The following is a 141,572-nucleotide window of genomic DNA, read 5'->3' on the forward strand; positions in this document are numbered from 1 at the left end:
GTTCGCATGTAGCGCTAGTGTCGATGAGTTGAGTGATAAGTCTGTATTATGGCGCCGCCCTTTCACGTTGAAATGAAAAACAATCAGTAATCGATATTGAGCGAATTAATGAAAAAAAATTAACATTCAAATAAATAACTTTAAACATATAGTATGAAATTATTTAGAATAACCATATATAATCTGAAATTGATTTGCAACATTATATTTCAGTCAGTAATACATTTTTTGAAACATAATTTTAAATAATTCGCCACTGTTGTCATCTATTCCTAAAGGCAAATGTCAATATCCAAAGCAAAGCGATGTTGCAAATGTCGCAAGTTGAGTACTGTATGGCTGGAAAATGTTTGCACCAGCGCGAGGAGCATAGTCTACCAGAGAGAGAGAAGAGCGTCTTCTAGAGGACTGTTGACAAAGCTTAATTTGGTCCATAATAATGATATAATTTGCCTTAGTCTATCACAAACAAGTAAAGAAGTACTGACCTGAAGCATCTTTATACTTTCATGTAATAAAAAAACATAAATACAAATAATTATGTAAAAATTAATTTTGAGTGCTTATAATATTGTTATCTCCGAAAAAGATAAGACTTTTTTTCGACAGTGATCAATTGACGAAACTTTGACTACATGTTTTGTCTTGTTCACATTTGATTTATTTAAGTTAAGGAAGAAAAGATAAAAGTATTATGTACTTAAAACTATGATAATAAATTTTATCGGTAAGCAGGAATGTCTCAATATCATTTAGTTAGATCTAACATACATGTACAAACTTACTGAGATATAAGTATTTATGACTCGCTAATAGCAAATTCTTTAATAATTTTTACAATGGTTTTGTTTTATGGTTTTCTATTAACTGATTTTCAATAACCCTCATCATTCTGAGACGCTATATGTAATTATCCAATAATTACACTGGCTGCAAAGGCTATAATGTCTCAAAAATGCTTCCATAGTTACAATACTAGGCAGAAATATACCTAATATATATATATATATATATATATAAATTGTGATTAGGTACTATTCATACAGAGCTTCATACGTGGGGCGTAATTTTATTTCAGCTTAGGTTAAAAAGCGAGGATATGGATCGCCTAATAATGTTAATAGGCCTCCATTACTTATGTACTTGTACAACCAGAACATGAAAAGCATAGTGAATGCGCTACCGATCTTCTTGGAGTAGGGAGGACTCGGGAGAGTAGAAATTTTACTTACTTTACAAAGCGCAAAAGATTACTGCTGCTTGGTTTTCTATGTAAGAAAAAAGGGCTGATACCCGCGAGTCCAAACAAATATTTTGTATACCTCTATGACTTTAAAAGAATTTAATTTGGTGCCTAATGGCGCGTAACGAATTCTTGGGCCAAGCGATTTGATAATGTTTTTTTTCAGTTGTCCGATACTGAGGCCGACAACATTGTCATTGATAAAAATCCCGCTTTAAATTTTACGGGATAATAAGTGCCCAATGTCCTTCTCAGGCCCTCAAACGATCTCAAATGACAAATGGCTCGCGGTTTCAACAGTGATTTTTTTGGTTGAGACATGACGGCGCCGCACGCATGAAGATGATGATGAAGCTTTCCGGGATTAAAGTTCCGCAAGTATTTTCAGGGATGAAAAGTAGACTAAGTAGAGATAGGGATAGGGATAGGGATAGTCTGAAGGCCCAGGGCCTCAAACTATCTCCATATGAAATTTCCTCGGAATTCATTCGGTAGTTTTTGAGTGTATCGATTATGGTATCGATTTTAGATTGACAGACGCGGCGGGTGGTGCGGGCGTTGTTTTACTCGTATAATGTGTAAAAAAGGATAACCACAAGCCAAAATACAATGAAAATTCCAATATAGAAATTTTATATCGATTACGATAAAATTATACGATTATCACAGTTCCCGATGGGAATATGACGCAGTTTATACTTGATAATGAGCAAAATGTTTGACATAAATCATTTTTATCTTTATTAAGATTAGTTGATTAAACTGATGACAAAATTAATTCATTGAAATCGTCATTTCTAATATTATTTAATGACTCAAGAATTGAGCCATTTATCCCGTGCCAGAAATAAAATTTATTTATTTACCTATAACTATTAAATAACCCGAATGGCAGATTTTGTTAAATAACTTTTGTTGACTGTTTTAGATAAAGAAGAAAGAATATATCAATTGAAGCTAATATATAGAAGTATTTTCAAGGTTTGAATTTGTTCAGTTACTTTTGTGGCTATACTATACCACCTATGAAAATAATAACACCACCTGTCCATGGACCGTCCATAGCAAGTTAGATCACAGAAAACTGACGTGAAGCAAAGTTTTACATTCTATTTCGCATGTAATAAAATTAGAGGTAACCACCTATTTATAGCATACGCTGGCACAGAAAGAATTTGGTCATCCTGGGGCCTATACGAATATTTTGATGTTTGATTACTGCATATATATTTTTTACAAGCATGAAGAGGCATATACTTATCATCTTCTATACTTATAATAAATCTGCAGAGAGGTCAATTCTGTACATGAAATATATTTCCAAAATAACTATCAGGGGGTGATTAGAGATCGATACTGATGCCATAAATGCAATTAGTAAATTTTTTGTCTGTCTGTCTGTCTGTATAACCGTTATAGAAACAAAAACTACTCGACGGATTTTAACGAAACTTGGTACAATATTTGTCACACTCCTGTGCTGGTTATAGTATACTTTTCATCACGCTACAATTAATAGGAGCAGAGCAGTGAAGGGAAATGTTGGGAAAACGGGAGAAGTTACTCCATTTTTAAGCTTCCGTCGCGTGTGCAACCTTAATGGTTACAGCTACACAGAAATCATGTATGACGGAAATGTTCTCCTTAAAATTATGTAAAAAATATTCCACGACAGCATATGTCTATCTTTTATGGTTGACTCACAATAACACGTGTAACTCCCGATAGCTTAGCAGTTCGAAGCTTTCTCATTATATTTGTCTACTCTTACGTTCAGAAGCTTCTCAGCTCAGAACAAGAACAAGCATAGAAAGAATCTAAATTACCTTCATATACTTATCCTATTTTTTCTAATAGGTCAAAACCGTTGAAAAGAACGAGACAAATATTATGTTGCCAAGGTCGGCTTGCGTACACGTTACAATCATCTAATGGTTACCTTTGGTCCTCTTTACGATGCCGAATTAAAAAGCAAATAAAATGTCAAATGTTCCAGCTTGCCAACCTCAGAACAATGTCACAAACCTGCCCACACAATTTAGTTACGTTATATTTCAGCGCGTGCTTTTCAAAATTGGCTACATGTTTTGTAATATTTTTGTTGTTAATTTAATAAATACACAGTGCTGTTTAATAAAATATAGCCCTACGAACAAGCAATGGCCTGCGTTGTTGTGGGGTGTAAATCTCATTCTTCTCGTAAAGAACATGAAACAGAAATCATCAGCTTCCATCGGTGAGTAAACAAAAAACCTAATATATTTGCTTTAAACCCTGTGCATAAGTGCAAAAAGTGTTATTAATTATACTTTATTATGCTGTAGTCATATTATAATCTGCTGTTGGCCATTCGATACAGTCATTATTAAGTATTTTTACCAATTTACGTAGTCGTGTTCAATAGTGTTGTGCTGCATATTCTATCGATAACATAGATGTTAGTATATTGTAGTTTACTATGTTGCATAAATTGCGTTTTACTTTCAACATACGGTGGTGTAGTGGTAAAAGCCACTTGGAAACCGTGCGCGAAGGCTATTTGATTTTCATAGTATGTTTCATACAATGTGTTTCATTGCAGATTCCCCACAGATGGTGCTATGAGGCAAAAATGGATCGTTGCCATAGCACGTCCCAATTGGCATTGGAAAAAACAGCACCGTGTTTGCTCTAAGCATTTCGACAAAGACTATTTTATTAACATTGAAATAACTTATCAAACATATGTGACATGAATAATACCGCTCTGTTTAAATTTTACTCTCCCTTTTTAGTAGCTTCTGTCAAACCACACCTCTTGGGTATCTTTTAATCCCTAAGAAAGTCAGAAAAGAACAGAAGGCGTACTAGCTTTCTTCGGCCGATATTTGTTTGCTATTTATAGCAGTTTTCATTCCGTCCGAAAGGACAATGCCCAAAACCAGGCTATCTTTGCGTCAGTCATGCGTCTTAACCAAATAACCATGTTAAATCATAATTTTAATTATTACTTCATTTGTATTTATTTCAGTCATGAGCAAATGGGGGTTTTAAAGATATGAAAAAAAAAGTTGTTAAATTGTTGCAAATCAAACACCGGGTAATTTACTGCCAATATGGCGAATTGATACCAATTTATAACAAATTCCCCTTTTAAATGGAATAAAAAAGTTAATATGTGCATATTATTAATAAATGTGCTTGTACTTGAATCTATAATATATAGATTCATTGAACAAAAATATTATTATAAAAAAATATATTTTATTTAAGAATTATGACCAAACTCCAAATAGCTGGTAAAAAAGATAAAATATTAATCCTTCTAAAAACAAACAAATGGCGACTTGTACTTGCATTGACAGAAATACTAGTCAGCTTAAACATGTTTGGACTTTATTTTTAATTAAATGAATATATGGGTACTGATTTTTAATACACTGGCAACTGAAATTAATGACATTTTGACACTTTAGATTTGTCTGAATGAAAATATTTCATTATATAAAATATTTTACTCAAGATCGGAGTGTTATTCTTATGTATTTTAATGTTGAGTCGAGAAATTCACTGTTAAGAAACAAGGTGTATAGTGTGTGTTCCGAACTTTGAGACGGAAGTCTTTTAGTTAGCAACACAATGGCTTTGTAAGTTATGTAGATTATAATTAACCTACCCACAATGTGGGAAAAATCTTGCAAAAACTAAAGAAAACAGTTTAACAATAATAATAATCTGAACATGTTTACTCAACTTCTACATTATATTTTAGGTTTCAAGGCTGGAATGAATTTGTGCTGCCTGCTGTAGATCAGTTAATAAAAAGGTTCACAGACAACAACGACATGACATGACCCGACCAGCACTGCAAGAAGTAATTTACTCACTTCAGCAGTATTGTAAGCGTATTGCGGCCACATCAAGTTATTGTCTGTTTTCTGGGAAGCCATATCTATCAAAAATACACATCTGTATAAAAATATACATCGGATTTCGTATTTCTTGTTTTATTTTTTCTTTTCCTATGATAAGTAACTATTAGCCTAATCAGGCTGTGAAGTTAGTTCCTGGGTTCCTGTTCGATTTCCAGGCCAAGCAACATTTTATCTCGGTGTTTCTGACATCGGAAATGATCATCGGCCTGGGATCGTAATCCTCCAAAGCGTCAGGCGTCAGGCATACGGCCGGTCATAAAAACTAAGCTGAATCTATTCTACAATATGTGTTGACGCCATATTGAAATGAGATAATGGTAGGTGAAAATAAAGATTAAGTTAATCCATGTAATAGAATAAGTCATAAGTCAAAAAAATATATACCTACACAAAGAGTCGGGTAGTATATGCTCAGTGGAAAAACTAATATTCCGCCATACTATCTTAGAAGTTTTATTGGAGCTTCGTCTCATCAGATATGTTAATACCTATCAGTTTCTTATAAGGGCGATTAAAGCTAAGTGAAAAGAATGTCCAAAGTAGATACTGCAATACTGAACTTAATTAGGCACGTAGGTACTTTCTACCGTACATTATTGCAGTCCATACTTAACCTCAAAATAACCGAGTTATAAAAAAATCTGATTACTCCGAACTCCCATCGAATATCCAATTGTTTTCAATTTATATAAGATTTAGGATATATTCCCTATAGTTTAGTGAAGGTTTTGTACAGACGCAAGCGTAGCCCAACTTTCATACAAAAATGGGCATTCTCCTTTGTAACATTTTCTTAATTCAATAATCTAAATGCTAAACCATTTTTGTGTGAATGACAGGAAGACAAGTGTTTTCCTTCTCTGAAAGTGGCCGCAATCCGTTTAACAAAGATAAACCATTTTTGGTACATGTAACTGATAGCAACATATGTATAATGTAATAAATTACATATGGTTATCTTAAAACGTTCCACGTTATTTATCGCACTAGAAAAAATATATCGATCAATACAGAACATACTTAGGTATTGTGAGACAAGCATTCGACCTTAATTACGTATAGATATAAAATATACGATAATTTTATGATAATCGATTATCATATATCTTGCATATAGCACATAAGGGGTTTTTTATGTGTCGGACCTCGCTGTCGACATCGGGGGAAACCTGCGAATGTCATACTGGAATTCCTCGGCTTAGCCACTGCAGAGACCTAGAGGAAAGTTGGGATACCTGGGGCAGGAAATGTTGAAGAAGGAAAAGGAAACCTCTTAGAATGGAAAGGCAGTAGGCCAGGAAATTTTCGCAAGCCCTCAAAGGCCTCAATGTGAATTGACAACCATGAGGTATACACAGTCAACTGTATAGGGCATCCATCTAGCATATCACTGGCGCTTGCAGATCTATAGGTCAGACGGATTATAAACACTGCCATGACCTAGATGCTGCCATAATACACCAATCCTTATCAAACCAATGTAAATAAATTTTGGGGAAAAACCATACTATACTTTATAATTTTTAATGCATCATTCTCATCATAACAGCATCTGGTTTGCAAATTAAAAATATAGTGGGACAGAACAATCATAAGTGACAAAACTGTATACAACAATAGACCGGACCCTAGAAGACAAAAAACCCTAAGCCTAGTAGACAAACAAAATAAAACTGGATTTCTTATCGCTATATGAAATACTTATAATCTAGTCACAACACATACGGAAAGAAAGCGAAATACACCGAGCTCTCAATAGAAATCAAAACTCGATGGCAAGTAAACCGCGTGCGAACAGTGCCTATTGTCCTCTCCGGCACGGGTGTTATCCCTAATTCACTCCACACTAGTCGTGAGAGTCTGCACACCAACCCCTCAACATTCTAGCTATTACAAAAAGCTGTCATACTTAATACTTTTCGCTTAAACCGTATTTTTTTAATTTCTGTGGATGCATAGGGTTTATAATAACAATAACGCACTTGGCCTTGGCCCGTTCTTTTGGAACGCGCCATTGCGAGGAAAAACACACCACACGTGTAAAATCTCATAATATTATTTTTATTCATTACATTATGATGTATTGCCTAGTAAAAATATAAAGATTAGATACTAGGGTTATCCCTAGTCGTGTACCTGAAGAAAATCTAGCCTTACCAAACGTATCATGTTTTTAAAACTGCTTTCTTTATCCTCATTTACACTGTAAACTTATAAGCATTTATATTATACAACGTTTCACGATTCTGGACTCATCAGTATAAATTAAGCGGAACATAACAGTACAGTCCATGTTCGTTATTCTATTAAGTAGTTAGTATAATATGTCCTACTGTTTAGTTGTTTGTACGTGTTATATGAAGGGACTCTTGTTAGTAATTAAAGGACTTTTGAGAAAGTTATCTGATCTACATCTTATACGATAAAGGGTATTTTATGCAAGACAAATAGCCATCTCATATCTATACTCTATACTATTATATAAAGCTGAAGAGTTTGTTTGTTTGTTTGAACGCGCTAATCTCAGGAACTACCAGTCCAAATTGAAAAATTCTTTTTGCGTTGGATAGCCCTTTGTTCGTGGAGTGCTATAGGCTATATATCATCACGCTATACCCAATAGGAGCGGAGCAGTAATGGCTAATCTCAGGAACTACCGGTCCAAACTGTAAAAATCTTTTTGCGTTGGATAGCCCTTTGTTCGTGGAGTGCTATAAGCTATATATCATCACGCTATAACCAATAGGAGCGGAGCAGTAATGGCTTATCTCAGGAACTACCGGTTCGAACTGAAAAATTGTTTTTGTGTTTGAAAGTCCTTTATTTGTGGAGTGCTATAGGCCATATATCATCATGTTATGACCAATAGGAGCGGAACAATAATGGCTAATCTCAGGAATTACCAGTTTGAACTGAAGAAATATTTTTGTGTGGGATAGCCCTTTGTTTGTGGAGCGCTATAGGCTATATATCATCACGCTTTGACCAATAGGAGCGGAGCAGTAAAGGCTAATCTCAGGAACTATCGGTTCGAACTAAAAAAATATTTTTGCGTTGGATAGCCCTTTGTTGCTGGAGTGCTATAGGCTATATATCATCACGCTATGACCAATAGGAGCGGATCAGTAATGAAACATGTTGCAAAAACGGGAAAAATTTATTAGTTTTGAGAGCAGAGAGTTATGCAACAATGATGTATGACGGGATTGTTCCTCTTAAAAAGTTCTACAAAAACATATTATAAAACAAAGTCCCCCGCAGCATCTGTCTGCCTGAACGTGTTAAACTCAAAAACTACCCAACGTATTTAGATGAAATTTGGTATGGAGACAGTTTGAGACCCTGGGAAGAACATAGGCTCCCGGGAAAATATATAGCGTGATTTTTATAATGGAAAACTTTAGCCCGAAAAACTTTAAAACGCGGGCGGAGCCGCGGGCAAAAAGCATAGTAAGTAAATAATATACTAACATAATAAACTGTCGACAATTACTACTGACAACAGAATATGTTAACTGGTATTCTATAAATTGCCCTTAAAATTGAATATAAAATACACGACATTATTTTCATGATTACCTATCCTATGACGGCTGCAGTGAACTATTAAAAATCGAACACAGTAGCATTGATTCACTCATAAACCACAGCGTCGTCGATAGTTGCACCTGCAAACTAAAAAGACCTTTAATATTGAGGCGTCACGAACACTAGCAATTATGTTTGCGTAAACACAACTCAAACTCAATTACATATTTATAATGTCTTGACCATGAGTTGCAGTGCCGGTGGGTGTTTAAGTTAGAGGAATAGACGTCACCGATTTCTTTGTACTATATACCGTCGCAAAGTTTTTTTTTGTTTTTTATAGAACTGAACTATGAGACGAACAAACAGCTTGGTTGATATAAAGCGACATAATTGCCAGTAAAAGTAGCAATTATAATCCTATGCCTAGCTTAATCACGACTTGTAATTGCCGTCATAGAGCTTGCACAGCTTATGGCAAATCGCATTTGTATAAACTTATTAAATATTACCGCTAGGATAAACGCATCTGCAACTTCTTGCGCAATTTACTACTGCGAGAACTTGCTTGTCTAAAATCCGCTCTAGTGTTTACTAAACACGTTTTTTGGTTAAGTATCGACATTAAAACGGAGCCTAAAATAATATTCAATATAACGGCCAACATTACCAAATCTGTATATTACTATAAATATAAATTATAATTACTCCATATAGTGTCCACTGATCCATTATATCAAAATATGTGTTAAATATTTTTATTTTATAGTGTAATATATAGTTAGACGCTTAAGTGAACATATTTTTTTTTGTATTTTAAGGTCTTAAACGAAAGAAAGGAAGCTGTATGGAGGGTGTCTGAATCTGCACAATATGAATTATTGATATCTATCAGGTTCTTCATACCTGATTTATACGTCGAGGAAAAAATAAAACAAGACAAAAAAATATAAAAGCGCATATATAATTTAAAGAGTATTTTGATGATTTTATTGCAATATTAAAGTGTACGAAATTCAATAAATCGCTGAAAGTTTCCATATAATTAAAAAAACAAAATAATAAAATTTCTAATTCAATTACAATAATCCAGAAGAATGGATAGGACATACAACCGACACAAGCGAGTCACATGTACAATGAGATTGTATTAATTTGTTTTCTATACTTTCAACTAACATCTTTACGTGACATATGGGCACGACATCACAGTTACAATTCCTGGGTAATTGAGCTAAGGCCACATCGTCACCAAGGTCTCTTTCAAACATATCCGAGGACGACGGAGAACATACTGTATTGCCATATGCAGTATTAGACACGTTTACAGGTCTAGAAGAACATTCACACCAATCTAACGAATCTTTGCCCTCTAAACAATTTGAATCTACATTAAAACTTTCTGTTAAAGCACAAGCTGCGCTGTGAACGTCAATATTTCTCCGAGATTTCTTTAAAGTGATGTCCTCATCGCCACACGTACTTAATTTTACTTCGCAAAATTCATGCTTTTTATATTCTGTACTCTCGATTGTTTCTCTATGCGATTCTTCTGTAACTCGATCAATTATAGTAATCGGCTTTAGGCCTGTACTTTTCATGATATAAGATACGTTTTTTAATTGTGTTTTATTATAATCTATATATGTTTTCCACATGTCAACAATCTTATCGTTATTTGCTTGAACAACAGATTTCATACAAACACAAGAACCTATATTTCTGTCACAAGAACAATCTACTGTGTATCCAACATATGGAAAATTTGTTATTTTACTAGCATTACAATTATCATCATTGCATGTATTAGTTCCATTATTAGTTTTTGCATTCTTATTATTTTCCGTAGCTGTAGCCGTGCAACGTTGTGGATCTAAACCTGGATAACTATATGACCTATAATGTATTATGTTTTTCGGAAATCTATTTACATCAAGTCCTTTTGCTACTTTTGTGAATTGATTTACTAATACTTCAGTCGTGCCGAACCCAAATGCAGGCACATATTGTTTCTGGGGAATGTCACAACAGCAATCATGATGGGATTTGGTTACTATCGCCTCGGACTCGTTATATGCGCTTATCTTTTTTATCTCACTTGTCTGAATATTTACGGAAGTTTTTTCAAAAACATTACAAGATTTTGTTTCCATGCCTAAATTTAAAGGAACTTGAGATGACATATTTTCTGTAACCATTATGGATTTTAGGGAATCCTGTTCAGGTTTACCAATTGTACCTCCCTCAGAGCCGTATGAATGTTGTGTTTCATCATTAACTAAATAACCATTTGCTTGAGGTTTGCATAAATCTTTTACAGGAGTTTCCTCTTCCCATAAAATCTGTCCGGAAACATTTATACCATGTGTTTGATCCATAATATTGCATTTACAAATATTTTTAAACGTTCAAAATCGTGTTCAATTAATTTACTAACTCTATCCAAAATATTTTCAATCGGAGGCGGATGTTCTTTCGTTGTACATTGACATTGAAGTCGTTGTATTTTCGCCTTTAAGTATTCTTGCAATAAGCTATAAGCCCTATTCCAGCTTCCTTCCATTGGAGGTTTTGAGGAACACCTACAAGAAACATTATTTGTCGTGTCTAAAATTATTTGTTTAACCCTATAAATGAGTGTTGAAAAGAGTTTTTTTTCGTCTTCTAGTGGTATACATGACGATTTGCAAGAAGTTCTCTTAAAATCATTTAATTTCTCTTTTAAATGTTCCTCCAATAGGTGAAACGTATTTTCTTCTAAATTTTTAGTTTCAACTACATCGGTCAGGTTGCAACAAATACAATCTTCTACTTTTAGTTCACCTTTCATGATGTTATCATCCTTTGATTCACCTTCAAATGTATCATTAACATCGATTCCCTTATCAACACTTAGGATGAAGACATCTTTCGGTTTGTTGCAAAAATCAGTAATAAAATCTTTAATTTCAACATTGTCTTGACATTGGCAAGTAGGAGGTATATTACAAGATATCGAACAATCATCGCAATGATTTCTTCTAGCCTTTCTGCCCTTCCTTCCCTTTCTTTTCATCTTATTGTAATTAAACTTATTCATTCGATTAAAATCATTATCTGTGTCGTAGTCATCATCATCATTACAGCCACTGTAATTTGTGTGTATTTTTTGTCTTTTATTAGATTTTTTATCAGCAAGGGTAACACCCAATAACGTAATATCACAATCACATGAAAATAAATCTTTCGTTTTAATTCCCATTTTAGTGGATGAATTATTCTGTAGTAGTTTTCGATCATCATTTCCCATCAGTTTCTCGTCTATTGGCAAAGGTTTTTCAGATGGTATATCTGATTTTGTAGAGGATTTCTTACAGCAACATTTTTTACTAGTGATGCATTTATGAGGTGTACCAGTATCACAATCCTTTTTTTTATCGTCCTTATCATCACATTTACAAAGACTTTCGTTACTTTTGTCTAAATTTACCGCTCCTATATATTCAGACTCTGTGGTTCTTGGTACAACTTGTTGAACTTCTGTATCCTTGATGTATCCTTGATTATCCGTAGAGTGACGTTTCTCGATACTTTTTATTATTTGTTTTTCTGCTTCTTCGTCAAATTCATAACTTACTCTACTGCTTTTTTTAACCTTTATACTCTTTTCACTTGGCATGACATATTGGTCCATTTTATATTTTTTTCCTTGATTAGTTGACGAAACGGTTAGATCACTTTTCCATTTAGCTATAGTTTCTAAAAGTTTATCAATTGATGTATTTGATGGCTTGTTATGAAAACAGACACATTCTTTCTTACAAATAATCTTCGTAGAGGTGTTACTTTGTTTGTCATTGCTGATTTCTTTGAGTGTATTAATTGGTTTCGTTTTCTTTATAATACTAGGTATTTGTGACAAAGAACCATTTGATGGACGTGTTTGCTTAGATATTGGTGATACGGGAGCATTGGCAGAATTTTGTTGCCTAGGTATTTGTGTTAAAGGAACATTTAAAAGATTTTGTTCCTTACGTATTTGTGAAGAAGGAATATTGGAAGGGATTTTCTGCAATGAATTTTTGTCATAGTTTTGAACTGTACTCCTCTCTGGAAGTCGTTTATCGTCTTGTGCTATTTTCTTGGCCGCAGTTTGTGTACCGCAAAGACACAAATTAACAGCGAATGTTTGCTTCAGTTTATTGAAGGACTTCGCTGACTTGTCCGTTTGATATGTCATGTTACATATCTTCTTGTTTCCTTTCTTTGGGCCATTAATTAATGAAGATTTCCTTTTGGTTGAACTGCAGGTCAAATTCAACGGTTTTGTACTCATAGTTGCTTCTTCGGTTCTATCTGCAGTTAAGGCAATGACACTATCTTGTACCTTAAATAATAGAAAAATCAGATAAAAACACCAAAAGCTAATATTGTTCCACAATATGCGAATAAATTGTATCTGCTACATTGATAAATTTGTATTACTGACGTCGCAGTAATTAAGTTTTGCGATATTTTTTCTTTATCAATCATGATGACTATTTAAATTGGCTTATCCTATTAGATATGGACTTCAGATTATAGCAGGCGGGGCCAAAATTTTATAAGTTTATGTAATTATGATTCTTTTAATCTAACATAATAAGAAGCATATTATACTACGGCTGACCATAAAATCTAAACATGTAAAGTTGTTAGATAGAGACCTATAGTAAATTTCATTTAACAGTTATCATATACAACAGGTTAATGTAGACAGTGTACTATTTATGTGGGAGCTTAGGTAAGACTGTACATTTGTATTTGGTCGACCTATACCTACATTTACGCGGTGAATAGGATTTACTCAGAAGTTGTGATACAGGCCCTAAAATATGTTTATCATTCTTTTGTTTGTTTTGTTTACTATGCTAACTACATCATTATATTATTATTTACTCGATTATATTTACTTACCGAAGTACGTTCCACAAGTTTAGCAATATTCTCTTCCATTGTCTTCAAATCAACTTTTTTGATGGCATCCTGAATATATAAAATAATATAAAAATGTTATATAATCAAATATTTTTTTATAAGAGAAACATATATTGATGTCACGTTATTTGCGCCAAAATATTTTACGTTTAGTTTGGAATAGTTTATGAAAAGCAAAAATTTACTACAAAATAATACATTACAATTCATTTAATACAATGTGAATTTAATGTCTTATAAATAATAAAAGATTTCTTGCAACGTCAGCAAAGTTTTAAATATTCTTATCAAAACAAATTAAAATTATTCCGTAATCTAAATTGTACATTTTTGATGAGCCCCTTATTTATCAGTTATAATATACTGGAAGTTGCTTGCGGTTTTGCCTGCTTGAAAAGCCTTTTTAGCTACAATAGTCCCTTATAATTATAGCTATTCATACCGCCATCTTTAGGACGCCAGAGCCATCTAGTTAAAAATATTAAGGCACGAACTATCCTTGTTTCAAATTTCATCCCAAATTCATCTTAATTCCTTCTGCTGTTGCTGCGTTTACTTCCAACAAACATTCAAATTTTTTCACCAACATTTGGATTTATAATATTAGTACTTGAAGTAAGATAAGATTTTATAAAATAGACTATATATTTTTCAAAGTTGAAATCTAACAAACTTCTAGTTTCTCACTAACCTTTTTTAGACTCTCTACTTGTAGTCTGAGTTGGGTAACATCATTTTGCGTGCGACGCCAATAGGGTGAGATAGTTTCGCCACCCTTTGTGTTACCAGCCGTTATAGTCGGCTGCTTCACTATGCACGAGTACGCAGCTGGGTACGTAAAAAACATATTGAGATATACGTCATTTCATAATGGGAGTATGATATTAATGTAGTTATGAGGTATTATAGTGCTACTTAAAAACAAAACAAACACACATCACGCCTTTATCCTGGTAGATGTAGGCCCAGACGTAACTAGGCCCCAATGCGCCCACTTTTCACCAAGTTTATTTCCATGATGTAATATGGGGGCAAGCCTATCGCAATATCGGGCACAAATTCCAGACTCTGGGCTGATGCTCAGAAAAAGCCCAAGTCACTCTGCCCGACCCAGGATTAAAACCCGAGACCTTAGAACAAAAATCTGACTACGCCACCGAGGCAGTAGGTAAGATATGAGAGTAAACAAAATATTTTCATTTAACATGTTTTTTACAATTTTTTACAATAGACCTGATTGTGGTCCACACTCGCAGGGCGGCGGACCCGATGTGACAATATCTTTGGCTCGTTGTGCAAGCTCGTCAGCTCGGTCTTTAAACAATTGTTCGGCCAGTTTGGTGGCGAGTTTTTGTGCTCGACGCTCCATAGCACAGTCTTGCCAGGCTATACTGTCTGATTCACGAATATTGGGTATTGTTCTGGTTATGTCGGCACACGTTGCTCCAACCCACTAAATAAAAGAATACTTTATAAATGTAGGCATTATTTACGGGTTTGTGATTTTAAAAATAATTGAGCACCTACCTTGGCGTGATACTTTTCTATAGACGTAGCAATAGCGATATCCAACTCTCCGACAAGCAATCGCGCAAAAAAACTTCTCAAATTCGTTTTGAGAACTGAAGAACGATCCCAATTGTGGCTATCCTCAAGACATTTAAGAAGTTGGCACGGCATCTGCGATCCTGTCCAACCCAACTCAGTAAGCAATCCTCCGAACAAATCAGCTAATAGATTTGAAAGAAGTTGAGACCTCAGGGACGTACACGAACAAGAATCCTGAAAAGACCTTGTTATTACACATTTTGTTAAACGATACGATAACGAATTCTTTGGCAGAACTAAAGTAAAATAATAATAATAATAGTCATGTTCATTATTTTGATTAGATGATAACAACTTGTCAACATAATATGGTACCTAATAAATATCAGCGGCAATAAAGCGCTTTATTTTACAGTTCATAATTCCAATCGGCACATTGTTGACTAACCAAATTTTTGTCTTCAGGTGTGCAGTGGCACAAGGCTGCCAGGGAAGCCGTGCGCTTTACTTCTACTGTAGCATCGATAGGGAAGTTGCAGCGACACTCGATAACCTTGTCGTTGAGCTCGTTCAGCTGCTGCTTCTTTGCCTTCAACTCGTTCATCTTGCCTTCCATACGGTTTTCACACATCACCTTACAGCCGTCTAGATCTTCTACCATACCCATTTTCTCTAGCTGCAATTCTTCCAACTAAATTAAAATCATAGTAAAATGTAACATATTAATTAACGCCCCACAGAATAGACGAATATAAGTAGTTATGATTAGGTGTAGACGTTTTATACAGGGTAATTCTCACATTGCTTTAATAAATTTTAACTAATGAAAACATATACATAACTTGATTAGAACAAATTCAACATTTAATCTAACGATTGATAAAAAATTATAATGTGTAAGTTTCGAACAAAATAAATGTTCAAAAAGTATTTTATATTAATTCTACTATAAAAAGAAAATTTTTCGGTGCAGCTACTTTATACTTTGAATCAGAAATATACTTACACTCTCAACATATTCGCGCTTAACTATAAAATGATAAAAAACCTACAAAGTTTAGCTGCAATTTTTGACAAAAATATTTATTATTCATAGTTGATTTTTAACACAATGTTGGCAAAGGTAAAGACAAATATATTGTTTCCTTTAGTAATCTATATATATAAAAATGAATCCCTATTTCCCTTGGTCACGCCTTCACGCATGAACGGCGGTTATTGTCAGGAGAAGGTTCTTATAAAAGAAAAAATTTAAAAAAATGCGCGGAAAATTTGAAAATTTAAGTAAACTTAACATAACTGTCAGTGGTTTGAAATTACAGCGATCGATAGAATGCGCGCTTGCATAGTTAAGACAGGACAACGTCTGTTGGAGTCAGTTAGTGCACAATATAAAATGACCCTATACATCATAATAAAATTTCACTGGCTAGTGACTAGTATTCACTATCCACTCGCCACAAATGGTCTAGCCACGTACATAATATAATATTAAACGGAGCAAGAAGTGAGCGTCAAAACTTGCTACTAACATATTTTTCTAAAATTTGATATTGTGATATTTTGTCATATTTATAGTGAAGAAAAATAGCCCACCATCAATCTGCCGAATCCGTTATCTTTTGTCGCAAGGGGGGATTAAACATCCGCCCTGTGGAATGGGGGCGTTTGGAGAATTCCACCACGGTATCCCCTGCCTGTCGTAAGAGGCGACTAATAGGGGCCACGAAGGGGTCGTCGGCGGGCAGCAGGGGCTGTCCGCCCTAGTGCATTTCTGTGCATCTTTACACATTTGTCGGTTAACCCCGGGTTGGACGGCAGTGTGTGTAGTTGGCCTCACGCTGCCGTAGACGCCGAGGGCGTCCTTCGGTGCGCAGGGCTTCTGAGCCCCCATAGGAGACGGAGCCGCAAGGCGGCACCGCGCAGGGCGGCTGCGGTCGCAGACTAGACACTTCAACGTCAGAGGAAGCCCGCAGCCGTCCCTAATGCGCCGAAGAGGGCCACCGCGGAGTTTTAGCTGGTAGGCCGTGCATAGGTTTAAGTTGTATATAGGGTTAGGGACTCGGCCCGGCGGTCGCCCGAAGGTCGTCATCAAATCCGGGCGGCTCAACGCCGGGCCGTAAGGCACGGTTACCCCAGCATAACCGCTCAGTCGCCCCCACGAAGGCTGAGCGGTAGTAATAAGGGACTTTCTCCGCGAAAACAAAAAAAAAAGGGGGGGATTAAACATTACTAAAAAAAATTATTGTTGTCACAATTTCTTTTAAAATCTGTAAATTGGTTTTACCTAAAAAGTATTTTAATGTAATTTAGTTGAATAATGGAAGACTTAAGAATTGAACTTCATATTTATTTAAAAAATTATTATAATTATTTATACTGATCATGGCTGGTTACTTTCCCCTTCTTTAAAATCTAAAGATATTTAAGTGATTAGATATCTACTTATTGCAATATTTATATTACCGAAAAAAAAAATATCATGGCAATCGGAACGTGTACTACGCGTGAACGTGTAATACTTCCACTAATCGTGTCAAACAATCATGGAGATCCTGCAATTGAATATGATAAAATAAATTTAATCGGCCACATGCTTGTGTTTTAAAAGACCAATCATTTTTAATTATGGATATTATGACTGCAGTGCACGACAACGGCTGTACCCTGGACATCACAATAATTATTTTAGATTATTTTAGAAATTGATACATTTTATTTCAGTTTTGTTGTATCTTTCCGATCACTTTTCGGAGTCGAGCTTACATCTTTCATGTTAATATTTATGATACATCTTTTTATCATAATAAGTCATCAAAATTTTGGATATTGAACATGTTATATTACTGGATTCCCTTAGAGTGCGAGTTTTTCCTATTTTTTTTTTTATTCATTATCCTTAATTGAAATTAAAATGCCTCCATCCATAGTTCATTGTTTTGTCCCCCGCTGGGCTATGGAGTGAAGTGGACAGTTAATATTTCCACCAACTCCTTCCTATCTTTTTATTTGCTTTATTTCATTGTCAGATAAAGACAGTTTAGTACTCGCTGAGACTCGCCGAGCTGAACTGTTGAACAGGAGTTTCGTAGTGGTGGGAAAGTCTCCTTTCCTTCCACATAATATGTTAATAGTATTATTATTTGCAAATATCAAACAAAAAAACTTAAACGAACATTATTTAATAGAATTTATATTTTTTTATGTGTCATCTCAATTAACTATGACCAATGAATAAGATATAATGACTGTTCTACCTGTTTATCAAAAAGGCTAATAAGAAAATAAGTCGGCTAACGCCCGAAATTAATAATGTATCTGCTATCCAAGACTGAAACCTATGTTAGATTGCCGACTATCTTTCGATTGCTCTCCTACCGGCATGCCAATATCTTAACTCGCCTATCCTTGCTTACCTTCAACGATAGATCGCCGGCAATCCTTTCCAGATGCGTTCCCTCCTGACCATTCCATTTTATGCAGAATATTCCATTCGTAAAAAAATACTTTTGGTATTTTCCATACAAACTATTCGTTTAAATATTTTCCCAATTGCTAAAAATAAGACTTGAAGTAATAAAAAAATATTTTATGCATTTTAGCCCTCAAAAGAAATAATTAATATTTAGTACATGTCATATTTAAGGTACAAACTATTTAATGAGTTGAAATGGAACGTGAGTAATGTGGTTGCTAACATATTTTGACACTGAAGTTTAATAACATTGTTCATAATATATTAATAAATCTTTAAAGGATTTAGATTTTAAGTATGAAGTACGCAGTAAACTCGGTGCCATATAATAATAATTGGACTCTGTACACATTATCCAGAGTTATGGAACAAATTACAATTCCGTTATACATAATTGTTGCATAACTTTAACCGTTTACGCAGCGCACGAAACGGAAGCTCTCAAAATTAATCAATTTTACCCGTTTTTGATCCCATTGGTCATGGTGTGATGATATATACCCTATAATAGCCATCCTCAATAAATGGGCTATCCAACACTAAAAGAATTTTTCAATTCAAACCGGAAGTTCCTGAGATCAGCGCGTTCACACAAACAAATAAACAAACATACTCTTCAGCTTTATATAATTATAGTATAGATAATGTATGGAAATGTTGCCTGTTTCTATGATATTAACTTTTAACTAATAAAACTATGTTAATTTGTAATAATTGTTACTTTTAATTACAAATGTAGATAATCAATAAAACTAAATAGCAGTGATTACAAAGGTATTTTATTTTACTAAGTAAAGAATTTATTTATTAATGCTGTTCTTTCTCCAACATCTTGATTCTCTATATTGTTCTCATAATTAATAATATCAGCAGTTGATAACTCCACTTCGGTTGGAATTTCCTCAAACCTGTGATTCCGACAAATATTGTGCAAAACTGCAGTTGCAATTATTATTGCTTGAACTTTAGGTAAAGATAAACGCAATGTCAATGCAATCACAGGGAAGCGACGCGTCCATGTACCAAATGTTCTGAAAAAGATAATATAAATATTTCCTATTCCTCAGCAAAAGTTGATGGAATGGAGAAACACCATCGTTCCTGAAAAAACGATGCAATTGCCCCTTGTTAGTACCTATCTAATAGTTCGGTAGGTACAATATTTTTTCTAAATAATGTCAAAAATTATTTACCTTGTACATAGAAGTAACACGGCGTCAGTTTAATTAACAATGATTGGCAAGCAGATTTCGAAAGCCTAATCTAAACGTGAAATCAAACTGATCCAGGGTCTGCATGTAGTTAACTCTTTTCATTACCCGTGATGAAGCGCGACTTTCAGTTTCGCTATCAGTATCGCTAGTCCCTCCAAATCACTGTCGTCACTGTCACTAGAGAATATGGATATTTCCATTGCCTTTTCGTTTCCCTTAAAATCAGTGTAAGCGATATTCAAAACATATGGAGTAAACTGAGGAATTGGTCCGATTGGAAAATGTGATTGTTTACAACAATCAAATCAAATGTCAAAACGGGTAGATAGAGTATTGGCAAGCGTAAACTGGCATGCTTTATCCATAGAAACGAATGAATTATCAGTCTTAGATAGCATACATTGGATTAGGATTGGTTATTAATTTCGGGCGTAAGAGCTACAGTATCAAGTATTAACATACGGATAACCATAAACATTATTTGTTAACGAAGACATTCATAAGACCAACGGCACCATACTCAGCATAGACACGCCGGTTTTGGGGTGAATATCGTAAAGATTATAAACCTCAACGTGTTGTCATACATTGATAACCGAAAGTTTAGATACAAAAAAAACCTAATTAGATGCTTGTTGCAGTATTTCTGAAAATCACACCTCTGATACAATATGTTATGCTGCGCTACGTCGAGAACCTATGTACAGTATGTTTTTATAGTCATATATTTTATAAATATTTCAGACGAGAATCGAACACATCGCATACCCTCCTTTAACAGGTCCCTCCACTAACCTTACATAAGATACATATAATGTTTTAAAACCTAAAAATTACGATTTCTCTATAATCCTAGACTTTAGTAACTTATTTTATTCTAATTTCTAATACTCATCAATTTCCAAATTAATTTGAATTAAGTACTATCAAACCTAACAGAACTCGCAATATGATAATTATAATTATTCCTTAAATACTGACAAACATTATCGCACCTCTTTCTTGATTTGTCCAGTGTCGGCGTCTTCGGCCAGCAGCAGTTGGCTAACACGCGCGACCTGCTCCTTGAGAGCGCCTAGTTCCGCGCGCAGCGCACGCTCCGCGTCGTGCGTCAGTGCTCGCGTCGACTCCAGCTCGCTCTCCATGTTGTGCAACTTGCGACGTGCTTCCTCTTCTTTGAACTGCAAAAATTTTTAATACAAATTATTAGCCACTTGACATAAGTAAATAATGCCTCTGCCCAATAGTTTGCTGCATCAACCAAAACTTTGAATTCCATAAAATAGGTAGGCAGTTCATATATGTGATTATTTCAGCATTCGTCAATTTCAGATATTTAACGTTAAATCTAATATTTTTTAATTGAATTACACTGGCTACAGTATCCCTGAAACTAAAACACAGCAGTGCACTGAACGCAGGGCAACTAACTGTTTCTAATACTTATTACAAATTGACATTTCACCTGTAAATCTCTGTCCGCCTGTGCTCCTCGGCAATGTTGCTCAGCAAGTGCAGATTCCCCTTTAGCGACCTGCTCGCTCAGGCGAAGTCTCACGCAGGCACGATCGTACACAGTTTTCTCTACTTCTGACAACTTCACTTGATCTTTCTCCGCCGCCTCGCCTCGTTCCTTGAGTTGCTGGACCAACGTGGTGCACACAGTTTTGTAACTGTTTCGTTCTTCAATCAATTTCTGGCTCTGTAATAATATATCCCATTATTAGAGAACTTTCATTACAATATGTAATATAACCTTAAAAGCAACGGTGGCCAAAATGTCAATAGTCCAGAACCCACGAAAATATTGAATATAATATTCGTTTCGTGTATATTAATAGGAATATATTTGTATGGAGAAACTAAGTTTATAGATATTGTTTTTTAGAGCATAAATGTTTATTATTAAGAAATTTGATTGCACATAAAATAGACTCATAAACACGAAACCCAATTGCACTATCAGTTCCCACTAATTGAGTAGTAGTGTAATATAAATATTTCTATTTCAATTTGCTATACCTGTTTGGAAATATCATCTTCTTTCTCCTCGGCAAGCGTGAGTCGTCTGTGGTATCCTAACTCTAAGTTCTTCCAAGCCGCCTCGGCCCGCTCTAGTAACTCGGCTCTTTCCGCTTCCCGTTTTGCAAGCTTGCCTGCTCGCAGTCGCAGCTCGCTTGTCGTCGCATCTAGGGTACTCAGCCGCTCAATACACCCAGAATCCAAACAACATATCTGTCACATAACATCAAGTTAGTAAGTAATTTGTCACTGCAGGTATATAGGTATACTTAAGAAAACGTAATTGTAAGTAATTAAATGTTCATATATATGTAGTACATGAGTAAATGTTCTTGATGGAGTTAATAACGAAAATTAAATTTGAAAAATAAGTTTAGATCCTTTTGGAAGTTGATAAAAGACATGAGAATATAAAATAATCTATACGCTAAACATTACAGATTTCAATTTAGGTTCTACTACTGTGTCATTAAGAAAGGCAATAAAAAAAAATATTCCAAAAATCAAGAAATATCTTAAGCGAAGTAAATAATGCAAATGCCATTACACGCAGACGAGGATGTAAACAGACCTAAAAATTATAAGTATTAAAAATTAGGTGTGGACACTTCATTTAATTTCGGAAAAATGATTGCGAGTGAAAACAATCTGTATAAATATGAGTATATTCAATACCTACATGACATTATAAAACGGATGGTATGTTAAAACACGAACACTTCCTTCGCTGTGTATTTTTAATGATAATGAAAATATAATATTCGCATAAAATTATATGCAAAATAATCTTTTAAAATATTCGTCACTATTTACTCACGGTTTTATAGAGCTTCTACGAAATGAATTCCAAATAAAACATCTACAATATTATGGCCTTTATTTTTTCTTACGCACGTAAATAAAAAATAAATAGCATTTACTCTTCAATCGAAAGAAAATAAAAGAATAGCTACAAAAATAATATAATGAAACTATACTATAAAGCTAAAAAGGCAAAAAATATCTTCAACAATAAAACGTTACCGCGTCTATTTTATTCATAATGTTCTTTTCGTCTGCTTTTGGTTTTTTGCTTGATTGACGAATATTACCAGAATTTTCCATTCTCATAATGACTTTTGTTTCAATTGGCAACTTTAACACAGGGCCCACAGAGTATAAATTAAAACTGGCTGAATCAGTAGCTTTAGATAGTTTTAAATCTTTACTCTCTTTGTTCTTTACAGTAGGTTTGAAGTCCAGTATCTTTAGAAAATCATTTATTTTATTAGCATGAACATTAGCTTTGAGTTCCTGATCCCTTTTCTTCGTTTCATAAAATCTGAAATTATAATCAATAACTTAAAACATTTATTACGGAATATATTAATGTTCTGAAAAGGTTATTCTAATAGCCACGATTCATCGTCTCAGCGACTGGCGCCGGCGCGGCCATGATGAGGTTCCATTACTTCGAACCTAATATTTTTCAAGAAATTAATTTAGTTAAGACTAAATGTAATGGTTAAACCCGTATATGTTAAATAATTCATACATATTAAAAGAATCAAAGGCTTAATTATCGTATTTTATTTCATTTTTATACGAGCATGGGAACTTGCAGTCTAGAGTATCGAATGACGTGCGATTATTGTCTCTAGCCTCCCGACTCAATTATGTCGGCCTGTTAAAAACCAGATATATACAGGCAGACCCCGGAACACGACGCCCTTATGGGAATCACTATGGAAGAGGGTTTAAAATTTATCCAATCGGATAGAATATTCAACCTCCGGCAAATATTAATTTATATACATGTTAAAGGAACATATTCATCATGTGGAAATTATTTAAGTATTTTTGTTCACTTAAGTAATGTGAAATTTTCTTTTGGCAATCAAGAGGTACCTGTACCTACTTCCCTACTTCGTCTTCGACATATAATTCAAAAGGCGACATTGGAATAGGATGAGGAGATATTCTAAACCAATGCCCCTGGGTCCCAGACCCGCATCAATTTTAAGACCTACTTCCATTTGAAATTGCAAGTGTTAATGTATTGAATTAATAATACAAAACAGGTCACATGTCTAAAAATAATAGGAATAATACAGGAATTTTCAGTCATCAATAATCAGTATTTGAATTACAAAGATCTAAACATTAAATTAGGTTTCAAAGTCGAAATTCAAACTGAGAAACTAAAATATCTATACCGAAAACTTTCCACAATAAACGGCTAATAAAGTTGACGAAGGAATAATAGCCCTGCGCTGGACGACACAACAATACTTGAGTGACATATCGTTAGACACTAACGTGACGGTATTATGGACGAGTGACATGACCAAGATTAACCCTTTGTAATAAGGAAATAGTCTCCAAGAGAATAGGCTTTTATCTTAATGGCTTTTATATTATTCTAAACGAATATTTTTGACAATGATTTGATGGTTGCTAGAAGTAAACAACTATCAATACGATGCCAGCGTCATCTACTTAAAGTATCTGATTAAAAAGCAAAATTTTCCCAAAGGAGAAAATTATCGGTAAAAAAGTAGTCTATATGTTAATCTAGGATATAGTCTATCTATATGCTAACTTTTATATAATTCCAGTCAGCGTCATATAACTGCGGTTTTAAATTCTTACAAACATTCAAATGTTCGCATTTATAATATTAGTTAGATAAAGACAAGATAAGATAGTGTGATAAAACATTTTATGATTAATTAGTTCTTTGACGTTCTGTGTGAATTTTTAATTACTATATTTCATGTTACACCTCGTCCAGGAAAAGAAAAACCCTTGCCATCAACTGCGATTTCCAAGAAACGATCCCAATCGCTTTTCTTGATCTACTACAAAATGGACCAATCAGAACAAAGGTTTTTTTACATCCTTACAAATTACTTATTTTGATTGATTCATTCTCGAATTGGAACATTAACATTTATAACGTTTACTTTAAAATGAAAAAGCAGAAGTGGAACCCCCAAAAGTAGGTTTTTATTTTAGGTTTTTAGTAATCGACCTCCTGTAAACTAAGATCATCCAAACACTGATCAAATGTTGAAATAAATTATCGACTATCGCCCGACTCTCCGATAAAGTGCCAAACGTATAAACAATGTTTTTCATTCACTGCACTTAACGCAAAAAGGATAAGAACGTTAATTTAAAATGTGTACTTGTATAGACTGTCTGCGTGAGCGTGTCCGAGCTGTTGCCAGGCGAGCAGCGCGCACTCTAGATGCCGCTCCTCGGGGCACTGGGAGATCACCACGCTCGCGTCTCGCTCCAGCCGCGCCTGTGCCGCTTTTATTGCACACTGGACCGTATCATCAATCAAAATTAATCATAAATCACCATGGCAGAGTGATCAAAACATCAATTATTGTACCTATGTCGTGTCACAATACCTTTATATCAATCTGTGAACTCTTCTCTAGTGCCTTAGTTATGTTCCAAGCTATGAGACTGCCGAGCGACGTGGATTTATTGGTAAAACTTGCATTTGTGTCTTCATTCGGTTCTGCTTGTTTCTGGAGAATTTATTAAAATAGAAATACGAATTTATGAAACAAATAAAACGATCAGGCATTTCTTACCTGGCTTTGGTCCATATTGTCTTCAAAAAATGATCGATATAGTACATTGACATATAATTCCTCAGCAGACTGCTAAAGTATTATCTTATTTTTTCAGCGATTTACTTTATTGGAAATAATATTACTCAAAGAAAACACATTTTGAATTTTGCTCTCATTTTTTTATATTCTTGATACGCGCAGTTATATAATAATTCTCTTTGCGCGCAGTATTTATCTTTGGTTTTTATGTTTCAAAGAGTATTTATCCAAAGAGAATTACAATATATATGGAAAGTATTTATCATACTAGATAATATGAAAAAGTTGAATTAAAAGTAGATTTACGCTTCCACTTTATAATGTCTGTGGGTAGAATGTTGAATACATATTTACGGTAAAATCTCATAGTGTAACATTATTGAAAAATCTTATAAAATAATTATTTTGTATAATCTTTCAAAATAAATTCCTTGTACAAAAGTTTCATTATTATTATAGAAAGCTAATGATTAAGAACTACAATATAACACGCCTAATCTCACATATTAAATATATTTTGAAAAAAAAATGCATCTGTAATCATAATTATCATTGGTAAACTTTAGACTTCTGAGTTTAAACCATAAAACAAAATAAAGAATTACCTGCAACACAGATTATTGTCTTATTATGTATTTTTAAATATTACCGTCTAATAATAAACAAAACGCGTGAAATAAGTAAATAAAAACATTCAGCACCCAGGGGCCTTATTCCCTATCCCGCACGTTATTTACACAGTGTGTAACAAGCACGTAACACAACGCATCATGTTTAGAAATTTGGCTTACAGAATACCATTCCACGCACATTTCTCGAAGATAACATGACACGGCCGCGTTACGCGTTTACACTATCATACAGAATAAAGGCCCAGCGGTCTCGAAGAAGAAACGTGCTCAAAAGTCATACACTCAGCGGAAATACCGTGGCGCTCTTCGCCTTAACCGTATGTCATTATACTATTTACACGAGTCTCATTCTCTATACCTACTCACAGCTTCTATGTACAGTGCGGGCTCTCCTTGGCATTTACATGTGCATTTTTAAACTGTTTTTATCCTGATAAGACTCTATTATATTGGTTTGTATCCTGATGCTGCAATACTTTTTAAATCAAAACGTTGCATTGTTACCATGCGGGCTGCTGCAGTGCACCCATGAGCCGCATAGATATATATGCACAATGCTCCAGTAATTTGTCTAAAACTCCCCAAAATATCCAAAGAACTCTTTCTAAGACTCCATCTTAAAATTCTTCGCTTCGCAAGATGAGTAACACAGAAAGGGCATTGAAGGGAACATAAGGTTGCTTTACTGGGTCGGTCCGTTTCATACCTCATTTAAAAAATATTAACAAAAATAACTATTAAAAAAAAATACATAATTATTATTCACGATCCTCCTTGGTTCAATATTATGTTAGAAAATGTGTTATGCTGATATTCATAACAATCGAAAACATAACATATCACATTTTTTAACGAAAAACTCTGATTCATCTGTAATTTAGACCACGAAATAAGTGTGCCACTAAAATACACTAGATTTTATAGATACGTTAATCGATTGATTTAAGCCATTGATTACGTTTAAAGTGCTACATATTTTCATACGATAAACTTATTTTATAAGTACTCCGTTTTAACATAACCAGCTAATATACACCCTAATAAATAAAACATACTTACTTGTAATTATATGGAGCACAGTCAAGGCGCGAGTCCCATTCGCACTTGATCTGTTTACTTGAAGTTAACTACAGATTAATCGGCCGTCCCATAAAAATATGCACTTTGCATGCAAAAAACAACCATTACATTATAGAAAATGAAGAACTTATTGGCTATAACCAATAATTATAACTATAAGTACACGCATAAACATAATTTTGCACACATCAGACGTAAGATACGAGTAAAAGCAAAAGAAACAGGTCGGTACACCGAGGTTGGTCGGCGTCTCTGCGTGGTGCGCTGGCGCCATCATCCGGTTCCCATCGCTAGCGGTTTAAATCTTCCAAGTATAGCCAGTATTAGCCCCATGATGCTATTTTTAGCCTGGACTCCGTGTCAACACGATCGTATCGCCTGACCAACTATTCCTATGAGACTAAAGCACACATTCCGCAGGATTCCGTTGATTAACTACTTGCTATTTACAACAGACGTTCATATATTATAAATGTAAAATGGCCACCATTTGGAAGAAAAATATAAGATAGTCTAGTACCTAATTGCATTTTGTAACAACAACAAACACATGACACTATTGTGCAAGTTAATTGTTATTGCGAAAACTAAATCATCAGGCATTTTTGGTTAATTTTTAAACTGCAACAACCTAACCTTCTTAGTTAAAATAATGTGTATACAATATGAATAAATAAGAAGAAAAGATACTTACATTTGCTAATTGCCGACATTGTATCATTGTAAATATGCGTTGTAGACATTTATAAAATAAATTGTAGTGATATAAATTACCTGATTTAATTAATAAGATATCGTACTTAGTACGATAGTAGATAAAAGTTTCCTGGGGGAGGAGGTTACCGAATACATTTTTCCTGGCTGGATTCATAAATAAAAACTCGCCATAATATAATGTTCCGTTTCAGGCGGTAAATCGACATAGGGTAGGCCGACATAATCCTGGCAACTGTCAAGAGACGTTATGTTTTTCATCTTTGATTTTAACTACACTATATTTCGTTCCATTAAAACAGTAGATTACTTTATCTTTCCAAAAAAAAGTATATAACGTATGGTGCAGTGAAATAAAATATCCTGACGTCACGCAAATAACCTGTTTATCAACATAACTCATTGAATATTGTAAATACATCAATAGTAAATACTTTGTAACCCAGTTCACATTACTATTAACGTCAAATATTTATATGCGCGGTTTTCTGAGAGTTATATATAACCTTGGTGTAATTACTGTTATTGTGAACGACCAATGAGGATCTAACTTTCGGAATATCTACATTATATCATAGCTTAATATGGATTTCAAAAAAATCTCCATTGTTAAGTTTATTAAAAGCGTATTAGATATTATAATTTGCGAAGAATAGGTATATTTTTAAGCGCGTGAAATTCTTCAGTTTCTAACAAAAAAATTTGAACAATGAAATTAAATGGTCAGTTATTCTTCAAAAATGATGTTAATCGAAATTATTGTATCAAGGCCGAGCTGTGACCTTATGACATATCTCGTGTTTCACATACACTCACTTTTTTCTTCGGTGGGGTAGACAAGGTCACAACAGGTGCGCCCTATTTCATCCGCGTGTATTCCGTTCCATGATGTGATACGAGCGAGCCCTTCATCATATCGAGCATAAATTCGAAACTTCAAGCTGATACTGAATAGAAAAACCCAATATCCCTTTGCCCAACATTGGGATCGAAGTCTAGATCACAAACTGCAATCGCAGCATACAAATAGCGCACCGAGGCACTCATTCTTGAATCCAAGTCCTCATATATTTCGATAGTCTGACCCGGGAATCAACCCAGGGCCGCAACGATTTTACAGTTTAAGTAATTTGTTCCTACACCAATAAGGCAAACAAATACTACAATAATCAATTATCCAAAAAAGTATGATATGCGAGTAGAACTCGCGCTCTCAGGGTTCAGTGTCATTATAATATTATGGTTTCGTCTTTGTTTGCATGCTGGGATACATATCTACAAAATAATTTATTTTTGAACCTCTTTATTTGAAGTCAGTTAAAAATAAGTTTTGAACTTGGTCTGAAATTCATGATTTTTCAAACTATTTTATTATTTATGTTACAAAAATTCACTTTATGTAATAATTGTTATTGTATGTAAGTATTTTACGTTATTTATACATATTATAAAACAAAATCCCTTTTCTGTCTACTTGTATGTTATAAATTTTCTCAAAATCTACTGATCGGATTTTTATGAAATTTGGTATGGAGATAGTTTAAGACCCTGAGAAGGTTACTTTCTATCCCAGGAAAATGTATAGCGGGACTTTTATCCCGGAAAACTCCTTCACGAGAGCGAAGCCGCGAGCAAAAGCTAGTAGATGAATATATCAGTTGGGTTATCAAATGAAATAATGTTATTACCTAAAACTAGGAACTTAACCTTTTTCACGTAAGTCGTTTTTAAAGAAAAAGACCTTAGCACAAAAACAATCAGGCAGGCGAGCAACAAAATATTTTCTACTAGCTTCCGCTCGCAGCTTCGCCCGCGTGGATTTCGGACTTCAAAAATAGAGCCGGTCGCGAACGTTCGAGAATGTTCGTTTTACGAAGCTACTCGCTAGGTGATTCGCTAGCCTCTAGGTGCCAAGCAAGCCGCCTGCCTGTGCGTTCGCGACCTTGTATATATACAAAAATAATCCTTATAGCATGATTCAGTATTCACGCATGATGGCTTATTATTAGCGTATTTCATGTATAACTTTGGTGTTTCTATACCGATTTCTATGATTCTTTTTATGGAATATTTAATAATGTTAACTTTTTAATTAGGGATGACTGAGAGTGTTATAAACGTAAGAGTAGACAAATATAATGAGAAAGCTTCGAACTGCTAAGCTATCGGGAGTTACACGTGTTATTGTGAGTCTACCATAAAAGATAGACATATGCTGTCGTGGAATATTTTTTACATAATTTTAAGGAGAACATTTCCGTCATACATGATTTCTGTGTAGCTGTAACCATTAAGGTTGCACACGCGACGGAAGCTTAAAAAATGGAGTAACTTCTCTCGTTTTCTCAACATTTCCCTTCACTACTCTGCTCCTATTAATTGTAGCGTGATGAAAAGTATACTATAACCAGCACAGGAGTATGACAAATAATTGTACCAAGTTTCGTTAAAATCCGCCGAGTAGTTTTTGTTTCTATAACGGTTATACAGACAGACAGACAGACAGACAAAAATTTTACTAATTGCATTTTTGGCATCAGTATCGATCCCTAATTACCCCCTGATAGTTATTTTGGAAATATATTTCATGTACAGAATTGACCTCTCTACAGATTTATTATAAGTATATAGACAAGTATAGAAGATAGATGAAGGTTCTGTATTTTACCCAACCAGGATGCAAAACCTCAAGAAATTACATTTTATAAACTCTAAAGTAGATAAACCGAATAGCAAGAAATGCCGTTCGTCGACGTAGGCTACCAATTGGAGTTAGCCGAACCAACGAGAGCAAAAGTCATCTATAAGAAAATTCGTTATTTACAAATGCCATCTAGCAACTAGATCTTATTTTTTCCCTACGATTTAATGCTTAATACAACTTGGTAGATGATGTTACGTCGCCAAGACATACAACGCTGACACTTGTTCAGACATAACGCATTTTGAAGGTTCCGATACGTGTACGTATACGTATGTATATAAATTAAGATTTATTTTCTTTCAACAAATACATTTGAGAATATATAAATCTTTATAAAAAATGCCTTTGGTTACGAATGGTTAATACCGAGTAGTGATATAGCCGTCTCCTTCCAGCAAACCATCATGAAATAGCTTCGTTATTGCGTTTCGTACGATCTCCGAGTTTTCCGGTAAACAAAACTCTAATGTCTCTCGTTACAATAAGTTAAACAATTACCACTATTTCGGTATAAATTGTGGGTATCCTGTGAAAAACAATTATAAGGTATCAGGTGACTTGGCACGCTTTCGACATTTTCCTAAGAATAAATTATAAAATTAAAATAATACATTAATTAAAATAACAACAACCATCCCACACACACCTGACCAAACACGTAACTCTTACATTCATCACGTACTCTTGTCACAATTCACTTGTATATATAATTTAATAGTATGTTCAACTGATTTCCATTAGAATTATATTTATGAATTATAGTCAAATCTAAAATTTGCATTGTTTCCTGGATACAGCTCGTTTACTATATTTTAACCTATATTAAGGCAGGCCGAGATACAAGCGAAGCTTAGTTTGGATGCCCGTAGCAAATATTATAAAAAAAGATCAGTTTTAGTGTATCTTATAACCAATGGTCAACAATATTTCCAATCGTCTGAGATTTAAAACAAAATAGACATCAAATATTTAATCAGATACGACGTTTATTCGTACATAACGTTTAACGTAAGTAGTGACGTTTCTTACGTGAATCCACGTAAGTCGAAATTGAGGAGAGAAGAGTTATTGCGTGGCAATCACATGCTGTGTCAATAGGACTACATAATATATTGTAGTCGAGCTGCATTGTGGCTGAGCGGACTGATGACCCCAACGCAGGCAATAATAACATTGAATACACCGATCACATGGCACTGGAACATTGTGTATCAACTTTTTCACTTGGTCCTTAATTCTATTACATTATGAATATATAAGTACATACAGCAAATTGATGGGATAATTTTTTATGTGACTTATAAGTACTTTAGATCGTGTTTTGGAACCAAAAGTCTTTCGTAGTTTCTGATACCCACAAGGTAAGATTCGTATTTTATATGAGGTCACGGTTATATATTGCAGGGTGTATTTATTTGTTGTAGACATAATATATTTTTATTGCATTATAATTTACAGCGCCCTTTTGTCATTGAGTATAATTTTATGGTTTTACATAAAACTTTCATTCTCATTTTAATATTAATATAGCGTCGATAAAATTCGGCCTTTTTATTTAGGTCTATGTGACGTTATACCGGAGTTGTTTTATTTTGGGCTATAATATTTTGAATAAGCCACCAACAGTATACTAAATTGTAAATCAGAAATAAGACCCTTTAGTTATGTAGGAAATGAACTGATGATCTCCAAAGCCATTTAAAGATACATATGATACAACAAACTCTCCTTTTCTATCTGTCTGTATGTTATCATTTTCTCAAAATGTACTCAAGGGATTATTATGAAATTTGGTATTGAGATAGTTTCGGACCCTAGGAAGTTTAAAGACTACTTTCTATCGTGGGAAAATGTATAGCGGAATTTTTGTCCTGGAAAACTCCTTAACGCGGGCGAAACATCGAGTAAAAGTTGGTATAAAATATTAACAACTAACAATTTTATATACACAATAAATGGCTAAAGGCTTACCACATACATATTAAGCTCGTCAATATAAGAATTATTGTTTGCAAACTAGTTTAGAATTGTGTGCGGTTACGAATAATCACTGACGGTTACAAATTCTTGCAAAATTCAATTAATTATTTTTAATATATTGTTATATTGAAGGTTTTACAAAATTAAACTATTCATATCAAAATATCAAATAGCTAATCGAAGTTAGTCTATGAATATAATCTCATTTTATAATTTTTAACTTGTGTTTCGTTATATACACAATCAATAAAGTTGATCATTTTGTCTGAGTAGTAACTATAACGAATAAATTACAATTTATTTGTAAAGCTGAAAAGAACAATAAATGTGATGTAACTTTTATTAGTTATTATAACTTATAAACTGTGAGAATACGGGAGAATATCAACATTTAAATGCAAAAGACTATGATAGTTTCCTGCCAATTTTTATTTAGATAATCTAAAATATTTTATTTCAATATTGGAAAAAGTGATTATTATTTTTATTTATCATAAAAAATACAACAATTTTAATGACTTAATTTAATCCCATTCACATTAACGTAATGGCCTTATTTGCTTACTGTCTCCCAAAGGTTTTTTTTTAAGATACACCGAGGAAAAAAGAATTTAAACCCATCTACAAAATCGTATAACGCTAACACGAAATAATAAATTATACATATCTGTCCTGGTTTTCCAATACCATTTTATTTACGCCTCACATAATAACTTAGATATATAAGTAATGAATTGACCACAAAAACCTAATCTTTTTGTAAGGAAAGTAAAATTTTAAAATTTTAATACTTATTATGTTTTTTCAATCTTCCATAACTATGAATCAAAATACTGATTATCAATAATTCACTTGAAGTAATCTTTGATTAAATCAACTGTGTCCTACTTGATTATTTGACCCAAGATGACAACAGATAAACACCGAAATAGTAATATCATTTTTAGTCCGTTAATTTGAAGTAGGTAAGTAGGTATGAAACATAACGCAGGGCTGCAAATTATCAGTGATTTTAAGTTCAGTGTTTGTTTTACATCATTTGTAATATTAATTACAAATCACCCTCAAAAAGTCTATAAAAACTATAAACTTTTGTTGGCAAATAATATATTTTTTCAAGGAAAATGGAAGGCATTGATAAAATTCTTCCTTAAATTCGTCTTATGCATCTTCTATTTATGCGGTGTATCAAGCCTTTATCCCCGAAGAAGAAGGCAGAGGTACACCTATACCGTTACATTATATGAAAGAACACGAGCTTAATAAATTCCAGACTCCCGACGAATACAGAAAAAAAACTCAATAAAAATATGCAAATAAATTTAATTTAATCTAACTATGCATTCACTTTATCGGTATAGTTTTAAATATTTTATATGGTTCCATAACTTTAGATAGACTACATAAAGCTTGAGAATAAAAAAAATACATAATTATGAAATTTAGAACCCTTTAGAACATTATAAATGAACCTACATGTGTAATCAATCCCACGTTAGAGTTTCTAAGAATATAAAATAAATTAATATTTTAAATAAATTATTATTTTCAAGAGGAAAAACACTGCATAAACCAACATTTATAATTCTCACGAATGGCCATGTTCATGAACTAAATGCGCGTTTCTAGTTTAGATCGTAATTCATAGAATCGCTGAGCTTGACGCCGTTGGCGTCAGTATGATGCGCGGGCGCGGCACGGCGCAGCACCGAAGAGCCGGAGATGGGGCGGCGCGCCGCGCCGGTGCTGACTGCATCTAAGCCGGGTCTCATCAGCTTTATATAAACCTGCAAGCAGCCCGCGCGCCCATCAGTAGTACAGAGGTTAGCGCTCGCTTCGTGTCGTTACCAGTAAAGCGCTTTGCGCATGCGCATCCCGGCCCTTGCGCCATTACCGCGAACACTACTCTCAAGACCAAAATGCTGATCACACCACAATAATTTAGTGTGAATAAAAAATCGCATATTAATTACGGTCGATTTCCTGTATTTTTAATATTTTTGGAATTCAATAATAAAAAATGGTCAGTGGCAATAAAGATTCGAGCGATTTCCAGAAAGTGCCACCTAAAAATCGTGAAAAGAAAACTAATAATTACAAAAGAGCACATTTCCTGTCGAAAACATGGTTTATCTGGATGATACCGACGTTTTGGCGGGGATACAAGCGGGATCTCTACGACTCCGACCTTACCAAGCCCAAGGACAATCATCTGTCCGACAAACTTGGCGACCGGCTAGAAAAGTAAGTATTCATTTGATTCTCTTTCGTTTTAGTCACTTCTACTCTATTATCAGAAAAAAAAAATCGAATATTAAAATTACAATCCCGACATACGATCTATAGTAATACACAAAAACCCAGTTACAAATGCTGACCTTTTCAACAAGGCTATTTGCAAAAATATCTCGTGTGGTACTTCAGTGACTTTTAACAATCGATAAATGTAAATAAATTTGTTTACATCAGTAACATAGCATGACCACTATATAATAGCTCCGTGAAGCCATCATTGTCATAAATGAGTACAACTCAAAAAAAATGTACGTAAAGAAATAATTTTATTTAAATATTGTTACGTAACTTTCTTTTTCATCTGTCTTTTTTATTTTTCTTAATACTTTCCTTATATCAATTAATATGTAGAACATCAATAAATACCTACCACTTATTTTATAGAAGGAAAAATTAAATTTAAATTACTATTAACAACTTTTCAGTTTTAATTATGTTTCGCCTTATTAACAAATAATAACAAGGAATTATATAAAGAATGTATTTATTTACATGTATCGTTTTTCTTGCCTAAATATGGTATACAAACGAACAAAGAAATTATTATTGTCGCAACAAAACCAAGATGATAAAGCAGACGTATTAAATTTTACAGAGAGTTTATTCAAATAAGTGCGAGCGACCACAGAAGTGAAATTAACACCTGTCAGGCTCCTCATACTTATTATGTATTGTAAACTTTATATAAAAAATACGACGTCATTGTATCAAAATTACAATATTACCAATTTGAAAGAAGGTACTCTATTAACTTACAGTTCAACAGACATCAAGATATATTTTACAATATTTAGATATCGTTTTTGACTTGCAAACAAATATTTATGTATCCAATAATATGTCTGATCCACGCTGTTTACTGTACAGTTTATCACGACATAATACTACAACTTCGAACGAACTACAACTTCATTAATATCATATGCTATGATGGATAGATTTTATATTATGATACACTGCCATTAATAGTTTATTTGGTATATACCTGATCATCATTTTTTCATCCTTACCTGCTGCGAATAATTTACTAAAAGAGATGAAACTCTTATCAAGTTATGATCATGTAGTGAAATAATTATTAACAAGGCCTGCTATTAATAACTATGTATTATGATCGTGACTACATTCGGACTAAAAATAATGTTCAACGTAAAACGACACAAGGGTATTTACTCCATAAGACTTGTGAAACGCATCAACTGCTAGAACCTAACTTACACTAAATTATACAGCAAGAGAGTAGTCTACAACATAAAAGCGACTATTCTACCAGAGTGGGAATATAACTGCATGATACTGTGGTGGATTCGGCCTAAAACCTAACAAAACTCTGCAATATTTTGTAAAAGGTTGACAAAGCGAACTCAACTCCTTTGATATTTGGACGGAAGTCGAGCATTTTTTAATTAAAATGAGCTGCACGATGTACTCGTTTGTGACTCGCTGGTGTAAACGCAATAACTAAGTAATTTGCACTCTATTCTCTTCTACCTTACTGTGTAATTTGTAGGGCATTGTGCACATTTAGCTCATATTTTATTAGCAACTTATTACTGAATCTTAGTATAATATAGTCTTAGTATATATAGTCTCACAAAATAATTTTCATTGGTCATCTCAAACTTTCTTGTACATGAAATAAAATAACTCTAAAATTTTATTATAGTTACAACTTTTCGAATCTTATTCATGATATTTCATGGAGTTTGCCTTTAATATTTTAATAAGTTCAATAGGAAAAATATATACAACAAATTTCGAAGAATACAAATATTACAAAATACTAAGAAATTTTCTCAACGTTTTACCTAGAAGGTTGTTCCAAATTCCCTTCATTGATTGCACAAAGATGTTGTATTGTACAATAGATAAAAACTTTCTAAATCCATAAACAAAATTGATAACTCAATAAAACCAAACCGGTTGTTAAAGTAACCTGCTTCAAACTAAATTAATTATAAACAAAATGACTTGCTTCTGACACTATTTACGATAGCAAGAGCAATTAAAAATATCGAAATGTAAATACATTTGTGGTCTGCATGATGTCGATAGTAGAGTAACAATAAGTTATCCAAGATAGTATACCTCGTTATGAATCGTTAGGCGCAGCGCAGACGCTATTAATGTGTTGCCGAGACATAAGAGACTACTATAAAACTGACAGTTGCAAAATTTTCTGAAACAATTTCAAAGTTGACAGCGTCAACACGATACCTTACCCGTATTTAAATGCCAATATTATAACTACCAATAAACAGCAACTTTAAAATGCTGCATGACTCTGGCACTTCCAAATCTTCTATTGAGGATATGACAATGTAAACAAGATAATATGCACACTATGTATCAAACGTGAACGTTCTTAACTGCTCTTTTGTGAACTTTAAATTCAATCGGTTACCCTGACCTCTGGCCCCTGACACATTCTTCCTTGTATTTTGCTCTTGAAATATATGTCGGTTCTTATCTGTACTAAAAGAAATGTCACCACGTATCCCAAATTAATTATAGTAATAGCTTCATCATTCGTTGAGAATTAACGAGAATCAATTTGCAAGGATTATTTATTCTTGTCAATCAATCTACGGCAATGTTTCTTGAATTGAAACGATTAGGGATTTTACGGGTCTTTTCGAGTGAAACACGAATGTATTTTACACGCTTTTAAACCATTTCAACATACATTACACAAACCTATACTGTAGAATAATAATTGTTTATTTAGGATATAGTTTATATACACTTGTGGAATTAAATCCGATGTGTACGAGACTGGCACTGCCTAATGTGGACATTAAATTGATTTGAAAATCGAAATTATTATTATAACTTTATAAATAATACCTAATAATCCATGCATATTTCCATTCCTACAACACTAAGTGTCTATGCGTAAACAAAGGACTCCATATTAAAGACAATATTACAGAGTAAGGTGGAATGAAAATATGGCATACAAGACCTTTGAAAGCTACATACATTACCAACGAACTATGAGACTATAAGAACGTCACAAAACTAATACTTATGAAACGAATATTTACGTGTCATAAAAACATTTAAGTAATTTATTAAAAATACAATTGCCACGACATGTACTAAGTCAATTATTTTTTACTACGCAAGCCTAAGCTAGCTGGCACGTGGCGGTCGATTTCCGCGTTTACTTAATAAGTTTCCTTATACCATCATAATGAGTGTCGATCGGTTTACAATCGTACTTATTAATCTCGATCTGTTCATAGTCCTAAACACGTATCTCTGTTCTGCGAGCAGGACAGCACAGCTCAGAGCTTATTGTAATTTGTTATTATTTATCATCAAATATGACACTTATTATAAAACAGAAAACCTTTTTTTATCATATGTTATAGTCATAAAGAAAATATTGTTATTATTAAGAATATGCAATTTTCCTAAGTGCTATAACATACTTTTTAACACAAGAAGGAACTTTAACAAGAACAAAGTCGCAGTCAACTCTATCTTCCAATGAACATCAGCATAGTATTCCGTTAAAATATGCAGATCTATCCTCTACTCTTAATTGGCTTTTAATTAAAGACCCTACACAAAGACATTTCAATACCGCTCACCATCCTTTAAGGTCACAACAATATATTAGTTATACCCCTTTAACGGTTCTCGTTGCATCATGCAAACTAGTGTTTTGTCACCAGTCAAGATTAAAATTAAAATAACCTACAGAAAACATTGGGATTTCCATCGATATATGTGGTAAAATATACGTCAGTGGGAATTTCAGAGTTAATTTAGGAATTATACAGTTACTAAAGACATCTTAAAATTTGTGGAATTGACATTTATTATAATCATAATTTTTGTTGAAATAATCCAATACCCAAGTAACCAATATTAAAACTTCTTAACCTGATTTACGTTACATCAATTATAGATGTTTATAAAACAAAACATAATTGCACACAGCATTATGTATTTGAATGCAAAAACTAGACCGAATACCTGCTATGTAGTCTTTCTAATCTATTTTCGCAAGGCTACACTTATATTACCTGCTCCTAAGTGCATTTACCCCCTACAAACGAGTTTTATACTATAAGTAATTATTATTTTGTTTATTTTATACTGACGTATTGTGACTATAAATAGCACGCTCATTACTTGGCGCCTAGCTTGGACAGGTATTTTATCCCTCGGGGTCCTTTAAGAATTTGAACCAGATTTCTCTGTAAGACCGAACTCAGTGAACGAAAGCAACAACCTATGTATCTATCTTCTTGTTAAATGATTTCGTCCAAACCAAGTTACGATTTAGACTGTAAGTTATCGGCTTTCATAATTGTTTAATGTTTTCACAGCTTGTGGATTATTTATTTCGAATGTCCATTTTAATTTACATATCGACGGTTGGCAGGCAAATTGAGTTAAGCGATATATTTTTCGAAAAATTGAGACTAGCTTAAAGAAAACGGGGAAAAACTGCTGAATCCAAATATGTATAAAAGTCAATATCGCATAAGTCAATGAGCCTGCCAACCGCCGATATTATATTATATATGTATTTACGTATTGCAATTGTATTAATACGACATATTGTACCTACAGGTAATATATTGTCGCCTATAATTAAGAGTAGAGTTGGTTTAGCTATCTGTTAGTATTTTAAGAATGTTTGATGATGGCTTCCTCGTGCAACAACATTCATTGGTTATTACGTTTACTTATCTAACGCTATCGATGGACCAACGGAAGCAAACCCATAGAGAACCTCAGTATCTATCAATTGCATCTATGCATTTCGGTGTCACCTAAATTGCTAACTTACCTACAGACTAACAGGCGGTAACGGATAAATGAATTATTTGCAACTTTGTCGATCTCATCTCTAAAATAAAACTTCATTTAGCTAAACTGTAAACCGTATAATACTTATTGTAAGAAAATAAATTGGATATTGTTTACAGAGTTTTTAGAAAATATTAAATTATATCATGAAAGTGATTTGACATCTGATGTCAGTACTGGCTGCCAACGCAGTGTGGATGTCTCAGAACAATGACAAGCAGTGGGTGTGTTATTTTATTTTTAAATAATTTATTATATTCGCCTGGGCCTAAGATTTTCTTTTGGTTCTATGGCGTCAATTGTAAGTTTATCCTCTGTAAAAAATAATAATAAAGGATATAAATAAAAAAAAAACATGTTTTTTAATATCCGACACACAGATTACCGTAATATAGGGTATCTTTCTTTTTAAAAATTACAATACAACTTGCATATCGTTATAGATATGAAACGCGAGAGATGTCGTAAGCAAAAGCAAGTGCGAAAATCAAGTAATACCTTCTTCAATGGTCATTCCAGTCCCTAATAAAGTACGTGACAAGTAATTCTTTGTCGACTATTTAACCGGTGTTCCGCTGAGATTATCCAATGATGATGCATTAAACACAATCATGATAGACGATACAAAAAGGCTTTTGTAGTATGCAATTTATATTCAATACCAACAACGATACGAATATCTGTTGAACATACAATTATTTGTCAGGGCTCAGAATAGCATTTCAAACACATCGAATTTTATAGGTCCATCCCAAAATAAAGATGTCTCTGACATTATACATGCGGCGTAGTTTTAATACTTTTTGCTACATCAATATTGCAATTATCTATTACTTACGTTCGCGTGGTTTGTACAAGTTTTAGGTTTTAATGACAGTAACGATGTTCCAATTTAAACTTCCGGTAGTTTCGTAATTGAAAGTAACCTATAATAGTTAAAGTAACATAATCTATCTGTGTTCCAAATTTAATTGAAATCCATTCAGCAGCTTTTGCATTTACTTCGGACAACATCCGAATATCTTCATGAAATTATGCATTTATAATTTTGTTAGAAGCATCAGCCAACTTTCTTAGCCAGCAACTTTTTTATGAAATATTATTTTCTTAATTATATATTAAAATTAAAAAAATATTATTAAGAGAACCGAGAATTTCCAATAAAGAACATTTAAAATTGGAATTGAAAAAAAATACATGTGACAATATACACGAGACTGCTAAAGTAAGTATGTACCTATTGACCATATTATAACATCTGTTAGTATAATACGTGGTATAAGTAATCATTTGCTATATACGGTAGAGCAAAAAACTTACGAGTAGTTTCTTTTAACACGGCTTAGTAGAAACGATAAATGTAAATAAGCAATAATTATTTCCTTAATATAAGTGGTACTAAAAACAAACATTACAAATATCCTCATGTGAAAATAACATCGCATCGTGTAGTTAAAATATCATAAAATCATACTCAAACGTTTCATCTCCGACAGGCTTAGACAGAAGCGCAATAAGTGCATTTTACGCTGAAGCTATTTTTTATTTTGGAAATGAGATCGACAAAGATGCAGATAATATTTATTTATGTGAATTTCACGATACCATTTAAATTATTTCCCACTAAACCTCGGCAACTTAATGGTAATCACAAAGTAAAATATCTCATGATGCATGTATCCTTTTGCGCATAATCCTTGATTCTCCGAAACGAGGATTAATGTGTGAAATGCAAATATTTTCTTTTTAAATGTCACCACTTTTATATACGCAAATAACAAAGGAAATTAACACGCTTTCACACAATTATTGTCAAAGTACGATGTATCCGCTCTTTCATTATCACATTGCACAAGACTTCTACGTGTTAAAAGAAATTAATTAACAAATTGAATATTGTTTCTAAAATTAACCGTCTTCTTGTTTTTTGTTGGACCTTATCGTTTAACGTCTGCGTATTGTATTTTAATTATTGCATTTACACACATTCAGACGTCTATAGGGATCGTCTCCAATTTTTGTTTTTTACTTACACCATTAGACTATAATATTTGATAGCGGAATGTTACCTATGGAACTCAGTATAAACGTACTTTCCGGGTAATTGTTATTCGGTAGATTCTCATTGGGTAATGTGGCCGATGACGGCGGCACTTCGATAACCGTCTCGTACAACACAGGAACCGGACTGTCATTAACCAATTCAAGATGAGACTTTGGACCCATTCGACATAACGCATCCACCAATACTTCAAACTTGTTTTTTACTGCATTCCCGACTGTTTGACGTTTACTTTTTGTTTGTGGTTGCAATTTCCTGGGTGATATGCTAATATTTAGGTAGAAGTAAGTTTCTATGGAAGTGTAGATCATCTTATACAATACAAATCAAAAAAAAAACTTGGGAATACAATGTAGTTATCATTACATGACACCATGTTAAACATATTATTATATATATACATATATGGCCCAGTTAAATATGGGACCGCAATGCCAACGCTTTTTAATACTAACATTAATCAAACGTGATAATTAAATCTCGAAAACTTTACTAACAAGTTTATGTGTCCAATTTAACTATAATTACATAATATTAATTACCACGTACCAGCATGAGCGTAAGTATTCAGCCGGGGCCAGTGGCCTAGATAAAAAAAATACTTCTATGTATATTTCTTAATTTTGTTAGTTTTAATAATTAATGCAGTAGTGGGTTGTATCAAACTCCTGTGTGTGCATCACGTAATTCTGGGATGGCTGTGGAGCACCCAGCCCCTCCTCTGCATACCCATATGCGTACCAGCACTTTAGGATTAAGTATACGGCATCGCAAACCTGCCCCAACCATAATCCCTAATACGATCAATTAAAAACACGTTAACTCCTGATTTTACAAATTTGAGTTCAAAACCTTACTACCACTGCAGATTATTATACAGCAAGCTGTTTAAATTCGAATCGACAAATTATGCTTTCTCAGTTTTCGGAATTTATTTAAAATATTATGATTGCAAATAACAACACAGAAACAAAAATCTTATTATACGTGATATCGAAATTTTTTTTGAAAGATGAAACATTTTACCAAATAATTCATAAACATCAATTAATCATCACCAAATCAATACAACATCAAAAAATATTATAATCAAAAATAATATAATAAATATATAAAATATAAGCATTTTATTTTATATTAATTTTAAAATATAAGTATTTTATATATTTAACATATTATTCTGAATCTTGTCTACATCTATTTTGAAACATAGACAAAATGTATACAAATTATAAAAAGACAAGTTATAGCTCGCGACTTCTCCCGCTTGAATGAGTTTTCCGGGATAAAAGTCCCGCTATTGATTTTCCTGGGATATAAAGTAGCCAATATCCCTCCCTGGGCCTCAAACTATCGCCATACAACATTTCATAAAAATTAGTTCAGCAGATTTTGAGAAAATCGAAAACAGACAGGAAATGGGGATTTGTTTTATAATATGTATAGATAGATATAACCTATTACACTCGTCATTGTTTATATTTTATGCAAGTTGTATTTAAATATCTGTATAAGATACGAATTAAACAAATATTAAAGTTCATTATAAATTACTGACCCAATACGGGCAGGTGGGATTGTCGAATGTAAAGATTGTTATCTATTCATTTTACCTGTACCGAATTAACATTTGAAGATGCATTTAATGCCTCTCAATTATTTCATTAAAATTTTATGTATGTATATTATACAAAAACATTTTAGTTATAATTACCCTACATGTAAAATTGTTATAAAATAACAGTTTCCTTTTTTCACACTGTACTCATACAGAAGCAAGAGAATAATAATTACATGTTTTAACTAGGTGACTGATACCACTATCACGTTTTCGGCAGAAATTCTTATTCGAAATATATTCCTGTACATTTTAAAATTTCTTAAAGTATCCAGACAGCAGACTTATTATTCTGAATAGTTGAGCATGTAATCCACAGAACTCTGCCTTATTCTGGAATTCAAGTATGAATCTACTGAAACAAGAAATAAGAAATTCAACTTTAATTTTCCAAGAAAATGTAATCTTATTTAATAATATAAAAGCAAAATAAACAGTCACCTTATTCCAGATTTTAGTGAAACACCAGTACCAATCAGATAGACTCTATCGGATAAATTCAGCCTGTTTTATGATGTATAAAACTTGGCATCATCACTTACAACGCTAAGACACTGTAACACTAAATAAAAAAAAAATATTAAAATCCTATTATATTTTATATGGACGTATATTATTGAAGAATTGGTGCACCCAACTCACCTGGAAAAAATCTAGTCTAATAAGAACGTTGCGGGTATAACGTTTGTCCGTACCACAGTAAGTAGCGCTAATTATGAAATTGACTCCTTGCTTCGTTGTTTCTTAAGCGCATCTCATCGCTGACTTTCTTCCTTTAAATGACGTTTAAAAAATTGTCTTAGCTTTGCCCCTCGCAATGCCAATGTTCATGAAAGGGCAGTGACCGCTAACCATCAGGCTAACTGGACGCCTGCTGTGCAAGCTGAATTGAACTTCAGGCAAATTAATATAAAATATAGAATAGTAACCATTGTCAAGGTTACTACAGTTTTACGTATAATCCACGGTCAATTAAAAATAATACCTGCGTTTAATCTTTAAGGGTTTTTATTATTGTATTCAAGTCCCTGTGGGTCACGACCACAACGCATGGCCTACATTACAACAACACACTTATTAAATAAAAAACGCAATTCCTGTTATGCATCAATTTATAGTCATTCAACATTATTAAGAAACACATGATCAATGACTAACTAATACATTATTTATGTTATGACATCAAAGGGAACCAAGGAATCGTGTGGTATGTTAATGACCCCAGACGTTATGCAAACTTACATTTACATGCAAAAAACTTGATAAGGGGAATAAGAGTAAAAAATACCGATTCTCTGAACTCTAAGTGGTGGTATGTAATGATAAATTTAACTCGCAAAAAGATTACAGCATTGCAGTACAAAAAGACGACGTCCTCACTTGCCGCGGCGTGTGCATGCATATCGATATCGATTTGTAAAACCATCAGCAGTTATAACGAAACACGTGCGATGCAATTATGTTTCACGATTTTTATCATTATCAATCCTTCTGGATTTAAAGTACTTGTTTTAAGATTTGGCACATTTACTCCTGCATTGAGGTTGTTTATGTTGTCAGAATTACTTATAACGTGAAGTAAAAAGGTAGATGTGAATTAAACTTGTTATATTACGCACTAAATATATGACAAATGCACAAAAATTTTTAATATCTTACAATGAGTTTATATAGGCCGAATTTTATTTTCTAAATTTCAAATCGTGAAGTGACTTATTTAATTCTACCGCTCTTAGTTATAAGTGATACTTACGTACTACCTAAATCTTTGTTTATTTTTAACTCTAGCAACAAATATATGTAATGGAATTGCATTAATTCATACTCATGGATTATAATTAATTAAATCAATGCAAATACTTAACACCATGAAAAATAATACCGACCATCGATAGCCAGAACGTTCTTTGTTGGTTGACATTATTCTTGGAATTAACTATCGTGCTAGGTATTTACCGTTACAATCATTGCTATTTTCTTTGCTTAACTCTCGCGCACTACAATATAACTATAAAAAGATATTGATTATTTTTGTAGTAGATCGTCGCCGTATCAATTATACGATCACGGTCTTGTCTTGTTTGTGAGTTAGAGACCACACATTGACTAGTGACTATTCAGACAATAATTAAAACTACCGCTATACCGGATATTAGAGTATACCGTGATGTCGCACTTTGTTTCCCTTCTCCCTAATAAGCATGCAAAATAAGTCAGTTAAAACCGTATACAAAATCAAAAATCGCATTCGACTAATTATTTGAGCATGTGAATGGCGTTCAATTTGGACTTGCGATAATTATTTTTTTGTAGTTTTTTAATACTTAATTATTATGTATGTGATATTCAATGGAATCCGGTTGTCGTCATAATCGATATAATGGCTCGAACGTGTGAGTACTACGATCGATTCCATACTTATTTGCTATTCTCCACAGACGAGTCCTTTTCGTAGTTCTAATGTCATTGTCAAGTTGTACGTGCGAATTAGGCCTTAACATAATAGTATTATGAATTTAATGTACTGCAGTTAATATGTACTCATATTTTATTACATTAGAGTAATGTAAGTACTTAGTTTTGAAACCATTCCTTGGTCTAATGATAGCATATTACGAGAAAGGTGCTAAGTCCGGCTCTCAACGCGTTTTAGTTATAGTTTTCAAGTAGATACAACCTTATTAATGATTACGTTTCTTGACTATCCCTGTAATTCCTCATAGTGCTTTAATTGATTTCACTTAAAAAATGCTTCAAGCGCCTGGGCCAGTTGAACAATAGTCCAACAGTTGTCTCAGTAACCTTCCAAGTCTGCTTATTGGCTTAAATGATAAAGAGCGATGCACATTACCGTTCCGTGAAGTGAGTGTGAAGCGACGGTGACCATATCGGCCGTGACGGGAGACGCGTGTGACGCCGCGCCGCGCCGCGAGATTCGGTGTGCATGCCACAAAGGCCTAGAATCTGTGCGAATGGGAAGTATTAATCAAGGCAATGCGCGTCTTGTTAACACGTTGCGTTCTGTACAAAACCCAGAACCAAATATTTGAAAACCAAAATATAATAATGTGTTTTCAAAAAATGGCTTAAATGAAACAATATATCCATTTTACTAGTGCCTTTATACGATCTTCTTACGTTAACATCTGTTTTTTCAAGGTCAGCTGCCTCTTCGTATTACTCATTGAAGGCTCTTACTTCCTAGTGTAATCAATATACATTTTCACTGTTGACTTTTGTATAAGTTTAAGTTTGTATTCAGGGGAATTTTTAAAACATTTCTTTCTACAGTATATCCAATAATAGTACATATGTATTGTATATTTTACACACCTTAATAGTATAGTACAAGTACTCAAAACAATATTCGACTACGTGTGTCATTGCTTTGATAAATTACACCAAAACGCTAAAGAGGAACCGACTCGAATTAAAGAAAATTGTGTTGACAATGACAGCAATATAGTAAGGATTCAGAGATGAGTGATGAGTCACATGTCATGCGCTATCCAGAACGTCATATCATTGAACAAGGGAAGTGACTAAAATTATAATAAAAGTAAGGAAAGGAATGAAGTATGACTAACCCAATTCTTTTTATCGAAGGATGATACAGTGCGCATGGCGTGGCTGAGATTTGATAAGACAATATTTCCTATAATACACGCGTAGGTACGCCTTACATCCCCAAAGAGGCAACTATTTCATCATCTTTCCACCATGTGTATTTCGTCCAAGGATGATAAGGGGCGCGCTTATGGCCCTAGCGAGCACAAATTCCAGACTTCGGGCTGATAATTTAATGTCTCTGTTCAAACCGGGATTCGAACTCGAAACCTAAGAGTGGAAGTCGTGCCTTGTTTATGTAATTATTTTATTTTGCTAATTATTTGTACCCATAAATTAATAGAATTGACTCCACCTACTTAAATTCAAAAATGTTATAACATATTCTTAATATCCTGAACCAAATAGCTACTATGCTGCTACTCACTAAACATGGCTAGTCAAAACTATTTACTTAGTCACAGATTAAATAGCACAATTTACACTCTATAAAAAGTGTTCCTTGAACTACTTAAAAGTCATCCTCAAGGGAAGACTCTTCGTTCAAGGGTGATTAAGGCGTACGTTGCTCTAGCCGTTATTGTACGTGTGACAATTAGTAGCGAGCTAAATACTATACACATAACACAATATACAAATATGAGTTTCTATTACAATCGACAACAGTACTTGAGAGTGTGAAGTACGAAGTATTTTTGTTTATTTCTAATTTTTAACAAGGCTTTGGAAATAAAATACTGTCCACAAAATATGTCTATACATATTATAAAACAAAATCCCCTTTTCTATTTATCTATTTGTTATCGATTTTCTCAAAATCTAGGTACTGAACGGATTTTTATAAATTTTGGTATGGAGATAGTTCAAGACCCTGAAAGGTATATAGGCTACTTTCTATGTCCGGAAAATATATAGCGGGACTTTTATGCTGGAAAATTCCTTCACACGAGCGAAGCCGTGAGCAAAAACTAGTAATCTAAACAATTACATATTATATTTACTTAAATATAATTTAAATAATAATTATTTAAATTATGCGGTAATATAATTAAACAGTTTTATTTGTTGTTTATTTTCAACATAACATACTGAGAGTATTATTTGATATTAATAAGGACATACAACAAACTAACAATATTATAATACAGACGTTATATAAAATAACTCCAGGAGTTTTTCACCACTGGGAAACGTCAGGCTGGCAGTCGACCGTGAAAACCAAGTCATATAGTTATAAGACTCGTCAAAAGGGGGTTGCGCCAACCACACGTTCAAGTGTTAACAATGCTAGAATATGAAGACACGAAAATAACTTATATCATTATGATGACATTACGTGCAGTCATTAAAGTCAAATATTATATTGTATGTAATAAAACACAAGGCTGTAACTAATTTGCGTGAATCTTGTATCATAAGTACTCAACGACGATGTTTCCATCATGCTTGTAATTATTTATTTATAGTGCAGCGGTGTCACACGCCAATCATTGACCCTTTTGTCTAGACATGGTACACTTGGAAACCACATACATTTTATACAGAATTATTAACATTCAAAACTAGTCCTAAAACATTACTACGGTGTTTTTGTACACGGGATTTTTATACGAATATGTATATGTAATAGTTTTAGGTATCATGCTCACTGCGCGTTTTACTTAACGTTTGATGCTCGTGTAAATAAATTCATAAACTCCTGAATAGACCTGGAATAAATTTGGAACGCAAATATACCAATACCTCAGTCAAATATGTGAGTTTTATTTTACTTTAAAAAAAACAGTATGACTATATTCTAGGAGAAGTCTATTAAGCGAGCGAGACCGCAAGAAAAAACAAGTTGAAATAAAATCATATTGTTATCAGTTATAATTTAAGATCTCCTAAGAAAAATTTTGAACCCACAACGTGTGTTCCTAATTTACATTCTACGTAAGTATAATGCCTGCAAAAATAAATAAAATATCTGATGTAATTTGCAACAAGAATATACATTTTAATCACTAAGAAATAAGGAACCACACGACGTAGCACGATTTAACGAATATTTAAATTTTGTATGCATGTCATTCTTACAAAATTAATTGAAATAACATTTGGTGGAAATGTACAGTGTATGATCTCAGCCTAAAATTGCCCATGTATAGATAGTATCTGCATTTAAAATGTACAGAAACATATATTTTACAACCTTATTACCATACAATCAAGGTCATAGGAGACAAAATCGTTTTAACAATCTGTTAGATGTGTGACACCACTTTAATTAGGATTTATTGTCTTTAAAATATTTATTTATTTTTAGAACAATTCTTGCATTATCACATAATATGTAAGGAAGTCATAAGAACAGGAATTTATAACTTCAACTAGGAAATAGCAAAAATGCTAAATAAAGAAAAAAATGCAAATTTTTCCCTGGTTGTCTTTTCGAAATATAAGTTCCTTATGGAATAAGAATAATAATAGTATGGTATAAGGAGAAATTTAATTTCCTATTTGATAGGAGGAACATAATACTATCATCGCTTTAATAATTTATATAAAGAGAAAAGTTTTTTTCTTTAAATAAATTTTCGACAAGTTTGCGGAAATGATCGCTTGGTAATAGATTATATAAATTACGAATAATGGAAGCAAGGTGTTCTTAAATTCGTTAAAATACTATGTTACTTATATCTCAAATCAAGTCAATAAAAAAATACTTTTCATGTTTTCTTTATCTAATAAAATAATTCACACGCGCATTGATGACTACTAAATAACGATTATTATAAACCTGTATCATTTCAATACATACAGGAAGATGCTTGCAGGAAGCTCATTGTTCTCGTAAAATAATTGTTTTTATGTTTATAAACGAGTCGAATAACCTCAGAAAGGTAAACGTACTGCCTTACAACACTGCTGGTCTTCAAAAACATTATTTACATTACTTATTTCTTCGTATTTATTATTCAATAACACATTAGTACTACCTAACTATACGAAGGTCATATTTCCAAGATTATTATTTATGTAATGTTGAAACGAATTTGTAGAATTTAATCTTCTACGCAACTGGTATCAACTTGTCACCCTCAAATCAACGACATCTCAACTATGAAACTTACTAAGAGCCGTATTAATACATCAATCCCAACTTTGAGATCTTAGAATCTCAAATAGTTATATAAAGAACAAAAATCAAGTTGTCATTTTAGCTTGTTTTCAGCGCAGTCGGCATTGTTAAACAACACTCGGCTGTCAAAATCCGTCAAATGCTATGAATTAAGAAGTATAACATCTCATATGATTTCTGTTTATTAAATAGAGAAGGCCTTAACATACTGACTTTAATTTGACAGCGTCTCAGCTGATATCACGCTTCAGAACGAAACTGTGTTGCTTATTTTGTTTTATATAAGGTTGCATCTATATTATTAATACGGACCTATAACTAATAATCCTTACTAAAAGCTGAACAGTGTGTTCATTACACCTTAATTCATATTTTGTAATTATATTAAAGAATATCATGTGAATTGTGAAAGAACTCTTGGTTTCGTCAATGGTCCACTTTACCTATAACAGTTCCACGTGCATGCATTATTTAATTTTTTTATAAAGAAATCCCTGTATGTAGTTTATCCATTATACGTTAAACGCATGCAGCTCTCAATGGCTTATATAAACATTAACAGCAGCCTCAAACGACTCACTCACGCGGCGCGGGCGCGTTCCCTCATACAATCTATAAAAACCAGCCATGTTGACATTTTTATATGATAATATTACCGTACACATGGGCACGAATTTTACATTCGGAAATGGCTATATTACAAGCAGAATAAATACTATTTTGAGATTAGGTGGCAAAGCACTTTCATTCAACTGTTCGTGTATGAAAACAATTTAAAAGAAGAATGTAACTGTCAAAAAATTCGCTGTTGTGAAGTTGGCCTTGTTTAATCACTTGGGCGGCGCGCAGACGCTGCAAATTGTTGTTGAGAAACTAAGCGATAGAAAACCAAGAAGCCAAGTAAATGATGATGTAATGCCTACAAAAATTTACTTTAAGAAACGCTGTATACTATTATTTCATATATGCAGGACATTAATATATTAAATACACTTTAGATAAAAAAAAAAACAATCCATAAGTTGCGATCTTCAATCATAATTATTTCGATAATGTTGAAAGAAGCCATTAAGATGGTATAATTACATTATAGCACCAACTAAATTAAAGAATAATGAATGTAATTTATATGTAGTCCTATTAACGTATGAAAACTTTACGTAAGGTATTCATACGGTGTATCATACAATCAATATGAATAAAATTCATATTTAAATATTATATATAATTTACGCGTTTTATAATAAATGACTTTATTATGTCGATTAAGTCTAAAGGATCTTCATATTTCTTTTAAAATATATTTTGTGATATTTTGCGTAGTAATCATCCTTCTGCCGCCTTTACTAAAGCATGCGTCGCAACTGTCCGTCGCTAATTAGTTTTTCCTGCCCTGACCTTTAACAAAAGACTACATATTATATATTTTCATAGTTTTCTATGTTAATTTAGTAAGCGTTACAAAATCTATAAAATGTTACCTTTTACAGTTCTTAAAATTTTTTGAGAATTTTATTGTTCCAATAAGAAAATCAAATAGTTTGTGGTAACGCACTTATACTATACAAGTATGTGAATAAGAAATAATAGATCATGATGTCTATTTTCCTTATTCATTCGATTCAGCTTAAACAAATATGCACAGACATGGCAAACTGGCTTGTTAATGATTCGTTAAAGTTTGGTTTCAATATTTTATTCATCATTTCAATAAAAACCAGTGCGAGTCGGACTCGCGCACCGAGGGTTCCGTACAAACCTGCGGGTAAGTAAAAGTTCACTCATCGCGACAATCGAATCATAGTTATGGTATTTTTTTGCAAAATTAAATCCATAACATTACAATATGGAAAGCCGGAGGAACATAAACTAAAGACATAGGTCTAAAAAATAAACTTTATCTAATTAGGCCGACTGGGAGCACCCTTTAGGTTTTGATTCCCTTGCGAGTAGTTGCGAGTTTGAAAATATACGGCTTAAATTGCTGTTTCTTTTAATTGCGTTGACATAGAAGTTTAATTTTGTTACAGCTTAAAGGTATTATAGACCTGAGTATTTCATATGAATTTCAATTCAATGCCTCTACGCGTTCATGAGGAAAGGGGTAGTAACTTTAAAATGATTAAAAATATTTTTATTATATGATGTAACTAAAAAGGTACGGTTTTTTGCAATTTTTTCTTTATCTGTACTATAAGACGTTGCTTTGTACCTAATTTCAAGATTCTGAGTTCACGGGAAGTAAGCTTTTGCTTTTGATTCCCTTACGAGTTTCGAAAATTTACGACATAATCGGCTGTATCTTTTGATTGCGTTGGCTTAGAAGTTTGATTTTTTCACAGCTCCAAGGGACAGACCTGAGTATTTGATATAAATTTTAGCTTAATAACTCCACGCGTTCCTAAGAAAAAGGGTCTTGACAGACGGATGAACGGACGGACGGACGAACAATAAAGTGATCCTACAAGGGTTCCGCGTTTCCTTTTGAGATATGGAACCTTAATTATAAATTTGATGCACTTATCTAGCACATTAATCCTTTAAAAGCAGTTTCGGTAACGTAAACAGCATTAGGTACTCCAACCTACAAAACTCATCGGAAAGTCCCGACTAGGTAACTGATTTGATAATTACGAACTTAATAAAATCAAACAAGTTCATAAACACAAAAATCATTAACAAGTTAAACCATTAAGAAGTTGAATAAACTAATTATTCACCCTAATTACGAAGCGATCACACGCGTACAGAATGACGCATGATAAAGTGTTACAAAAGATTTCATATTCTAAGAGGATAAGAAATCCAAAAACATTTCAGAATTGAGATCCGGTCTGATGATATCAGTGACGCAAAATATACTTACATATGTTACATATTATAGAATCAGCTGTTCGTAAAAATCATAAACATAAATAAAAAAAATTATACGTGTTTTAGTACTGGTAACAAAACCACAACTATCTTTTTATAAAGAATGTTTTAAGGTTTACAAAAAGGTGTCGCACACTACGCAGGAACTATAAAATATCTTTTATTAACGCGATTAAGGTGTCTATAAAATTCAATTTACTACTTGTAATCATTCTGCCTGCGTGGTGTAGCGTGCGCGGCACAATGCCTCCTTATGTTCACTGGTTCCAATCCTTGGTCAGGCAAATTAAGATCGGGTTTTCTGATCAGTATTAGCCCAAAGACTTAAATTTGTACCGGTTATGGCAATACGCTCACATCTTCTATCATATCATGAAACGAAACACACAAGACATAAAATGTTAGTCCTGGTTGCATTTCTGCCTATCCCATCGCAGATAAACGCACGATGTGTGTGTGTGTGTGTGTGTAGTCATTCTGGGCAACAAGTCGACAGCGTCTGCGCAGCATTTAAATTTATTTTTTTATATGTCTGTTGAAAGATGTTAAACCTAGCTATCATACACTAGTGATTGTTTTAAGCAGAGTCTACCTGTAACCTTCGATCGGAACAAGTTCATGATACGCATATCCTTGTTTACATGCCTAGTAAAGATGAATCCGAACGTCCGCAATTCCATAATTATTTTAGTTAGCATAATATCCATAAGTTATTTGTAATGTTTGTAAATTTGTAACATTATTCAGAATTGCGTTTATTTTTCAGCTGCCATTAATTTATTTTTGTTAATTATCTGGCAATAGTCTAGTTGGGTGTGAAATTGACTGCGGAGACCAATGTCCGCAGTTTCAAAACCCAAGGGAACACACCTCTGATTTTTGTAAAATTATGTATTCTTTGTGAATTATCGCTTGCTTTAACGGTGAAGGAAAACATGCATACCTGAGAAGTTCTCTATAGGAATTTTGTGGGTGTGTGAAGTCTGCCAATTCGCACTGGGCCAGCGTGGTGGACTAGGCCTTATCCCTCTCAGTAGTAGATGAGGGCCGCCATCAGTATATAAATACAGGACTGATATTAATCGTCTTATTACATTGTTCTTGTGGCAGCATACCTACTTACGCTCTGAACCGAAGTTTCTCAGTTCACTAACACGTAGGTACAGTGAATTAAATTTCTCATATTATTCACTTACTTGGCTGTTTTAGTCAAGACAAATATACTTAAATAAATATAACAGATTTTCCAAGCTATGAAGGATTTTAAGTTTAATTATCAAAAACAATTGCTATTTCATGTCTCCTATGTTGAATTATTTATGATTTATTTTTACACGTTACGGCGAACGAGAATCGTTTATTGGGACCAATAAAGTTTTGTTATAATTTTTTATACTTATAGTAGTAATATTTTTGGCCAAGCCAAATCCATCGCCTGAAAAAATACTTTTTTCTCCAAATACATGATCATTGATATGTTATTTTTAAGGATTATAACTTTTGTACTGCTGAATCTCCTTAGATTACCCGTGGACTAAGTTATATCGTGATATAATATACATTTTTGATCTCATCTAATTCAAATTAAATATACACAAAACTTAGATTTAGTTTAAATGTCTATAAAGTTGTTACTGCGGAAAGGCTTTAGAATATCCTAATATAAATCTTAGATATTTCTTGGAGATGGTTGCAACAATGACTCCGTGAGGCATATATTACGGATTCCAGTTTAATGACGTACGAGTGTTCTCACGCTGTTTACCTTCACCGTTAGAGCGCGATATGTAAATATATATACTTAAGTGCACGCTCATAGACGCATGACATGATAAGACACACGTGGACCAGCTGAGCTGTTGGGGATCAATTGATTAAAATCTGATTGGAATCGGTTATAAATATCCCTCGCAATGTCCGTCAATAGAGGTTTATGTATGTAGTACATTGTACATCTAACAACAGATGCTATATGATGTCAAGGTTAACAATAATAAGTTATTAATATAGTTATTACTGTTTTATTATACATTCGTATTTTACTGTTAAACTATAAAATTATAAGGCGCTTCTCCACCGGATCTGTCGACGCGACTGGAATCGGAACCGTGGGTCGCTAACTGATATATTTCTCTATCTGTTCGGTTACCACACTAGGCCTGCCCTTGTGGCTCAAAGTCAAGAATATTCATTCATTCCTTACAATGTCGAATTTAAAGCTCTAGCTAGTCTTTTTTCAGTTTTTGTGTATTTTCTTGTTTCTTCTCTATCTCTTCTAAAGTATCTTCTATAATTTGGATAACACCAATTTTTTTGTTGCCCAAATGACAAAGTTCTGTGTTCTCTATCGTTGTTCTTGTTTAATAACATTTGCTTCATAACCGTAGACATTGGCAGATTACCAGAAACAGGTGCATGTGATAATTTGATAAATGGTATCGTGAATTGCATAACATCATTTAAATAGTACTGTTTCTTCTCATATACGTCAGATCCACTTCTTCCTGTTTTCATATTTCGTTTCGAATATTCCACCATTTTTATTTACATTCAGTTCCTGAAAATGTTGACTCCTGCGTACATGCCAATCCCATTTATATAACAGAATGGTAAATGATGTCGAAACGCCTCAACTATCTGCTGTGGAATTTACTTTATTATATAGGAGTTCTAAGTGGAAAACACAAAAGTAGAAATGTTTTCTGTCACCGGTTTAAGCAATTTCAATTATAAATCTTATTACTCTATTCTGGTTGCCGTGACGAGACTGGTTTATTAACATTTATTAAAATATGTTATGCTAGAATAAACAGTAATGAAAGATTTCTTTAGAGCTTCTACCATAAACCACGGGGTTCACAATAATAAGGCTCAACATACAACATCAAACTTGCATTTGTATACATAAATGATGAAAATTACAAAGGATACGATCTGTAATTTTCCACCATAAAAACAATGGATTATGATCTCGAAATAAAGGTCTTGAACATTAAATTAAAAGTTCTATTTATTTAGCGATATTTTACCAACCATCACATAATTCAAATGCTTACCTATATGTGACCTCTGCTTATAATTAATTTAAGTAGAGTCTGCTTTTACTTAACTAGAATTTCATCTAGCGGGGAACTGACAGGGGGAATGCTTTTGTATTCCTTTTTTATACTTTGCTGGTTGCCCTAGTTTTAGAACCGTTTGACCTTTTTGTCTCCAGCGCATAAAACACAAAAAAGGAGTAAACATGTCAAATGCCACATGACTGACCTACATAAAATTATTCATGGCAACTATATTAAGGTTCTTCATGTCCATGATATCCTCTATTTTGTAAAATTAAAGTTAATAGGTATAATATACAATTTCGTTTAAGTTTTCATTTAAATCAAAAACTAGTTAAGATTACTGATTGCTAATTCATTACCATAATTTATTATAATGTCCATTCTATGTCCATTATATAAAACAACAATTGCATAAGAACTCTATGAAATAAAGGATATATCCCAAATCACGAGACCATAATCACCTATAATTATAAAGATTGTGTACAGCAACGGCAAGCCGAAATAAGGACAAGGTGACGCAACGATGACCGACGGTATTGACTGGCGTTATATCTAAATCAAAAAAACATAACATGTATTTAAGCGGCAAACAATTAAATAAACTAATGAAAAAATCTTGCGCTCCAACCATAGTATGACAAATACATCAAATTAATTCTGTCATTCTTGATAACCATAAAATTATTTTAACAATTTTTATAATGAAATTCGTCGTTTGTACTTTATGCAATGTTACTTCATTCCATCGATTTAAATAATAATTATAAGAAACTTATAATGAGAATAGCGTTTTCAAAGAGAAATATATTAAACATACTGCTAATTATTTAGTTTTAGATTATTGGTTTTTACTTATAAACATATACATTAAATGATGGAAATTATAATAATAGTTTATTTTTGTGCTGAGAGCACCTCTATATTATAACATAAAGAATTCTGAGACAACAGTAACTGGAATTTAACTTACATACATACCAATGCACATCACAAAATACACATTTCGGTCATTCATTTCAAATTAATTCAATGATGTGAAAATTGACGCACTAATATGCGGTTACGTCCATCTGTAAAGTGCCCTCTCATTAACATAGGAATGCTGCAAGCGTGTCAAACTGTTGATAATGATATAGAACGGGGACTATATTTTTTATGATAAAATATAAATACCTAAAGTTGGCTGATTAAGAGCCACAGAATGAAAAGAATCAAAATAAAAAAGTATGTTAGAAAACAATTGAAATTGAATCTATAGATAATTAAAAATATCTATCTTTATACTTCGTTTGCTAACTATAATTTTTGCAATGAGGCTATCGATTCAAGCATACGGCGCATATTCTTCACATTAGGTTTTTGGTTTCACAGATACCCTAGAACTGGGTGAAGCCGATCACGATCATCTGCTTGATTGCTAGTCGCTTGCTTTCACTAGGGGTAGAATTGACAATCGAATTCAACCATAACACTAAACGTAATTACGAACAATGAAGCTTTTATCAATTATTATCCATTGAATGGAATACAACGTATTACATTCGTAATCTGTAGCAATAGTACTAACTACTTCCTAGATCATTGCACGGATATCTCAAACAGAGCATAACATCTGTTGACGCAAAGACTCTACACTGATGAGTATAAGTTAACAAATATTTATCAGAACTAGCCCTCGATGCATAGTAAAAACAATTATGCAAATCGCATCGGCGGCGTGCCAAAGTACTATCAATGGGGGAATGCGCGTACGCATCCAACGTACATATTATACCGGTTTGGTATCACTTTATCAAATACATGAGGCGACGCTTTCACCAGCAATTAATTTACATATCTAATTATTCTTGAGGTTGTCTTTGCATAACAAACGTGAACACAGTTGCCATGAACTACAAAATACCATAATTTACTATCAAGAAATTGATTTTATTGACATTTGACATTAACGTGACCATAGCGACAACAAAATACACACAAACTTATAAAATCAATCAAACATTAACAATTACGCGCTAATATTTTCCACTTCAGAATATTATTGGGCCGTTTACGTGATACAATTATCATGCCTATTATTACGTAATGAAAATTATACTATCTATTGCAAATTCATTAAAGTTAATGATATGTATTTTTTTTTTAATTAAGGTTTTCTCCATGACGCAGCTAGTAAATAGTGCTCTGAGAACGGTCAAGCCGCAGATTAGATCTCTATATAGAGTTGAATGTATGATCTACAACAAATACTTTGGCTTTGCGTTTCGGACCAAAACTCCGTCATATTGGATATCCGTGACAAAGGGCTTAAGTGAGATCAAGACAATGTAAATAACTGACAATGTTGGGTGTCGCTAATTAATGTCATAGTTGTGGTCATAGGTTAGTTTGGTACCCAGTAAACTTGCTAGTAAAAATCGATAATTTAAACCATTTAACCAACACAATAAAATATAAATACCAAACTAAATGTAATGACAAAAAATATCTTGTGGTCATGACGTGACGTAAAACCGAAAAAATTTTACATGCTTGTACTTTTTGCGATTAGATCATTACAAGACTACTTGTTAATTAAAACACGTAGTATTTTATATATAGACGCTGATGCAGGATTGTAAATAAGCAATAATAAACAGTAGTTCCTATGCATCTTAAAAGCCTCTCCAACAAAACTGAATATTTGTGGTAAACTTTAAGTTTTATAACAAAAAAACATCACTCAAACTACTTAGTATCTGCTACTACTACATCATTTTATAGTTACTTATACATTTTGTTCATATTTTATTATTGTTATTCATACATTAATTAAATCAGAAGATTTACTTACATACATACATACATAACATCACGCATTTTATCCCCGAAGGGGTATGCAGAGGCGCAACTAGGGCACCCACTTTTCGCCAAGTATGTTCCGTCCCATGATGTGATAGGGGGCGAGCCTAACGCCATATCGGGCACAAATTCCAGACTCCGGGCTGATACTGAGCAGAAAAACCCAAATATCACTTTGCCCGACCCGGGATTCGAACTCAGGACCTCAGAGTGCTATTGTACCGGACATGCAATACAACTACGCCACCGAGGCAGTCAGAAGATTTACTTTCCCTAAGAAAGTGGCTTTAAAAAATTAAAACGGTTTTCCTATGAAATTTGTAAGTGTCAAAAATACATTCTTCGGTTTTCAATGTTCTAGGAAATATTCATAAAATCTATCTTTAAATACAATTTATTAAATATTTATAAACAATGTGATTTACCTATAATTAAACTTTAAATTTCATAAAACTAAAATAAAATTGTTTACCAAAGGTTTTCATATACACAAATATGAACCATACAAAGTCAAAATCAAATGGTATTTGATCGTTAATAATAAACATTCTAAAAAGATGAGAGCCTTGAGAAGTATAAATTGCGTGACTTCGTCTGATAGATGAAGCAATAGGGAGGTAATGTGGATTGTGCATTCTATACTATGTACTTAAATTATGAAAATTAACAATTAGTAATTAGAGATGTTTTATATATATGGAAATTAGGGAACGCAATACAACAGCTTCCCATTATCAAAAACTACTTAGTACTCATATTTAAATTCGTCTGTAGGTCTTACGGCGCGACGCTACGGGTGCACTACGAACCAAACAGTATATTATGTTGCCTTATATTGGTATTGTTTCTCACCAAAAGTCATAAATTGATGAGTTGAGAATTGTTTCGACTAATTGCTTAACTAATCAATTTAGTTGGAGCGAGTCTCAACTGGACAGTTGATTAGTTAAATAATTAGTTGAAACAACTATAAATTTCATATTAGTAATGCATATTATTGTAAAACAATTATGGTAGTCATCTGATCAATTTCTTAAAAGAAAGATAAATTTATTCTACATCATAGACTCTTGGGAATCACGTTTATTGTTGCAACGAAAACTATTCTAATTATGTTTTTGTTTGAGTATCACGTGTCGGGCTTCAGTCGGTGTTCCATCCATCATTTCCATCCATTTATCCACCAGGATAACTTAGCGGTTGAAGCGAAGGACGACAGAAATAAGATTACACTGATTTAGCTAGGCTCCAACAACACATCATCGCGTCGCTAGTTTGATTAAACACATCTAATCCTTGTACCTAATGATTAAATCTTTATCAGTAATTTATTTCATCCATCACAAACAACAACTTAACAATCTCATTATATAAACAAATTTTATCGAAAGATTTGCTACTTTGACAGAAATAATATTTTTATTTCATTTAAAATATTACGAACGTCATATTATATACTATGTTCACTCAAACCGTTAAAATATAGATTTAACACGGAATTAAACTATCGGTTATTATTAAAGTGTGTACAGAACAATCTCTCACGAATCACGATTGGTGAGTTCGCATATTTTATAAACAATGTCACGATCACGAACTGTGTTTCTTATTTAGCGTGCGTCCTGTGGCGTCGGCGCTCGGGGTACTCGCATGCTTTAAAATGACGCATAATTTATTAGCACTTTTCACTAACTTGTAAATCTTGACACGACTACTATGTCAAGGTGTTACAACTTCAGTTTGCACACTTATCGAAACTATCGTGTCGAAGGGCCAGTTATTTAAATTTACTGAACCCAATAAAGATGAGGAGCCGTGTAATATTATTAGTGAAACGCCCATCTGCTTATTCAATTTCAGATCATAAAATTATGGTAACATTCCATGCCCCATCTTATTTGTGAGAGTGTCCGGAATAGTAAACTTGAACTATGTGAACTACTTATTTAATATAACTTTATAAGATCCGTCCCAATTTTTCAACAATGTTAATACATACGAATCCAAAAAAAAAATTACTCCACGGAAACTAAACACTAAGACCTATTAGCGAAGTCCATATAACCCGATTTCTGCCGGTTTCCCTTTATGTAGATTGTAGAATCAAATGATCATTAGAACGATTTGAAGACCGCATTCATATATATTAGTTACCTACATTTGGCGTCGGGTTCCCTTTCGAAAAATTTCACCTTTCGACACTGCTAAGGACTAAGTTATTTTACGCGATATATATTGTAACATGCACTATTTAGGTAATTAGATTACAGTACTTATTACGTATGCTTTTGTTACAGAAAATGGTTGGAAGAAATAGCATTAGCTAACAAGAAAGGACGAAAGCCGTCACTACTCCGTGCAATGACCAAGGCGTTTTGGATGAGTTACGCTCCTTCTGGGATTATGTTCCTCATACAAGCTCTAATACTCAAGTAAGCAATTCTGTATACCTTATAATTATAACTTCTATGCTCTTTAATCACATTAAATAATTAAAAAAGTTTAATCAAAATAATAATTTCATAAAATATCTATATCCACGGCACTATATCCATATCAATATATATTTGTAATACACTTCACCATCAGAAATATATGATCAACTTATCGATAGGTACCTATTACCATTATGGTTGAGGATTACCCCAAAAGACCTTGATTAAATGGATACAAATAGTAAGAATCTTATTGTGTTGAATGTGACGGAAGATATCGCTGAGAAATCTTACAACCTAAATTATGCAACTTGTATAACAATGAATCCTCATTTGTTCATTGTCCTGCCTTAGTCATTATTATTATTATCGAACTAGCTGTTTCTCTCCAGTTGGTTACGCTTACAATCTATTAAAATTTTATTATTTGGTAGACCTTTTTATTGATTGATTCATCAATTTATGTATTGCAATTATTGATCTTTTTATTTCTAATATGATTTAATTACTATTCCCTACTCTTTTTATTCCTCGTTACTTTTAGTGACAAGGTTTTAATTATTAATGTCTATATGCAGGCCTTTCCAACCAGTGGCGTTAAGTATGATGCTCTCGTACTGGGAGCCTGGCTCTGACATGTCGTACGAGCAAGCCGTATACTGTGCCACTGCCGTGATTGTTATGTCGCTGCTCATAGCGTTCCTCAACCATCATGGAACCTACTCCACGCAGCAATTTGGAATGAAAGTTCGCATAGCCGCCTGTTCTCTTATATACAGAAAGGTGAGGTGGTATATGTTTGGCTTTAATTCGATTAGTCTATATCTATTAAATTTATTTATAATCTTTTTCTTTTTAGGTTATGCGCATGAGCTCTGGCGCTTTAGCGCAAACAACAGCGGGTCAAGTGGTGAACCTTCTCTCGAACGATGTAAATCGGTTTGATTACGCGTTCATCTACACCCATTTTATTTGGCTCCTACCGCTTCAAGTCATCGTCGTATGCTATCTCATCTACATTAAAATTGGATACGCCGCTATAGTTGGAGTCATCGGAATCGTATTGCAAACAATACCTGTACAGTGTATGTTTAATTTTATATGTATTCCAATCACTTCTTGTTATTTATACCTCGAAGTATATTGCGTATTCGGAATATTAATACATTGTACTTAGTAACATGTAGGTACGTCGAAGCTATTTATGAATGAAATTAAATGCATAAAGACAAACATAATATTGTAATAGTGCATCGAAAAATAATGTCGAAAAAACAATGCCTAAAAGCGGTTACAAAAGAATAAGATTAGGTATATTGTGGTTCTTCCTATGGATTAAAATATAGAACTTAGAAGATATCATTCACAAAGTCAGAGTTGTGTGCCCTTGGGATTTGAACCTGCGGACATTCGTCTTCGCAGTCCGTTCCACACCCAACTAGGCTATCGCCGCTTTTACGATTTTACATAATAATAATAATATTATGTAAAATCGTAATTCTTTTCCTCAATACACGACGATGGGTGAAGAGCCCTCTATAATAAATTTAAATAATATTATTATTGATCTTGTAGCTTACATGAGTAAATTGGCTGCCAGACTTCGAATGAGGACCGCTTGCAAAACAGACGAGCGAGTGCGCATCATGGACGAAATCATCAGCGGCATGCAGGTATATTGGTTACAATTACTGATCGACGAACTAAACGATGCAATAACAAATTTGCTACTTATTGATGCAATTATAGTTGTATACATATAAATCTTTCATGATTCATAATATTTTATAAAAGCACGGCGAACTGACTTCACTGCATCCAGTGGTAAGTGGAGTGGTGTCCATATATTATAGTATTAATTGACGAGAAACGATTACCCTTCGCTAGGCGACACAATTTTGCCAACCGCTTTAATCCGTATATCACTAAATTCAAGCATTGTTCCAGGTGATCAAAATGTACGCCTGGGAAAAACCATTCGAACAAGTTGTAGCCATGGCTAGGAAGAACGAGATCACCTGCATCACATCGGCTTCGTACCTGCGCGGAGTGTACCTCAGCTTCATGGTGTTCACGGAGCGACTAACACTATACATCACGCTCCTGTCCTACTCCCTGTTCGGTTATCAAGTTACTGCGGATATTGTAAGTAGAACTTTGAGGTTATGCTATTCAGAATAACTTTCAATTTTATTTATGGTCCAAATTTTAATTAATGTTGCCTAAATTATATTGGGCAGCGGACTGGGTTCGATTTCGAGATTGGTCGAGTAACATTTTATCTTAATTCATGTAACTTAATTTGCCCATGATTGGCTTCTCGATGGGATTTATGGTAGGCAGGCGTTCACTTCGTAAAAACTAAGCCAAATAGCCAATAAAAATGTACCGTGCCAACGCAACATTAAAGTGCCTTTCGAGCAGGCTGAAGGATTTTAATAATTGAAGTGTTGTGTCTATATTTGTTGGGATAGGTGTTATAAATATACAATTTACAGGTATTCCCATTGGCGCAATTCTTCAACACATTGCAAGGAACACTATCGATAATCATGTCAAATGCCGTGTCCTTTTTGGCCGAGGCGCTGATCTCAGTGCAACGCCTCGAGGCGTTCATGCTGTTCGGTACGTGAGACCCCCCGGTCTCCTGGCCTAACCTAATGCTTGCGACATTGAACTCACGCTGTCGTCTTACTACCGCTTCGACGAGTCCGATGTATAACTAGACTCGCTACTGTTAATAACACTATACTTATCTTCACTACTGGAAACTTAAACGCAATCTTTTAACTAATTAACTCTCTTAAATTATCAGCGCCTATCTGCTACGTCCAAATATATTATTATTGCCACGTAGGTCCATAATATTATAACTAAATTTAATATAAGCAAAACATGTTCACGTACCGCGTTGTAAAAAACAAATTGGTGTGTGGAACAAAGCGGGAATGGAAGTTCAGAGAATAAAATATTCTCATGGACCGTAACAATTTTCACAGGCGTTCCCGATGGCGCAAATGTTCAACCTGCTTCAAATGACTCTGTCTTACACAATGCCGAATACTCTTTCCATGACAATGGAGTCGTATACTTCTATACGCCGTATAGAGAGAATTTTACTTTCGGGTATGATATAAATAATTAGTAATGTGTTAACGTCATCTTCAAGGTGAAGTTATTGCTTTGAAAATGGACAATAAATAAACTGTACCAGAACATTTGTGTTAACATAGCCGTGTGATAATATCTTTGTGCACTTACAATATACTGATCTATCTAAAGCCTCATTTATACTTATCAATTATTGCTAGCAATAATCGTAGGCAACTATTGTTAACGTATATGAGCATTTTGATAAATATTCGAAACACGATTATTGCAAGCAATTGCTTTGTGTAAATGCGGTTTAAGACTAAAATTAAATAATAGGTAAATAGTAATGCTAATCTTTTCTAACAACCCTTTCTAGAAGCTTACTAATCAATTAACTACTAATTTTATCTTCGGGCACCACATAAAATAATATGACGATTTAGACGAGAGGAGAACTTTTGTATAGTACCTACCTATATAAATTAGTACGACTTTCGAATTAAGAAAATTTTCTGTCTCGAAACTTTAATAAATAAAAAACACAAATCACGCATTCATCCCAGAAGGGGTAGACAAAAGTGCAACCAGGACACCCACTCTTGGCCTATGTGTTCTATCCAACGTGATAGGGTGTTTAATAAATAAATAGAACTTTATCTTTTATGTTTAATATATTATATTCGTCAATAAAATAAAGCATTAATGTATTAGAAAGAAGTATAATCACACAAAATTAAACAAATAAAACATTTTTAAGTTTGCTCACTACATCATGATCATTATTTATTTTTACATGCAAATGAAAGCAAAATGTGTAAATAACTCATTATATACACATATGTAAAAAAAATATAGTATACGCAGATAATACGAGCAATTTAAAGTGGCCGGCCTGAAATTAGCCACAAGACAAGTAGGGAGTATTATTTTATAGATAGCCTAAAAGAAGATATTATAGAGCTAACTTTAGGCCGCCAAAGTAAATTGCGTTAAATGTTTCATTGTACCTTTTGATTAAAGTATCATTACGTATTTTAACAGATGAAAGAGAAGACCTTCGAAGCGTTCCAGACGTAGATATTGCTAAATTAGTACAAAGCGTGGAAAAACAAAAAAATAAGAATTTAAGTGAAGTTGACCTGCGTCCCAATACATTTAAAAAAATCGACGTGGAAGGAATTTATAATCCCGGTAAATAAATACTTTGCTTAAAAAAATATACTAAATCACATTTGAAAAAGGAAGGCAACACATAAACTAGATCGCTTAATAACTATGAATTCCAAGTTGATTTATACAAATATTTCAGGGTTTGAATGCACTGAGAAAGGGTTAATGGCTCATCAACCACTGTCTGCCATGGTCGTGAACCCCGACACAGGCATCGCGTTACAAGACGTGTTTGCAAACTGGACAGAAGATGGGCCAGCGACGCTGCATGATATTAACATTACCGTTCCAAAGGGAAAGCTTTGTGCTATTATCGGCTCTGTTGGATCTGGAAAGGTCAATTAACTAATTATTTATTGATTTGAAACTATAATGATTTGAGCATGTTATTATTATTACATTTAAAGAATAAAACTAACTGCTTATTTAAAGTTTACAAATAAATTAAATACAGTCGTACCGCTACAGGGAGTGAAGACAATATTTATTAATATAATTGTGATGATGCTCATATGTTAAACCTGACGTAGAACTATCTGTATTCCAGAGTTCGATCCTACAACTACTTTTGAATGAACTCCGAGCAACAAGCGGTCGTATTTACCTGTCTGGTCCCCTGGCTTACGCGTGCCAGGAGCCGTGGCTCTTCGTGGCCACTGTCCGACAGAATATTTTGTTTGGATTGCCTTACAATTCCAAAAAGTACAAGGAGGTAAATTATGAACTTTTATAAATAACATAAAATATAGTTCAATGCATTGGTTTTATTTAATTACACACAAAATAATATCAGCCCTATACTATAATACTGTCCCACTGTGGGGCACGGGCCTACTCTACTACTGAGAGGGAATAGGCCTTAGCCCACCACGCTGGCCAAGTGCGGGTTGGTAGACTTCACATACCCTCGCGAAAATTCCTAATAGAGAATTTCTCAAGTATGCAGGATGAAGCATGAAGGATGCAAAATCTTCGAAACATCGAGAGACAAAATTATTTTTTCGCAATAAAATATATTTACTTGTTTTATTACTAAACGACTTATTTGTAGAGCTAAAAGGTATATTTGTGATCAGGTGGTAAGAGTATGTGCGCTGCAGAAAGACTTTCAACAATTCCCTCATGGTGACCAAACTTTGGTGGGGGAACGAGGAGCGTCCTTATCTGGAGGGCAAAGAGCTCGCATCAATCTTGCCAGAGCTGTTTACAGACAAGTAAGTGCAAGACTGAAGTCAGATGGAAAAATATGACTATTTTTACCCACGGCCTGTAATATAAAAATTTAATTTTTTTTTTCTTATCCATTACACGTATTATAAAAGTTTGGTTATTATACTTAATGTAAACTAAAATAATACAAAACTTTTCAATTAGTATTTTTTGTGTCGAATAAATTCCAAGCAATGATGAATTTATGTAAATGTTCTTCCTAAAATACGCAATCTAATAATAATATGTATACAGGTGTTTGATATTATATCAACATTGGTTTGTAATGACGTGCTCAGTGCGAACAAATATCCCAAAAATAGTAATAACTGTTCAAAGTTTGGAAAACCGCCCTGAAATTTAAACCTTAATACTAAATACTACTACTAGTTAATACTAAATACTACATAATTATAAAAGGTATAAACAAAAGGACAACGGAAACAAACGGTCATAACACGGATAAATGAACATAATTTTTTTAACCTAATTTGAAAGGCACTTTATTTCACTTTAATTCAAAGTATAACATTTATTGATTTCTATCTACATGCAACTACATTGAATTATGTAAGATTATAAGATGAAAGTTGCTTGTTGTTATTTTTTGTTTCAATGATGAGTACCGTAATGTTATACTTACAACTCTTTTCTTACAATAAACAAAATAAGTCGCTTACACATATAATGTGTTGTTACCGTATAAATAAAAACGTAACCTAGGTGAAATTTTTCAGTATGATCTAGAGAAATCATTGGATATTACGATAACTTATCATTCTCGTACGGCTTCAGTAATTTATGTAAAATATTTAATTTCAATAAATAATTGAAAAGTTGAACTACATACAAAATTGACTCAGTATGACTCTACCAGAGACGTGGCACCTTTCTTCAAATGCTTCTAATCTGTTATAAAATTTCAGGCAGATATCTACCTTCTTGATGATCCGTTGTCAGCTGTTGACGCCCACGTCGGCCGCCAACTGTTCGACGAGTGTATTAACGGATACCTCCGCCACACCACGCGTATCCTCGTCACCCACCAACTGCACTACCTCAAAGCCGCTGATTACATCGTCATCATGAACAACGTAAGTTAATGAATGCAAGTAGTTTTGAATTCAAATTTTACCAAATGAAAGTCGAAGTTGAAATAGAGTACCTACTTAAATTTGAATCCCGGTATATAATTTTAACTGTTAAGTTAATTGACCATTCTACAACAGTGTTATCATATATTTATAATTCTCCAGGGCACAGTCGATGCCAGCGGCACTTATGAAGAACTATTGACCTCAGGCAAAGACTTCGCAAAATTACTGTCTTCCTCACAAGACGAGAATCAGGATGAAGCTGAAACTGAAAAACCGCCGCCAATGTCCAGAAGAACATCGGCAAGAGTAAGCATAATAAGATAAAAAAAAACCAGGAACATAAACCGTCACTGTTATTTTCGTACTTTTTCTTAGTTATTGTCAGTTTCTAGATTTTTGGGCGATTTTACTGTTACCGTTGAAGAGGCATGGCGTTTTCTGATTTATTAAGCTTATCTTAGGCATGCTATTCAAATCCAAAACCTTTATTTTCATGCTTTTTTATTATTTATTTTCCCATCATTTTCGCATTCACTTTAAACGGACCGGGCGCAATGCTTCTCGTCTTATAATGTACTAAAAGTCTCAATTATTATAATGTGTAGCTATCAACCACTCGTCGGCCGTCACTGTCAGAATCGACGACTGGGTACGAGGTGCCCGCGCAGGAGATGGAGGAAGAGCAGCGCGAGTCCGGCTCGATGGGCTGGCATGTGTACAAGGCATACCTAAAGGCGGGCGGGAGAACGCCGCGGCTGCTCTTCATGATCTTCCTGCTGGTCATAGGACAGCTGTCCGCCACGCTCTGCGACTACTGGGTCACGTTCTGGTAAATTTGCTTGCATTTTTTTTAAATCTAAGTAATCTAAGTGGAATAATTAAAAAAGAAGTGATACGTTGATGAAACTATACTAAGCACTTGTGACACGAGATACGAGAATAATTTTATATTTTTTATTCATCAGGACAAACGAAGTTACAATACAGAAAGAAAAGGAGACGAACGGCACAACCAAAGAATACGATAACGTTATATCGCCAAAGAATAGCACCTTTAATATATCACATTACTTCTCTGGGGTGACTTTAGACCCAGGTACTGGTCAGAAGTGAAATAATTATTTTTATAATTTTAAAATAATTAAGTAAAAACTAAATGATACAAAATCAATTTCGATAGATAGTAGTCAAACCTTGAAGAATAATCCTCGCCTATCAAGTTTAAAATAATCTGCCATTTGAAATTGTATAATATGAAATAATGAAGCTAGCATTACATTGCCGTCTGCAGACCTAGACATCCACGCGTACATCGGTCCGCTAGACACATCGCAGTACCTGTACGTGTACTCGGCGCTGATCGTATGCTGCATTTTCTTCATCACGGCGCGCGCGTTCATGTTCTTCAAGGTGTGCATGACCGTCTCCCGAAACCTGCACAACGACATGTTCCACTCCATGCTGAGAGGCGTCATGCGGTTCTTCGATACCAACTCCTCAGGTTTGATAGCTATTTTTATTATTCTTGTAATTTAACATATTATGTATATTGTATGTATATTGAAGATAATCGAAATGGCATAGAATTTAAAATAATTTACTGTAAAAACCTATATAGATGGCGTAGAAACCCTTTTTAGTCGCTAATGGTGTCGCTAATTACGATTTTAAACCATATTCTCGGAGTAAGATCAACATCACTACTTAAATTATGATTTTGAATATCTATGCGACTATTGAACCTGCCTAATTTATAACTTTTACAACACTGTCGTTTACATATATAAATGATTTGTTTCAGGACGTATTCTTAATCGCTTCTCCAAAGACATCGGTGCTCTCGACGAGTTATTACCACGTTTCCTTCTAGAATGTATTCAGATATACTTGGTGATGTTCAGTATCCTCGCTCTCAACGCAGCAGCTTTAATATGGACTCTTCTGCCAACTACTATCATTCTTCTTTTGTTCTACGTAATTCTGCAAATCTATCTAAAATCAGCACAGTCTATTAAACGTCTTGAAGGCACAAGTGAGTACACTAAATAACTCTATAAACTTAACAATTATTTTAGTAGCCCTTAAAATGACTGTTTGATAAATAGGAGAAGGCATTTATATAATATTATCTACTTTCCTAATATGCTTCCTCTTTTATTGCTACAATGCCATCATGGTGATAATTATACAGAAGCCTTTTTTATTCTTTAGTGGTCATTGTCTATAAATTACCCATAGATATTAGGTATTTTATATTAAATAATTTAATAATAAGCTATTAATGTTATTTTAGCGCGCAGTCCTGTATTTTCACACATGACGGCAACTCTTAATGGAATTAGTACCATCAGATCATCAGGTGCACAACAAAGGCTGATTCAAGAATTTGACAAATTCCAGGTCAGCCGAATATTTTGATAAACATGTGGACATCCATACTCTTCGAATTAATAGTACTTCAAACTTTGATATTTTTAACGGAAAAAATACATTTGCCATTTCATTTTAAAGGCTTGATTATATCATTATATAACAATTGTCGTTCTATAGATAATTTGTTGAAAATTTTAGGATATTCACACATCTACATGGAGCAGCTACTTAGCAAGCGGCGTCACTCTTGGTTTTTGGTTGGACTTCATATGCGTGTTATATTTGGCAATAGTCATAGTGGCTTTCTTAGTCATCGACAGCAGTGAGTTCAAAAAAAATATTACAAAATGATTTTAATTTCATAGTTGTACATATTCAAAAATAAAAGCCTATTTTGAGTCTTATTTTATTATTTTGATATTGTATTTTTTTTACAGAAACAATATTTTCTGGTAACGTCGGTCTTGCCATATCACAGACGTTGATTCTCACTGGAATGCTCCAGTTTGGAGTACGTCAGACGGCTGAAGTAATTTCTCAAATGACTAGCGTCGAGCGCATACTACAGTACACACACATTGAAAGAGAACCGCAATGGGATAAAGGAGGTTTGTAGATAACTACACCGGAATTCTCGAAACAGTAAAGTTACAAGTTTAATTGAAAATTAAAACTTATGCTTTTTGGGAGAAATAGGCTAAAAAAAACAAGCTAATGTTTAGGCCATACTATGTTATGCATTATGCAAGCCAATCTCAGAATACAAATGTGTTAATCTATCTAAAAATACAAGCTGAAATTCAACGCCGTATCGCATAGCATTAATAATATTTTATTTCAGCGAGGGAAACTCCGAAAGATTGGCCTTGGAATGGACGCATCGAATTTCGAAATTGCTTCATGAAATATTCTCCGGAGGATTTACCCGTGCTTAAAAATCTTAACCTAATTATTGAGAGTGGATGGAAGGTAAGAAATTATAAAACATTTTTTTACACAATATATCCGGAAAAGTAGTGGGCTGGTGCACTTTTGCGGAACAGTGGGTTACCATTTACTACTACCAACATTTCGATCCAGGGGCCAATTATGTTTGTAAACAAATTTTTAGCTGTTGTATATTGAGCAACATACATTTTTATGAAATGAAAAAAAGCAATCTTTAACACCTGTCAATAAAACCTAAAACGAAATAAAATAGCAATAATTGAAGAGTATTGAAAAACTTTTATGTCATCCAGGTTGGTATAGTAGGCAGGACGGGTGCTGGTAAATCGTCACTTATCTCTTCTTTATTCCGGCTCGCTATTGTGGAGGGAGAAGTGCTTATTGACGACATCGACACGGGATACTTGGCTCTACAGGTAACGGCAAATGTTTTAATACTTTTAAAGTTCAGAAACGATAGCTATTAATACTTTTGTATCCTAGAAAATTTTAAATCATGTAGAAGTTTTTGACATAATAACTATAACTATTACAAAAAATCAAGGATATAAAATTAAAAGTTCTCATAGTGTAATGTCACAATCTGAATCCATTTCCGAATAGTTCCCAGGTCATCGTAAGTATATAATATTTATATTGTGCTACATTATAGTAAATTGCTTATAGGAACTGCGGTCGAAGATATCGATAATTCCTCAAGAGCCAGTACTATTTTCTGCTACTGTGAGATATAACTTGGATCCCTTCGACAACTATTCTGATGAAGAACTATGGAAGGCTATAGAAGCTGTAAGTATAATGTCAAAAAGAAATTAAAAATTCAGTAAAAGTGTTTTTTTTTACCTACGCCATGCCACATTATTTACTACTTGAAAAATACATTTGCCAAATTAGCGTGACTTCAATCTCCATTGCGTTAACAATTGATTAACGACTATATATGAGGAAACGTAATCAACCCTTTGACCGCCACAGGCAGCGAAGCCAAAGTACGCGTCGTACGACAAGCCATTTTTCATTACATGAAGCCAGTGGCGATGTAAAACTCGGGTACTACTAAATATCGATAAAATTATAATTCGAAATATTAATAATTTTGCATAGATAAATGTGCTATTATAATTTAATTATTTAATAAAATTTGCCATGACTTTTAATTATCATTCCCATAAAAAACCAAAAATTACGAAATTCTCGATTATGCTAATAGCACATCTTTAAAATGGGACCCTGTCGCTTAAAACCGACGATAGTGGACTATTCCATAGAAAATGTTAATAGTTTAGGGTTGTAGTTTTATTAATCAAAGGTTATGGATTTCAAGTTGTTCCCATTCTTCTTCTCCACGATAGTTTCAGATTGTATTGATAAATTTAAGTTTCCTAATGTTCTTTCTCCATACTTAAACTTTTGGAATTCAAATACCACCATACTAGTGAAATACTTGTTTCTGTCCTCTAGTGGCCTTACACAAAACAATCGCGTGGTGGGAACCTGTCAACATTTGCCTCGAATTGATTTTTAGAAATTCATCTGTATTTTGTGAAACATCCTTCACACTAAACAGCTTATTCCGCAATTTTCCTTAAAATTTCCGTTTCTTCAGTTTGGATTTTTTTCGGGAAATCCAACAGTAAACTTAGCGATAATTGTTGAGCATATCCCACACTACAAACATTTAAAAGGGACAACGGCGAGGCGTTAGCTCCAATGAAAGATGGATTTTAATTACTAGCGTGCTACAAACTCAATTAAAATGAAAACTAATAAATAACATAATTTATTTTTGATTAAATGGTGTTTATTATGCAAATGGCTCATAATAATAACTACTTTCAATTATTTGTATTGATTGAAGTCAGTTAATTACGTAGTTTAATAAATGAATATCGAGTTTTACCTCATCACTAAATCACTTTAAAGCGATTATGGCGTCTAGCGGGTCTATATTTCTACGACTAATAAAAAATAAAATTTGAAGATTATACGACAGAGAACAAGCTTTTGTTTTATTCGCTTAAATTTGGTATACGGATGATATTAAAAAACTGTTAATACTATTATTTACTATATTTCCTGTAAATACAAGTAAAAAGTGATGTCGCCTCAAAGCGTCGTTAACAGTTTTGTCACTTATTTTTTAAGCCTGTAGACGACGTTAGCGATTAAAAGGTATACATATATTTCGCTTTAAAAATATGTAATTAATTCCTCAAGTAAAAGATTTAAACGTCGTCACACATAACCAATGGATGTACTTAACTGAAGCTAGAAATCGGTATTTAATATCCGAGATAATTAAAATTTGGCTTTATATTTCAAAGCGATAAGAATCTAGATTACAAATCTCGATTCTTATCGCATTGGAGAACGATAATAAACACATTCTACCTTCTAAAAGTTTTGCCTCTACCCACCGCTTTGGGGATACGAGTGTGAACTTATAATATATTTTACCTTAAATTATGATATTGTTATTGTTCTAGGTGGATTTAAAAGCAGCCATCTCAGCTTTAGACTTCAAAGTCTCAGAGGGCGGGTCGAACTTCTCGCTCGGGCAGCGGCAGCTGGTGTGCCTCGCGCGCGCCATCCTGCGCGGCAACAAGATACTCGTGCTCGATGAGGCCACCGCCAACGTCGATCCTAAGTAACTTGCTGTTTTATGTTCTATTACATAGCATAATATTTACACCTATAGGTCATAATATTTGAAATATACATTTTATATGGAAGGATGATCTTATTTTTTTTATCACATATATGTCATTGACGAAGAAACAATAAGTGAAAGTATGTAATAATTAGATTTAGCAATGAAACAAAAATTGTGCCCCAAGCCAAATCGCAAATATATGACATTAAATCATAACACCTTATAAATGTTTATTACAGAACCGATGAATTCATTCAAAGAACGATCAGGGCACAGTTCGCGGATTGCACGGTGCTGACGGTCGCGCATCGACTCAACACAATCATGGACTCGGACCGTGTGATGGTGATGGACTCGGGCCGGCTGGTCGAATTCGACCACCCATACAAACTGCTCAACAACCCCGACGGACATTTCACCAAAATGGTCAAAGAAACCAGTGACAAAATGTCAGCACAATTGTATCAGATAGCAAAGAATACATACATAAAAAACGTCGGCGGCATTGAGTAGATCCTACATTGTATGCCTCGTATATTTTGCCTTAGAACTGTAATGTTTTGTAAACACGTATATTATATTAAGACTTTGACCGTCGTGTATGGCACAATGTAAGTATTAGTGAAAACATCTAACATTTGGTAGCCATTACATTTAATCCAAACTTAAGTAATTCATTAAATTTATATTATAGTTTATAAGTATTCCTAATAATTAATTAATTGGCCAATAGTTATAGCATTAAGTACTGTTATTTATTTTTGTTATAGACTTTTATTGTAGGTAGTGTATCCACTACATTTCATAATGTTTAGATATACCCGTTATATACAATGTTTTATACAATATTCCTCATGTAAAATTGCTACTTCTTCATCAAGGCCTATAAAGGGTTTAAGTCAAAAATAAAAACTATTTTCAATCTAAAATAGTTTAGTTCGCACGGTATATCATATTTTTGTGCATAAAATATTTCTACGTACTTGTAAATTCGCAAAACTTCAAATGTTATAATCCCGTGTAAGCAGCCAAATACCGGTTATTGCTTTGTGTCCAAATTAAAATAAAGAACTTTGTAAAACTTATTTACCAGACATATTTGCACGTTTATAGCCTGACCAAGAAAATAATAAACCTGCTTTGAGAGCGCCGATTGCTTTTTAGTTTAAAGTGAATGTCCTCAATACAAGGAAATAGTTTCATCTTTTACTACATCATGACGAGGCTATTTATCTTCCTGATCAAGCTATATAACTCGTAGTTAATTGTTAGGTAAGTATGTTGTACTAATTTTCATCTATTTTTACTTGACTTAAAGAAACCCCAAAAAGCAAATACATAACATTAATATTAGTGGAAGGAAAGAGAGGGCAAAAAGTAAAAATTATCCGATGTCCTACGGCGAATATCCCTTAAATAGGAGAAGGTGGTAAATCAAAACTGGAGCATAAATAATAGAAAGTACAGGGAAGTATAAAATTAAATGTAAACAATATCATCTTCTTACATACTAATATCTTTATTGTTCATATCTGTCAATTACATCAAATGCAGTAGGTAGAGATAATTGAATAATGCCTAGAGAGTTGTTACATTTTTTCGGTCTCTGAATTAGATACAAATAATTTTCGACACTGGGTACATGTCTGGAAACGAATAACGTACTTTCAGAGAGAATTAACACTTCGGTCTGTCTTTTTGTTTGTAGATAATATTAATTCATCGAGTAGACCTACAAGAATGTTTGGCGTATGGGCACTTCGAAATATTTAGATTAAAGTATGTTTTGTAATGTATGTAATTGACCACTAGAAATGCCATAGAGGTTAACCTCGAATAAATAGATATTAAATGTAAATAAGCTTACAGTAATGTAGTTTTATTGAGACAGAAATGTTTAAAATCTAATAAGCTGCCTGGGTCCTGAAATTGTCCATTAATCGAATATAAAAAAAAAGATACGAATTCGGATCTCCAAAATGACGCGATACCTCGGTACATCACCTAGGCAAATGTAGGCATTAATATGAAAACATAAAATGCGAAATACTACTAATAAATTGATGGCTCCTAAGTAAATTATTGTATCTGAAAAATATCGATATTCACTTTTTTAGCGTTTTATTATCTAGGTACTCTTTCCTTCTAAACCCATTTAATTCAAAATTTAATAAACGAAAAATATCTTCATTTACTGTCGATGATTTACAAAATTTTTAATGAGTTTTATAATAATAAAACACTAAAAAAGTGAATCATGCAATTTTTCAGATACAATAATTTACTTAGGACCCATCGAAATGTGATGCAGTCTCGGAACATATTCTAACAAAAAAACAATAGAACATTTACGAGGGTAAACACTTCTACTCGCAGTAATATAGTATTAAACAACCTCACGCATCAAAACAAATGCTTCTCTTCTCAAACACGTCTCTAAGTCCACATGACTCTTACAACGAGATAAAGTCTATTATTCCTTTTGTAGGCATAAACATACACTATAGCATCTACAGCTCTTATGTCGTGGTGGTAATGTCTATTGTCGTAGTGAACTAACGAATTTCATCAGCTGTCATTTTAATGTTTTAAATTGGTCTAAGAACAATAACTTAAGCAATAGAAGCCGTGCTAAAATAGCTACTTAATATATATATCGAAACTATATTACCTTCTGGCTTGGATAAGATGACAGAAAGAGACTCATGCATACTCATTGATGCATTTGAAATCTATAAGGTTGTCACCAGTTTTAACCTTACTTTTTACGTTAAATATATGTCAGTGTCGATTTAATAATAACGATAAATAAAAATTATGTTCAGAAACAACTTCCGTCTTATTACAGAACGAGGTTTAACTATAAACTTTGGTTTAAACCTATACAAAGTACGGTTTATATAAAAATGGTATTACAAAAAGTGGTTTAACGATAAACCATGGACTATTTGATGGTCTAATGCTAAACCTCGGCGCCCCTGGTTTGATGATGGTCTAAATCGTAAATGTCAAATCAAATTTCAAATCATTTGTCAGATTGTGTCAGATTATTTCTTAAATTAGCGTCTGTTTCGTTGTCTTGTGTTATTTTTTACACGAAAATGGATATTAACATGGTAGATTCAGTCGATATTGAGGATATTGAAGCCGTTGAGCTACTGGAAACGCCACGCCGACCTAATAGAAATCGTGTTCGAGTCAATCCCTTCATTGATTTATCTGATGAAGATTTCAGGCAAAAGTATAGATTTACTAAATCTTTTGCAATGAAAATAGTAGATTTATTAAAGGACCCATTAACTCGAGACACCCGTGGATGCCCGGTGTCTCCCGAAATCCAAGTGGTTTGCGCATTGCGAAGCTGGGCTCGACATGAGGTAAGTCATGAACAAAGCTTATATTTGCATTTAACAACACACCCATAATCATTTATAAAAAATTATGCCCAAGTTCCAAATCAATATTTTGTAATTTTTTTAATATAGATCCAAGATGATACAGCCGACTTGCATGGAGTCTCACAGCCCTTTATAAGTAAAATATGCAAAAAAATAGCAGGAGCCATAGCCGGAATATCGCATAGATTTATAAAAATGCCTGCTACATTGGCAGAACAAGAGGAAGCAATGCGAAAATTCCATAGAATTGCAAATTTTCCTTCAGTAATTGGTGCAATTGACTGTACTCACATAAGGGTAAAAAAAATTATGTGAATGTGTGGTGGTCAAATATATATCAATCGCAAAGGATTTCCATCTATTAATGTCCAGGTATTCTGATTTTATATTCATATTTTTCTTCTAAAATAAACAATAACTTGTATGCAGACCCATCCCTAAAGTACATTTTACTTTACAACCTTATACTAGGGATAGAATGTCTTTGTTTAGTGTGACTATTATACAATAAATAATAAAAATTCTAGGTCAGATTGTTATTATTTATGCTTTGCAGGGATACAGTGGAAAACTATAATTTAAATGTGACTATGCTCTATAATATGAAATGATAATATGTATAGTCAATTCATATGTATGTGTTAGATACTAAAATAATCAACTATTGTTCCAGGTAGTCTGCGATGCAATTAAGTTTATTAAATGACGATTTACAACAATATGTAGGAAATAAAAAGGAACAATTAAAACACTGGAACACTGATGGCCTGTGTATGGCGGTCTCTTATATGTGAGAGTCCAATTGGGTAGATATGGCTATATTTACCGCCAAGCTTCATTGTACAAGCTTTGTTGTCTTTGGCTTTGGACAACGTCATAACCTTGCAAGCGCTGTCTTTGGCTGTATTTCCCCCATAAGTACAGACGGAGAGAATACTCGCAAGGTGTATAAACCCAAACTAGAGTAATGTATCTTAATGGGCCTCTACGTTTTGGATCCATGTCCCCATGCAAGCCTTCCAAAAGGACCGGCCTTTATGCCGTGATTTCCCGCAGGAAATATACACAATAAGTAATAATAATATAATTCTTTATTTCACAAATATCGCTCAAAAATATATTTGTAACTTCCACTGAACTTATCGTTCTCAATAATTAATTTCGATATGACTTGTTTGAATTTTGGTTTATAATTGCGTTCCTAGGATCGAGTTGGCACAATGAGTTGGCAGCACTGGTGACAAACGACATAATATGGCAAATGACAATTGACATTTATACTTATTTCAGTTTGCTTCTCAATTCCCACAAGAAAGAAAGTACTTTAAAATCTTGTTTAATTTAATTAATATGATACTGAATATTTGTAGCAAATAATCATAATTCCTGTGCCGTGTTTGCTGAAGTAATTTTTTTTATTGAACGAACATTGATCAGCTTTGCCGAAAAACAAGTTAAAAGATTCCAGGTTATACATAAAAGTGCACTAATTTTTAAATTTCACTGTCTAAAGCAGTGTCAATAATACCTGTTATTTATTGTAACCGATACTAATTAAAGTAACTTATAATTTCAGTCATGACGTCGCAAGTAATTCCTACTCCCCCATCAGTATCATGGGCCCAAAGAAGTGCTCGCGTATTTTTAACTTTTAACGTAGAATGTAAAAAACCCGACATTAAAATTGAGAAACAAACAATATCCTTTAGAGGAATATGTGAACCAGAAAAAAAATTACATGAAGTAGTCATACCATTGTATGCTGAAGTGGATCCAGAAAAAAGCAAATATATTAATAAGGGAAGGCTAGTTGAAGTCGTTTTAAGTAAAGAAAATTCCGACCAACCCTTGTGGCCTTCTTTAACAAATGACAAGATGAAACACCACTGGCTCAAAGTAGACTTCAACCGCTGGCAAGATGATGATGATGAAGAGGATGATATTGAAAAGTTTGATGACATTTTCTCAGGTGATTATGACAGAATGCCAGTTGAAAAAGATGAGTCCAGCTCTGCCGAGGAGGAAGATCTTCCTGATATTGAATAAAAAGAGCAACACACACACACACCGGCAAATAACCAAAAATCTTATCTGCTAGTTTAAATAAATTGTATCTGTGGACAATATATTTTGTGCTTTTATACAAAGAATGTGGGACTGATAGCTTCTAATGAAAATAAGTTTAGGTTTGTTACATTATAAAAATTAGTGTATTTAAATCAGAAGTGTGCATTGGGAATGTTTATAATTTTTTTCCCCTTCCCGGTACCAGGCAAATCACAATATATTTTATTTTTGCCATGTAGGTGTTAAGCATGAACCTTAAAAATGAATCTTGTTTTAAGATCTGATGAAGTAATGCTTTTTTAATTAGTTGAATTATGCAAGCTTGTTTTTTAACATTTCAAATATTAGTAAAGTTTCAACTAACCTAACTTCATATCCTTATTATTATAATATTTAACATACCACTATAAATTAGAAGTCTTCATTGTGTATTTTATAAAAAAAACATGAAAGGTTTTAAATTTACAATTTCATTTTCCAATTTAGTGCAATATATTTAATGTGCTAATTAAATAGGTGATTAATTATTACTTCACTTCATTCGACACTTGGACTTCGAGCATTTCGTCAGCATACACCCCACAAGTTCTTAATTATCTAATAATATTACAGAAATACTATCTAAAATTACTGATAATGTTTTGAGGCCGCCGACCAAAAATCGTAAGAAAAAAGGTACAGTAAGTGACATTGACTCACTTGGCACGCCGGCGATTCGTAACTCGTATTATACTCGCAATGAGTTTCCTACCCTAGACAAGTTGTTGGGTTCTTTAGAAGAACGGAATTTATATGGAGAAAAGTCATCTCTACACAAGGTTCTGCATAATGTCTGCTTTGCTTATATAAAAAGGCGATAAGAGAAAACTCATAATGGGGCGCAACGATATTGAATTTGAATTAAGTCGTTACGAATTCCTACCATCACGCCAATCACACCGTTCATAACATGTGGACCGATGATACCAAACAATCATGAAAAGTCCCAATTGGCAAAGGGGAAAGAATAATAATCTCATGCCAGTAACGCATTTAGCTTTATACAAGGAGCGTTATTGGCTTAAAATAAATGACTTCCATGTATAAATTGTTCTTTATTTTCTTTACGAACAAAATTATTTTAAGTCAATATATTCTCAATAAAATAGTCAACACAGGGGCCTTATTCTCTATCCCGCACGTTATTTTGACAGTGCGTAACAAGCATATAACACAACCCATCATGTTTAGTACTATAGAAATTTGCCTTACAGAATACCATTCCACACACATTTCTCGAAGATAACATGACACGGCCGCGTTACGCGATTTCACTATCATACAGAATAAGGGCCCTGCTGTACATTTATCTAAGAATTCAGCACAGCAATTCAATTCACAACATGATATCGATCTAATTTTGTTAAAAAATGATATCGATTCTACATAAAAATCGGTTTAACTTTCCATCGATTATTACTTCTCATGTCTATCATTCTTAAAATGATCAACTGTCAAAGTTCTTCGTAAAATACATAATGTCATAATCTAAGGTCATAATGTTCGCTCGTTCTCATCAGCTGGTTTGCTATTACTTTTTTATAATTACCATAGTATGTATGTAATATGTATCGATATTTTATTTTTCAAGTTTACCATTCAATAACCTTGTTTGTTTCTTTACATTATTACTACATAAGAGTAATTATTATTACAAAATGTTTATAATGAAAATAAAGTGTAACATCTAACAAATTCTACCATAAGTGGCAACACTTTTATGTCATTACAAATTATAATTTGAAACCGGAAATCCTTTTGTTTTATGTACTTTTAATTATAACATTACTTTGTGGGGTAAAACTAAATCCGTGAACAATATCAGCAATTAAATGTATATATTTTTTGTATATATCTCATTCTTAGGCGCTTACCGAAATACTTAGGTAAAAACTTGTACTCATTGTTTATATAAAAGATCCGCCAAAAACTAACGGATTCGGACATATATTTCTTCGGAACTTCGCGAATATGGTTACGGATATTCGCGTACATTTCTAGTAGCTACCTTGATATTGCTAATTGTTCCAAGCATTTTGTGTATGTGGGTACCTACTGGCTATTGCGTAGTACATTGCTTATGAATGGGCTATCGGTGATCCAGAAAGACCATGAAACGGGAAAATTGAGGAGGAAATGTTTTAGGGAAAAAATTAAATTTTCATACTGATGCAGTAACTGTTCTCTATGTTTGGATTTTGGACTTATTCGTAAAATAAATACATTTCATCACAAACTATTAGAATTAATTTTAATGTTTCTTTTAATCATGGACTTTGAACTTCAAATTATTCTCGATATTCCCGTTTTGCATTGAGTTTTTAGTTGTTAGTATCAGATAGCATTTCTGTAATACTATTAGATAATTAAGAACTCAATGATTAATCACCTTTTTAATTATCACATTAAATATATTGCACTACATTGGTAAATTAAATTGTAACTTTAAAACTTCTCATGTTTTCTTTGTAGCTATTTTGTTTACAAAATACACAATGAAGACTTCTAATTTATAGTGCTATGTCAAATATTAATATAGATATGATGTTAGGTATGCTGAAACTTGACTACTATTTGAAATGATACAAAAGAAGCTGCATAATTCCACTAATTAAAAACGCATCACTTTATCAGATCTTAGAACAAGATTTATTTTTAAGGTTCATGCTTAACACATACATGGCAAAAATAAAATATATTGTGATTTGCCTGGTACTGGGAAGGGGAAAATAATTATAAACATTCCCAATGCACACTTCTGATTTAAATACACAATTTTTTATAATGTAACAAACCTAAACTTATATTCATTAAAAGCTATCAGTCCCACATTCTTTGTATAAAAGCACAAAATATATTGTCCACAGATACAATTTATTTAAACTAGCAGATAAGATTTTTGGTTATTTGCCGGTGTGTGTGTGTGTGTTGCTCTTTTTATTCAATATCAGGAAGATCTTCCTCCTCGGCAGAGCTGGACTCATCTTTTTCAACAGGCATTCTGTCATAATCACCTGAGAAAATGTCATCAAACTTTTCAATATCATCCTCTTCATCATCATCATCTTGCCAGCGGTTGAAGTCTACTTTGAGCCAGTGGTGTTTCATCTTGTCATTTGTTAAAGAAGGCCACAAGGGTTGGTCGGAATTTTCTTTACTTAAAACGACTTCAACTAGCCTTCCTTTATTAATATATTTGCTTTTTTCTGGATCCACTTCAGCATACAATGGTATGACTACTTCATGTAATTTTTTTTCTGGTTCACATATTCCTCTAAAGGATATTGTTTGTTTCTCAATTTTAATGTCGGGTTTTTTACATTCTACGTTAAAAGTTAAAAATACGCGAGCACTTCTTTGGGCCCATGATACTGATGGGGGAGTAGGAATTACTTGCGACGTCATGACTGAAATTATAAGTTACTTTAATTAGTATCGGTTACAATAAATAACAGGTATTATTGACACTGCTTTAGACAGTGAAATTTAAAAATTAGTGCACTTTTTATGTATAACCTGGAATCTTTTAACTTGTTTTTCGGCAAAGCTGATCAATGTTCGTTCAATAAAAAAAATTACTTCAGCAAACACGGCACAGGAATTATGATTATTTGCAACAAATATTCAGTATCATATTAATTGAATTAACCAAGATTTTAAAGTACTCTCTTTCTTGTAGGAATTGAGAATTGTTGAGAATCAAACTGAACTATAAATGTCAATTGTCATTTTTCATATTATGTCGCTTGTCACCAGTGCTGCCAACCCGATCCTAGGACAAAACCGCAAAGATAGTGTAAAAAATTAGAAAAAGCTGTAAATAACAATTTATGAAATGGCAAATATTCAGTGTTCTATTATTTTACTACTAACTTATAAATACAAGATATAATATGGAAACGAAATTATAAACCAAAAATCAAACGTCGTATCGAAATTAATTATTTAGAACGATAAATGGAAGTAACAAATCTTTTTTTCCAGAGTTCACCATTTTGAGAACTAGATTACGCGGAACTGATATTATGTGTACCCAGTAAACATCATTTAACTTTGAAACCACACTTTAACAAGAATAAAGATACAGTTCCGAGTTTAACTAGAAGTTGTTATTATTTGTTAACAATAAACTACTTTAAAATACTAAAAATATTTATTTTCGTCCAAATTTATTTTAACACTAGCTTCCGCCCGCAGCTTCGCCCGCGTGGATTTCGGACTTCAAAAATGGAGCTGGTCGCGAACGTTCGAGAATGTTCGTTTTACGAAGCTACTCGCTAGGTGATTCGCTAGCCTCTAGGTGCCAAGCAAGCCGCCTGCCTGTGCGTTCGCGACCTTATATATATACAAAAATAATCCTTATAGCATGATTCAGTATTCATGCATGATGGCTTATTATTAGCGTATCTCATGTATAACATTGGTGTTTCTATACCGATTTCTATGATTCTTTTTTATGGAATATTTAATAATGTTAACTTTTTTAATTAGGGATGACTGAGAGTGTTATAAACGTAAGAGTAGACAAATATAATGAGAAAGCTTCGAACTGCTAAGCTATCGGGAGTTACACGTGTTATTGTGAGTCAACCATGAAAGATAGACATATGCTGTCGTGGGATATTTTTTACATAATATTAAGGAGAACATTTTCGTCATACATGATTTCTGTGTAGCTTTAACCATTAAGGTTGCACACGCGACGGAAGCTTAAAAAATACCGTAACTTCTCCCGTTTTCCCAACATTTCCCTTCACTGCTCTCGGGGCTATTGTGTATCTCAGTTGACAACGAAAATTGATAAGCACTAGTCAAGGTGTTCATCAATTAACTGTCAAACTACTGATTTCGTATTGACTAACACCGGTGGACAACTCGCGGTGCTCATGAACGTTGATAGACACCGGTGACGTCACGGTGGATATCGATAGCGGCGATTGCTGTGTAAATTTGTATCCATCGGTATTGTCTAAGCAAAGTTGACATCAAATCGTTAGACACTCTACCTGTCAACATTTTTCTGAAAGCCACGAATCAAGAGCAGTGTTTTTGCCTCGGAAAGTGATTAACACTATTACTCGGCCATGTTGCATAGCGAAGTAGTTAAATAGAAATGTTATAAGAATTGAGATTTTTAATTTGACAATATTATAATTGCAAGTTTTACTTTATTTATACGTGAGTGCGAGTATTTGTTGATTTTTTATATATTAGGTACCTAGTTATGTCTCCGCTATTGCAAATTTTTTGCGTTTTACTTAAGAAAAAAATAGACTATTTTTAGACAGACGCCGACGCCGTTTTTAATATCCTTACATATTACAAAACAAAGTCCCCGTCCCCATCGGGTGTCTGTCTGTATGTTCGTGTGAACGCAACAAACTTAAAAACTACCGAAGAGATTTCGATGAAATTTGGTATACAGAGATCGGAAGGATTTACTTTTATCACGAGGAAATATATAGCGGGATATTTATCCCGAAAAAACTCTTGTTTGCGGACGAAGCCACGAGCAACAGCGACTAATCTATAAATATTATTTTAGTTTTAGTAGGTAATACATACTGTATTACCTACCAATATATAATTGTTAATTTTGTCTCTAAAAACAGCGTAAATTGTTTTTAATTATTGTTAGCTGGAACACAATGTATTACACTGACATTGTTATTGTTTGATACTTCATAATATTATCCCATGTACCTACCCAATATGGCATTGCAAATATAATTTTATAATTAAAGATAAATAAATAAATAATTTTAAATATTTTTATTAATTCATGTTTTTATTAATATTTTTTTCTCCAACATTGATATTTTCTCAGAATCACTTCCTCGATTTAAGAAGGCAATTATATCTAAGGATTGTAATGCAAGTTGATTTATAGTTTAAATAGATTTTACTTTATATAATTTATTTTTTCATTATTTTAATGTATAGTGTTTTGGCTCAATTAATCTTGTTCTTGTGAAATTGTGATCATTTAGTTATTTTTTGTTATCTTGTATTTATTACGATTTGTTTCCGTTCACTATCTCCTAGTCTGTTTTAGCTTTTGGTGGAAACCTTGCTGGATTTTGTTTTATATTTATGTATTTATGTTCAGATGTAATTGTTCTGTGTGTTTCCCGAATACTAAATAAATAAATAAATAATTTAATAAAATAAATGAAAATCTCTTGAATCTCGATTAAATGATGTAAATGATGTAAGTAAACATAATTCTTTAATAATGTTTATTAAAAAAACACTCAATACATATTGTATTATCATTATTAGGTAATGTAAAAAATTACAATTCACATTAGAGCATAATTATAATGCTGTATACAACTAAGCTAATATATAGAACCACTATCTATAATCTATTAATTTTTTTGAGGTGTACTGTTGTTATCAATTATATTATTAGGGCACTAGCTCTTTCCATGACCATCGGTCCACAGCAATCCTTTTCAAGGCAGCCATTTACTCCTCAATATCGAGACAGGCTCAAATCGAGGCTTCTCCTTCAACTCGACACTCTGAAAATTATAAAAATTAACAATATTATATACCTACATATTGTGTACAATGCCACAATATTTATCGCAACAAAAAAACAAATCTGTTCTTTATAATTCAGTATGGCACTCAGCACGTACTTATACAACTATAGGTTTGATAGGTTCTCAAAAGGAATAGTTAGTTGGTCAAGTGCTTTCACCCTTTTTATTACTAGGTGCATATGGTACAATTATTTACAATGTTATTCCTTCAAGGATTAATTGTATTACACATAAGTAATCTTTACACTTACCTCATTGGCCTGTGGTTCTTAAGACGTCATCTTCTACTCGATTAAACTTAACAGCGAATGATTCCCAAGTTTGTCTAGTATATTGACTAGATTGGTGGCCCATTGAAAAGCGATCCAAAGCTTTGGGCCTCCACAAATTCTAGAAACAAGTAGCAACTCTGTCCTTGGGAGTTTTTTCTTCCATCAAACATCTCGAGTGTAAATAAATCGTAACTTAAAAAGAATTTAACCACACGAGCACCAACACTTATCGTATTTATAACAAACTACACAATTGAAAGTTAATAATAATATTATGGTTCCCAGTCCACAAAGTTATTATCCAGTTTTTAACGCGTAATTAATCCGCTAAACGAAGATGGCCAATTCATCCAATTAGTTTTACGTGCCATAGGTGTGTATAACTTAGTCGCATAATGTCGATAAAAAGTAGAGGTGTCAAGTGGTCCGCTGATAGGCACTCGTGCGGGTTATAGCTACAATGTCATACGCAATACCGATGGATACAAAATTTCAGTTGACATCAAAGTTCGGTTGACATCGATGTTTCGTTGGTCACTCGAGACGTCAAAATTAGCCGATAACCCTGCTGCTCCTATTAATTGTAGCGTGATGAAAAGTATACTATAACCAGCACAGGAGTATGACAAATAATTGTACCAAGTTTCGTTAAAATCCGTCGAGTTGTTTTTGTTTCTATAACGGTTATACAGACAGACAGACAGACAAAAATTTTACTAATTACATTTTTGGCATCAGTATCGATCCCTAATCACCCCCTGATAGTTATTTTGGAAATATATTTCATGTACAGAATTGACCTCTCTACAGATTTATTATAAGTATAGATTATGACTATTGTATATCATTTTTACAGGAAGTAATAATATTCAGTTTTAAAACATAACTTTATGAAAAAAAAATACGAGAATTATCAACATTTTAACCATACCAAAACTACCATATAGTGAACGAGTAACACTGATAAAAGATACTAAGATAATAGTTCCATGTGTAAGAGACCGATGGCACTTACTCTAAAAAAGAAATTTGTTCCGTCGATACTAGGGGATGATGATGCTCATGATGCTTCAGACGCCATCATCATCATCATTCCTATATTAGTGTATTATGTATGGACGCCATTTCAAAGAGAATTATAATCTTTGATTATAATATATATGGAAACGAGTGTAGTGCGTTGTTTCATGTTTGTGTTTGTGAAAAAAAAGTGAAAAAAATAGTGAGTTCAATTACCTAATGTAATAATATTATTACACATACATAATAATTATATTGGCTACCATTCATACGATTTATCAAAAATTATGTCAATATTCAGACCTTGTGTTTTTTTTGTTATTTCAACGCTTTTCGTGGACAAATTTTGACAAAAGTATCTTTGAAATAGCTACGCAAATACATAAGGAGTGATTATTTGACCAAATATCTGCTGTTATTTGATAAAGGTTACAAAATATCATTCGTCGAAATTATAAGTTCTACACGTTCACTCGTCTGCGCAAGCGGCAAAATAACGGCATACAATTCTTCTGTTTATAATGTATTAGCAACGATTGTTTTACCAAACAAATGCATGTTTTACAAAGTATCAGTTGTTGAAATTCAAATAATATTTGGTAGCTACTCGAAGAACTCCTCCGCGCAAGCGTCGAAATAACAGCATACAATTTTGTACTCTATTGCTTTACAATTATGGTCCATGTTGGAATGTAACCTGTGTGGTTGTTCGTTCACGATGTAATTGTCCTGTGTATTTATCGTAAACATTGGTCGATATGAAAATTTGATGCTTTTGAATTTTTTGCCAATATTTTATAATGTTATTACAGTTAATAGATATTTATTCGTTAGTATTATTCGTGAATAGTTATTAATATAATTGCATAATTATTTATATAAATGAATTTATATAATGTAGTGTACCGCGGACGATATTTTTTATTAATTTGATAACTTTCAGTACTTCGTCAGATGCGTAAAATAATACTAACAGGCACAAAATGATGTAGATATAACAAATGCGCAAATCTATACCATAATAATAATAATTTTCTTTATATATTTCCAGACTTGAATTTAAGGTAGGGCAGCTGTTATTACAAGCAGGGCGGAAATAAAAATGTTACTAAATCTGATCTGCTCAATCGATTTTTGGTTTCCTTGACTCGTGAACGTGAGCAAAAAAAAAGTTTAATACTTGGTAATTGTTAAGGTAATATACAGATTGTAACAAAATTCCCATAAATCTCGAAAGAGAGTTATTTCACCCATCAATACGAATAACTCTTACTATGGGACCAACTTCCAAATCTATACTTACTATTATATAAAGCTGAAGAGTTTGTTTGTTTGTTTGTTTGTTTGAACGCGCTAATCTCAGGAACTACCGGTCCAAACCGAAAAATTCTTTTTACGTTGGATAGCCCTTTGTTCGTGGAGTGCTATAGGCTATATATCATCACGCTATACCCAATAGGAGCGGGGCAGTAATGGCTAATCTCAGGAACTACCGGTCCAAACTGAAAAATTCTTTTTGCGTTGGATAGCCCTTTGTTCGTGGAGTGCTATAGGCTATATATCATCACGCTATACCCAATAGGAGCGGGGCAGTAATGGCTAATCTCAGGAACTACCGGTCCAAACGGAAAAATTCTTTTGCGTTGGATAGCCCTTTGTTCGTGGATTGCTATAAAAAAATTCGTTTTGTGTTGGATAGCCCTTTATTTGTGGACCGCTATAAGCTATATATCATCACGCTATGACCAATAGGAGCGGAGCAGTAATGGCTAATCTCAGGAACTACCGGTTTGAACTGAAAAAATCTTTTTGTGTTGGATAGCCCTTTGTTCCTGGAGTGCTATAGGCTATATATCATCACGCTATGACCAATAGGAGCGGAGCAGTAATGAAACATGTTGCAAAAACGGGGAAATTATGAGTTTTGAGAGCTTCCGTTGCCTGCGCTGCGTAAACGGTTAAAGTTATGCAACAATGATGTCTGACGGGATTGTTTCACTTAAAAGTTCTAAATAATATAACAAAGTCCCCCGCTGCATCTGTCTGTCACGTGTTAAACTCAAAAACTACCCAACGTATTAAGATGAAATTTGGTATGGAGACAGTTTGAGACCCTGGGAAGAACATAGGCTCCCGGGAAACTACTATTTTTATAACGGAAAACTTTAGCTTGAAAAACTTTATAACGCGGGCGGAGCCGCGAGCAAAAGCTAGTCGTAAAATAAAAAACCCGCTGCTCCATATATTTTCATTGGCACGGGACGTCATAAGACGACGTATGAATGTTAGGGTAAATGGGGAAGTCGCTGATGGGACGGATATTCCACTGCAGGGTGAAAACCTTCATTTCGATTGGTCTTCTATGGAGACATTTCGAGGTGAAGAAGAGGTATTTCGGCCTGCATATACCGGGGCTATGCCGTATGCCGTCGTCGTATGTCGTTACATACAACGGCATACGACGCGTTTCGTTCCTATTGGGACGATCGCGTCTTGCAAGTTGTAGCCGATTAGACGAACCGGTATGGCATGACATACACTCAGCTTTTCATGCCACGTGGTACGCCTGTTTAGTGTATAGTATGCTTGTTCGCATTTTGGATAATGCTGGGTACAATACGCATGCCAACACAGTTCCTTTTCAACAGAGGAACTACTTGGCACCCAGTGCTTTCAGGCGTATTTTTACCCAGCGTCATCATGAACAACTATCAAGGGCATTGCATTTCGTTAACGAGGACCCTGTCGTCCAAGCAGTGGACCCAACCACTGGCGACCCCGCTGCAAACAATGATCGAATACATCTTTTGACGCCTATAGTAGATCATCAAACGCTAAGTTTTAGGCAAATTATGAGCCAAGTAAAGACATTTACATAGACGACAGTCTAACCCTTTAGAAGGGAAGGCTAAACATGAAATAATATATTGGGTCGAAGGCCATTTGGAAAATTGGGAAGGAAATTTGGGATCAAAACGCATAAATTATGTGAGAGTGCCACGGGCTATCTGGGATCCTTCATAATTTATACGGTTAAGCAGATTAGTGCACATATTCATCAAGTTCCAGGGAGCTTAACAAGTACTGCACTAGTCAAAAAGCTTATATGATCCCTTACTAAATAAGGATGATCGACTATTTATGGTCAACTGTTTCATTTCACCGTCATTGGCACGTTTTTTGAAGCGTGACGGTACCAACTGCGTTGGTACTTATGTTCCAATCGAAAAGGCGTGCTCTACTTGGTAGCCAAAGCTCCGCTCATGAGGGGACAGCTTCTAGCCATTGTCTATGTCCATTGCTTTGCGTATGTACTAACAGCATGTAATTAACAGGGTGCATGAAGATGGGTCTCCGTCCCCGTCCCCGCCGCCGGCAAAAATGCTGAATACTCAAATGTCCCCAAAAATTGAGGCAGTAAATTTTTGTACGGAGTGCACGCTGAAGTAAAGATGCTCAAAGCATCGGCGACGGCACCCGGAGTGCCGCAGAGGCAAAATTTTTAATTCAAATTAAAAATAAAAAAAAAATGTATATTTTCTATATTTATGCCTTTAGACTTAAAAACTAGTTACATCTCAGCTATTCTTACAATAAGAGAGGTTAGAAATAATAATAATAATAGCAGGCAGATGTTCTTTTGTTCCCTAATTGTCCCTTGGGTATTTGGGTATTAATGAGTACAAAAAAGAGTATTATGAACCTTATAAACACACGTTCTGATGACGTTGCAATGGACATTGCTTAACATTGAATTTCTTAACATTTTCGCTTATAACTTTTTTATTTATAGTTCTACGACAAAAGTTACTAAACCAAAGTTGTAGAGAATTTAATTTGCAACAAAAAGTGTTTATACATTTTTTGTCAGATAAATAGTTTAAGAGATACATCGTAAAACCATTTCAACCCCTATTTTCAAGATGGCGGCCGTGGGACAAGGGTGGCGACCCCACAAACTTGGTTTTAGCTTTAGACTGACCCCCCCTACACTTCAAAAAAATAAAATTGCGTCCTCTAAAAAACGCAAGGTAAGGCCTAAAAAATGTACCATTTCAATGGACTAAGAAGACACAAGACCATATCGAAGAGCAATTTGCTGGTGTATGATCTTGGCTACAAGGTTGTGTCTATGCAAGTACTCGCCGTTAGCAAGATACGGACAACCGGAAATTACATGCCAGTAGGTTGATTCCCTATGCTACTCGCGATAACACACCGTAAACGCGTGTTGTCAAAACAAGCTCTAAACACAAACGCGTTTCATACACGCGCCACGATGTGTAATTGAAAAATAGGTATTGTGTATGCCGTACGATAGATTGTCTATGCTTAATATTTTTATATTACGATGTGTTAATGCGTTCAGAAATCTTTCATCCCCTCGAATCGGCAAGTATCGGTTTTTGAAAAGGCTTTTTTGTTTGTATTCGTGATATTAAATGATGTAACTCGAATAAATCACTGCCAAACTTTATTTAATCCCATTTTTGTATATACTTAAATGTAAGAAACATGAAAGGAATATAAAAATAATTTAAAGAAATTTCTGTAGACTGTGATTGTTTTCAAACGAAAAATATAACTTCAAAATGATTGTCAAATGTCAATGTCATAGACTTATTTACTTGATTTGTTTACTAAAGCCACATTTTAAAAAAAATATTGAATTGATATATTTAATGCTACTGAAGATTTTACACGAATGCTGTTATATGAGTAATAGTAAATGCTGTTGTGCTAATGCAGTTTGTGCTAAATTGGCGCTAACAACGTATATTAAGAGGAATTCTACGGACCTTCCATCATAAAATTTGTTGCAAAATCGTTAGGGCATTAACTCAATTTTTTTTATTTAGTTAAATAATGTGACGAGGATGCCGTTTATCTGATGATAAGCGATACGACCGCCCATAAACAGTTACTATGCCATCCGGAACTTTGAATTGCAAAGCACTATGTGACGTTCCACAGTAGGTTTTCAGAATGAGACAAAGATTTTAGGTCTTATAAAGTAATTACGCTAGTTACAATTTCCTCTAAACTGGTACATATCAGTGCATGGACACAGTTTAACTTGGCTATAGAAACAGACATTGCCGTAGACACCTTATAACTATCAAGACAGACATTCACATATAACAGACTTACCACCAATAATTAAAACAAGTGTATATTGCCTATTAAACGTTATTTTAAAAAAATATAGCTCTATTACCTAGTAACTTCTATTAGCCGCTCAACCGGCATTAATCTTTTTGGAATAAAAAGTACTCTATTCAATCCACAGCTCACTGTCTGAGTACCATATTTCATACACATTCATTTAGTTATTAAGGTGAAACTGATTAATTAACAAACATTCAAACTCATGTATAGAAATTTTACTTGTTATCTAAGACTGAACAACAAATAAAAAATAAAACAAAGATAATGTGTTGTTAAAACTGAGTATATTTTACTATTATTTATTTGGAATATCTTGCATTACATTCACTATCCTGTAAAAGTAAATAATTTTATTATTACATTTGATATTATCAGTTTTGTTAACATTAGTATTCAATGTAAGATGCCTTTGGTCTCCTAAAATAAAAAAGGAAGTGTTTGTACAAACAATTTTAGATTCAACATGATTACATACTTTTGTATGTAATTGTTTAAAATGATTGGGATTACCTACATGAAATTTTTGCTTTGTTTCCCTGGATCGATATTCACATTTTGAAGATTTTGATATTTAATTTAAAGTTGGCTAAGCCCTTGATTAAGACGTCTACCAATTACTTATAACAACAATAATGTATAACTAGTAAAATTTCTTCAATAATCTTTATTGTTATCAAACTTTATAGGTACAAAACTTTCACCACAAAGAAACTACATAGTATTAACTGTAATGTACATAATTAAGAAAACATTGTTTAAAAAGATACCTTCATTAGTGTTTTATATTTGTTTGCCTATCTATTTACTAATAGAAATATTACATCGAAGTAATAAAAAATAAACTTGATTGACCTCAATTGTTGTCAAAAGTCGGGTTGCCAGTAGTAAAGTAGCCTATTTTTCACCGCTGAGCCCATAACACAAATTTGACTATCAAGATACAAAAACATAGGTTTGAATATGAATTCGATCATTTAGGATTTATGTTTGTTTTTGTTTCTGATAAGGTAAAATATTATATTTGAGTTTTCACGATGTAAAGAGGGTACTATCGTCAATAGAAATTATACAGTCGTTGTATCTAAATAATTAATTTGTCTAAACGCGCATAGACGCGCTGGATTGCCGCACGTTATTTTGACAATTCGTAACGTGCCCGTTAGGCGGATGTGTCACACCTCATCGTGTTCATGAAATGTCAAATTAGCATCCAGAATACTCTTACACAGTCATAACGCGAAGTTAACGAAACACGCCGTGTTACAAGTTCGACATTGTCGTAGAGAATCATGCCCCTGATTGATTCACCAGGACGATGGCATGCCCGACAAATATCGACCGTACCGTCCTTCAGGATGTATTTCCTATAATTGTTCGTTTTGATAACTTCGTCGATAATTGCAAAGACAAAACCCTCAGTTTCCCCAAAGAGGTTACCAAAACGTAGCCAAGATACGGACGCAAGCTGGTCCACATCAGGTCCATGAAGGGCCCGATAGAACCGACCGTGTAATTCTTTGCTCTTCCATATTTCTCTGCGCTCCCTTATACCCAATACCAGAGGTCTCCGCCAGTTCTCTTTCGCCAAGGAAAGCGGGGTTAATTCTTTATCCACCATAACTACAATTCTATGCATGCCCACTTCACTGTGAAGGAAATAATCCCTAAGATTGCACACCTCGCGGTTATGCAAATCCTTAGCATTAAGTAAACCTCGGCCTCCACATTTCCGCGGGATGTACAATCTCATCACTGACGAACGTGGGTGGTGCATACGATGTGCAGTCCGGACCTTTCTGGCCAGGGCGTCCAATTCGGTCTGATTTTTTTTATTTTTTTTATTATTATTTTTATTTTTATGGACACTTATCTCAGCTCAAGGCTGGTTAACACCACATTACGGGCCTAAACCAAGTAAATGTGGCATAAGAAATAGATGAATTAGTGGAATTTATGTTTAGTCACTGTCTTCTGTCATGAATTTTCTTACTATACGGCAAGTATTTAAGATAGCAGCTTTTTGTAAAGTAATGTAAATAGTTTTTTTGAGATCTAAGAGTTTTAGGCTATTATGGAGATTGTTTGGGATGACACCGGTCGTGGATAAAACAATGGGTACAACATACACTTTTTCTTGTTTCCAAATTCTTGTTACTTCGTCTTTGAGTTCTGTGTATTTAGCTATTTTTTCTGTTACGGTTTTTTGTATATTATGTGTATTTGGTATTGCAATGTCGATTAAGTAGGTAGTTTTACTGTGTTTGTCTTGAAGGGTGATATCAGGTCTATTGTAATGAATTGTTTTATCTGTAAGGATAGCACGGTCGTAATATAGTTTATGGGTAGCGTTTTCTAAGATTGTTTGAGGAGAATATTTGTAATAGGGAATAGCGTTAGGCTCTTTTAAAAGGTTATGTTTGCGTGCTAAGTGTTGGTGGATAATGCTAGCTACTTGATTATGTCTATGGGTGTAATCTGTTTGGGTTAGGGTTATGCATGCTCCGGTGATATGTTGGATAGTTTCGGGCTGAGAGTGACATCTACGACATTTGTCATTTAATACGGTGGGGTCTTTAATTATGTGCTTTCTGTAATTTTTAGTATTGATAATTTGGTCTTGAATTGCTAACATAAATCCTTCTGTTTCCGGGAATAAGTTTCCTACTCTAAGCCACTGATTTGATGCTATTGAATCTATATGTGCTTGTTCAAGATCGTGAGGGTGTCTTCCGTGTAATACTTTCATTTTCCATTGTTCTATCTTGTGTTTTAAAGGATCTGTATTATTACTTTGGGTTGTGTTCAAAGGTTGTTCCAAGTTAATTATGATCATTCAATAATACTTGTTTATGGATGTCGCTTACCAAAGATTTAGTGTGGAAGAATTTTTTAAGATTATAGATTTGTTTTTGCCATAAGTGTTGGATATCTATCAACCCCCTACCCCCGTATTGTCGTTTTATAGTTAATCTTTCTATTGCAGATTTAGGATGATGATGATTGTGTTTTGTAAGAGTGGTGCGAGTTGTTCTTTCTATTTGTTCTACATCAAATTTAGACCATTTAATGATTCCAAATGAGTATGTTAAGATTGGGATAGCATACGTATTTATAGCTTTAATCAAATGTTTTCCTGAGAGTTGTGTTTTGCATATGGAGTTTACTCTAAACTTATATTCATTAGTTAGTGCGTGTTTAATGGATGTGTGATCTAAACCTTTAAGCTGATTATAACCTAAATACTTATATACATCAGAAGGTTCTAATGCCTCTATTATATCATTGCTATTAATTACATAGTCGCCAGGTTGAACTTTACCTCTTATTATGTGTACGGCTTTACATTTGTCTAGTCCAAACTTCATTTTAATATCTGTGCTGAAACCTGTTGTAATATCAAGTAATTTTTTCATGTCCTTCTGTGTCCTGGCGTAAAGCTTTATGTCATCCATATAGATAAGATGGGATAACATGGTATGGTTGGTAGTGGTATTAAAATTATATCCGGTCTGAGAACTATGCAATTGGTGTGAAAGAGGATTAAGGGAAAGACAAAACCACAATGGACTTAGTGAGTCACCTTGATATATGCCTTTCTTAATTTGTATGTGTCGCGTTGTAATTTTATGCTGGCGGTAGTTTAATTGTAACGATGTTTTCCAATATGTCATTACTGTTTATAAGAAATCTATAATTGATGGATTTATTTTATATATATCTAGAATTTTAAGTAGCCAAGAATGTGGTATACTATCATAAGCCTTTTTATAATCTATAAAGGTGCAGTGTAGGTTTCGATTTTTTGCAGTAGCATGCTTAAGAATTGTCGAATCTATGATTAACTGCTCCTTGCATCCCATGTGACCTCGCCTACATCCTTTCTGTTCTTCTGCAATTATATTATACTGTTCTACGTGTGAGCTAATACGCTTTGTTATAACAGAGGTGACGATTTTGTACAGTGTGGGTAGGCAAGTAATTGGTCTGTATTGTGATGGGTGTGGTGAGTATTTGTTTTGGGTAACATATAAGTAATTCCTGTAGCTATAAATGTGGGTATATTCTGTCTACCATGTATTATGTCTGTTATGTTTTTGGCAAGAGGTTTATGTAAAGATGTCAGCATTTTGTACCAATAATTGTAAATTTTATCAATTCCCGGACTTTTCCAGTTGTGTAATTTTTTTGTGATAATAGTTATTTCATCTGCTGTTACTTCACTGAAACTCATTTCTTCTATATCTTTAAATCTTTCTTTTTCCTGTGTTATCCAACATGCCTCTCCATTATGATTTTCTTCTTTCTCCCAGATCCCTGCCCAAAATTCTTCTAATTGTTTCTCTGTTGGTAACTCTATTGTGTCTATGTCCGAGGTGTGTTCGCTAGTGTTTGGTGTTTGTTTTTTTAGTAATTGTCTGTAAAATGTCTTTTCGTTGGTAGAGAACAGCTTATTATCTATTAACCGTTGTTGTGCTTTTTTATATCGTTTAAGTCTATGAACTTTCAGTGCTAATTTTTGTTTTAGTGTATCCAGATACTCTTCAGGCCTTTTGTTGTCATTTTCATGTCTAGTGTGGGTGGTAGTATTTTTAAATATTGCTTCTACTCGTTTTGTTACTTTTCTGGACCTGTTACCTTTTACGTACTGTGTGAGTCTACCAATATCTACCCTAAGTTTTTCTATGTTTCTTTCAAGCCTAATTTGCCATGCTGCTTTACTTTTTTCTTAAGTCCCACAGTTGTGTTGTCGCTCTGTATTTGGTATCCCAGCTCTTCAGATATAACCACTGCAGTGCAGTATATTATTGTATGTAGATCTATAAGTTTAGTGTCGTCAAATATAAAATCGTTAAGTATAATGTTATTAAATAGTTGAATAAGTTTAACTACTTTTGAGTTGTATTTAAGTTTGGGCAACCTAGGACGCGAAGCTGGATCCATACCAGAATATAACATTAGAGTCGTTCGGAATTTATCGCATAGTTGTTGAGTGCTTTCAGTAATTTCAGGTCGCGTACCTACCAATGTTTCAACATCGTTTTCTAAAAGTAAGGTAATGAATTCTGTTTGTGTGGATGTATTTGTGGTTTGTGAATGCAAGGTAGATGCTTGTGATTGTGTGATTGGATGTTCTGTGTGAGTATGATATTGAGTATGTGATTGCATTTGAGTATTTACTTCATCCTCCTGATTTACCATACTATTGTTATGAATTGTTTGCTGCTCCTCATCTAATAGTTTAATTCTTATATCTTCTTTTAATTTATTTAGTACTTTTTGTGATAATAATTTGTTACGTATTATTGTTCTCCGTTGGTCAGATACTCTTTGTTCGTTGACATTAACTTCTGGATAGCTACGTGTAAAATATTCATGAAGACGTTTTCTATATGTTGTGAAATCTGTTTCAAGTTTAGTGATATAGTAATAGGTGCGCATAATAAAAATGTTAACATCATTACTCCATTTCATGCGCATCCTAGGTTTCCCAGCCTTGGTGGACGCGGGTAAAAGGAATTCACCTCCCGCGCAGCATCCGAGGTTGGGATGGGATCATCAATACTTGTTGTTGGTGATGATCGGACTGATGGTGTATATGATACTGTACTGGGGCTATAAGGTTCAACTGGGCTATTGATTGTGCTGTCAGTCGGTCTGTCTTCGTCGTCGGCTGTAATATCTAATCCACTAACGGACCTGGTGGGAGTCCGCCTGCTCAACTCCACACCGCTGACGGATCGCATGCTGAGACACCCAGCGTCAGCTCCAGGTGTGCCCCGGCGATCGCCCCCGGGAAGCGGCCCTCTCAATTTTCTTTTAAACGAGTCTCCGTATTTATATGGGTTTCCAGAGCCATGTTAGCCGGTGCCAGAAATTGCATTTCACCGTGTCCGCCCCCCACGTGGATCAGGTGTTCGATCCGGACGTATGGTTGGGATTTTAGGGGGCTTATTATTATTATTATTATTATTATTATTTATTTTCATATTTTGTTTCATTTTAATCTGTAAAACATATTGGAGTAAAAATTCACGTCTAGTTAGTGATTAGTTCTCGCAGTTGAAAACGTAAAAATAATTAATAAGCATGGATATTTCTGCCTTTAAAATTTCGTCATATTAAATTTTAAAGGCCGATATATCCATGATTATTACTTATTATTTTACGTTTTTCTTTCAACTGCGAGAACTAATCACTAACTAGACGTGAATTTAAATTCTTTACTTGCCAATACTTGTTTAGTTACCCAGATTAAAGGTGAAACAAAATGTTTGAAAATGGACCTTGAGGTATCGCCTTAAATAGAAAACACATTAAAAAATAGTTTAGAAATCACACAAAAAAGTACACAATAAAAATAAATAGTAATACAAAATACAATTGTAGAGAGATTTTACCACAGAATATGCCACGCCAGTAAAACGAAGTGATTATATTCTCTTTGCACGCCAGTAAAAACCAAAACCAAAGAGAATTATAATATATATGGAAAACCAAAACTGACAGTTTGAAACTTGCATCTTTTAGTTTGCCACACTTCTAAATATAGGCATTTGTTTAAAATTGGTAATAATTTGTTATTGATTACAAGCAATTTTTTTCTGCAAAATGCAGTCTTCTAATAGCTAGTGGAGGGCAGCCTAGCGCAACAAGGAACAAAAAATCTTTTGTATGGAATTGACATGGCATTTAATGGCGGATACTGCTATCTCTCTCTCTCAGTACAGTTTCTCTTTCTATTCCTCACCGCCAATATTATTGTTTGTTTACTTCCTGACGTTTTGGAATACATTTGTGTTTATTGATTTATGTTTGTATTATTTGTTATTCAAACAAGTAAAAATATACCAAAAGTGTTTTTGTTGGTGTAAGTGAATACGTTGTAAAGACAAGCCACCAAAAAAACGTTTCATTACGTGTGAAATTTGTGGAGATCGAGCCAGTCGAATAAATCACAAAAGCAGAATGTTTATGGCGAAATTTCCATTGGATGACGTCAGGTAAGCATTAATTAGATGTTTTTAGTCATCGCGCAAATAAAGTAGCTTAGAAATAATAAAAATTCTCATTTTCTAATTACCATTATGTTACTAGTGATGTTGTTATGATTATCGATATCAATACCTGTTTAAATTTATCAATCAATTTGCCCTCCGTGGTTTCACCCATTTAGGTCCAGATTCTGTGGGAACATAGTGATAAAAGTAGTAATTCTAACTATCTACATACCAAGTGTAATCGCAATCATTTTAGATTTTTTGCGGGTACGAATAATAAACATACAATTGCATGCACACGCTTTATAATATTAGTAAGATAAAGTCGTGTATGTGTCGGTGTGTGTGTGCGTGTGCGTGTGTGTATGTGCGTGTGTGTGTGTGTACTTAAAAATGCGTTGAGCAATCGATGTGCCTGGTCACTGTTTATGATTTTAGGCTTAAATATAATTTAATAAGCAATTTATTTACAATTAAAAAATATTTCCAGATGCTGAAAGTGAGTTCAGATTGTGGGAAAAGAAAATTTGATATATGTTCCCATAGAAAAGCTGCATACTTTGAAATATGTGTGTGGTTCTCACTTTAATAACAAAGATTTTTAATAAAAAACAATCGCCTTAGAAAGTCAGCCATACCATCGAAAAATTTGAAAGCTGATCCACTTCCTGATGAAATGTTGTTTGAATTTCCGTGCCATGTTTTTATAAACAATTATTGCACAAATGATAATATCTTTCAAGAGAAGTGTGACAAAGAAGTGTCACCATTCTTTGACTTTATAATTAAATATTCTCATTGTACCTTGGCCTATCATAAGTGCAACTATATTCGCCTACATGGTGAATAAAGGATTTTATTTTAAAATACAATTATTATTCAACATGTGAAAGCTTTTCATTTTATTTCGAGTCCTCATTTTAGTCCAGCCTTGTAATTATAGTGCTAAAATGTTCACTGTATATTGTGAGTTGGCTTGATAATGTGGACTCGAAAATACATTATATGAATTTTATCAAAGTAGCATTAGCGTCGATTCCCACCCAGTAGAATTTATCGATATCGATAAAAAGTGCTCACTACTATGTATTTTGTTCAGTTGGTAGTATTGTTATTTGACGTTCCTGACGTATTTTTCCGTGATATTGGTATTGATACGCCATGTAAATTCGATTTTATTACTTTGTATTAAGTCCTGTCTCTTAAAACGTAGTGATTATATTCTCTTTGGTGGAGGGATACAAAGCTCAGCTTCTAAGATATTTAGTAGGTACCGGAATTATTGAAGATGATATTTTACCGACCACTGTTCAAGTATGTGCGATCTACGATCGAAGAATTGTAATTTTTAGTTTGAAACTAGAAACCTTGTAACTTGAATAATTTTAAGAAATTATATTATAATATGGAAGACTGACTCAATGAACTAGTCTCCAGAGCCGTAATAAATAAATAAAAAAACTTTAGTTGACTTTAGGTTTCCCCAGGCTTGCCAACATAGGGCTTTTAGCCCTAAATTTAGGGATAAAATATGTATAGTGAGCTTTTTTCAGGGCCAAAAAAAATTTAGGGCTATTTTTAGAGCCATAAAAATGTTTTCATGTATTTCTGTTTGACTGAAACAAAAAACGATTAAAAAGGCAAAACCTTAAAATTTTTCCACAAAGTATAATGCTATAATTCCAAATACACAGTGCTGCCCAACCAGAATCCGAGAGTGTGAATCCAGTATGGGCACGGTCACCACTTCACTCACCATCCATACTTGTGCGAGGCGCTGTATTATAATCCTAGATCCTTACAACTACAGGCATGACTTCGGCCTTTGAATTTTAATAAAACAGGGAACTTATTTCAATTAAATTCTTAGATAGGTCGTTGATAGGTCAACGTTATTTTGTATGGTGTAGTGTATACACATTGGGTACCCCAAGTGAAGCCCTGTACTGTCAACGTTATTATATACGTTAGTCGGTATACACTACACCATACCAAAAAAAAGGTTGACAGTACAGGGCTTTACTTAGGGTTTCTGGATTTGCATTTATAATTCGGGTTATTTGGCGATATTTTATTTTAGACTTTAGGGCTTTTTTTTAGGAGTTGGTAACCCTGGGTTTCTCTACAGTTTACTTTTATGTACTGCTTTGTCGGCGCCCCGCTGCTAGTAATCTGTGACTTTAGTATTTATTTTAGTTTATTGGTCTCTGGTATTTACTTTCAAAACCTACTTTTTTGCACAATATTTACATACCTATTTTACCCAGGTAAAAATTTTATAATTTAATCTCATTTGCTGAAAATTCTGTATATTCTAATTTAAAAAAAGATTCTGGAATTGAATACTGATTAGTATTGTTATATGCAATGCAAAGTACTAAAATATAAATAGAATTATTTATAGTGTGTTTTCTAGAATGTGAATAAGATTAATCATAGCATAATGGCCAATCTCCATAACTGCTTACATTTAACTGGAGTTTGTTATAACAACTTGACAGTATAGGTTACACTGACTGTTTCAATATCAAAAACTTTAAGTGTTTAATCTAAGATCAGTAACTCTATTGAGTGCATTTACCTAAGTGTTCTATTTATTTGCACTAAGTACAAGTAATGTTAATATGCCTTAACAAAAATATGAAATGCTTTTTATATTTTTAACTCCAATTCTTTTATATTTTTTAACATTATATTGTTTATAAAGTAATATAAATAATATACTGCATACTAATTTATGTAGTATTTTATTTATATATTATATATTATAACAATGATAATAGCTCCATTTTCATGTTTGTCAAATGACAGTACTCATATTCATAATTCAACCCACCAATAGATAGGATAAGATTTTCCATCAATATTAGTTTATAGACATGCAGATAAGCACCAAAAGCAAGCATTTCACCTGTGTGTAATCTGTCAGTAAGATATCAAGGCCGGCGGTGAGAAGGTGGTTTAACCACTAAAACTACAGTACTGAATCCCATAAACTTTCTTTTTTGTTTTAGTATAATCAGTGAAACAATTACAAAGTTATATTTTATTCCTTAATCATGTTTGGAATGAATTATAACCCAGATGGTGTTGATATGGATGAAGAATATGGCTATGATGACGGCCCTAGATTTCATCCTATCCCAAAATTCAACAGGTAATACAACCTATATTATTTAACTCTATATATTAAGCATCTGCATATTCTATGAATATTTATAAAAAAGTATTGATAATGTTTATTTCTTGAATGGTTTATGTTATTAAATTTTAATAATGAAAATGATTCCTGAAATTTGTGATTTCTTAAAAAAAATATAACATTTCTATTGCCTTCAAATGTGCTGCTTACAAGAAACAAATTAATATTTTGAAGCATATGTATCTTCCTAATATTATAAATGTGATAGTGTATGAAATGTTAGTTAGCAGCAAAAGTAGAAACCGTTAAACAGTTTCAGTTTAGGACTCAAACCATGTCAAAGATATATACCCTATATATGTATATGGCTATGCTACCCTGGATATACACCATAGAGTGCTACATATTTTGGCAATTTGCTCCCATGAAATATTGTTTAAACAAATAATTAGCACTGTTTGTATGGCACTATGGATAGGTTCAGTGATTCAGTTAAACATATCTTAATTGCTTGCCAACTTTTTATCCCAAATAACCACAGTGATACTTTTATACCGGGAATTAACTTTCACATGGGTAATAATGCAAGTAAAACATAATGCGTAAATATTATATTTGTTCTTAACAAACTATTATGAAGATAAGACTAAAAAAATACTATTACAAAAATCAAGATTTCTTTTTTCTATTTATATAAATGTATATGATAACATTGTGCTTTTTAGAAATGACCGTTATGGGAATGCATATGGTAATTATCGCGGAGGATATGCTCGAGGTGGGATGTCGAGACCTCCAATGAGGCCAATGGGTCCACCTATGCAATCAGTGCCACCATTAAGATGGGGCCCAACTCCCCCAGTTCCTCCGCCTCCTCCAACGATAAAATCAACACTTGAGGATAAAGCAATTAGATTTTTGGCACGTTAGTATATTTATTATTCCAAATAATGTGCTTTCTATATTATGCACAACTGCTAATTACGTTCTCTGTATCAGGTTGCGGTGTATCTAAAGATGCTGTAAAGAACTACCCAGAACAATTACTCCTTATGTTTGCGCCGGATCATTGCGGGTTGTGTTCACAAGATCTTGATTCGTTTAATACTGGCAAGTACAAACTGCATCAGGATAAGTTTTCATTCAATATGTCATATTTAATTCATTTGTCATATTTGTTTACAGCTCGTTTGCATTATCTTTCGAAAGGTCACATGAAGAATCAAAGAAAATGGCTATCCAAACATTTTAAGGGTTGCGTTCGTCCAAAAGAGGTAATTAGACAATTTGACAATGTAATGTTTCGCTAGGTATTTTGTCGACTACTTACGTTCACATAATCTCGTCAGAACAAATATATAGAACCCCCAAACTTAATTTTGTTTCTAATAAAATCATTGATAATAAATGATAAAGTTTCTAATAAAATTATTTTCACCGGAGACATACATTTGTAATTATCAATCAGTGAGACCTTCCTTTCATCATTAGTGGTTTAAAAGCGATTTACAACAAAAACTGAGATTATAATTTACTTGTGCGGCTGTCTGTGTGGCAAGATATAGATAAGTATATAGGCTATATGTATACAACATACATGCCGACAGTCTAAATCAAGTAAAGTTTATGTGAATATTGTTGACAAGATAGAAACTTACATTGTAACAAATTGTCTGCCTACACGCCCCCAGGGACGTGCAGTGTACTTCTCATCATTATTTCATACTAGCGACCCGCCCCGGCTTCGCACGGGTGCAATGCTGATACTAAATACACTACAGAAAAACTGTGAACGTTGTATAATGTATATAAAAACGTAGCGGCCCGCTCTGGCTTCGCACGGGTATAACATAACAAAATAACAGTATTTCTCCACTATTTAATGAATGTTATTATACATATAAACCTTCCTCTTGAATCACTCTATCTATTAAAAAAAACGCATCAAAATCCGTTGCGTAGTTTTAAAGATTTAAGCATACAAAGGGACATAGGGACAGAGAAAGCGACTTTGTTTTATACTATGTATGATAGGATGTTTTCTGAATGTTAATTAAGTGTGTTGACTATTCGTGTTATTTGCATTTCATATTATTCTTTAACATTGATATAGAATTGATATAATTTATATGTATATATTATTACGTACATACTTTAAGAAAACTCGGACACCTATAATTTATTTACAATTTTATATTTCCTACACTTATGACCTTATACCTTATAATACGTGTGACCGTTGTGGTTTTCAGATACCGCTTAAATCTCGCGACCTGTACTGCGAACTGTGCGACATTCAAATAACGTCCAAACAACACGCCGACTCTCACTATGAAGGAAGACCGCATCGCGCGTAAGTTTTAATAACAATAATTAACTATACTATTAAATATAATGCTGAAGTCGTTTTGTTTGTTTGAACACGCTTATCTTAGGAAAATTCTTTCGTACTGATTTTTTTTTTGTTGGATAGCCCACTTATCGAGGAAAGCTATAAGGCTATATATCATCACGCTATGACTAATAAGAGTGCAGCAGTAATGAAAAATGTTGCAAATACGGGGAAAATTTATTACTATTCGTTGCCTGCGCTGCGTAAACGGTTAAAGTTACGCAACAAATATATGTGATGGAACTGTTCCTCTTAAAAAGTTCTAAAAAATATAAAACAAAGACCCCAGCCGGATCAGTCTGCCTGTCTGAACGCGATAAACTCAATAACTACCTAACGGATTTAGACAAAATTGGGTATCCAGATCCAGATAGTTTGAGAACCTGGGAAGAACATAGGCTACTTTCGGTTTGCAACGGAATACTTTATCCCGGAAAAACTTTTTCACGCGGGCGGAGCCGCGGACAAAAGCCATTATTAAATAACCATTAATCGTCTAAACATTATAACGGTGAGCACACTCAAGTTGCAAGGCCTTAGCTATCAGGGTGAAAAAAAAAATGCGCTCCTTGTTTTCTCGCTTATTATTGTTATAATTAAAGGCGACGTAACTAATGGCCGGTGTACAGACGCCGACGAGGCGCCTCTTGCTCGCCGTACTTTATAGTTTTTAAGCGCACATTACTATCTGCATACATAATAGTACGTACGCTAACCTGGCTGCATAATTTTTTAGTTATGTTTGAAGCTCCTCGTCATTTCGTTAAAATTGTCGTGCAAATACTAACCCACCAACACCACACCCAACAACTAATACTATCCCAAGTATTTATGATAAATGTTGACCACATAATAAAAATACCCTTGTCACGTACCAAAGAATTTTGTTCTGTAACATTTCAGAACTGTCGAAGGACGGAAGGAACCAAGGAATAAAGCATTGACTCTCTTAAATATGCAGGACCGGCTGTGAGTGTTGAACATTATTTTTCTTTAATTAAAAGTTATTCTAGTATCTTACATGCTCATAATTTCATGGATATTACACTTATTTGTTTTGCACTTCACATACAATTAATTGTACCTAAGCGGATTTAATGCCGTAGGCAATCTCTCCCACTAAACCTTAGGGTGGTGCAGAGATAACTGTAGCGGTATACAACTCCAACGATAAATATAAATAATACGTTATATACAAATATGAATTAATTATAAATCTATTAAATGTAGACATAATAAAAAAAAAATATATATATATATATAAAATGCATATCTTATACAGGGTCACTTTGTCATTGCGTTGCTTAATGAAACCACTTACCAAAACATTAATGACCACCTAGTTTAGAAGTACTTCTAAAAGCTGTGTATAAAAGCTACAGTATTCCTAAGCCATCAATTTATCTGCCCACTGCACCCTCGCGAACTATGCCACTATGAAATTATTACAGGGCACAATTAATTCGTCGCGAGAAGAAATTCATAAAACCCAACAACGAAGCGGCAAAAGCCGTGGGTGGCAAACCTAAGGAAACGAAGGAGATTCCACCGGAACTGTGCTGCAATATTTGCAAGGTGACATCAACTATTACTAATTCTTTACTTATAAGAACCATGTTATAATCTGTGAAGGTTTGAATATGCAATTCAAATTTAATACGTGAACCGCCTTCGGCAACGTTTACGAAATATAAATAAAGTGTTCCTGATATCACTGCGATGTAGGGTCGACACCACATACCGAGACTTAACATCTAATATCTCGGGGTACGGAGCAGTATTGCTACATGGTGTTTTGTAATCGAATGTTACTTGTTATTGTTTATGGGCGGTTGTGGAGCTTGCTTGCCCGTCTCATCATTGAGTTATAATAAAAAAGCAGTTTTTCAAGGCTGTTACAGAAGTTATTTTTCTAAGATTTTAGGACTGGCCGGGCACGACTCATGGTCAAATCATTATTTAAATACTTCTTGATTTCAGACCACAGTAACGTGCTCCGATCAAATGACAACACATCTCAATGGAAAAAGACACCTTGCTAAAGAGAAACAACATATTTTGAAAATGATGAAAAGTGGAAAAGTAGTTGAAATCAGTAAGTACATAATATATTTGCTGTCAAACTCTGTTATGTAAAGACATTCAGCTACAATCATCATTCATCTTCATGATCTGAAGTTATGAGCTACGTCACAGTAGCTATTCTTAAATATATGGACTACAGTAAAAGGCACGTAGAATGCGAGTCTGGTCATGTAGTTCATGCTTGCCATAAAGTTTGGTGAGGAACTGTACAAACGCTATCTATATAAAATCACTGTCACTAGGTATAAAAATTGCTCTTCTTAAAGAAACAGTTGTCCATACTGTAACATGCAAGACCGGAGTGTTTAGTGAGCCCAGTTCCAGAACTATTTCACAGTTTATTTATGGAGTTAGTTTTTCATGTGGATATGGTGTCCCAGGTTCTGTGTGGCTTGATTTATGTTTATTTACTATAAAATGTTGCTATACAATGTTTTGTTGTAACATACCATGTAGGGCTTACATAACAGGTGGTGCGACCAGACATTATGACATCAAGTAAACTGACAGATAGACATGCGTCATGCTATTATAATACTGAGTAATAACCTTGCTATTTTTTTAAGGTGAGAATGCTCAGAGTGCTGCCAAAAATGCCGAAGGTAATATTTTATAAACATTCATATTTAGTATTGTATCAATCATTCAAAAGTTACTCCATTCAATCAGTTTACACATTGATGTATGCAGTAAATTTAGGGGTCTTTTATCATTTAAAAAGATATAGAAGATGTTGACAGCTTAGAAACAAAATTCAAATAAAAACAATATACATAATGTCTGTATTTTAGAAAAAGAGGAGAAGGAAGTTAAAGGTGACGCTGAAAACGACAGTAAAGAAAAAGAGGACTTTGACTGGGGCAAAGGCAGTGAGAGCTGGGAGGAAAATACCACCAAGGACGCTTCGTTAGGTAAATGGGTATTTTTTACCTCCTATACAAGGCTTTCAAAGTTATCTTTCGATTAAAATACCCGTATTTGCAAAGAGACAGATTCGCCCCCGGTGACGGAATACATTCCCCTGACCGTCACATTCTGTTTTACACCCACAAATGAAACAAATTGGAATATTCAAAATTCCCAGTATCATAAAATTAATTTAAATCAACAATGTAGGTATTTTTTTTTTTTTTTTTTCGGTGTCGCGGGAAAATCCATTTACGGACCCCACCTCCGAGGAGGCGGGGAGTGTCAGACTACCGGCGCCTTCCACCCAGCGATGCTAGGAGTCGCCCGAGATGTAATGGGCGGTCGCTGGGTGGGTCCCTACCAGACTTAGCGCACCGGAATACCGACTAAAAACCCCGCGTGGGCCATCATCGGCGCATTAGGGACGGCTCCGGGAAAACCTGAGCAGAACGCATGGATTGCGCCGGAACCGCCCCTGCGCAGTGCCGCTTTCGCGGCCCGACTCGGCGGGGAAAGGTCCGTTCCCCGCACGCCGAGCGTCGCTGTGGCGACGGCGACAACGTGAGGCCTAGCCCTTCACGCTGTCGCCCACCCCGTGGGCCGCCTTAATGGATGGTAGGAGCGGCGGCCCCGGTTGCCCACGAGGCGCAGGGCGACGGGTTAGACACCGTCGCCCCGACGCCTCCTTCTCCTCCTATGGCGGCGGCGGGCGGGATCGGTCTGCTCCCTATCCCGCTCCGCGGCCTCCTTCTGCGACATGGCACGCTCGCAGAAGGAGGCCATAGCTCGCCACGACCTCCGACTGCGGACCATGGCGGCGACCACGGTCGGCAACGAGAGGTCGCTTCCGATGACGGCCAAGAGCGCTGCGCTCTTCCGTCCAGGCTGGGCACTCCTCGAGTGTGTTGGGCCGTGTCCTCGCGGCAGTTGCCACAGTGGTGGCACGCGGCGGACTCCTCCTTCCCGGCTATGCGACACAGGTATGCACCGAAGCACCCGTGCCCGGTGAGCACCTGCGTCAGCCGGAATGTCGGCGCACCGTGGCGCCTGTCCAACCACTGTCGAAGGACGGGTCGCACTGCCGCGACGGTCCTCAAGCCCGCACTCGGGCTCTCCAGCCTGAGCTGCCATTCCTCCACAGCGGCGTTGCGGAGGGAGACCAGAGTGGTCTCGACCTCTTGGGGGCTAGCCTCTGTCCTCGGCGCAAGCTCTCTTCCCGCCACCAGAAGACAGAAGAGAGCCCGCGCGTCGAGATCCCAGGGCAGAGTGCCCGCCAATACGCAAGCCGCTTCGTGTGAGATCGTGCGGTAGCCCCTGACGATACGCTGCGCCACCATGCGCTGCGGTCTTCGCAGCAGCCTGACGCAGCGGTCGTTCAGGGAATTGGCCCATACGGGAGAACCGTATAGGGCCATAGACCGCACGACTCCAGCGTACAGATTCCGGCAGGGATTGCCAGGACCTTCGACGTTTGGTAGCAGACGGCCGAGAGCACCGGCCGTCCGTACCAACTTCGGCGAGAGAGCCTCAAAGTGCGCGCGGAAGTCCCATCGGCTGTCCAGATGAAGACCGAGATACTTCATCTTTGAGCCGACGGGTATCCGCACGCCCTCCACAGAGATGTAGGCCTCGATGGGCGGCCTACTCCGAGGCCCATGGAAGGCAAGGGCCTCGGTCTTGTGGAGAGCCACCGCGAGACCCAGTCGCCGAATCCTGCGCACCACCAATTCGGTACCGAATGAGGCGAGCAGGGACGCCCTCTGAAAGGTCCTGGCCGTCGCCGTCACGAGCGTGTCGTCCGCATAGCAGACGACGGCGACGCCTCGAAGGTTGGTACCACGGAGCACCCAGTCGTAGCCGATGTTCCACAGGAGCGGCCCGAGGACCGAGCCCTGCGGGACACCGCACGACATCGCTCTACGGTGCCACCCGTCAGCGCCCGGATACACCACGTACCTGTCTGACAAGTACGAGCGCACCAGACGCCGGAGATAAGGTGGCACCTCGTGATACCGCAGTGCCTCGTTGATGCAGGCCCAGGGCATGGTGTTAAACGCGTTGGCGATGTCTAAGGACACCGCCAGCACGACCCTGCCCCGAGCGACTGCATCCTCCGCCAGTGCTTTCACCCGCAGAATCGCGTGAATCGTGGATCGGCCGCGCCTAAACCCGTACTGGCAAGCGGCCAGATCCGGGCCGATCCGTTCGAGATGCCCGACGAGGCGAGCGTGTACCACACGCTCGAACAGTTTGCACACCTCGTCGAGCAACACGATCGGTCGGTAGGCCGATGGCGACTCTGCGGGTCTCCCTTCTTTCTTGAGCAGGACAAGCTTCCCCGTCTTCCACCGCGACGGAAAGTGCCCTGCTCAAAGCACGCGGAGAAAAGGCTACGGAGCCTCGTACCCAGTGACTCGACAGCGAGGACCCAGACACGTCCGGGTACACCGTCGAGCCCCGGAGCCGAGTTTTGCTCCGCAACCGAGACACTGCCACCTGGAGCTCTCCAGGCGAAACCTCCGGGATATCCTCTGCCGGAATCGACAACGATGGCGCCGATGGACGTGGCGCCATCGGTGGAGAAGCCTCCTGGGTGGCCGGAAATAACGCCGCGACAACGTCCGTCACCAGATCGGCTCGGAGACTCTGCGTCAGCGGGGCGCCCACGGGCGGAGCTTGCTCAACGCCATGCGGTACGGGCGTCCCCACGGGTCGCTGTCGAGAGTTCTCCGAGACTCCTCACGTGCCGCGGCCTTTGCTTGCGCAATGGCCACCCGCAGCGCTCTCTTGGCCGTCTTGTGTAGGCCGTGAAGCAGCCGCTCCTGTTCATCATCGCCGGGCGGACGGGAATGACGGCGGCGGTGTCTGGCGAGTCGACGGCGCGCAGCCATGCAGGACGCGCGTAACTGGGTGAGCTCCGCCGACCACCAGTACACCTGTCGCTTCGGAGGGAGGCATCGGGCCCTGGGCATGGCCGCGTCGCAGATTTGCGACATTGCCCCCGAACCACTCCGCCTCCTCTTCGACCCGCACCGGCCCTGCCGGTACAGGAAACCACGCCTGAACAAGAGCGGCTTCCTTCACGGCCTCCCGGTTGAGCCGCGTAACGGCCCAACGCTGGCCGCCCCATCGTCGGGAGGTCAAACTTCCACTGTTGCTGGGCTGGTTGGTCCGGGGAGTGGAGACACTGAACCGTATGTACCGGTGATCGGACAGCGTCTCCTCCTCCACCAGGACTCTCCAGCCCTGGACACGGCGGGCTAGGTCCGGGGTGGCGAACGTGATGTCCACCACCGAACCCCCGTTGTGCCGCACGCACGTGTCCTCCGACCCCGATTTAGGACGACCAGTCCTGAGGAGATCGCCCATTCCTCCAGGGCCCTACCCGCGCGTCCGTCACCGACGAACCCCAGGCCAAGGATTTGGCATTGAAGTCGCCGGCGACAAGCACAGGGCGGGGCTGGCTGCTTTGCACCACCAGGGTTCCCAGCCGAATGAGAAAACTCTCAAATTCGGCTAGGGATCTGTTGGGGAGAAGTAGGCTCCCACTACCCACACCCCCAACAGAACCGCCACACATCCGGTACCCTTCGCTACTTTTTTCGAAGGGCGGGGAGCCGGCGGCACCCCGGTGATGACAGCCACCGAGCCGTCGGAGTCCCCTGCCCAGTCATCCCGGGGAACGAAATACGGCTCGCTGACTACAGCCACGTGGATTGACCACTGCGCCAGGCTCTGAACAAGCAAGTCCTGCGCTCTGGCGCAGTGATTGATGTTCGCCTGGAGGAAATGTTTTTGTGCCATGATTTAATGGGCGATCTCCATCTCCACTGGGTGGGACGGTTGCGGACGCGTCACAACTTCAGCACCTCCTCCGCGACGGTTGCGGGAGGGGGTCGAAGAGGCGACGCAATCCTTGCCGCCCACCCTGTGCCCCGCGGGTTTGCCGGCAGCTGCGCACACTGCGCAATGCGGCTCCGCGGAGCAACCCTGGCCTTGTGGCCCTCAAGACCGCAACGGTAGCAGATCCCGCTGCGGTCCACCCCTGCGGTGCATTTAGCACCTACGTGCCCCCGGCAAAGGCACCTGTAACACCTTTGGGGCCTCGGCTCAAGGAGCCGGACCCCGGCGAACAATGTAGGTATATTGTAACTCTTATTATGATGGGGCTCTGTGACGAAAGGGTAAAACAAAAATATTTTAAGGTACCTATCTGAATCAATTAAGTACCAACCAATCAAGTACAATAAAACAAACACTATATTTTTCGATTTTTATTTGTGGTATACATTGTTTAATACATGATTTCAGATTAATCGAGTAACAGCACTCCCTGCAGGATTTCCAATTCCATTCATCAGATCAGGATTTCCATTTCCAATTCTAAAAATGTAAACGGATAGGCATATCTAAGGTATTTAAGTAAATATCTAAGAGTACATGGTGTTTTATTTCCACCTTACTATATATTATTATTATTAATTCTTTGATTAAATCATTGAACTATGTAGATATTATTTTGGCATACTGGTATAATATTAACAGCCTATCGATATCTGAAAGTGCCTTACACACATTACTCCATAATAAACACCGAATTGATTGACATCTTAAAAAGTTCTGCAAGATTAAGTATAGTTACATTATGTAAACTTTTGTTGCTATGTAGAATATGTCCAAAGCATTCGGTAAGCAACGAGTGATTGCGTCTTGATGGCATATGATCTCCGCCTCCCATAAATATATCGAGAACCCGTTGCCTACCTTTGATGAAAGGAAAAATGGCACGTGACATAAGTCTTCTGAAGGTTACCTAGCAATCATTGAGAATATTACGATATTAGGATAGCTACTAACATTCGTGCGGCGACACCGTTCATTTCAAGAGCTGTATTCGAAGCATAATATTCTATAGGTAGGTAAGTATTATATTCAGACGTTATCTTGGCCAGTCCGCATCTTGTGTTCCCTTTACCGGCATGAACTTCGGAAGAAAAAAAATAATGACACTAGTAAGTATATTTTATATTTCACTGGTACCTATAGTAGGTAAGTACATCAATTTTATTACAAGTTATTATGAACTTCACTTGAGTAGAATCAGTAGTACACATACATACATACATATAGCATTTCTTATAATAATTATTGTGAGTAACAATAGACACAATATTATGATAAATAATAAATCAATACCGTACTGGCAACAAGAAGATCTTCTACGACGACGGCGACGGAAGCAGCCTCGAGTAAAGCCAAACCATAACGCCAAAACCAGAACTGCCAGAAGGCCGACAAGCAACACTCCTTGGATCTTAGGGTCCGAGAGGCTTAGCGATTCAGATTTAATTTTCTTTGCCGCTTTAGTTGAAGAGCCCGATGATGCTTTTTTAACGGGTGCAGCACTTTTGGCCGTTTTCGGCGATGATTTGACTTCCTCTATTTGGCCCATTATTCTAAGGTTTTGTTACATTTCTTATTTTTTAATCATTTTAATTGTATTTACTTCTACAAAATTACCAAAATTTTATTAACATCTTTGTTTTTTTTGGATACGTCAAATGCAGTTTACACCTGTGAGAACAGTAATCAAAGAGAATTATATGTAATCAATATATATAACAGTAATCAAAGACCGTAATTGACAATAATACTCATTGACAAGAAAATAAACTAGTTTATCTCTGGAAAGTTCGATATTACCTAGTTTTATTATAAAAACTTTTTTCATACATACCTAATTGTAAAACAACACCTATAATTATCAGAACGCTTTCTAAGGTCCCGTTCGAATAACATGCGTTTATGGTTTACGCATGTGATTAACGTTGTTGAAAACCAAGCACCTGGCTTTGTGCATATTATACCTATAACATTAGATATAAACTGTTAAAATAACACCACGTGCGCTTGAGCTTCACGGTTCGATCAACAATACCACTTGTGGTGCTATTGTTGAGCGAGGGTTTCACGTCGTAAAATAGCTAAGATCAATGGCAGCTTTAAACCATTGTGAAGCGCCGTTTGGTTTCCAGTATTAATTTTCTAATCAGGTAGCGAGTCGCTCGCACGTTGAGTAAGTACTCGCTGCTCGCATTGCGACTCTGCAATCTGCACTAATGTTATCGTGTTACGTCATCAGAAGCGACCTTACAACAAAGCGTACAAAGAGTCAACTGAATATAGTGCACACGAGCTGCATAGCTACACAGGTCTTGTGCGATCCATCAACCCTTCATGGCAAATTTGCAGTGGCAGCACTTAAACAGCGCGCGTAACACAATAATTGTAAATATTCCACGCAGTCTATTTCCTGTGAGTTTATAAACATACACACAGAATCCAAAAAGAAATGTTATTATTAATATTTATTGATTCATGGCTTCTAGATACCATTCAGGCAAAATGTTATTATCTGAATTAGAATTCCGCGTCACAGTCATTCTTTTGCCAAACTCAGTGTCAAACTGCATTGATATGGGACCAGATGTTTCAGGTGTAGACTTGCTTCTCATGTGGTCAGTAAAAGTTTTCTTGATAAACGTTATGAAGTTACCCAAATAAGTTACAGCCCTCTGTGGATCCCATCCCAGCTGAAATAAATATAACAAAATTAGATTAGGACAACTCAGCCATTTAACGACGTAGTTTACGATCTGATACAATTGACAGATTTGGCGGAACAGTGTGAGTTTCTTTGTCCCGGGGTGGACTCAAGGTGTTTGTCGCCTCAAGGCACCGGTTGAGAGGCTATCTGAGCGCCGTGGCTGAAAAAATAAATTATACGCCCCTTTTTTCCCATGCCCTTTCTTTTTTAGCTCCCAATTGTATGTCACTGGCACTTCCTTAGAGGCTTTGACGTCTCTCTAAGGCGTGGCACGCCAGCTCTGCCACCCCCCTCCCCTCCCGCCTTTTATACAGCTAAACAGTTGACACGTTTAAAGGTTCTACTTTGCACATTTTGCCACCCCTCTATAAGTATCTCCCGCCCAACTGCACTACCTACACCACAGGAAAGAATTGAAAATAGCATGCAAGATAAGTAATTTGTATAACTATATAATGCGTAAAACAAAAATACTGAACAGCTAGGATGTGGTATACTGCGTCCAGACTCCAGACATCGTAAATTGTAACATCGGAACCTAGCCGGACCCCAAAATCACCGCGTCTCCAATACGCTCATGGCTAGATAGTCTGCGCTCCTAATACCAAATCGGGCCCAAATGTCTGACTTCGGGCTGATACTGAACATAAAAAAACCAATATCACTTTGCCCAACCCGGTATTCGAACCCGGAATCTCGGAGCGAGTGGAAGTACTGTGCACGTAATACATCTACGCCGCCAAAGCGATCAAACAAATTACTTTTTAATTTATTGTAAATAATTGCATAATACATACATCAAACATGCAGATAGAGACTAGAGTACCTAGAGTCTTTGTAGAGTCGTTTCCGTAGTATAATTTTAATTAGGGCATAGGTTTAAGGAATGCAAGTCTAGTCTTAATGTCTTAATTATATTTAGTGCTTAAGTATTCTTTATAATGATTGCGTTCTGTGTTATGCCTCTTGTTAAATAATAAAAAAAAGTTACTGCGACACGTAATATACGTAAACTGATATCTCTAGTTGGTCGCTAATTTATTAGGTTTAACCCTTGCTTATTTAATTGTCATATTTAACCCAAACACGTAAGCGGCAGGGGGAGTTCAGGAGACTTGCCCAGGTGAGAGATGAACAATATTTCAAAATTCATTTAAAATTATTCAATAATCGAACGTCATATTATGATAATTAAATGCGCGTTACAAGCCTATCAGAATTCACAAATCCGCCGCTATTTTGCGCACTGCCCGGTTTATTGGGACGTATTTCTGCATAATTCTCATTATTGACATTTTGTTAATGTAGCCTCTATACTGTTATATAAAGCTGAAGAGTTTGTTTATTTGCTTGAACGCGCTAATTTCAGGATCAACCAGTTAGAACTGAAAAAATCTTTTAGTTTTAGATAGCCCATTTATCGAGGAAGGCTATAGGCTATATATCATCACGCTATGACCAATAGGATCGAAGCAGTAATAAAATTTTTTGCAAAAACGGGGAAAATTTATTCCTCTTGAGTGCTTCCAGTGCGTGCGCTTAGTAAACGGTCAAAGTTACGAAACAAATATGTATGCCGGAATTGGTCCTCTTAAAAAGTTCTAAGAAAATATATTATAAAACAAAGTCTCCCGCTGCATCTGTCTGACTGTCTAAACGTTAAACTCCAAATCTACGCGATGGACTTAGTTGAAATTTGGTATGGAGATAGTTCGAGACCCTAGGAACAACACTGACAACTTTCTATCCCGTTAAAAAATTATAGCATGACTTTTATAACGGAAACCCGGAAAAACTTTATCACGCGGGCGGAGCCGCGGGCAAAAGCCAGTATATTATAAATGTTTGAAACATTGTTAATTAAAAATATTTAGATATATTGTAAACACTAGTGCTATGTAAATTAATACATCTGTTATTAAGCTTGGAATGATTTCCCAGTTTCCAAAAACAAATATGGTCAGCTTTCCCTCACGGGGGGAGGCTTGACTCATATTCCAGATTTGATTAAAATCTTTATACCTTTTTAAAGTAGGTGTTATAATATTGAAAAAGAAGGATGCAGAATTATTCTCGCATAACTTAGTTATCCTTTTAATTATAAATTAATCTCTACATCCTTTTTGTAAGAATATATTACGTTTAAAGTAAAAAAGGGATTCACGTCTCCCGGGCTCCCCTATGTAACATTACATAATTTATTATAATTATTACAATAAAACCAAGAATTAGAAATAAATAATTAAGGAAACTATATTGGTAAGTATTTTATTTAATTATGGTTTTGTCACAAATAACAAATTTATTAGGATTGTGATTTGCATACCTTTAAACATTCAGCCATTTCGTCAACAGCCAACCATTTGAGTGAAACTACTGTACCTGCATCATCTCTAAATCCAATGACTACACTTAGATTAGTTAAATAGCATCGGCACCAGCATTTTAGCAATTTTAAATTCCTGAAAATTATCAAACATAAATGTAGTTTATTCACGAAGATGCCCAATATATAAGGTACTAGTATGGGGCAAAGCTGTGACTACTGAATTAGTGCTTAAACTAATTCGTTTGGACACAGCTTTCAAGTAGGTAATTGTTTATATTATATTATGATATTTGTAAACGAAAAGCCTCTCTGTCTCTCCCATCTTTGCCCAGTACCCAATATAATATGTACTTAATTCCGATACAAATCAACAACTATTTACAGTGATAATATTTAGCCGTTACAATTTCTCACACCCCTTTTTATGGAGTCAACAAAGGAACCTTACCTGAAATCCTCTTCAATTCTTCTACTGGTCACCTGTTTAGTGGATTTTAGGTCTACAAAATTATTGTTATCGCTTATATATTTCATGTTTGTTTCAAAATCATTTGTATTCGGAGGTTCAGGAATTTTCTTGTTTGTTGCGAGCATTCCATCTATTTGTGCACGGTAAAATAGATTGTGGTCTGCTACTTGTGATTTGATATATAATGAAAACTCCTCATTTTCAATAACGGGCTTGTGTAAGTCAGGAAATGTGTTTGGCAAGTCTATAAAAAAATGATAATTATTGTCTCACACTGGTATTATTCATCAGTGTCATTAGATGCACTTATTTATATGGTTAGATAAACTAGTCATACGCCATCCCTATAAAACCCGGACCAGTTAGCCATTGCTGAATTTGTATTGAGATATCCTACCAGTTAAATAAGATCATGTCTAACTAAGTTGACAGAGAGGGGATAGATGCCTATACCTCGGCACAGGCATGGATAGATACCAAGTGGATGTAATAGGAGTTCCAGTAGATAAGTATTTAATTTTGTAATTATTTTAAAACGCATTATCAAATACTTTAGTTTTCCTTCAAAAAATAAATCTTATAAAAATAACATCATTGCTTTAAAAATGAGGATTTGATACTTCAAATATTAACCTACAAACAACAGGACTCTTTATTCGGTTGTGGAAGGTCTGCATGGCAACCGAGCGCAAATCCCAATAAGACCCAAGAATCTCCAAAATCCAATTACTCCAAAACATGGCCCCGGGCGGCACATAAAAGACGGGCGGTGCGTGCCGCATTTTTTTTTTTACTACTTATAAGTTCCTTTAAATCAGGGACATTTTTTTCTTTGCTCTCGCCCGAAGTCCTGCGCCGCACAGTGGATCGAAAAGGCAATTTTAGTGACTTAGGAAATAATTTTGTGTTTTTCAATTTTATTTTCCGCTAATCGCTATATATTATTAGCGCTTATAATATTCATTCTTAGTCATTTTTTGATAAACCTTATAGTTTCGGCTAAAAAAAATATTTCATGTTTTTGATGTATGGAACGCACTATAAAAACCTACATTTCTGCGAAATCTTGAAAGGTCTTGCTTTGAAACTATTTTATACTTAATCCTAATCTGTTCTACTATACTTTTGCATTTCGAACGTCTGCATCAACCTGCCACTTCTCCAGTTATACGAGTTGAAAAAATTGTGAAAATATGTAAATTTGACACAAGATGGTAAGAAAAAATGCTATGGAACTATTAATTATAGTTTTAAAACCTAATGGAATATTATTATAAAAAGTAAATAAGTAATTATTAAGTACATTGTCATAATTGTCTGCTGTGCCCAGAGCATGTGGTTCCATAGTAAACTTATAAATCAATTATTAGTGTACATTCATCCGTACTTACTATCCACACCGTTTAATTTGGAAACGTTCTTTTCGACGTTATGGAGAGTCTAGTTACTAATCTAGATTTGTTTGTTGTTTTAAGAGACCAGGTTGGATCTCTATCGGACAACAAAAATCTTTTTGATTTTCTGCAACAGAAAATAAACGTGACAGAAGAAAACAGTGAAATACTAAAAAAATTTGTGTGAAATTCTGTTCTAATATAAGTATTAGATGGCAGAAATCCAATCGCACATTAGCTTAGTTTATGAGAACAAATGAAGACTGGCTAGAAAGTGTAATAATTTGGCCTGAAGGAATAAAATTAAACGAAGGGCATGAAGAACCTGAGTTTATTAATCTTGAAAATCTGCCTCCATCTACATCAAAAGCTTCTACTTCTATTATTAGTCCTAGAAAACCATTTGAGGATTTAGGCTGCAGACAAAAACGAAGACGAGTAGATCAAATTCAAAAGTCTTTATCTCCGGAGGAGTTAATTGCAGCTACAGCTAATACTTTAAAATGTTCTGGACAAGAAGACATCGCAAATATTATAAACCATTTACTGAAAAATCCAGAGGATTTAACTAAAGTAAATAATTGTTTGAATGCAAAAAAAGATGTTGCGTATACTCCTGAAAAAGCGTTGGCACTACTAGTTTCCCTAAAATTATCGAAATTTCAATATATAAACCTAAGGGAATCAGGAAGAGAAAATGGTTTGAAATTATATCCTTCGTATTATAAATTAAGCCAAGCCAAATTGAATTGTTACCCAAACAAGGAAGACATGACTTTCACTGATAGTACAGCATCTGTGAAATTGCAAGCGCTGCTCAACTTGACAATATGTAGGCTTTTAGATACAATTGAGTTTGACTTGGATTCTGCAGATGACTTAAAGCTTATCAGCAAATGGGGTTTTGATGGATCCTCGGGGCAAAGTAACTATAAGCGAGCTCTGAAGTGGACGTTGATGATTCCAGTGTGTTTATGGCAAGTTTAGTTCCAATAAGACTACAACGGAATGATGGAACAGTTCTATGGGAAAACGATCGACCTTCATCTACATTTTATTGTCGTCCTATTATGTTTAAATTTACAAAAGAAACTCAAACTACTGTAGCAGCTATAAAGGCCGGTATATCAGGAGAAATCGAAACACTACAGCCAACTACATTAAAAAAAGTAAAAATAGTCCATGAACTAATGATGACAATGATTGACGGCAAAATAACTTCATATTTGTCTGAGACTTCAACAGCAGTTTGTGATATTTGCAAAGCCAAACCGACGCAAATGAACAATTTAGAATCGCACAATCTGCGAGATAATGATGAAGAAATGTACCAGTATGGATTATCATCGTTGCACGCTTGGATAAAATGCATGGAGTGCCTACTCCATATAGCTTATCGTTTGGAAGTTAAGAAGTGGAGCTGCAGGGGTGACGATAAAGATAAAATCAAGAACAGAAAGTCTGCAATACAACGAGCATTTAAAGAAGAATGCGGTTTATTAATTGATGTAGTAAAGCAAGGAGCAGGCAATACTAACGACGGTACTACTGCCCGAAGATTTTTTAAAAATAAAGCCACAACAGCGCGTATCACTGGCATTAATGAGCAACTCATAGAAAATTTTTATGTGATTCTTCAAGCCATTGCATCTGGAGAGCGTGTTGATCATACTAAATTTTCTATTTTCTGCAATGAAACCGCAGAACTATATGTTAAATTATATCCTTGGTATTATATGCCGTCCAGTGTACACAAATTATTAATGCATGGAGCTGATATAATTAAACATTTCGGGGCCATACCCATTGGGAAGCTGTCAGAAGAAGCTGTCAGACATTATAGAGAAAACCATTCCCGGAAAATAAATAGGATAGCGACAAATGAGGACATCTTCCATAATCTTCTTTTGTCGTCTGATCCAAAGATAACTAGCCTTAGACCCCGCATGACAAAACAAAATGTATTGATACTCTCTCCAAAAGCCAAAGAACTTCTGCATTTGCCAACAGAACCAGAAGAGCTAGAATTTATTAATGTAGAGAGTAATTTAGAAAATTTACAAAATAGTAGTGATAGTGAGTAGATCCCAAGGGCACACACCTCTGATTTTTCTAAAAAATTATGTGTGTATTAATTGTGAGTAATCGCTTGCTTCAACGGTGAAGGAAAATATCGTGAGGAAACCTGCATACCTGAAAAGTTCTCTATAGGAATTTTGAGGGTGTGTGAAGTCTACCAACCCGCACTAGGCCAGCGTGGTGGACTAAGGCCTAATCCCTCTCAGTAGTAGAGGAGGCCCGTGCCCAGCAGTGCGACAGTATATATATACAGGTCTGATGTTATGTGTTGTGATGAGTGAGTAGATAGGGATAATCCTTTTTTTAATTAAATTATTTGTAGTAACTTTCTCCCAAATATTATTATTAGCTGTAATAATGATCAATTTATTACATAATTTTATTTAGTAAGTGTTTAATTTGCTCAAGATAATCATAAAAAACGTTTTGAAAAATATAAAATATTATCACGCTTATCATTTTTTCAACTCGTATAACTGGAGTAGTGGCAGGTCGATTCAGACGTTCGAAGTGCAAAAGTATAGTAGAACAGATTAGGATTAAGTAAAAAATAGTTTCAAAGCAAGACCTTTCAAGATTTCGCAGAAATGTAGGTTTTTATAGTGCGTTCCATACATCAAAAACATGAAATATTTTTTTAGCCGAAACTATAAGGTTTATCAAAAAATGACTAAGAATGAATATTATAAGCGCTAACAATATCTAGCGATTAACGTAAAAAAAAATTGAAAAACACAAAATTATTTCCTAAGTCACTAAAATTGCCTTTTCGGTCCACTGTGCGCCGGCTCCAACTGAAATGGTGGCGAATGTTTTCGTCGACCCAGGCAGCAAATACCTACCCACACTACGCAACTGGGATGCCCACACTATTTTCGTAACTTAAAAAAAATTTACATCATTTCACTATTAACACAGAAGTGATTTAACGTTTTAAAAATAGTTAAAGATAAATTAGATATTATTCATGTTTTTGTTTTAAGAATACAATACTGTCACATTTTTATTAGTTTCTATATCATTATATATTAGTTTCTATATAATCTATAAGTACTACTTTCTATTCCGGGAAAATATATAGCGTGACTTTTATAACGGAAAACTCATGCCAGCAAAGCCGCGACCAAAAGCTAGTTAAATAATAGTTATCAACACGTCACTCGCAAAACGCGGCATTTTTTTTAAATAACTAATATCGGTACCTACTTGTCAAGGTAAATATTTAGATATCCAGTAAATATGTACTAATTACTTATATTTAACAGGTTTCTGTTTTTATTTTATTTTTTTAAAACAAATTACAATAATATTAATAATAATTGCTGCCTAATTTTTAACCAATGTGAGTATTTTCATTGATTATAGTCTCAATCACGTCGAGAGCAACAATTCCCCAAGGAATAGGAGTGAAACGCCGGACGAAATTTGAGAGATAAAAAGTTTGGGGAGACTTTCAGGAGAGGGGGAGGACGGGGATTAGGTTGTTGCAGCGTTAAATACACTATAATACTGACTAAAAAACAGTTTTTACATAAAAAAGTAATTTTGGTCAGTCAAATATTAGGGCTTTCTTCTCGAAAACCTTAGTTTTGAGTAAAATTTCCATAGGACAAAACAGGCTTATGGCATCACTAGCACTAAGGGTTTCTTTTTCTATATATACATTAGTAAGAACTTGCTGCACTACGAATAGAATAATTAGATACGAAATCTAAAAAACGTTAAACAAAATATATTTTTGTTATGGATAGAGCGCATATGATGCGATAGTGGTAGAGACATACAGCACTAAAACATTTAATTACTGTCATAATTAGGTATATCGGTAACAAACCTGACGACATGTACTGTTTAAATTTGTAGTCCCAATCCCGAGATTTCTCCGTTTGATCGCTCCTAAATATTCTGTGATCAAAGTCTTGTGAGGTATCCATAGACCAAATATAAATACATTTTTTGTAAAAACATGCCATTACTCGTATCGGATGAGAAAATTTAAACGCAGTGCACATAATATTAATCAGCGTATGTCTGTGTGTTATAATTGTTAATTCAGTTTTTTGTAATTCATCATATTGATCCTTGTGCTCTATCAGATATTTTAATACGAGATCAATTTTCTTCTCATTATTGTCAATAGGGCATTTCACAGAATTATCTAAGTTGTAGTTAAGATCCATATGCGCTCTTCCTTGAGGGATCGTTGTTACAAATTTTAATTGTGATAAGTCTGAATGAGACTCTCGTTCTTTGTCAACACTCATATATCCTACTATTTTAGGAAAATGTGGACAAACTTCTCTATTATTTCTTTGATTCCTCGGATTAGGATGTCTAACTTCCTGCATGTCCATTTTTGAAATATTAGAACTCGGACAAGATAATGAACTATACCCACAATAACGAACTTATCTATTAGAACATTAATCGATTTTACGACAGTGTTTCCACTTTTAAATATACTTACCTACTTGCTCCATAGAGCCGCGTCTAACCCATCGTGATAGGCACCCTAAAATAAAAGTTTCTATTTGTATTTTACAATGTTATTTATTATTATCTTGAAAGACCGATAGGTACTCATATTAAACATTGTTAATAATAATAGGTACTTATGAAATAATAATTATTCATTAGTCAATTTTAGGATGCTGGAATGATGAACAAACACATTCACACCTATAATCCTTAACGAGGTAGGTAGAGGCGCAAATGTTGTACTTATTTAGCCGTTTTTATCCGTCACATGAAACGATAAGGGGCAAGCCCATTATCATATTAGTCATATTCCACATTCCGGGCTAGTACTTACTAAAATGAAAAACTCAATATCATTTTGATCGAGCCGAAGCTTGATTTTATATACTTAGATTTAAGAATATAAGTAGGTAGCTTTTTTTTAAAACATTCGTTTCAATACAATTTGGGGATTACGTATTGAAACAAATCATGTGATTCGAGCTGGCATCTTCGTGATTAGGGTTGCCATTCGTCCGGAATTCCCCGGATTTGTAGCAGAGGGACGTCGCGTCGGGCAGGACCGTTGGTTGTCAGGTGATTTTTTTTTTATAGATAAGCGATAAATTGAATTTTAATCAACGCGGAGCATAAAATATTCTGAGTAAAATATAAACAAAGCAGGTATAGACCAAGAGGAGATTTAATACAAATGTCTCATACATGTGTGAATGTAAAATTATACTTTATTGACGCAAATACAGTAAAAGTAACGCTCCCTACCATCAATAAATCCTCCCTACAATCCAATACAGGCTATCAATGTTGCAAACAAAAAAAAACAATTATAATTATTTATAAAATTGTTTTTTTTTTTTGTTTGGTACTAACCAATAATAATATGCAGCATAACACTGCCGGTTTATTTAATTTTAATTTGATTATTATAACTGTTTATTTTCAACCCAGACAAGTTTTGATAGCATTTATCAATAATTTCACTAATCGTCTAATCTTTACAATAAACATAACATATAGAATGTGAACACTATGGTGGATGTTGTGGGTAACGAACACATCACTATTTATCAGTTATGTGTCAATCCTCAAAGTGTCATCAAGTACCTAGTCAAGAAGTACTTGGCAGAACAATTTTTATTGATATAATACGTGAGAAAGTGAAAGATTCTGTATTTTAAGAAGTGCTTATATATCAATTATTAATCACTATCATTATTTGTCATCATTGAATTCACTCATCAAACTTTTCCACTAAAATCTTAAAGTAATAGCCACTAACTGACCCAATAAGGGCAATCATAATTATTTTCACATAAATTTACGAATTGTGCCATCAAGTCTACTTATTAACTCCACTGCCAGTAATACTGTAATCATACATCTGACGTTCCAAACTCTGTGATGGTGTGAAAAATATATCTAGTGTCAAAATGTTCAAAAAGTTAAAAGATAAGTTGGCAGAGGAAGTGAAATCTTCTCCTCAAAGAATACAACAATTTGCGCAGGCAGCACAGGTATATATGCAAACATATATATTATCTTGCTAACAATAAGAATATGAGCAATGATATGGAGTAAAAAATATAACAAGTTACTTACAACATAGAGCTGGTATTATTATTATTTATCTTAATAGAATCTAACAGTAATTGATGCAATTGTAATTGTAGCTACAATTACAATGTAAGTTTTATCTACCAATTTATATGGTTAGTCATGAGTATTTACTTAATGGAATTTTTTGTCAGACTAATTTTAAAGTAATAAATACCATCAATAGTAGAAAGCTTAATTACCAAGGTAATTAAGTATTAAGGTTTTCTATAACAAATTATATATTTTTTCCATAGTTGAAAATAACAAAAAGATATAAGATATGGTTTTTCTCATCAGGCTGCAGTAACTTCAGCATCCAGCAGTATATCTGATATTACTAATAGTGATTTATTCTCCATAGCAGATAATGGTAAGACAATTATTTGATGAATTGTAAAAATTAAGGCAGAAATTTGCATTTAAATTGATTTTTGACAACTCTTAAAATTGCATATGTTGGGGTACTGATTACCTTATTGTCCCATTATTAACATGCTAAAGTATTCTTTAGCGTGTTGAATATTGTATAAAAAACAACATTAATGTCAATGTCAACATTAATGTCAACTTTACACTATATAAAAAATCATTTTTTGTACCTACATTTTCAAAAATCTGTCCAAATTGTGTCCTTTATTTTATATGATTCAAATTAAAGATAATATTTTGTTTCATATTTGCCAAATTAAGTTACTAACTTTATGGATGGTCTGTTAAAAATGATCCAATCCAATTTTTTCACTTTTGTCACTACAAATTCCATTCCCAGATCAGATATAAAAAATTATATGAGTTTTTGTAAATAAATAAGTCTAGCAAGATGATCTGGTAACTGGTAAAATAATAATAACTCTATAGGTGTTAACTTTAGCATTTAACCATACATTTTTAAATAAATAATAATTACAATTTCCAGATGGTCAACAACCCCGATCAACCAGATTGCAGCCTTCACCAAGCGGTCGTCAAAACACATTCCATGATGTGGCACTGGCACAACCTGTGGCTGAGTCGCTAGATTATGCCTCAGGGCAAGAAATACTTGTGAGATTTTCTGTTTTATACAACATAGTATTATCAGGAACCTTTATTAATGTGCGGATATTTTATTGATGGACAGGATGTTGGTTACTCAGTCTAACAGCTGCATTATATAAACTGTAATCTGGAAGATAATTAGTTTGATCACAAAGTGAATAATTTATGAATAAGTAATTTTCTTAGCTAACTTGACTGTGCCACAGAAATGAACTTAAACTCACTGTTGTAGTGGGTGCAATGCTTGGGCGAAAATACCTATCACGTGCGCCCGCTTCCTTGTTTACATTTGTTTAAAACACATATGCATTGCCCTCATAAAAATAATAGAAGTGGGCGCTGCAGTCAGCATTTTAAATTATTTTACTTATACAACTTGTTACAGGATAACCAAAGACATAGAAGATTGTCAAATAGTTCACTTGCTAGCGACATATCCTTCCGACTACCTAGCTATGAGTCACCATCAATGTATCACTTACAGGTTTGTTTAAAAATACTATTATTATCTAATATTTTCCTTCAGTGAATATGGTATAAATTAATTTGGACTATTACCTGAAGTGCTCTTCAGAGAAAGACTTGAGTTTCAGACATTTATTAAGGTGTTGTTACATAAAAAATTGCCTATATTATGGGCTTTTTCTACATTACCCCTGTTAGTTACCATAGGCTTATCTAAAGCGACTACCCGAATCACCCGGTTTCTAACTGGTTTGTATTTATTATAACACGAATCACCGTGCCCACACTAAATTGCGTAATGCCTATCCATAGGTGTTGCGCCAACCTAGTACTCCTACAAATTTTTAAAACGGCCCTAATTATCACATTTACAAGTACACAGAAGTCTTTTATTTCTTACACATACATACAGGAATTTCCAGGATAATTACTCGAACTACGCCCATGTTAATTCATGTAATGATGGGAATTACATACATATAAACTAACTGCCATATTATTATTTCCGAAGAGACAAGACAGCCGGGGATTCCTGTACACGTGTTTATCCATTGCAATTTGGTAACACGAAATTATAAGGATTCAACTTAACGCGCAGTATCTGCATTTTTTAAATCTTATTTTTTCAATATTTTTAATTGGTTTATAGTGATTTTGATGTTTGTTTTATATCACGTTAAAAACTTTAATATTTTTTCCTTATTGTTAATTAATAAATAGATTCAATTGAACCCAACACAATTCTAATTCTATTTGACTTGTACTGCATCCTCACGTAACCTTGAAGGTGAAATAAAATATTCTGAATGTGGAACTAACATAAGGTTAAACGAAATCAAACGGAAAAATAAACGATAAAAATATTTTTTAAAAACAAGCTTTAAATGCTCTTTTATTAAAAGAAATGATAACCTTTAAATTGAATAAATTTTTCTGTTATACTATGTAGAAATAAAAGTTTGTCGCGAGATTTATACATACTTTTGTCAAGTTCAAGTTACATAATGATTGTAGTATCAAATATTGTTTTAACTTTTATTGTTTAAGCCCTCCAATAGCTGCTTAACAAAAGAAATGATTGATAAGAAAAGTGTACCTAACTTTTCGTGCGCCTATTTATATATGTAAGTATAGATTTTACAATGCTGTGTAAATTATTGTTTAGTCTGACATGGAAGTTACTGCAAGTGAGGCAGAAGAGAGCGGATTTGCGAGTGGCGCGGTTAGTCTTGATAGAGTTACGAAGGAGCAACTATACGCTGCCTACAGGCGAACGCAAGAAAGATACAAAAAGTACAGGACCCAATATGGAGACCTTGCGCGACATTATAAACTTTTAGAAAGAGAAAATGCGAAGGCCAGGGTATGTACACACATCATATTCACAGAATAAGTATATTTTAACATTTGCGAATTCAATAATGAAACATCCAGGTATTGCGATTATACAGCATCTACTTTAAAGATTGTGCAGTAAGGGCAGCTACCTAAATCGTTGTAGTAACAAGAAAACTTTTAAAAGAGTTAGTCCATTGAAAAGTTACATTTGGGGTTGCGTTTTTTAGAGGACGCAATTTTATTTTTTAGAAGTGTAGGGGGGGTCAGTGTAAAGCTACAGCCAAGTTTGTGGGGTCGCCACCCTTGTCCCGGCCGCCATCTTGGGTTGAAATGATTTTACGATGTATCTCTTAAACTATTTATCTAACAAAAAATTATAAACATTTTTGTTGCAAATTAAATTCTCTACAACTTTGGTCCAGTAACTTTTGTCGTAGAACTATAAATAAAAAGTTATAAGCAAAAATGTTAAGCAATTGCTTCATCTGTCCCAAAGCGATTCAGGATCCAAGTAATTCGCGTACAAGCCGACAACCGCGGGTTTGTGTTGTACGTATTATGAACCTTATAAACACACGTTCTGATGACGTTGCAATGGACATTGCTTAACATTGAATTTCTTAACATTTTCGCTTATAACTTTTTATTTATAGTTCTACGACAAAAGTTACTAGACCAAAGTTGTAGAGAATTTAATTTGCAACAAAAATGTTTATAATTTTTTTGTCAGATAAATAGTTTAAGAGATACATCGTAAAACCATTTCAAACCAAGATGGCGGCCGTGGGACAAGGGTGGCGACCCCACAAACTTGGTTTTAGCTTAACACTGACCCCCCCTACACTTCTAAAAAATAAAATTGCGTCCTCTAAAAAACGCAAGGTAAGGCCTAAAAAATGTAACATTTCAATGGACTAAGTGTCTATAATGTTATGTGTCAGTTATAGTAATGTGTATTTATAAACTTTTAAAAATGGTACTGCCAGGAATAAAATAGATAATTCTCGCAAAAACTTTTTTGATGCCAATCGCACTAGTTGGTTATAAAGATCCAAACACTCCAAAATAGAATCCAAGTAATTTTGGTATGCACATAATTGTTTCTTGTGCATTTTTTTTCTAGAATAGCTTTCTATTCATTTCTGTAGTTTAAACGACCTTGATAAAGCTTCCTTATGTTTAAAAGCAAATTTGAGTTACATATCCACCAAATGTATAATTCAAGTTTTTTGCAAGTCTTAACTTTAAAAGTACTTAAACCTAGGATTACCCATAGAGTTTCTATACCCTATAAGCAAAAAGCCTGACTGGAGTTGTAAATTGTCAATTTTATTAATAACTTAAAAAAAACTGGATGCTGCTCTTAGCATCATCAAGAGCGATGTACAGACTCCGGAATTTTTCTTGTAGGCACACCGGTTAAAGTAACCGCCCTTACAGCTTCATTTGGAAAGTTCAAAAAAAAATATGGTATACAGGATACCATTTTTTATTTATTTTACTGCAGTTTCTTAACAGTTAACGAAATGTGTCTGGAATAAATACAGTAGACACATAATTTTTTCCCTAATCGTTGATGTTTCATCCCTTATGACCGTTCAGAACCGAGGTTTGTAACCCGTTAGTTGGTTGCCCTCAGCATAATCGTTTAATTTTCAAGGGTCAAAGGGCGCCTAAAGCGCTCACCCAAAATAGCTTTGTATTTTGATGATTTCATTTTTTTTAGAGCGTCCTTGTAGAGACACAAAGATAAAGCATTAAGAAGAATATCGGAATTAAAAGAACAATGTTCGCTGGAGCAGAGTGCTAAGGTATGACTAGAAAACTGTTGCATTATATGAATTAAAATTAGCGATGTGCCGAATCGTTAAAAATGTCAACGTTTTTATTCAATTAGTGTAGATTGTCGGGACACATGATTTTGGAAACTATCCACCAAAAAGTACCAGGCACGCATACAGATCTTTTTTCCTTCGGGTATCGATATAATATGTATACGGACATGAGGCACACCCCTAAAATGACCACATTCCATCGAATTAGGTAATCAACTGAATGTAAACAAATCACACTAGGCTTTATTAACCTGGCTATTTACTACATTATCAATATGAATTATGAAACAATATATCTTTGTAGCCGAGACAACAAACCCCTTTATTTTCGTCTACATAAAAACTAAAAATTTTAAGATATTTATTTCCTTTGTTTTCTGATTTGTCATTTTATTTGTTGCTATTCATAAAAAATTAACGTAGGTGTTGTAAGTGTTGTAACAGGTGTACTGTTTCATTGAAAGAAAAAGTTCACTTCAAGTATATATTTAGTTAAATATCTAAAATGATGGAGCATAAGCGTAACTTAAGTTATTTTTCACTCTCAAAAACTAAAAACCAAAGACGTCTCTGTTATTCATATTATAAATTGAATATAATGCGAATTTGGAATATAGGGCAAAACCAATTGCCAATTTTTTTTCAAGGACTTACACTGTGTCCTTCAAAATCCTGAAGGGTGACTACTCAAAGTTTCCTAGCATCGCAGATTTAAAGTATAGTAATCCGAACAGTATAAAATTATACTCACTTTTTATTACATTTGTAGGCACATTTAGAAAAGGCGCTACGTGTTGAAATCGAAGAGAAAATTATGAAAATCGATGCATTGAACACGAAAGTTAAAATTTTACAAAATAACATTGATATAAGTGATGATACAAGTAAAACTGATAAGCTAAACAAGGAGGCAGCACAAAAAGATAATGATGTGCAATTAATTAATCTGTCCATTGATAATGAATCCAAAGCGTCAAGTGATGAATCATCTACAACTGAGATTACCAACTTAAACAACAAAATGGAAAAATTGGAACAATTATTAAACAAATACAAAGAATCCCTTAAGAACAGCAAAGAAAAAAATTCACAACTTGCGGCTGAATTACAAATACTGTCCAACGAACTTGAAAATAAAAATAAAGAAGTCGAACAGTTTCAGACGACATCCAAACAGTTGGAAGAAGCAATTCAAAAGATACAAGATTTAAGCAACGAAAACGAAGATCTTCAGAACAAAATCAACACTTATGATTTTGCTAAAACCAAAGAAACGTCCACCTTAGAAATGGACTTACAAAGAGCTAAAGAAGAAATAGCACAATTGCAAAGTAAAATAGAAGTGTTCGGCAAAAGAGAAGAGGAATATGCTATATCACTAGCAGAAAATAAGTTGAGCATACACAAGGAATTAGAGAACAAGGAAGCTGAAATTAAATCCCTTAAGGATAATTTATCTTCTACTCAAAAAGAAATACAGTCATTAAATATTGTAATTAATGATTATAAGATCAATCTGTTATCATTAGAAGAAGAACGATCAAAACTCCTGAATGAAAACAATGAATATAATACAACTAAATCAAAAATAATTGATTTAGAATCACAATTGCAGGAACTTAACAAAAAATACCAATTACAAGAACAAATAAAAACTAAAGCAGATGAGGAATACAAATGTCTTCAACTTCAACTGAAACAAGAAACCGCAGAAAAGTTGGCGATGATTGACAGAAATGGTTACTTAGAAAATAAAAATAAGCATCTAAGTGAAGAAAACGCGAAAAAAAGTTCGCAAATAAGCTCCTTAGAAAATGAACTGCAGTTACTTAAAAACACTAATCACAACGTTAATATAGACGATATTGAAATTAAGAAGCAAGAGATGACCGAAGAATTAGAAATATGGAAATCCAAATGTAAACAACTTGAATCAGAAATTCAAGAAGAAAGAGAAGAACTAATAAAATTGCAATCAGAAATCGAAAAGCTTCTTGCCAACGATGAATTTATTCAGAACCAAAATATTGAATTGCGTGAAACACTTTCTAATTTAAAAATAGCAAATGCTGCATTACAGGATCAAGTTACTGTTAATGATAGATTAAAAATAAGTTTAAAAATGTTGCCTCAATAGTCTCTGGACTACACAATAATATTAATGTTACTTCTACAGAAGCTGTCTTACTCAAGAATCAATTCAATAGCATGTTTTTGGATATTGAAAAAGATATCAAAGATATTCTAAGTAATTTTAGTAACAAAGAATTTGAGTTCATAAACAACCAATATGAATCTTTAANATAGTTAATAATACGTTACAACAAGAGTTACAGAATGAGTCTGAACACAACTCACGGAACACTAAAACGATCGCCTCATTACAAGACGAAATTAACAAATTAAAAGATGACATTTTAAAAATTGATTTGGAAAAAGATTCTGTTAATGAAAGTAAAAAGAATGTTGATAAACTTTACGAAGCCGCTTTAAATGACATTGAATTATTAAAATATGAACAAAAAGACTTGGTTTCTAAAATTCAAGAAAATGCAAATAAATCCAAAATCCTTGAATTTGCTTTAGATGAAGAAAAAGCACATGCCTTATCTGTAATTGAAAATATTACTGTGCTAAATAATGAAAAGAAGAACTTGGAAGAAAAACTTAACACAATTGAGAGTAAAAACAAATGTTTCACTGAAGAAATAGAAAACTTGAAAAAGGAATTGGATGCCAATTTTGATAAATTAGTGATTATAACAAAAGAAAATAAGGAGCTTAAGGAAAAATCAATAATTGCTGAGGATAAAAATAAACATTACTCTGAAGAAATAGAAAAGTTGAAAACGATCTAGATGATAGTATTGAGAAATATACCACTATAGCAAAAGAAAATAAGAAGCTTAAAGAAAAATCTGAAGAACTAGACCGTACAATATTACATGTTGATAAACTACAGGATAATATTAAATCTTTGTCTGAAGAAAACAATTCATTAAAAAAACAAATAGAAAAGATTGCTGCCAATATAAAAGATCAAGAGGCAGAAATTATTGAATTAAGAAAATCTCATGGAGACATTGAAAATGAAAAAGATCGCCTTAGTGCTATTATAGAAAAACTAGAATCTACAGAAAACAGAAAATCTTTCGTCGACGCATGTGTACAACATACTCAACCTAAAGAAATTATCGATACAAATGAGACAAATCAAAGAATGGTTTCCTCATTATTATCACAAGATAACAATGGAGAAAACGAAAATGAGATAAACGATAATATTACACCTGAAATATACATAACATTAAAAAATAAGTATGATGAATTAAGAGACGAAAACAGACGACTTCAATCGGATGTTGAAGGACTTCAAAAATATTTGACAAAAATATCAAAGGAGAATAGTGTCTTAAACGATAAACTAAGAGAGTTTATTGCTAGTAGTGAATACTCAACAGAAAATGATATTTCAAATGATATCGCAAATCTAAGAAATGAAGTCCAAACAAGCAGAGACAAAATTGACAATTTGCTGCGTGAAAATAGTCTCTTAATAGAAGAAAATTATGAACTAAAAGATCAGTTACAATCCCAAAACTATTCTAGTGCGACTGAAACTAAAACTATTAATAACAATGACAATGATCTGGAGTTATCTAATATTAAAGAAAAGTACAAGAATTTAGTTCAGACTAATACTAAGGCTGAACAAAAATTGTTAGAATCAGAACAGTTAAACAGATCATTAACTTCAAACATGCAACAAACACAAGACAAATATGAAAAATTAAAAATGATTAATGAAAAGTTAGAAAGAAAATTAGATGAAGCTTTAGTAAGTTTAAGGCACTTGCATTCCTTGCAAGAAAATACAGAGTTGGAATATTTAAGAAATATTCTTTATGAATATCTTACTGGTTCTGGGATGCATTCCATTACATTAGCTAAAGTGTTATCAGCAATAGTTAAATTTGATGACTCACAAACTCAACTTGTGCTTCAAAAAGAAAAGGAACGCCAAGGCTTTGTAAGTGTTATTATAATTGATACCCATAGTATTATAATTAAATAAATTTTTCGTTTTTTCGTATAGTAATCAAAGCTTTTAATGTTGCAGTTGCGGCAGCTGGGTTTGATATGATATAGATTATTACAAGAACATAATAATCTAATCACCTTGTGACGTAGGCATATTTAGCGAAGCAATTTATTATTGTAAATTTGGAAGATTTAATTATTTTATTTGTAAATTGTTGTGTATAAATTATGTTTATAATATACTTTAATTCATATTCTTCACTAGAAAAATGTTTTGTTTCTCAGTTCTCACCATGACTCAATTATGTTGACAATAGAAGTACTTAGTGATATATAATAAGTCCTTTTAAATTTCTCATGGGGATATATTATTTTTATATTAAGGTGGTAGCTCAAGGTCCATTTTCATACATTTTGTTTCGGCTTTAATCTGGGTAACTAAACAAGTATTGGCAAGTAAAGAATTTAAATTCACGTCTAGTTAGTGATTAGTTCTCGCAGTTGAAAGAAAAATGTAAAAATAATTAATAATCATGGATATTTCTGCCTTTAAAATTTCGTCATATTAAATTTTAAAGGCCGAAATATCCATGATTATTAATTATTTTTACATTTTTCTTCAACTGCGAGAACTAATCACTAACTAGACGTGAATTTAAATTCTTTACTTGCCAATACTTGTTTAGTTACCCAGATTAAAGCCGAAACAAAATGTATGAAAATGGACCTTGAGCTACCACCTTAACAGATATTTTGTAATTCTTACATTGTGTCATTATCTGCATATACATCTAGTAGAGGGGACTGTACCTGATTACTATCATACAATATTATTATATTTAAAGGTTACTTAGTACATAATACTAACCACACCCATAAGTATCTAGACATTTCAAGGTTCTTTATTGTTTGGATATCATTTTGATCACTCATCAAAAATAAACCTTCATGTCCTATGCTCATCTAAGGTAAATGTACACTATGCCGGTATAGTACATTATGCCGGGTCATTTTAATTTTGTCGCAAAATAAGAAAGCAGCCTTTAAAAATAATGATTTTTGTAACCACATCAACTATAGTTTAAATACCACCTAAATAACACGATTTTCCAATTTAAATAAAAATTATAAACGCCGTATCGAGCCTCTTAATGCGTCAGTCGCAAATACACTGGTGCCGTACGTCTCTGTTGTCGGTGAGCGTAAGGGCAATGTAATTTTCATTAGAATTTCACATAATACCGTTAAGTAAATTTTATATAAATTTGTGAAATAATTGATTAGTAGTTATCAACAATGTTTTATAGCTAATTCGAGTTATTATAAAGCATATTTTTAGAGAAATTGTCACATTTCTGACTACCGTCATAATGTGCATAAAATTAAGGCGGTGAACAATATTGCGTACGTATGCCGCAATACTGGCAAATCAGTCCGAAATGGTTTTGTTTTTTATTTCTTACTGGTGTTAAGTTTCTTTATAAAGTTAATATCAATAAATTTATTGACGAAGGCAGATTATTGTGAGGTAATTGCGGTACATGTTTTTTTTTTGTTTTACCTCTTATAATCGAGTCTGAAATTATTCTTAAGTCAAATTAACGAATTGGCATAGTACGCCATCAACTTTAAATTAATGTTATTTTATTAAATCATAAAAAATACATATTTATATTGATGGTATGCATATAATTTTCATGTGACTTTCTATACTATTAAGAAATTTTATTAAAAATATTAAATTAAATCCATTTTTTTGACGTCCGTAATAAAGTGCACCAGTTTTTCACTCATGTCCTTTATTCTGGTATACCCGGAGTATAATTTGGGGAGAAGAAAAAACATTAGTTTCTGTGTTTTTTATTGCACAAATAATAATAGGGGGATGTTTCGGGTTATTTTTGCATATCATTTAGAGAGTTAATAATTTTACGAAATTATTAACAAATATAATAATTACTTGTAATAACAGTCTGATGTAAAAAATAAATAAATGAAATAAATAATTTCAATAAATATACGCCCGAAACCCTTCAAAAGGCTTTAAAAGAAATTAATGATGGAACTATATCTTTTTACAAAGCTTCCAAAATATGTTAAATTTCTAAAGAAACGCTATATGACAAAGTGCATGAAAAATACAAAAGCAATCGTACGGGGGCTCCAACTGTACTAACCCCGAAAGAGGAATTTCTTATAGTTGAATGGGTTCTAATGATGGCACAAATGGGTTTTCCAGTAACCAAAGATATATTAGAAAGAGTAAAGAAAAGCAATGAATGAAGAACAATTTCTATTTGTTTGTTGATTATTTCAATTTAGGCACTTACCTATATTCCTTTTTGAATTTTGACTTCATTATCTTTCCATTTTTGCATGGAAGTAATTTTAAGAAATGTTTAAAATTGTGACAAACTTTGGATTTTTATTCCATTAATTATAATTATTTTAGTCTATTTAAGTATATACTTGAAGACACTTAATTTTGTTTTTGCTTTCATATAGAAAACGTATGCTTCAACATAGCACGGAATTACGTACGACGTATTCCGGAATTTTGTTAGGAGCCAAATTTTCGCACGGAATTAGAGACAAACTCGAGGTGCCGTAAAATATCAACTATTTCTATAAATTAAAGGCTACGACGTTAAATAATGTTCTAAATTCATCTCATAATGACAGTCTTTCGAATAAAACAATTTTCATTCCTATCGCCTTTCTACTTTTTCTGAAAATCATCTTCAAAGTAGCAAATGCCTTAATATACCGTAATATGGTACATTTACCTTGAGTGTTTTTCAAAATAATGTGATGCAATATTTTTTAAATTTTAACCCCCTTATTCATAGACGTTATTTATCTAAGCTCTATCTTTGCCGTGATAACAAGTCTGTTTCTCAGTGCTGATGGCATAGCAGCCTTTACGGTGCGTAGACATAGGGCCATTGTGATTGGCTAATATGGAGATACAACTTGAATCTAGTTGGCTGTCAGATAAACACAGTTGAACAGCAAGCTGTCTGATAAATAAAGCTGAGAAACGGACTTGTTATCACAGCAATGCTCCATCCTTAGATAAATAATGTCTATGAATAAGAGGGTAAATCTTAAATCATTGCAAGTCATAGCATGTTATTTTTACAGTGACCTCTGCCATTTTGTGTATAACTACATATTGCGTATACACATTCTGCCACACTATAAAAGTTTACCACAAATGTTTTTTGATACCATCAAAATTAACTAACAAACAATATTGTGAAAAATCATGAAAATACCTAACACATGAAAAATATTATGGGATTTTCAAGTTTGTAAATTATCAGACCTTGTTTTTTTTTATATTGCCATATTTGGCTACACTGCTTAAGTGCTCATTTTAATACGCTAGGCCTATGTTTGGCGGTTTACCACTGCACCATTTCATTAAGATATTACACTTGTTGAGCAGTTTTGCACCAGGCCGTTTGCAAACATGTGCATATGTCAGCTGCTGTCAACATACCTGATATTGTTTTCCAGATATAAAATGTCAGAAATCACAAATTTTACATATTCACTTCCCAGTGATAATGAGCCAAGACATTCGCACAGTAAGCAACTCTCTCAAAGAGCATTTATATCACTGGGATAAAAAAAACTTTACAAAAAAATTTGTCAATTATAATTGCTAGCTGACTCCACATCACCAGGGTTCATCTGTTCTAAAGAAACAAGATCAAATAAAATATTTTATTTATTTTACATCACTACCATCATCAGTTGATTGCGACTCAACATCATTAAACTCCTCATCTGAAAACCCATTAAAATCATCATCATCTAAACTCATTTTACCAATGTTTGACAACATATCTTCTATATTTGCCATAATTTCTGGAGAAAGAGTATTATTAGCATCTTGTTGTTTCTTCAATAACCTGAAAGAATAATTAATTAAAAAATTAAACTTTTCAAACATTCATTTTGTGAATTTTTTCAATATTTGTTGTCCTAAAATCTAAAATAAACATTAAATATCATTTTTTTTATGGACACTTAGGGAAGAGTTCTGTAATATAGGGCTTGACAAAATTTGCAAAGCATTTTATTTCTTTTGATTGTCACTACAATTACTAAGTACCTCTTGATGCTGTTAAGTTGGCTTGCATAAAATAAATAAGACAGTTGTCTAATAATTACCATGCACACTTTAAATATTATTATAAATAATATTACCTGAGTATGGTGCGACGCTTTCTCTCAGACAAACTTTTAAGTTTCTCCTTAATATCTACATTAATTTCTTCTTCTAGTGTTTCTTCATGCTGAAAATTATGTGGACCACATTAAACATCCAATATAGTACATAGTGAAAATTATTACCATCTTACAAATTGAATTATGAAAGGAAACAATTGAGATAAATGTTTATTAGAAGTAAACACATAAATTGGCTAAACTGATTTTGGATCAAATTAATTCATGAAGAGATATACTAGAAATTGTTTTTCTACAGGCAGTACCCCAAGCAATACTTGGTTAACACTGTAAAATGTGGTGATTAGATATTATTGAGTGAATAGAAACATTTTTGATGGTTTCATTAGGTATATAAATTCTAACTGGGAAATAAATTGAATGTATGCAATTCACTATTTAATACAGTGTAAACCTTTATCTGAAACCATGTCCTGTTGTGTTATTTATTACCATGTATTTACTTTAATAGAATTATAGCCAATTTAAGAAGATTGTAACCTTTTTCTATAAATTGGTTTATAAAGCTAATAAATACTTTGTTCCCTTTAATTTCTTACATACATAATATTGAATAAGAGTTGGGTAAATGTTTTAAATAAAATGAATTGGAGCTGGGGTCATGAATGGGTTCGAGTAGAAAGGAGTCCATACAACTATATCCCTGCAGAAAGACATATTTTTATTAAATTTAAAGTTTAAGGAGACATCTGGGGTGAGAATTGAGGTAAGTTTATTTTCTAAGTAATAACAAAATCACCTTAACTTACTGTAATTGATTTAGTTTTGTTCACTAAAGGAGCTTTTAAGAAGTTATAAAAATTCACCTTAACTTTCTGCGATCTGATTAACTTTTGACACCGAAAGAGTTTTTGGGAGATAATAAAAAAAATAACCTTTTTTAACCTATAAAGTTTGTTTAAGAGCAACCCTAAGAACAAAAAATAAAAGTTTTTATAGGTACTCACATCCACTGATTTACAACATTTAGCACATATGTTTTTTTGTGTTGAACAACATTTGCACAGTACATGGTATGCATACTTCACAGTTTTCTGTGAGCATGTGACGCATTTCCTTGGGGCTGTTAGGGTTTATATTTTTATATTTGATTTTCCAATCAATAATTTCTTTGCAACGTTTGCATACACCAGTTATTTCAAGTGAATTTATAATTTTTGTCTTCTTGCTTGTATCATGTAAGTCATTTTTGAAGGCAGTTCTATTTTGATGTTTCTGTGGTCTCGTCCTATTAGAACTTCCTCGCGATGTACTCATGATAACCAAGATTCAATAATCACTAAAGAATAGGACAAATAAACACGTTTACCCTTTGTCCTATCAATGTAAATTTAATTTAAAAGCTTTTACATTGAAGAATTACAAAGAACAATTTGACGAGCACGCAAGCAGCGTCAAAGAGAATTATAATATAAGCAGCGTGCAGTGTTGCCAGGGCCTCTGAGTCGTAAGTTACGTTTCGTTTCCTGAATTTTTTTAATTTACGCGTTTTTGGCAATCATTTCTGTAGCTACGAAACCGCGGGGACTCGTAAAGTAGAAAATGTGCGCGCGCACACTCAAGCAAAATCAAGTTTTAGCATATGCAAGATACGTTTCATTTTGTCATGGCGAGCCATCCTAGGTGTGATATGGAGTGGAATACTTTTTAGACCCGCCAGTTTTAGGTGCGTTCAATTTGTATGTGTTGAATAGAAATGCGTTCGTAAACTGTTTACAATAAATAATTTATATTACAAATCTCGTTGTTCCAAAAGTTACGAAAATTGCCTTAAATATAAAAATTACTTACATGTTACGCGAGGGGGTCAAAAATAACGAGAAATGTAAGAAATGTAACCTTCTGGCAACACTGGCAGCGTGTAGCAGCTGTCAATTGTCATCAATTGTCATTGTGGTCATTGTATCAAGCTCAGAACAATGACAAAGTAGCACTATGACATTTGAGTGTACTCAATCTTAGACAGCAAGACATTTAATTGTGTTGCGATCCCTTCTGTCGTCTTATCGATATGGATAGATGCTTTGTCTATCGGCTATGGTAAATCTACAAATCTGCAAAAATAAACACTTTTCGGTCAGTCAACTACAAACCGTTGCAATTTGCTATTTTAGATAAAGGCTAAAAAAAAAGATATCAAAAGCCTAATTTGATATTCAAGTACCAAATGAAGTCTGGGTATATAAAAGCACTCGTTAAGAAGCTGTTAAGTTACAATAAACTAACAAACAAGAAATTGGCCGGAATTTCGTTATGGAGAAAGCCAGTACGCCTTCTGTTCTTTTCTGACTTTCTTGGGGATTAAAGGATACCCAAGAGGTGTGATTTGACAGAAGCTACTAAAATGGGACGGTAAAATTAAAACACAGCGGTATCATTCATGTCACATATGTTTGATAACTTATTTCAATGTTAATAAAACTTTGTCGAAATGCTAAGAGCAAACACGGTGCTGTTTTTTCAATGCCAATTGGGACGAGCTATGGCAACGGTCCATTTTGCCTCACAGCATCATCTGTGGAGAATCTGCAATGAAACACATTGTATGAAACACACTATGAAAATCAGATAGTTTCCTCGACTTCAGCCTTCGCGCACGGTTTCCAAGTGGCTTTTACCACTACACCACCGTACATTGAAAGTAAAAGGCAATTTATGCAAAATAGTAAACTACAATATACTAACATCTATGTTATCGACAGAATATGCAGCACAACACTATTGAACACAACTACGTAACGAATGGCCGACAGCAGATCTATACTATTATATAAAGCTGAAGAGTTTGTTTGTTTGTTTGTTTGTTTGTTTGTTTGTTTGTTTGTTTGAACGCGCTAATCTCAGGAACTACCGGTCCAAACTGAAAAATTCTTTTTGCGTTGGATAGCCCTTTGTTTGTGGAGTGCTATAGGCTATATATCATCACGCTATACCCAATAGGAGCAGAGCAGTAATGGCTAATCTCAGGAACTACCGGTCCAAACTGAAAAATTCTTTTTGCGTTGGATAGCCCTTTGTTCTGGAGTGCTACAGGCTATATATCATCACGCTATACCCAATAGGAGCGGAGCAGTAATGGCTAATCTCAGGAACTACCGGTCCAAACTGAAAAATATTTTGCGTTGGATAGCCCTTTGTTCGTGGAGTGCTATAAGCTATATATCATCACGCTATACCCAATAGGAGCGGAGCAGTAATGACTAATCTCGGAACTACCGGTCCAAACTGAAAAAATCTTTTTGCGTTGATAGCCCCTTTGTTCGTGGAGCGCTATAGGCTATATATCATCACGCTATACCCATAAGAGCGGAGCAGTAATGGCTAATCTCAGAAACTACCTATTCTGAACTGAAAAATATTTTTGTGTTGAATAGCCCTTTGTATGTGGAGTGCTCTAAGTTATATATCATCACGCTATGACCAATAGGAGCAGGGCAGTAATGAAACATGTTGCAAAACGGGACAATTTATTAGTTTTGAGAGCGTCCGTGCGCTGCGTAAACGGTTAAAGTTATGCAACAATGATGTATGACAGGATTGTTCCTCTTAAAAGTTCTAAAAATATATTATAAAACAAAGTCCCCGCTGCATCCGTCTGCGTAAACGTGTTAAACGCAAAACTACCCAACGTATTAAGATGAAATTTGGTATGGAGACAGTTTGAGACCCTGGGAAGAACATAGGCTCCTGGAAACTACTACTTTTTATAACGGAAAACTTTAG

General features: G+C 34.3%; 8 protein-coding genes and 1 long non-coding RNA gene across 16 annotated transcripts; 4 read left to right on the plus strand and 5 right to left on the minus strand.

Moving 5' to 3' along the window:
• Positions 1-9,629: 9,629 nt before the first annotated feature.
• Positions 9,630-25,747, minus strand: LOC115450653. The gene is given in 14 exon segments (XM_030178711.2): positions 9,630-11,083; positions 11,086-13,051; positions 13,621-13,689; positions 14,333-14,469; positions 14,875-15,094; positions 15,169-15,423; positions 15,638-15,880; positions 20,874-21,059; positions 21,344-21,580; positions 21,901-22,113; positions 22,924-23,221; positions 25,071-25,210; positions 25,302-25,424; positions 25,491-25,747. Coding segments are annotated over 14 exon segments (5,421 nt in total). The 5' UTR covers positions 25,506-25,747; the 3' UTR covers positions 9,630-9,764.
• An 8,625-nt stretch (positions 25,748-34,372) lies between these two features.
• On the plus strand, positions 34,373-75,746 carry LOC115450652 (multidrug resistance-associated protein 4). Of its 3 annotated transcripts, none has more exons than XM_030178708.2 (25): positions 34,373-34,865; positions 61,198-61,332; positions 61,914-62,118; positions 62,195-62,420; positions 62,911-63,008; positions 63,283-63,480; positions 63,834-63,960; positions 65,470-65,619; positions 65,738-65,934; positions 66,146-66,310; positions 66,675-66,812; positions 67,734-67,901; positions 68,064-68,210; positions 68,510-68,733; positions 68,870-69,000; positions 69,196-69,405; positions 69,706-69,936; positions 70,198-70,304; positions 70,476-70,599; positions 70,715-70,885; positions 71,119-71,246; positions 71,519-71,641; positions 71,892-72,014; positions 73,712-73,872; positions 74,118-75,746. In XM_030178708.2, exons 1-25 carry the CDS (start codon positions 34,642-34,644, stop codon positions 74,389-74,391), a joined length of 4,185 nt encoding a protein of 1,394 aa, XP_030034568.1. In that variant the 5' UTR covers positions 34,373-34,641; the 3' UTR covers positions 74,392-75,746. The 3 variants fall into 3 exon arrangements, with proteins under 3 accessions (XP_030034568.1, XP_030034569.1, XP_037300345.1); XM_030178709.2 differs by lacking the exon at positions 63,834-63,960 and adding an exon at positions 64,335-64,461; XM_037444448.1 differs by having other exon boundaries at positions 34,667-34,869.
• A 3,106-nt stretch (positions 75,747-78,852) lies between these two features.
• On the plus strand, positions 78,853-79,628 carry LOC115455421 (uncharacterized protein CG16817-like). Its single transcript, XM_037444454.1, has one exon. The coding sequence runs from the start codon at positions 78,855-78,857 to the stop codon at positions 79,320-79,322; it is 468 nt and encodes a 155-aa protein (XP_037300351.1). The 5' UTR covers positions 78,853-78,854; the 3' UTR covers positions 79,323-79,628.
• A 2,132-nt stretch (positions 79,629-81,760) lies between these two features.
• LOC119190937 (uncharacterized protein CG16817-like) lies at positions 81,761-83,127 on the minus strand. Of its 3 annotated transcripts, none has more exons than XM_037444453.1 (2): positions 82,962-83,127; positions 81,761-82,789 (listed from the first exon to the last, which is right to left on the minus strand). In XM_037444453.1, exon 2 carries the CDS (start codon positions 82,785-82,787, stop codon positions 82,320-82,322), a length of 468 nt encoding a protein of 155 aa, XP_037300350.1. In that variant the 5' UTR covers positions 82,788-82,789; positions 82,962-83,127; the 3' UTR covers positions 81,761-82,319. The 3 variants fall into 3 exon arrangements, 2 of the variants coding, with proteins under 2 accessions (XP_037300350.1, XP_037300349.1); XM_037444452.1 differs by having other exon boundaries at positions 82,885-83,127; XR_005113293.1 differs by having other exon boundaries at positions 82,583-82,789; positions 82,899-83,125.
• A 2,513-nt stretch (positions 83,128-85,640) lies between these two features.
• Positions 85,641-86,768, minus strand: LOC119190938. Its single transcript, XR_005113294.1, has 2 exons — positions 86,185-86,768; positions 85,641-85,909 (listed from the first exon to the last, which is right to left on the minus strand). It is a non-coding gene; the product is annotated as an uncharacterized LOC119190938 (long non-coding RNA).
• A 14,739-nt stretch (positions 86,769-101,507) lies between these two features.
• Positions 101,508-112,359, plus strand: LOC115450650 (zinc finger matrin-type protein 3). 2 transcript variants are annotated; one of them, XM_030178705.2, is made up of 12 exons: positions 101,508-101,659; positions 102,407-102,549; positions 103,260-103,459; positions 103,534-103,644; positions 103,720-103,808; positions 104,787-104,887; positions 105,830-105,895; positions 106,378-106,501; positions 106,907-107,021; positions 107,578-107,613; positions 107,803-107,922; positions 112,232-112,251. In XM_030178705.2, exons 2-12 carry the CDS (start codon positions 102,452-102,454, stop codon positions 112,234-112,236), a joined length of 1,065 nt encoding a protein of 354 aa, XP_030034565.1. In that variant the 5' UTR covers positions 101,508-101,659; positions 102,407-102,451; the 3' UTR covers positions 112,237-112,251. The 2 variants fall into 2 exon arrangements, with proteins under 2 accessions (XP_030034565.1, XP_037300347.1); XM_037444450.1 differs by having other exon boundaries at positions 101,515-101,659; positions 102,477-102,549; positions 112,232-112,359.
• Positions 112,180-123,219, minus strand: LOC115450649 (decapping and exoribonuclease protein). 3 transcript variants are annotated; one of them, XR_005113291.1, is made up of 6 exons: positions 122,633-123,219; positions 117,305-117,569; positions 116,854-116,989; positions 113,122-114,513; positions 112,778-112,904; positions 112,180-112,303 (listed from the first exon to the last, which is right to left on the minus strand). XR_005113291.1 is itself a non-coding variant. In XM_037444451.1 (4 exons), the coding sequence occupies exons 1-4, from the start codon at positions 123,150-123,152 to the stop codon at positions 114,289-114,291; spliced, it is 1,146 nt and encodes a 381-aa protein (XP_037300348.1). In that variant the 5' UTR covers positions 123,153-123,219; the 3' UTR covers positions 112,925-114,288. The 3 variants fall into 3 exon arrangements, 1 of the variants encoding a protein (XP_037300348.1); XR_005113292.1 differs by having other exon boundaries at positions 113,117-114,513; XM_037444451.1 differs by lacking the exons at positions 112,180-112,303; positions 112,778-112,904 and having other exon boundaries at positions 112,925-114,513.
• Positions 123,220-124,331: 1,112 nt separating this feature from the next.
• LOC115450647 (golgin subfamily A member 4) lies at positions 124,332-133,853 on the plus strand. Its single transcript, XM_037444710.1, is given in 12 exon segments — positions 124,332-124,790; positions 125,170-125,242; positions 125,789-125,916; positions 126,296-126,394; positions 127,541-127,738; positions 129,440-129,460; positions 129,462-129,524; positions 130,318-131,684; positions 131,756-131,796; positions 131,856-132,391; positions 132,394-133,578; positions 133,669-133,853. Coding segments are annotated over 12 exon segments (3,819 nt in total). The 5' UTR covers positions 124,332-124,706; the 3' UTR covers positions 133,693-133,853.
• A 3,454-nt stretch (positions 133,854-137,307) lies between these two features.
• Positions 137,308-138,916, minus strand: LOC119191003 (uncharacterized protein C9orf85 homolog; the record flags this gene model as incomplete). The annotated part of the gene is made up of 3 exons (XM_037444711.1): positions 137,308-137,509; positions 137,808-137,896; positions 138,797-138,916. Coding segments are annotated over 3 exons (393 nt in total), but the record flags the coding sequence as incomplete, so codon positions are not given.
• Positions 138,917-141,572: the final 2,656 nt, after the last annotated feature.

Source organism: Manduca sexta, chromosome 28 (genome assembly GCF_014839805.1).
Source record: "Manduca sexta isolate Smith_Timp_Sample1 chromosome 28, JHU_Msex_v1.0, whole genome shotgun sequence".
Classification (NCBI taxonomy): Eukaryota; Metazoa; Arthropoda; class Insecta; order Lepidoptera; family Sphingidae; genus Manduca; species Manduca sexta.

Coding starts and splice junctions, on each gene's coding strand:
- LOC115450652 (XM_030178708.2), top strand. CDS start 34,642: ATGGTCAGTGGCAATAAAGATTCGAGCGATTTCCAGAAAGTGCCACCT. Junction 62,421..62,910: donor GCAAACAATACCTGTACAGT/GTATGTTTAATT, acceptor TTGATCTTGTAG/CTTACATGAGTAAATTGGCT. Junction 63,009..63,282: donor AAATCATCAGCGGCATGCAG/GTATATTGGTTA, acceptor GCATTGTTCCAG/GTGATCAAAATGTACGCCTG.
- LOC115455421 (XM_037444454.1), top strand. CDS start 78,855: ATGACGTCGCAAGTAATTCCTACTCCCCCATCAGTATCATGGGCCCAA.
- LOC119190937 (XM_037444453.1), bottom strand. CDS start 82,787: ATGACGTCGCAAGTAATTCCTACTCCCCCATCAGTATCATGGGCCCAA.
- LOC115450650 (XM_037444450.1), top strand. CDS start 101,530: ATGTACTGCTTTGTCGGCGCCCCGCTGCTAGTAATCTGTGACTTTAGT. Junction 101,660..102,476: donor TACATACCTATTTTACCCAG/GTAAAAATTTTA, acceptor ATTATAACCCAG/ATGGTGTTGATATGGATGAA. Junction 104,888..105,829: donor GAAGGAAGACCGCATCGCGC/GTAAGTTTTAAT, acceptor GTAACATTTCAG/AACTGTCGAAGGACGGAAGG.
- LOC115450649 (XM_037444451.1), bottom strand. CDS start 123,152: ATGGACATGCAGGAAGTTAGACATCCTAATCCGAGGAATCAAAGAAAT. Junction 117,570..122,632: donor TAAACAGTACATGTCGTCAG/GTTTGTTACCGA, acceptor ATTTTTTTATAG/ACTTGCCAAACACATTTCCT. Junction 116,990..117,304: donor AGAATTGAAGAGGATTTCAG/GTAAGGTTCCTT, acceptor GATAATTTTCAG/GAATTTAAAATTGCTAAAAT.